Genomic DNA, 125,169 nt, shown 5'->3' with positions numbered 1-125,169 from the left:
GGCTGCTCTCTGGAAAACAAAGTGGATAACGCCCAAAACAAAACACAAATTCAGCTGGTATATTTAATTAGCAATCTTTATGCAGCTTTGGACCGAGGCAATAGCTTTATAGCCATTTACTTGGACATCAGTAAATATTTTGACAACATATGGCACAACTACTCAAGTGCAAGAACTATTGTGGTTTGTCAGGAACTCTCCTAAAGTGGCTGGAATCGTATCTCTCAGGCCGTAAGCAGATAGTTAAGGTAGGCAACAGTTTCAGCACGCCTACAACCATACATGCTGGGTGCCCGCAAGTGTCTGTTCTGGGACCTCTCCTTGCGCTTATATATCTTAACGACCTAGCCGACAAGACTGATAATGACATATTGTTCTTTGCTGACGATACTACACTATACACAGCTCACTGACACGACCCAGTTACTGTTCAAGCGGCACTCCAACACGACATTCATTCAAGAGTTCGGCAAAGACTGGCTCATCACGTTCAACGCCACGAAAACAATTCAACAAACATTCACCAACAGAAACACACATAACCCACCTGCAGCTGGCATTTGATGGTCAATGAATTCCTTCCGTTACAAGCCACAAACACCTTGGCTTGACGATATCTACTGATTTGCACTTTCATCAGCACTTTAATGACACCATCTCCAAAACCAGTAGAGCCCTTAGACCTCTCTACCCACTATCGCAACATCTGCCTCGGCATATCCTCAACGACATATATACGACTTACATTCTTCCTTTGTTTGATTATTGTGACGTAATATACGACGGACTCTTGACAACCAGCGACTCCCTTAGCCTTGACAGATTACAGTACAGAGCAGCAAGGCTGATCACCGGTGCACTCTACAGGAACACACACCCACGCACTGTTGACGACTTGGGATGGAACACCCTCAAATCGGCGAAGAAACATGCACAAACTGACACTGTTCCACAACCTCATACACAACCAACATCTACTGCCAACAAACGTCACTGCACTTCTGCCTGACACACGAGCATTTGCAACAGGACGCCCACTATGCAATGCAATGACACTCACATTACCACCGAACAGAACCTCAACATACCAAAAATCCTGTATTCCATCAACTACGAGAAGAAAGAAACAGCTCGCGCTTGAGGTGTCACCTCTCCAATCTTTTCGTTCCTTCAAACGGGAAATATACCAGCGCTGCGGTGTGGCCGCGCCTCCGGTGTATCACAGCTTTGGATCCGGGCATGGTAACATCCTAAATACTAGACTGAGATTGGGAATGTCAGACCTGAATACCCACCTGTTCGAAATTGAAAATCCAACTACACCTAGTCCCTCTTGCTTATGTGGCTATCCATATGAAGACCCTAAACACTTTGTACTGAACTGTCATCGCTATCATGAAATCCAAATTTCAATGCTACGTAAAACAGATCGCGTCATTCCAAACTTTTCTGAGCTCACTCACAAAGAGCAACTAAGTATCTATCTCACAGTTAACGGTTTACAGGATCGCAATGGGCAGCACATATCAACAATTTTTCAAACATTTCTTTTTCAGACCAAACGATTCGCCTAAAAACTTCCAGCGGGCGCGCGCAGCAGACAGGCCACTGGGTGGCGTTGCCGGGCCGGGCGTCCGCCGCCGTCCCGAGACGGCTATATGTGTACACTGGAGTGGCGGCGGACGCCTGGCCCGTGTCGGCTTACGGATCGGGCGAGTGGGCGGTGTGTCGTGGGTTCCCTGGCGGCGATGACTATATCTTGCTATTGTTAGGAGAGGACGCTCAGATTTAAGCGTTCCGCTTATTCACCAATCCACTCATCATATTATGTACTGCTTAATGTCCATAATCGAAAATAAACATCACATCAAATCAAATCAAATCAAGCTGTACTGCCCCCCCCCCCCCCCCCCCCGACAGCTCCTTCCAGCAGCCACCGCTCGCCGTCAATGGCCATCCGGTCCTCGAGGTAGGTGTACTGGCCGCCCTCTGACAGCTCTTCCTAGCAGCCACCACTCACCGTCAATGGCCACCCGGTCCTCCACGTAGATGTACTGGCCGCCCTCTGACAGCTCTTCCTAGCAGCCACCACTCACCGTCAATGGCCACCCGGTCCTCCATGTAGCCGCACTGGCCGCCCCCGACAGCTTCCAACAGCCACCACTCACCGTCAATGGCCACTCGGTCCTCCACGTAGATGTACTGGCCGCCCTCCAACAGCTCCTCCTTGAAGTTGGGGTAGCTGGTGAGGGCACGGCCGGTGCAGACGCCGTGCGCTTTAAGGGCGGTAGGCGCGGCGCAGATGGCGGCGATCAGCCGGCCGGCCGCCTCCTGCTCCTTCAGTACCGTCTTCACCAGGTCAGACTGGGGCAGACGGATACAGTCAGTCTGGGGCAGACGGATACAGTCAGTCTGGGGCAGACGGACACAGTCAGACAGGGCAGACTGGGTGACTGGAGGTCTGGAGTGCACGACGGTCGCTGGGTAGGACGAGCAAGATGACGGGGATGAGATTCAATAGCGGACCGGTCATTAGAATAGACCGGGTCCAGAACGTAGCCGCCCAGGTCGCGCTGCGGCGCGGGACGGTCACCGAATCAGACCGGGACGGAGGGTCACGGTGGCTCAGACTCGGAGAGAGTGGAGCTTATACTGGAGTCGGTGACGGCGGTCAGTCCGGGGCAGAGGACAGCATTCAGTCCGGGGCAAAGGACAGCTCTGTGGCAGGGGCAGACGCCAGCCGTCAGAATCGAGCAGCATCACAACAATCAAGGCAGCTCATGCGTGTCTGACGTCATGACGGGGCATGTTTGGTATGATAGGGGGACGTGGTTCCTGCGATGAGGGGCGTGTTTGATGTGATGAGGAGGCATCTTTGCTGTGACGAGGCGGCGTGTTTGCTATGGGGAGTTGTGTTGGCTTTGGGGAGGCGTGTTTGATATGAAGAGGCATAATTGTTATGAGGAGGCGTGTTTGTTATGAGAAGGCGTGGGCGCTATGGATAGGCGTGTTTGTTATGAGGAGGCGAGGTCGTTATGAGAATGTGTATGCACTATGAGGAGACATGGTCGCTATGAGGAGGCGTGTTTGTTATGAGGGGGCGCGGTCGCTAGAGGAGGCGTGTTTGTTATGAGGCGTGGTCGCTATGAGGAGGCATGTTTGCTATGAGGAGGCATGGTCGGTATGAGGCGTGTTTGATATGAGAGGCAAAGTGCCCCTCGATACGGCGAGATGACGGTGACCAGCCAGTTCCAGCGCCAGCTCGCGTAACCTGGATGCCACATCGTTCCGAGCTGACCTTGCAAAGGCTGCGAGCGCCCTCCAGGCCGCCCGGCAGGACAACGGCGTCGTACGGACCGCCCTTGGCAGCCGCCTCCAGTGCCTCGTCGGGCACGAGCGTCACGCCGCGGCTACACTTGACCGGCTCGGGGCCGTGCAGGCCGGCCACCGTCACCGCCACCTGTTGGTGCCCAAACGAAGTTCTGCTTAAACCTGGCGACACGTCCATCGTGACATGCCGGCATTAAGTAACACAACGCGACAGGTATGACATGGCGCGCTTTGATGCATTCTTAGTATAATGCAGCTGTTCACAACTAAAAGATGTATAAGGTGTAGTGGGAGCTTCCAGAATCTATAAAAGTGGAACAAACCTGAATTTTATAGATGAACGATTTCGAATGCGTCACTTGTGTCACACAATTATTCCCTGTGTAGAGCGTAAATGAATCAGCCCGGGGACTACATTTCTCACTGATATAGCTGAGTACATCACGATGAACCGCGATGCCCAGTTTTTACTGTCGAGCGCTCTCTGGCAGGAGTTCCGAGTCAGAGGGTCCTCGACTTCTTTACTGAAACGCTACACCGCAATTTTCCATGTTTATCTACTGATCAACGCTTGTCCAAGCGCGCGGACAACATTGCCAAACCTGCATCTGTTGACCACCGCTCCCCTGACCAGACCTGCTTCTGACCACCACTACCCTACGCCTGGCACGAGATAACACCTGTTATACCCGACGAATTCTTTCCATCGGTCTGCGCAGGACGGCGGTTGTCAATATTCACCTAGCTTGATTATTTGATCTGCAACTGCACTCTGTGTTGGGTTGCTACACTAAGTGCACATGCTACATTAAGAAGGCAAGACACCAAAGTGACATGCAAGTACGAACCTAAGCTTCGATCTTTCTGCAAGATCTTGAGCCATGTGATTCAGAGACAGTCAGAGGGAAGGTTATCCTAGTACCTTCCAGTGCCGTATGGTGCCGTAGTACCATTTGCAAGGTCAGCAAGTACCGACCAAGCATGGTGTCCGGTACAGATTCCTGCAAAATGTAGCAGGCCAACCCTGATTTCACACGTACCCCGGCTCTTCGCAGTACATCAATGGTAATGACTGCTTCCATCTCCTCCGCGCCTGCGGCCAGAAGAAGCAGAGCCTTTTTACTCATCTTCCCGTCTGGGCACGTTGACTTCAGATCTACCACTTCCTCAAGACCTGAAAAGAATCCCGTGCACATATGAGATCCCACCCGCCGTTTTTCATCATACAACGCTTGACACTTGATCCGAGTTCCCGCAACACTCCGTCTCACCTGGACAAGCTACGTGCATCGGCCACGAGCGGGCTCAAGTGTCCCCCTGGCCAGAGCACCTGCGTATATCCCGAAGAAGGTCGTCTGTAAGGTTGTAAGTCTCGGTAGCGGTAGTCTCGGTAGAACACCCCACTGGCCGCAGTTTTCTGCCCTCCGCCCCCTCCCCGCTCGCCTAGCCCCTTCACCGGTATCTCTGAAATGGCCATTGCTGGCAATCAGGGCCCAGATCCCAAATCAACAAAACATGAGATCCTGAGTCGCACGCAATTATATGTTTGCATTATTCGCCTTTCAGTCACGGCCGTGAATACTTTACGGAGTGGAAAGGTCACTAGCACAGAGTCCATGCTATTTTGTACGGTCTAGGGCAGCTCACTGCAAAGGGGATGGGGGGGGGGATGCTATCATATCAATGGTTTGGTTGCCAAATAATCAGTTTGTACCATAGGACCATGAGTATAGACCACCAGCATCATAGAATGCCGAGCAGGCTTCAAAATGACTCAAATCGTAATCCTATTTGGCGATATTGTTCCACGAATGTGACACGCCACTGGGGATTCCGGGCCGGCTTCGCCATATTCGTAACCAGCTTTTAAATGGTTTCGGTCTCAATCCAACTCGATGACCTGAAGCTGATCGCTGGCAAAGCAATACTGGTATTCAATGCTCCAGTGGAGGCTGGGTGGCAACAACCATGTCATGCTGCCTTTATCCTGAACATTCAAGGCAATGGGGAGCACAGAACGGTTAACTTATATACAATACGGGGAAAGCTAAGTGCTAATGTTCCTTACAACTTCATGTGGTGACTACTTTCCTAAGAAGCAATCCTGGGCGGGGACCTTTGCAGCCACTTCTATGTTAACCTTAGATGGTCAACACAAACATACGCAGGCCAAGGTTCAAGGTTTCCCGACCATATACCAACATATACACGCATCACAAACACGTACAGGCCCAGCAGAGGGCCTGACAAATGATATAGATACTCTGGTTCACATCAGAGCACAAAAGGACTGCAACATGGGCAGAATAAATTTCAAGCATTTCCATCTCAAGGCATGGCTTGAACATCCCAGATACACAAGAAGAGCTCCACTGGTTTATCTCTGCAGCAGAAGATATATCAAATATTGTAAAAAACAGAGTTCAACATGATTTTCATAAGATGTCCTTTTAGAAACTTTTATTAAAGCTAGGGGCAGATCCAGAACACAGCCTTGAAAGATTGACTTCAGGGAAGACCCGGATGGTGCCCTGATTTTCAAAAATTCATTGGAATCAGCATGCTTTTTTATGTCCAAGAGTCTAAGCACTGCCAATGATTATTTTTTAAACTTGTAGCCTAAGGCTGGACACCATATTCTGAATGTGGTCTTGCCCATGCACAATAAGTTTCCTAATCAACTGCACACCTGATGCATCTCAAAACATTATATATCCTACCCTAACCATTTCTCAATGCTGCTTTTCTCAAGGTTCAAACACTAATTACAAAAGAAGAACACTTGCAGCTTGTGTAGCCATACCACACCTGTTCATCAAGTGTTAATTTTGTTTTCACTTGGATGGAAGATGGCACATTGTCATTGCTTTCTAGGCATCTTAAACTACCTTTTCTTTCATTCTCTCACCTGCAAAACAACCAGTTAATTCAATGCACATTTTTCTGATAGCACCATTAACTGCCATTCAGAGCTTAACAAAGCACATAACCTACCAGTTATATTTTCCATCTTTGACATGGGCAATGTCTGCATGCTATGGTGCAATAAAAGGCCACAATCTAGCATTGTAATTTAGGTCATTCAAAAGAAGGACCAAGGTCCATCCTTCATCATATCCTACATCCTGAAAAATGTCATGCACGGGAAATGGAGAAGATTAGACCTGGTTCCTGCAACTATTATACTGCGCCTCATATCACCCTAATGCACATTTTCATTGCATAAAACAACAAACAAGTAGCAGCTTAGCATTTCTCATACCATGGTAAACCTTGCACTGGTACAGTGTTTACCATAAAAAAGGTGAAAGATCATGCAAAACTACATACAGAATCCTAAAAGTGTGCAATAAAATAGATGACATACTACATGATCTCACACAAATAGAGCAATTTAGGTACAGACTGAACATGTTGTAATGAGGTAATGCTGTTTTTGAGTGATGGACCATCAATAATGTTATTCTTGTTCAAAACTTTGTCCACTAATTTCATAATTGGTTTCATTAGCAAATAGCACACATAATTATGCTTCATGCCATTATTATTTACAAATCTCATTTACAGTTTATTAGCATTATTTACAAATCTCACTGGTGACCGAGTTGGCCAAATCAGTGTTGGTGATGGACAGTGTGACATCATAGCTATCTCATTTACAAAATGGAATTAATTCATCTCACTGCTCATCATATCTAGTATTGCATCCTTTATGACAGTTAATGCACAGCAATGTGGTTTACAAATGTCATTGTTGTCAACACACAAATGAGTGTTGAAGTTGGTCTAGTTCCCGATTTCCATGCCTGCGTTCAATAGACAGTTATTGGCCACTTTCACAAAAATGAGGAGACAGATCTTTGAAATACATATGGCGTTTTATTTCACATCACAAATCAACAACACGCCATAGAATCTTTACCTCACTGATTGCGAACCTTGCAAGAAGGTGGTAATAGTGGGTAATAGTAACCCGTGTTGGATCCTGCTACCCATTTTTTTGTCTGTCTCGCGCCACCTTACACAACTCTGTCTGGACTAAAAGACTGTCGTACAATGTTTTTGTTACAAAGTTCCGAGTTCCGACTCGTCTGCAAGTATGGTTGTTATTGGGCACATCCGAACGGGTGCGCAACTAAATGACTCGCGTTCATCATGGAGCATGGTGGTTTCAGGGCTAAAATCAGGCAGTAGTAAACCCAGGATAGATCCCTATCATTTAACACCGATGTTAGAGGCGCGCCCAATCCTCTTTCTGCCAACGATTTTATTGATTCAACAATCACACTGCTCGCCGCCTTCATTACTCCGGCTATGGATCCCCTAGTCGGTCTACAGTGAAGAGAACGTCCGCCAGCGAGCTGCATCGGAGACAAAAACGGCAAAAGTGAGGTGAACGGTATAGATTGAGCCTATCAACGGTAATGGAAACGAACTTTTTCTTCCCACAGTAAGAAAGTGGCCAGGTACCAGCTGCCTCTGTCGCATTCGTATGCTAACCATCCCTACAACCTCAACGATCCAGGAGGTGCTGGATGTCTGCTTCCTCTGGAGATGAGCTATCCCTGGTGTATTTTAGGGACGTAATGGAAGCAGCGATCTGTTAAGAACTGTCGTGATATGGAAAGCTACGATAATTACGCCGGATGGCTGACAGAAGAGCCAAAGCGCCGCAGTAAAGCGAAGACCACGGTGAGATCGCAACTGCGCAGGGCCGAGATGGTTGAGGTGCCATTCCACACCCGTCAGCACCAGTCAGAGTTGGTGCGGCTGGAAAAGCAGAGGACACGAGCGGAGCGGGCACACGCGAGCCAGGTCCGCCTTTTCCTGGAGCGGCAACTTGAGTCCAGACGGCGGAGCGAGGGGCTGTACCAGCGGATGCGAGCCAGCGCCGAGCGGGTCTGCCCGGCGGGCGGGCGGCTGACCGGCACCGGATCCAACATCAACCGACATGCGGGTGGCCGGCGAGCGCGGCGACGCGTCCGGCCGCCGACGCTCTCCTCACCAGCGCCGCCGTCAGCCAGCGTGGCCAGCACCAGCCTGGAGCTGGTGCTGCTTAACTGGGCGCTGCCGGCGCCGGCCGCTGGCCGGCCGCGCAGCAGCAGTGCTCCGGCCGTGCTGGCCGATGCGCTCTGGACGCCCGGCCGGCGGCCGACACACGCGCTGTCGCCGCCGCCGCCGGCGCGCCGGCCGTTGACCGCTGAGAGGCCTCCGCCGGCCCCGCGACGGTCGCACCGCCTGCGAGCTAGCTTCTGCCGAGAGATGCAGCGGCGGTCGAGTGGCGTCGTCGACGGCCTGCGGTCGCCGCCAAGCCCGCCGTCGCGGGAGCCGGAGGATCCGTGCCAGGCGGTGCTGGCCCGGCTGATGGACGCGCTGCAGGTGGTGGAGCGGAGGGAAGTCGGCACGTGGAGGCGGTGCAGCACCGTCAGCCCGCCGCCGGTGCGCAGCAAGACGCCGATCGCGCTCCGGCTGACGGGCAGCACGCAGCCGTACTGAACGTTACCGGCGAACCGGCGACCGTGGCCGGCGGGGATCCAGCAGAGACGGTGCATCGGACGGAGGTTTGCGGAGCTACTGCCAGCAAGGACTAATGCATCAGCAGTAGCAGGACTTCCCCATGGAACGACGCGCCGAAGACATGGCTCAGTTGAGCACCGCTACGAGTAAGTTTGTAAGATGCTGGTAGCGTGCAAGTACTGCTCGCCCGTGACGTCAGGGCTGCTTCCCACTGACGTCAGTGCTGCTTAGCAGCGACGCCAGTGCTGCTCGCCAGCGATGTCAGTGCTACTTGCCAGTGACGCCAGTGCAGCTTACCAGTGACGTCAGTGATGCTGGTCAGCGATGTTAATGCTTTTTGCCAGTGACATCAGTGATGCTTGCCAGTGACGTCAGTGTTCCTTGCTAGTGACATCAATGCTGGTAACCTGTGACGTCAGTATTGCTCGCCAGCGACGTCAGTGCTGCTCGCCAGTGATGTCAGTGCTGCTTGCCAATGACGTCAGTGCTGCCTAGCAGCGACGCCAGTGCTGCTCGCCAGCGATGTCAGCGCTGCTTGCCAATGACGTCAGTGCTGCTTAGCAGCGACGCCAGTGCTGCTCGCCAGCGATGTCAGTGCTACTTGCCAGTGACGTCAGTGCAGCTTACCAGCGATGTCAGTGCTGCTCGCCAGCGACGTCAGTGCTGCTCTCCAGCGATCAGTGCTGCTTGCCAATGACGTCAGTGCTGCTTAGCAGCGATGTCGGCGCCGCTCGCCAGCGACGTCAGTGCTGCTCGCCAGCGACGTGCGCTGCTTACCAGTGGTCAGTGCTGCTCGCCAGCGATGTCAGTGCTGCTTGTCAGTGACGTCAGTGCAGCGTACCAGTAACGATGCTGCTGACCAGTGACTTGGGTCACTGGAGACCAGGACATTTGACCGTCACCCTATCAGTACCTGCGCGTGAGTAACCCATTAACTTAGCCGCCTAGATACACATGCAACGTTCTCCGCACAGTGATGTGCTGACTAGCTGATGGCGGACATAATAAAGTGCTAAGCCGCGATTTGTAGTCTCACACCAGACACGCACAGCTGGATGACGCGGGTTCGTGACGGCGCCCAGCGAAAACGCTACTTTTCTATCACCACCAGCAGCAGCAAGATCCGCCATAATTGTTATTACGAATTGTCGCGGCGCGTCCATGCATTGAGTCGGCGGCACGACCAGCTGCCACAAATACTGCGAGGATCCCATGCTCGAAGCAGGCCGGAGAATGTCCACACCAAACCCTGCATACCTCGGTCTGTATGTAAGGCGTGGTGAAACAGCAAACTAGCAATAAAGATTTATTTATTTATAATCTGATCATGAAAAGAACTCAGTACAAAAAACCACAGAAAACTCGGTTAATCATATACACCCAAAGACGCCGAAACGAACGGAGGTGAATCAGAGCGGCCGCGGCGCCCGTGCGCGCATGCGCGGGGTGCTCCCGGCACCGCCGAACACCGACAAGCCGACACTGAGAGCCACAGCTGCCGCGCCTCCGTCCGCGCCGCCGGCCGGCGTTCACTTCTCGCCGGCCGGCGGCCTATGTACAGGGCGGTGCGGCCGTCCGCCGCCGGCGGCGCGCGGCCCGCGCGCCGCCGGCGCTCGCCGCGGCCCACCGTCGCCACCTCACCACTGACACTGAGCACGACGCGGCCGCGACCGGGCCCGCCGCCCGCCCCGCCCCGCCGACACGCACGCGCACACGAAACAGTAACTCAACGGGTTCGACTCGGCACCGACCCAAATAAATACACGTCCGGGTAAACGAGGCGGGACGGGGCGGGCGGCCGGCCCGCCGCCCCGCTAGGTACACCAGAAAGAAACGTTGCTGGATTTGCACGCCTTTAATATCACATTTGGTTGCGCGGCCCGGCGGCCAGGCGCGGTCTGGAGACCGGCTCGACGCCCCGCACCGCAGCCCCGGGGCCGACACGCGGCTGGCGGCGGCCCGCCGCGTGGCGCGCGGTCCGCCGCCGACCGGCCGCGCCGGCCCCACCCCTAGTTGTCTCACTGCTAGCGACTAGCGTAACGTCAACCTGGGTACAGTTACATCGCCTACGGCTACCGATCGCCGGACGTCGTCCCAGCTCCCACGGCTGCTAACTATCAACAGCGTCGGCCCGCCCAGCCCGCCTACATACGCTTACAACGCTACTTACACTTAAATGCGTGCTTACCCTGCGGGTAACGCGCATCACACTTGGCGCGCCGTCAGTTCTCACACACTAGCTTGGAGCACTCGCACGCGCACTGTCGCCCGAACAGACACCACTCGCCGGGCGTATCCACCGTGTCCAGACTCACCCGTCGCACCTTCTCGCCAGTCTGCTCGCCGACCGCAACAGCACACGCGCACGCCGACACGGAACACGTTTGTACAGTGGGGGAGCCGGGGCCGGAGCGCCGGCCGGTCAGTCGGCGGTCCGTCGCCCCGTCCGGCCGCGACTGGCGCGGCGCGCCCTCCCGGCCGAGCCCCCTATCACATGGTTGTATTGGCGCGGCCGGCAGCGCGACACTCGCCGGAGGAGCCAGCGCGCCCTCTAGTTCAGCACCTGGTGGCGCTCCAGCTCCTCCACGCTAAGCACGCGCTGCTGGGCCGAGGCCGGCAGGTCGGGCAGCTGGGCGGCGCGCGCACTGGCCAGCACCTCGGGGCTGAACCAGCGGGCCAGCGGGTTGGAGGCCAAAGGCGGCGGGTGGCCGGCCGGTGCGGCCGCGCGCAGCCACGGCTGCTGCTGCTGGTGGTGCTGGTGTTGATGCTGGTGCTGCTGCTGCTGCAGCTGGGCCTGCGTCTCCAGCAGCTTGGCCGCCACCGACTGGATGTTGCCGGCCGACACGGACATGTGCGGGCCGTCCGGGTTGGTCTTGACCAGCGGACGACCTGCAGAGGGAGCGCCATCAGCGCCCGCACCAGCATCGCAGTACTACAATGGTTTTACGTGCTTTCGCGACACATGCAGCCATCATTAGCGTGGCATTACCTCAATTCATCATGAGGATGGTGACGGGGAAGCCGAAGCACAGCTGGTAGAAGGTATCGAACCAGTGGTATAGCGGTCATAATAGAACCACTTCAACAGGCCAGCTACCACGTTTCGGCGAAGGACAGGGACCCCGTCAAATTAACCAGCCGTCAAGACTACATTACAGGGGAAGGGGGAGGGGACTGAGCCGAGCAACCCGGGTCTAAGACGGGACATTGACCAACCTGACTATTAAACTAAAAATAATTGTGTTAGTGTCCATCTTTCAATGATTCGATTAATCTGCACACATTATAACCATTTCCACCTCAAAGACGCGTCACTTCAAACCCGCTGTTGATAAACGAAGGGTGGTAAAATTTTGATCTGTTGAACCAATGCCATGCAATGATGCACTTATACGCTAAGTCAACACCAAAACACCCAGACTATCATATTCACTGTCTTCCATAAGTGAGGGAGCTGTCTTCAGCTCCTGAAGAGAGAGGAGAAGGGAAGACTGGCAGTAACAACACCGTCGACGCAAGCCCTGGCTGGGTGGTGGGAAAGCACGAGCCGCCACGCTCTCTGCTTCACATTACATGAGCCATGCCATGGGCCGCACCTGGGGCGTTTGACGGCCGTGATGGACACACATAGCGCCCCCATACTGCTTCCACATCCCGGGCGCAACAATCACTGTCGCAAAACATGCCCTTGGATATCAGGATCGTCAGTGCAGCGGATAAATACTGAGCAAAAGGCATGATTGGTTTGTCTCTTTTGTCAGTATGTTATACCTGGTATACAAATACTCGCCTTCCATTTAAGAATACAAAACTCTTTGTGCAAATCGATGCAGAGTGAGTTGTTGTTTACAGGCCACATAGGTTATGATTACAATTATCATGCGCCTTCAAACCCTTGACAAGCCGCCCTTCCCTGGCGGCACTCACTCGCCATGTCAGCACACGTTGTGTCCATCGGACGGATTGATCACGAAGCGTGGTGACGGCTTTCCTCCGTCTGCGGACGGGCCGCCGGACGCGAGGAACAGTCCGTCCCGCCCAGCCAGGTGTGGTGAGCCCCCCCCCCCCCCCCCCGTCGGGGTGGACGTGTCGGCCGGCCTCGGCCTACCTTTGGGCCTGTGCTCGGGCGAGCCGCGCGCCTCGGCCTTCATGTTACGCAGCACGGCCGTCGGCGTGAAGGCCAGCGAGGCTGGCGTGGTGTTGGGCGGCCGGCGGCGGTCGCCGTCCGGGACACCGCCGTCCAGCAGCGGCGACTTCTCCCTGGCCGCACGGCGCACCACCGGTCAGCGTCACAACATGCTGCACTCACCGCGCGCTGAACGATCCTCAGCGCCCACACCATCTGTTTTGAAGCGGGCTGAACCGGCACCAAGAGCGTCCACGACGAAGCACTGCGTGAGCTTAACACACTTAACACTTGACGCGACTGTGACGACACAAACGCATTCAACATCGGTCACTTCAGCCATCGATGGCGGGTTACTGCGGTTATGGCCGCCACAACAACCGGCGCAGCGAGACGTCTCCGTCTGCGGAGGCGCCCGCACGTGGGCGTAGGCGCCAGCCGCGGCGCGCCCACCTGTTCTCCTGGCGCTTGCGGAAGTTCTCCTTCTGCTCCTCGAGCTTGCGCTTGATGAGCGCCTGCTGCAAGATGTTCTGCGTGTGGATGCGCATCTCCTGCGGCGAGGGCACGCGGTGGGGCCCGGCCGCCGGCGCCACGCCCAGGTGCTGGAATGGGCTCGGGTTGCGCTGGGCTGGCGGCGCGCGCAGCGCCGACTGCAGCGGTTCGGGCAGCGGCGAGACGCGCTGCGGCAGCCGCAGCACAGCCACGATGATCTCCCGCAGGCGCGGCTGCAGCACCTGAATCGGCCGCACGCGCCGCGTCAGACAACATGCACGGTCGGCCACGGGCCCGACGCCAGCGATGCGCGTCCGTGCACCCGGCCAGGCATGGGCACTAACCCACGTCACAGTGCCTGTGCACGTTAACGGACGTCTGCCAGCATGAGCCGATCTAGCGCCCAGCAGTCAAACACTAAACCGGAGTTGACGTATAACTTCACTTCCCACAAGCGTCACGACAAAAGCGTGAAGCGTTGCGACGAGCGCATTCGTGTCCACCGCCGAAAATTGATGCTGGCGACCTCACGATCTAACGGGCAGGAAGCGAGCGATGCGCTGGCCGGGCGACGGGACGGACGACAATGAACGGATATGAACACTTGTCGCAAGCGGCGGTGGACTGGTACATGAGCTATCAGGAGCAGGGTCTTTTGCGACGACCTGGAGTTCGCCTGCAACCTGAGCTGACCCCGACCCCGCCTCTAACCTACACAACAAGTCCGACCTGGACGCCGCTCGATGCCCTCCCCCACAGCTCTGACCTGAGCGCCGCCCCGAACGCCCCGCTGACCTGATTGTGCAGCTGCTGGATCAGGTTCTGGCGACTGAGCCGGCCCGTCTGCAGGCCCACCAGGATGTTGCGCGCCTCTGGGATGGCCATGAGCTGCTCCAGCGGCGACGGCGCCGGGCTGGTGGCCCGCTGCATCGTCAGCAGCTGCTGCAGATTGTGTACCGCCATCTGCTGCTGCTGCTGCTGTTGCTGCTGTTGCTGCTGCTGTTGCTGTTGCTGCTGGTGGTGCTGCTGCTCGCGCCGGCGCTGTTCCTGCTGCTGCTGCATCTGGAGCAGCTTCATGAGGTTCTCCTGTGTGACGCTGGAGGACGGGCCGGCGGCGGGCGTGAGCGGACGCGGCTCTCCCGGCTGCAGCGGCGCCGGACGCACCAGCTGCGGCGCCGGCTTGCCCAGCATCTGCGGCACACGCGGCCCGACGTCACATGAGCGGCACGGCACTCCGACGACGCGCTCGACGGACTCCAGCGGGGCAAAGGAGAGGGAGGGTCCGTAAACGCTAGAGGACGGAGGGACAGTGAAATGCTGGGTATTTCCTTTGATCACGGGTCTGCTGAGAAAGGGTTAAGTCGTGACAAGACTGGACAATTTGAGGTTAAATTACCAGACAAGGATTGACGCATGAATTCCCTGCGAGCTGTTCTGCACCAAAAGCTGACAAAAAGCGTCGAAGAAAACGTGCGAGACTTCTACCCACCAAACATCAACCAGGGTAAACCACAGGAGGATCACCGCACAACGTTACAATCCAGATTGGTTGGTTCATTAGTTGGTTATCTCACACTGGCCAGGAGGGCGGCCATCGCCCGCAATCGAGCCCCGTGTACACGAATTTCCCGACGCCCAGTGAGACTGCTGCACTGCCGAACCGTGCTTCAAATTAGAGCTGCGTGTACCGCGACTATTGGAAGCAATCCCAACACGCACCAAAGTACGACGAAAAGCGATACTGTATTGCTACACACATAAAACCGACTTAAAGTTGCATGGCCCCGTCCTCGTAGAACTAAGCTGCGCAAAAAATACATCCGCCAATACACGCCAATCAAAAGCGAACTGAACGCTACTCCGGCTCGAGCAACTCTAGCAGGACTGGCTGCGCCGCCTGCACCTGCGCACTAACCTGCGAGAAAGGGTCGGAGGGGGGAGGCGGTGGCGCTTTCTGCCGGTTAGAGGGCACTTCTGACGCGCGTAACTGCGACACCTGCAAGCCGACAGCCGGTTACGGGGGCCAGCGGACCATGCGGCGCACTACAGCCCGCCCGCCGGCAGCTGCGCGAACGCCGGAGCGCCGCCGGCAGCCAGCGCCCGGGCACGGCGGCCGGCGGCCGGCGGCCGGCGGCGACGGCGATGGCGGCGGCGGCGCCAGCGGACCGGGCGGGCGGCGCACTACAGCCCGCCGGCCGGCAGCTGCGCGAACGCCGGAGCGCCACCGGCAGCCAGCGCCCGGGCACGGCAGCCAGCGGCCGGCGGCGACGGCGGCGGCGGCGGCGGCGGCGGCGCCAGCGGACCGGGCGGGCGGCGCACTACAGCCCGCCGGCCGGCAGCTGCGCGAACGCCGGAGCGTCGCCGGCAGCCAGCGCCCGGGCACGGCGGCCGGCGGCGGCGGCGGCGGCGGCGGGACGGACGCACCGGAAGCCGACCCGAAGGGTCGCCAGGCGACCCAGGCGCGGTGGGCAACACGCCACCGTCAGCGTGATAGCGGGCTTTGGTGGAAGCCTTGCAGTCTGCGGTGGATTACTGTTCTAGGTTTTCTGAGGACTTTCTTTGAAAAATCCGAAAACAAGCATAAATATTAGTTTGGTATCATACCAAGTGTGACCAGGCCTTTCTCACAGGTGTAGTTTTAATGTAATGTAAAGATGCATACATAGCATTGTGAGCTATACAAATAGGGTAATATGTGCGATGGGTGCTTCATATTGGTGACAAGCGCGGCCATAACTATCTTGAAACATCACCGAAACATAATTGGAGACGCAAAGCATATGCGCTAAATTCACACCCAGGCCGGCGCATTATGCAGACGGATCTACGAGAGATGTGCAAACAAACAAAGAAGACTGGAACAACGAAAGCCAGCTGCAACAGCGCGCTCGAAGCGGACCACCTCATCTACTAAAAGCCTACTAGACCAACCATCCGAGACAATACAGCTACCAATGGCGGCGCGGCGATTGCGCCAACTCAGAGCAAACCAGCGGCGCGCCCGTACAGCGCCAGCCGGAAGGCGTCGAGCGCGACTGACCAGCCTCCTGAAGGCGGCGGCGTCATCTTGCGGCTGCGGCCGGGGCAGGTCGGGTCGCACGCTCGCCTCCAGGTCGGCAACGTTGTGGGCCTTGCCGCCCATGGCCGCTGCACGGCACAAGCGCGGGTCAGAACAGCGCAGTGTGCCGGCCGCAGCGGGGCAAGCACAACCACGATGGCGACAAGCCCACCGATTTCTGCGCGCCAGGCCACAACCTATCACACCGCAAGATCACAACCACACTGGCGACAAGCCCACCGATTTCTGCGCGCCCGATCACAACCTTATTACACCGTAAGATCACAACCACACTGGCGACAAGCCCACCGATTTCTACGCGCCCGATCACAACCTTATTACACCGTAAGATCACAACCACACTGGCGACAAGCCCACCGATTTCTACGCGCCCGATCACAACCTTATTACACCGTAAGATCACAACCGTACTGGCGACAAGCCCACCGATTTCTGCGCGCCAGATCACAGCCTTATTGCACCGTAAGATCACAACCGTACTGGCGACAAGCCCACCGACCCACACCCGTCAGATCACTTCGGGACATTCGCACCCGCCGCAGCGGCGCCCGCGGCCGCCTCGAGATCTCACCGAGCTTGACGGCCAGGTTAACGGTGTCCTCCGTCTGCTGCTGCGGCCCCCGCTGCAGCATGCACAGGATGTCGCCCTTGATCTTGTCGCTGCTGTGCGCCGGCGAGATGGGCGCAAAGTAGACGTCTGGCTCGCTGGCCGGGATCTTCAGAGAGAGGTCCTCCAGACCTGCAGTGGCGCGTCAGAGGCCGGCGTCACGCCACCCGCTCACACAAACAGGACCACAGATATCTGGACGACGATAAAGCAGACTTCCGCATCTTGGGCCGGTCCAACAGAATCCGACATTTAAACCACATTTAGCAACTTTTAAATTGTAGCGCCCACCCACCACCGCACCTCAGACACCGCTTAACGCTCGCGCCGCACACTGAAGCCCGAATATTTCCTCCACCTCCTCACATGAACCCAGGTAACCAACGTACACGTCATCCCCTGGCGTCTGCGCACCGCCGCTCACCGTTCAGAATATTGCCGACCAGCTCGTCCCGCAGACTGGAGCGGCGCTCGGCGCCGGACGGTGGCGGCGGCGGCGGAGGCGGCGGCGGTGGCGCCGGGGCACCGGCGGCCGACACCGGCGGCGGCGAGTTACGCCGGAACCACTGGCTGAAGCGGCTGCTGCCGGTGCCCGTGCCGGTGCCGCCGCCGCCGACCGCGTTAAGCGCCAGACTGTCCATGTCCAGACGCAGGATGTCGTCCAGGTTGAAGTCGGCCGGGTCGGCCGGCGGCCGGTGGTGCTGGATCGTCGACTGGATGGCCGGGTCGTCCAGGAAGGCCGGCTCGGCGGCGGCGCGGTGCGCCGGCTCGGCCGCCGCCGGCTCGGCGACCGGAGCCGGAGGCGCCGCAGCCGCCGCTGCCGGCGGCGCCACAGGCGGCTCGGCTGGCGGGCGACGGCACTCTCTTAGGCTGCGCACCATACACCCACACTGCCCCCAACAAACACGAGACCACGCCTGCCTCCACAGCGCACCACACAAAGCGGACGCACCACACACGCCACCGAGCGCGCGCCCACCGCCGTAAGCCCCATCGCACACCCCCGCCGTCTCGGCGCGGCGCGCCGCTCACCCGTCTTGGCTGGCTTGGCGTGCGTGTCCGGCGCCTCGGCCGGCGGCTCCGGCTCGTCGACCGGCTCGTCGAAGCCGTGCAGCTCGATCATGTCGTGCTGGCTGGTCGGTCCGGCCGAGAACCACTCCGGCTGACTGGCGTCCTCGTCGCTGCGGCGGCGGTCGCTGCGGTCGCCGCCGCGCCGCCGGCCGCCGCCGCCGGCCTGGTGGAAGCCGCGGCCGTCGCCGGCAGGTTCGCGACCGAAGCCGCCGCCGTGCTGCGGCCCCGACAGCCAGTCGCGGCCGAACCCGCCCCGACGGTCGCGCTTCTCCTCAAAGCGGTCCCTGCCGCATGGACGGATGCGTGTCATGACTCCGTTGAGCACGCGACGATAGCCGGGCCGGGTATGCGGGGGTCAGACGTGTGGACAGTCGACCACGCGGACGGGGGCTGCGATGGCCGGCCTACGGACGAGTCGAGGGCAGGCGTGCACCGAACACAGAGTCGAGGGAGAGTGCTTGCTGACGGGGTGTCAGACAGTCCACGGCCAGTGTTCCCCGCCAACAGGAATCTCCAGAGAAAAAAAACACGCCACGTCGACGCGAGGCGTCGGCGAAGGCGCGTGGTCAGAATGTGGAGCACAATGGATGATTGTTGTCTAAACATCTAAGGGGATTTATTATAGCGCAGGACGACAATGATGAAAAAGGTGCAGGTGGAAAAGAGACCCCGGAACTACCCCGTCATAAATTATCCATGACAATACCTGTATTCAGTCATGAACGCTTTCGTCATGCTTCAGCATCAGTCATGAACGCTTTTAAGCAATATCACCACCGCCCCTCCCGACGTCGCCAGCGCGGCTGCCCCAGCCGCTGCGCCCCTGACGCGGGGGCCAAGCGTCACTGCACGCCGTGCACCGACGTGCATCCTCCACCAAAGGCCCGGCAGCACCGCGCCGGTGCGCGGGCGGCGGCACCGGAGTCTAGCAGCGGCGCTCACCGCGGGTCGGGCTTCTCCAGTCGGCCGTCGAAGCGGTCGAAGCGGGCGCCGGGCCGGGTGCGCGCCTCGTCACGCGTTACGATGCGGCCGGAGCCGATGCGACGCGCTGGCAGCTCGCGGTGGATCTCCCTGCGGCGGGGAACAGCGGACCGTCAGACGCCGCCGCCACCACTCGAGCAGGCCAGGTCCGCTCAGGTCGGGTCACGCCAGGGCCAGGTCCCCTCAGGGCGGGTTACACCAGAGCCAGGTCCGCTCAGGTCGGGTCACACCAGGGCCAGGTCCCCTCAGGTCGGCTTAAACCAGGGCCAGGTCCGCTCATGTCGGGTCACACCAGGGCCGGGTCCGCTCAGGTCGGCTTAAACCAGGGCCAGGTCCGCTCATGTCGGGTCACACCAGGGCCGGGTCCGCTCAGGTCGGCTTGAACCAGGGCCAGGTCCGCTCAGGTCAGGTCACACCAGGGCTAGGTCGGGTTACACCAGGGCAAATCTGATCGGGTCGGGTGAGACGCTACGCGATCAGATCGAATCAAACTGGACCGCTACAGACGCCAGTGGTCAAAAGGCAAAGGCATTCAAATATCGGGGAGGAGCGGGGCACATCAGTTACACAAGCGACACAGGCTCACACACATCCAAACGCAACTGAGGTCCCTTGCGACCAGAGCGACATCGCTGTGACGTGATCCATTACAACTGAAACCAGGAAGCGCCGTGTGCAAATGTCATCCGTCACCAGATCACCCAGGCGGGTGCTGCACCGCACACAGCACCGCGCACGAGACAAACGCCGAAGGTGGAGAGAGCAAGAGAGTAAGAGCAAGAGCGTGCGCGCGGAGAGAGAGAGAGAGAGAGAGAGAGAGAGAGAGAGAGAGAGAGAGAGAGAGAGAGAGAGAGAGAGAGAGAGAGAGAGAGAGAGAGAGAGAGAGAGAGAGAGAGAGAGAGAGAGAGAGAGAGAGAGAGAGAGAGAGAGAGAGAGAGAGAGAGAGAGAGAGAGAGAGAGAGAGAGAGAGAGAGAGAGGAGAGAGAGAGAGAGAGAGAGAGAGAGAGAGAGAGAGAGAGAGAGAGAGAGAGAGAGAGAGAGAGAGAGAGAGAGAGAGAGAGAGAGAGAGAAGAGAGAGAGAGAGAGAGAGAGAGAGAGAGAGAGAGAGAGAGAGAGAGAGAGAGAGAGAGAGAGAGAGAGAGAGAGAGAGAGAGAGAGAGAGAGAGAGAGAGAGAGAGAGAGAGAGAGAGAGAGAGAGAGAGAGAGAGAGAGAGAGAGAGAGAGACCCGGCCTCCGCGGGCGGATCCGCACCTGTCCGCGTCCTCGTCCTTGGCCTTGGTGCTGGGCGCCTGGCAGCCGGTGGTGAAGCTACGCCGCTGCGGACTCAGAACGATGCCGTCCTCCTGCACCTTGAGACGCTCCCGCGGGTCCGCTGCCGACGCACAGACGGCCACTCCGGTCAGCGCGCGTCACACGCCGCACGCAGAGGAGGCGCTGGTCGCGGATCGACTCACAAGTGCGACAACAGCCAACATGTGTAACAGGCGTGCGGGTAGGTGTTGAACACGTATTGGTACGCTTGCCGCAGGGCAGGCGCACAACTCCGCGCAGAGCGGTGGACATCAGTGACCTTCGCAACAAAGCAAAGCCGAGCAAATACATGCAGTTTGCCAGCCGTACTCAGCAAAGCACATTCCAAAGCTGAGAAATTTTGAAGCATGGTGAAAATTGTCCGGCGCAAACCGATGCTTCCCGGCCATCGCTGTTAGAACAGCTCGGCTGCCCCCGTGAGCTGGTTTCGAACTAACGTACTTCGCACTTCATCGTCTTATTGTTTAGGAAGTGCGGCTGTTAAAGGAACGACGAACACAATGATCACGCTATTTTGTGAAGGAAGCCCATCGTCCGAGCAAAGCCAGATCCGTCCAGACTAGTGTCCGTCACCCTAAAAGTGCAGACGACCAAAACAAAGGCATGGGTGATCGCAGCAATATAATTCCAGATTATTTCATCCCACGTAACGGTCGAATATTTTCCAGTGAAGTTTCCGAGGGCCAATTACCAGCTACATGGATGGCTATAATTAATCCTGAATATCACGAAGAATACTTAATTCACACGAAGCCACCCTTAAACAGCGTCAGCAACACCTTCACGATTCGCTAAACCCGTGCATGTAGGTGACTCCTCAGTGAATTTATTACCTATCATAAGGAGTAAGGTGCTACCAACAACTTCCCTAGCCAGCGTCCCTTAAACCCCATAAACATACACCATAAAGTCCCTTGTCAGCCTCATGCCTGTTCAGATCGCAGTGCGCGTGAATTCCTGTCCGGCTGGCGACCGATACAGACTCAACGGAGCGACAGTCATTGCAGCAAGCTGAATGAGGCCTTTAATAATTGCTGCAAAACTTGTGCGTGCCTCTACTTCCGCTACTTATTTAGGTACATCCACCATGTTCCACGAAAACCGATTACTCAGACACGGCGAGGCAAACAAGGACCGGTTATATTCCCACATGTTCCAGGCGAACATGGACGGATTGGTGGACCGATTTCAACACATGCTGGGTATAAAGTGTTGCCAAACCGGCAAACCGCATCCGTTAAAAGTGCAAAAGCTATGCGCTGGCGGCGAATTCTCTGCGGCAGATTTCCCACCGTCCTGGCCTCACCTTTGTCCCCTTTCGCTTGCTATTGGATGCGCTGCGGAGTTGCGCATCCAATAGCGTGACCGCCCACTCTGCGTGCGGCGAGAGTACGTTGCACTGTACGTTATACCGATAGGCCATATCCTACACATAAAACGAACTTAAGAAATGTCCATCACGGCAAATCTGCTCGTAAATTGGCATCGTTCTTCGGTAGCCAAGCTTTTCCAGTCATCAAAACAACTATGCCCGTGCATTATACCGTGCCCGGTGCTCGAGCACCTCGAATCTGCCATAAAACATCAGGCGCAAGCCAACGTCCCGTCATGACGAGGCAGGACGCTGCGTACGAAAATCGTCTCCACTTCCAGCCACTTCTGACGTAGCGCGACCGCTCCCCAGCGGCTCCGCCCCACCCGTCAGCTGGGGGCCGGCGCTGGCCGGCACCCGTCCCGGCCGACCGGTGGCGCCCGGGCGCGGACGGCGGCCAGAGCGGCGCGTCATCCCCGCGCCCGCGGGCGCCGGCCGGTCTGACGTCACGTGACGACCAGACGCCGGTCGGGCCTGACCGGTGACGGTGCCGGCCGGGCGCCGCCGTCGGGCCGGTGACCCGTTTAAGCGGCCGCCGTCTGCTGTCGGCGGGCCAGCCGCGGCGCCGCACTGCCGGATCGGCGGCGGGCGGCGGGCGGCGGGCGGCGCCGGCTGGCTGCCACGCGTCGCGCCCCAGCCGCCGCGCCGCCGGCGCGGCCTATAGACGGGTCACGAGCCACTTCCCCCGGCCATGCGCTACGAGCTCACCGGCACTGAGCGGCGCGCCTGAGGGCGTTCCAGACCCGCTCACCGCTGCTGGCTAGCTCATATAACGAACACAATTACGTGCGCCAATTTGTGTTGACTGCAATCCAACCAAACATCGCGAAATGTGACCATCCCTTTATGTGAAAGACGGAGGAAGCCAAAGGAAGCCAGGTCACGAGAAGGAGCTTACTAGGCATGATTATACGCGAAGTAAAGGAATGAGCTACTGTCGTGCCAATTACACTGCTTCCAAAAAAAAGCAACACCCGAAAATATCTATACCCTGTTGTGGCATGGGCAGCTGACGAAACCAACAGCAGGCATATCTAACGGTCTCAGTGCTCCGAACTATGCATTATATATATATATATATATATATATATATATATATATATATATACATATGCATAGGTATATCTGCATATATCATAGGTATATCTGCATATATATATATATATATATGCATAGGTATATCTGCATATATATATATATATATATATATATATATATATGTATATATACATATATACATATGCCTGTCAATTACCTCTATGTTCCCACAACCCGTTCACGAAAATCCACCTGCGGCGCGTTCCACCACACCGTGCAGCATGGCAATAACGCTGAGCACCAGACCGCCCCCGAACGTTTGCCGCCCACCCTGCTGTCGGCGGTGGCCGGCAGCGCCATATGGTGCCGTCCGACACCTCCGAAAGGCCGCGCGGCGCGCGACGACGGCCGGTACGGGACCTGGCCGCCAGACGGCCGGCCGGTCGTCGCCGTCGCCGTCGCTGCCGCCCACCCGCCTCCCGCCAGACAGTTCCCCAGCCGGCATACGGGCCGCCGACGAGCCGGCCGGCGCCATTAGTTCCGACACGCGCGCGCGCGCGCGCGCGCGGTGCGACGCGTCCGGGCCAGCCGGCGGGCGGCCCGTCGCCGCCCCAGTCAGCGCGGCGGCGGCGCGGCGGCGACCGGCCCGCGCCAGACATCGATCGTTCCCGGCCGTCGCAGACGCGACGTCGGCCGGTGGCGACGGGAGCGCTGGAGCGGCGGGCCGACCGCTGCCGGCGCCGGGCCCGTCCCAGACCGTGTCCGGTCCGGTCCGGCCCCAGACCGCACTCAGCCCCGGACGCACCGGTCCACCCGGATGGATTCCCAGACACCCCTAGTCCAGCCCCGGGCCATATCCGGTGCATTCCCCAGCTACGACTGATCCCCCCGCTAAACACAGCAAGTCTCTGGCCACACCCAGTCGTCGCCAGCAGGCCAAACCCGATCCATCACCTCAGTTCACCGGCCGCCCACCTCTCCCATCGCCCCGCCAACGGCAGTGACTCACTCACATGCCACTCTCACCCCATCAACGCCGCTTGTGGGCCCGGCAGGGCAGACACACCGTAACCTGCAGCCGGCCGACCGGCCGATCCGCGCCGGTGCCGCCGTGGCGGACGCGGAGGCGGGGGTGCGGCCGACCCCCGGCCGGCCCACTTACCGGTGCTCTTCTTGCAGTCGGCGGCGGCGGCGGTGGCGGAGGCGCGGCGCTCGCCCTCGTCCGGCGGCGTGTCGCTGCGCTCCCGGCTGCCCGGCGCCGCCTTCTTCTGGCGCGCCGGCTTCCCGCCCTTGAGGCACGAGAGGCTGTCGGACACGACGGCGCACGGTCAGAGGGGTCAGACGCGGTCAGATACGGACTGAGCGGTGTCAGGTGAGGTCTGATGGAGTCGGGCACGATCAGAGGGCATCAGGTGGGGCCTGACCGCTCGGACACGATCATAAACGGGTCAGATACGGTCAGAGTGGGTTGGGTGAGATCAGGGAGGGGGGGGGGGGGTGAGGCGAGATGAGGTGAGGTGAGAGGGAGAGGAGGGGATCGGAGGATCAAATCCCGTTACAGGAGTCACCGTTAGAGGGTTCAGACGTGGTCGGAAGAGAGCCAGGCACAGTCAGGGGTTACACATAGTCAGCGGGTTTGATCACAGCCACGACGAAGGGCGAGGCGCGGCCAGCTGGGCACCAGATACGGAAGACACCGGCAAGGCCACGGCCGTTGGCGCGCACCGACAGGCACAGGACGGCCGACCCGGCGCGACACAGTCCACCAGAGCGTGCTGGCTGGCGGGCGGGCACACCAGGCGAAGGGCGGCTGGCGATACAACTGGCCATACTACGACCATACAGGCGCAACACCGAAAAATCCAACTAATCAAGGATCGGTCCATCCGACACGGGGGACGCCATCAGATAGCATCCGCCCCCGCCCCACGTGACGTCACAAGCGGCGGGCGACGCACACCGGAGACACAGTCAGCGAAGTGCCGGACATGAGCGACAGTTGGACGAGTACCGGATACGGAGTACCAGTTCATTGCCGAGTTCGGAGCGTGCCGATGATTGCGCGGAGCGCGCCATCGGTTACAGTTGGAGACAGAACAGAACCATTAGAGGCCGGAGGCGAGGAAAACGTTTACTCCAGCACAACGCGCAATCTAATTATCAACAAGCAGATCACTTTATGCTAGGCAACGACAACCCATCATCCAACCAGCCACCATAACCAAACGTGCCCAAGCCGTAGATATCTGACACACACACAGTTGCATTAGCAGCATCGGTCTCCGCAGAACGGACATGGATCAGGCCCGCGCCTATCACGCCGGCCAGGGGCGTAGCCACTACTCCTCAAGACATTCGATACCTCCCTCCTCACACCTCGGAGAATCGCCATGATGGCGAGCAACCGGCGGGAGCAATGCGCCGCACCACACGGGGGAAGGGGGGACGGGTGTGACCTCGGACTGCGAGTGGGAGCCTCTGTGCGACCGAGAGGGATCAAGGCCGGCCCAATCACACCGGGGGACGCCGAGCGCCGTTCCGCTCCTGCGACCGCAGGATGCAGGCCGGGCTATCACAAATCTCCCGCGCAAAGCGCCAAATGCGATTAGCGGACGATATACGCGACCGCAGTGCGGCGTCACTTCAGAGCAAGCCAGCTCGGTGGAAAGTTCGAGCTTCGCTGCACTGACTCTGCTGCACTGGCTCTCGAGATAACGCTGCATGGAAGGGCGGCATCAGCCCGCGCTCGTCGACGGCGGCCAGGCAGCATTAGGATTCATGGCAATCATCGCCTCCACACGAGCCGGGAGGCAGCGGCCCGCCGCTCAGCCGCAGCACGAGATGGGCATGTGAGAACAGCAGACGAGAAACAGCCCATCCATGACCGAGACACAGCCCCGCTGGTGTCCGGTTCGGCGACCTTGGCCGACCCGCTCCCCGTTGCACCTGACAAACTCCGCGACGATGCAAACGGCGGCGCACCGCTCGCAACGTACCGTTGCAGCGCACGGACGGCGCCGCCACACCCGGCGCACGCCAGTGTTTTCCTTTCCGTCACCGACCCCGCATCCCAGCCGTGGACGCGGGGCTTCCCCGACCGAGGGCATCTCGCGGCGGCGGCGCCGGGCGCGGCCTGCCCCAGACAGGGCGCAGCCGGCTCTGTCACGACAGGCCCCCGCCGCGTCCTTCGCCCCCCCCCCCCCCGCGGACTCTGACCGCTTGCACTCCGCCCCATCACTCAAATCAGACGCTGTAACGTCCTGCCGACGGCGGTAAACACAGAGGGGTTTAGTGCGGTCGCACCGCATCGCAATGTGGCGCGGTATGTGGGAGTGGCAAAGGCGTAACTGACAGCGCGACTGATCGGATCACACTTTCAATGCAGCTGATCATTCAGCGTTTGTCTTCACCAATGTATTCTGCAAGAGACACGCGAAGTGTGGCGGCGGTGGCATGTTTGAGGGTAACACACCCCAGCTTGAGGCGATTATCCCACGGCGTCGCCTAATGTTCCAGGTGCCGACGCCTGCCGTGGGGCCCCACAGTAGGGCGGGGTAACCGGGCTTAAAACCGGAGGGCCGGAGCTAGGGCCGGAAGACCGGAGACAGGGACGGAGGACCGGGGCCCGGGCCGGAAGACCGGAGCCAGGGCCGGAAGACCGGAGACAGGGCCGGAGGACAGGAGCCACGGCCGGAAGACCGAAGGCAGGGCCAGAGGACCCAAGGCAGGGCCGGCGGACCGGAAGCAAGGTCGGAGGCGCGGCCCACCTCCGTTCTCCCACGCCCGCCGGGCGGCGAGACGGCGCGGCTCGTACCCCGTTATCCGGCCGGTGCCGTCCCACCGTCTTCCGGCTCCTGGCCGGCCGTCGACTCCACTGACCCGTCCGAGAGTGCGACGGCGTCGGCCGTCCAGCGGCGACTGACGGGGGCCGATGGCGCACCGCCGGCAACAGCCCGGCCTACAGCTGCTGCCGGGGCCGCGCTGACTCACTGCGCAGGCCGGCGCCGGTCTCGTCTGCTACCGCGACGGCAGCACGCAGACAGGCGCATCGGACAGCAAGCAACCCCATAATAGGCAAGCGTCCATGAGCACCCAAAGCCAGCTACAGACAATCGCTTACTTTATGCACTTGGTAGTCATGCTTTCTGCTCAGAAACCACACCCACGGACCTTTCAACGAACCGATTTCGAGGCACGAAAAATGTGGACACGTTCAGCGTGTGTACGTTTGCTTTGCTCAGGCCACCCTTTACAGTCCGTGCGATCCCAGGAAATTTCACGCTGGGCATTCGACAAACATCACTAGAACACCCCCCCCCCCCCCATTACATCAGAATGTAACACAAAACGCATTGCGTGAGGCCGCGAACCAACACCACCCAGCTGTAATGACAGGTGACTAATTCGTCAACGCTCACTCGCTTTAGCGTGGCACGCCGAGCCGCGGCAGCTGAGGAAGTCGATCAATGTCGTGTTACCCGGTCCGGTCGCGGGCGAGCACAAACGCGGAAAAAACACCCCGATCGACTTGGCGGAAAAGCTGTCAAACACGGCGGCACCGCAGAACTGTTTACGAAGCGTGAGGCGGCAGGACGCGACTTGGCCGGTGGAGCGGCGGGGCAATGAGGCGGAGCTGGCGAACTCACTGAACTGAGAAACTGCCACGACTCTCAATGCTGGCAACTTACTGGAGTGAATGGAAATGGGGCAGAATTGACGTACAAAAAGCGCTGGGGCACAACTTAATGTCGGCCACTTACCGGAGTACACGGGAGGTTCGAAACATCTGCCTGGGCAGAGCGCATGCGCTCGGCTCTGCGACCGGGCATACGAAACTCGTATCTCCGCTGACCTAGCCCGACTCTTCACATTCCTAACTGAACGGTCCGCCAAGAGTCATGCCAGGTCAAAAGAAAGACAACTTCAACCGAACGGTCCAAAGCAGGGCATTAGCGCGAAGCAAGGTTATCATCGAGCACAAGCCGCTGAGCAGCGGACCCAAACACCACCAGACCCTTGGCCGCCCGCCGATACAGCCGCTTATCAACATCTGGCCTGCAATCGTCACCAGACGCCGAAGCCAAGCGCAAACGGCGTCGCGACTGAGGACGGCGCAGTGCGCCACACAGCAGACTCAACCGCTCCCCGACACAGCCGGCAGACGCGCTGCCAACAGTGCAGGATCGCAAAACGGAGAACAGGGAAAGACGTCACTGATCCTTGCATAATACGACAACGGTAGCGTTGCATCACGCCACATCGCAGCCGGACTCCGTATCACCTACAGGATGAGCTGGAGCGGCTCGCGACACGGGGCGGCGCGCCAGCGAGCGGACGCGCCACGCGCCCCCGATTTGCCCAGCGGCCGGCGGCTTTCCAAACGTGTTGGCCGGGGCCTGACCCGCGCGGCCGGAATGCAGGCGGCGGGAGCTCAGCGCCGAGGTCCCGGGCCAGTCGGGGAGGGGGGGGGGGGGGGCTGATAGCAGCTCGGATCGGCCCGACCAGCCGCCGGCCGGAGCCTAGGAACGCTGCCAGGCGGTCGCGATGGCCCGCGGCGCCACCGGCGAGAAAACAACGACGTTAAATGGATGAAAGGGTATAGGTAAGGGTGAAGCGTTAAATGGGTGGATCCGCCGCTCGCCATCCGATCAAACGTCCCGCGCCGGACCAGTTTTCACGCCGAAACCTTGTGTGCTAACCTGAGATGCCACGACCCTCCCCCAGACTGGTCCTGGACCTTCCCGCGATGACTCCTGACGCTCGCGTACCAGTCTCGTGGACAATGCGAATTGATGCCAGGCAACGTGGCGTGTGGCTTGGAGCCTGTTTTGACACGAAATTGGCGATACCTGATCTTGCCAATTAAGGTGCCATGCTGCTGAACTGCAGCGCACAGGGCGCAAACCAGCAAACACAGTGTAGCGCAAACCTTCCTCTTGCCATATTGCCTTGATTCATCCAAGCATGGCTGTTATTTATCAAAGTCACTCTTCGCAATCATTCCGCGTAGTAGTACGGGACAGCAAAGGCTACCGGTGCCGGTCAACCCATACCGCGCACGAAGCCCAAAGCCGTGGCCGCAGCCCCCTCACGGTGCAAACGGCGCTCAAGACACCCCGCGGCGCATTATCGCCGGCCGCTTGTCCTTGGCATTCGTCAACGGCGGCGGGGATATGGGCGGCGATTGAGCGCGCTTTTAAAAACGGATCATGTGTGATATGATCACCGCAGGACTGCACCCTGTAACACCACCTGTCCCACTCGGCCGCGCCGCGGCCGGCAGGCTGCAACAGGCATAGCACGTGCCATCGGACGCCGTCGACGGCTATAACCAGGCCATGCTCTGGTCTGCTGATTGCATCATGATTCCAGATGGCGTGACCAACAAGCTGCTTTGCGATGTGTGCATATACATGCTTAATGAGTTTATCCATTGTTTTGCAGTCGAGGCGGACTCCATAAAACCAGCGATTATTGCAGCGGGGTGATAACTGGGCGCTTCTTGACCACGCGATCGTTGTGGATCACATTATCTTAAACCACATTAGATATACGCAATAGTGTGCCAGCCCATAACCTGCATCCAAGCGCCAGCGCTCACTCAATCCCTGCCGGCATTCGGGACCTCACCACATTTGATGGTACATGAACAAGGCCGCGCCGAAGCCACGTCCAGGGCCATGCGGCACGACACGCAAAACGGAGCACCAGTTACCATGTGTGACCTGTAATTTGTGCCAGGTCACTAGCCGGATCTCTAAGCCTGGCCTTTCAGGTCGGGGCAAATGACGTCAAACCACGTTCGTGCCGTCTCTATGAGGCTTTGCCCATCAACGCTGATGCAACTTATAGCCTATCACTTGCTACTTTCGAACGTCGGTGTGAGATCAGCGGATGCCATTCTCTGACCAAACATTGCCTTGATCTTGGCGTCCTTGCACTGCAGATCTTTGTATGCGGTGATGAAACTAATACTCCGTGACAAGTCCACTAAACATACCCTCCATGTTTCGTTTTCGATGACTTGACCTGACATGATCTGGACTAAAGACGCAGCTTTAACAAGTTAAAATATATCCACAAATCGGGGTATGCTGCCAAACACAGTACAACTATGAAAAATAAGGCCCTGGATGTTTTATAGTAAGAGCTCCAGTGACGGAACATGCATGACCGACACGACACCTCAGTAAATCGGGACGCACAAATCATCATCATCGTCGTCGTCGTCGTCGTCGTCGTCGTTGTCACTGTCGCTTTGCTGTCTCTCAGCTAGCCTATATGGCGTCGCCGCTCATCCTGACAGGAGAGCGGGCACCGCGGAGAATCGAAACATGCACCTCTGGCTTCACAAAAGCCCAGCCTAACAAACGACTTTAAGCAAATATCTCATTAAAAAGCTAACGAATAACCAGCCAAATCTTGAAAGCTTGGCCTGATTTTATTGAGTCGCAAAGTGGGTCATTCATATCAACCGAACTACATACTACACTTGGCTGCTATTGCAAGGGTGTGGGGCACTGAGCATTCTTCTTTGATGCACAAATCGTGCCTCCTAATCAATATCAATAGAATGAAGGGGAAATCGGGTGCATCTCACTGCCCTAGCCTCTCTCACTTGTCAACACAGCCCACACACGGTGGTGTATCAAAAGCGCAACAATTCTCGAAAAATAGGCCGTGTTGATTGCAGTTCATCTACTTATGGCTGAAAGGCATACAATTTACAATCGGGGTATCATTGGCTTTTACATATGATACGTTTCGCCCTTACTGCGATGGTCATACGCTTTCAACATGCTTCTCATTCGGGCCCTTGTTCCGTTTGCTTCTTACATCTCTTCCAATATCTGTATCTGTATACAGGTTTGTGTGAAAAAAATCAGTTCAACACATGGCGTCAATCAAACATTTGATACAGACAAAAATAGTAGTCGGCGAGCAAGTGTAATCTGTACGACGTCCTGGACATTATTATCTAGTTAACTTTTCTCGTAGAAATTCTGCTGCGGTACCTAACAATTTTTTGAATTTTTGGTGGCAGTGCTAAATGCCAATGGCGTTACTTAAGTGGCAAAGATTCTTCGACAAAATGTTATCGCTATCCTTGTTTGTGAGCAGTATTACACAAACGGCGCAGGGATGGTTGTGTGGTGCAATATAGATGGTGGTAAGGCGGAAATGCGGATCATTACAACGCTGTCATGTGGTATATATTCTGTGTTGTCACATGACGTATTCACTTTAAGACAGCAAACACATTACAAGAGCTTGCGTTTAGTTCCTGAACACGGGTTATCACAATACAGCGCTTGTGACGGTTTCGAATGCTGTTTGCGCCCATGTGCAGTGTAATAAACTGAGGAGACCTCCCATGACTTAAAACATCCCATATTTTTTACTTACTTTCCGCCCGGCCCGTCATTTTTTTTTACCATTTCTAGTCAGTGCGAAGCCGACAGTTGATGCAAGCAATTTCCGAACACATGGCCCGCGGTTTGCTGAGATGAGCTACAAGACTCTCTACTAAATTTTGGTGAAAGGTCATCTTAGATTCCATCCCATTCCTTTTCATTTGTAGTTGGAAACTGGCGTCACAGTGCTGAAGATCTACTTTGGTGGAGTAGAAATTCTATCGCTTTGATAGCATGATCACTGCTGTCTAGGCAACATCACCGGTGTTAGTCAATGTTGCGCATTAGATGACACTTAAATGACATGCACGCACTTCATGTGTAGGTCTCAAATGAATGACAGGTGACAAAACACGAATTGCAATTAACTTTGTGCGAACGGGTAAGTGTTAGGTTGGCATGGTAGCACAACGGGCTGTTGTGGGCTCGATGCCTGGCCGGCCGGGATGCGGGATGACTTCCCGTGTATACGGGATACGGGAGCGTGATTTTGGAAAAGATGTCTCTAATCTGGACCTCCAGCAGTCTCTCGTTATTCACGTCACCATAGGCGCGCTCATTCACTTGTTCACGACATAACGTGCTTGGGGCCTGACAAAGTCTTGAAGACTTCGGCTGACGACTTGATGATTTCGGAAGATGACTTGTGAGCCCGAATGATCAAAGGAACGTCGATGTCGATGTTGAACGTGGATGGCGTTCATGATATAGCGACTTCACACCATCACAACCAACAAGCAAACATATTTGGTACACTGAAAGCTACAAATGCCTACAATACCTCTGCCCCGAGCTGCTTTGTGGGCGAGGTCAATATGCTAATGATCTGATGAGGCATAACAGAAGGATACTGAAAATTTAGGACTTTTTTCCGTGCAGGCAAAAGTTTATTTTCAGTCTTGGCAATACGCAAACCTTGGGTCAGGTGTAAACAAAGTTCACAACAGCGCTGATAAAATGCCATTATTGTGCACCGAATGTCCTGGAAGATACTTACAAAGGGGTCTAAACCCTCCGCTGTGAAGGCAAGGCTGACATCCTCTGTCTCCCTCCAGTCAACAGTGGACAGCTTTCGAAGGCATTCCTATGAATTGAACACATCCCGTAACTCGGAAATCAGCCAAATAGGCCGCGCATTTCTTATGAGGCATACTTATTTGAGGTCAGAAAGGCCTTAAACTCCTTGTTACACCGATCTTGGCGCCTATGGAAACCACCCATAGCTAGTGGTCACGAACAACGCGCGTGTTGGCCACACCAGCCATATAAAAACGATTTTTACCCACCTTAGCCCGGACCCCGCACCTACGGTTGGACGTGGGGGAACGGATCGCGACGCCGCCGCCCCGCCCCCTTCATTTCGCCGCCACCAGCAGGCGGCGGACGGCGCGCGGCCCGGAGGCCGCCGGAAGCGGCGCCTCCGGCCCAGGTCACGTGGCCCGGGTCACGGCGACCCGGTCAGGCGGCCAGACAGCCGGCGTTGGGTGTGTTCGGGCCGGACAGTGGGGAAGGGGGGGGGGGACGTGGACTGCTCCCCGCGCTCCGACACTTGCACCAGAAGTAACACTTGAGTGTGCATGAGGAAAGATCCCAACGCGACACGGCCGCTGAGACCTACAACATAACAACGATAACTTTAAAAAAACATACCCTCGAACGCAAGGCGGGATTCACCAGCGTCCCTGTAACATGACGGCATGGATTGGAGTCGACGATACCCTCAATACTTGGGACGCACGCTTCGCCTGCTGCGAGGCCATAATTTTATGTTCCGGATCCGAAGCCGCAAAAATAGAAGCAAAACTGAGATCACCAACATTTAAAGGCATGTATCAATATATCTGCATTTTCCGATTTGATATTCCATTTCTAAATTTCCGCTGGTCTTTGTATTTTTACTCAGAAATGTTATTACAAACATACATTTGTAAGTTTAAACGCATGCCCACATTTACGCAAACGCTGGGAACGAAGTAGCGTTCAGAACGAAGTAACGTTTGTTACCTTCCGAACGTTAAGATCAAACCCAAATCCCGGATTTTATCACCTGAATCTAAAAGTACCGCTTTCCACGCGTGCACAGCACATGCCTGCACCCAAATTAATCGCATACTTCTTTATAAACACATATCTCAACTGTCATCACCATGGCGCAGGTTTTAGAACATTATACAATTGGTCAGGAACAATGAGTGAACCTATTCCGCTGTTTCATGAATTTGCTAAAGGCTAACTGGTGATGGCCTCCAAGCAGCAAAAGGATATGGTGAATGGGAATAACATTAGGGCATGCAGTCTTGGCTGCGGATACTCCTTCGTTTGGTTGGAAAACAAATCATGCTTTCCTTTGCGACTTTTGGTGAATGACTCTTCCACGGGAATCTTACCCTGAAACACACCTAAAACTACGTGCTGTCAAATGCGATGAGCTCATACATAACGTACGTAACATGTAACGCGTTCGTGACGTGTGATATGTAAGGTGGGGTGTCCTGTGCGACACCATTCATGACGAGGCGATGAACTAGCATACATGTATCAGAGGCGTATTTCGGATCGGTATTTGGTATTCCACGATACTGCATAACATTCCACAAGCTTTTATATCAATAAAATCTGCTGTTATGTCTATTCTGAACAGCCTTCCCTTTAAACAGTGTCTGAATGAGTAACTGAAGTCAATCAGATTCAAGATGCAGACCTGTCTTCCAACTTCCCACTGGATATTTTTGGTCAACAAATAAGTGCCTCTAACCCAGCGGGATAAGCAAACGAAACTGCCAGAAGCGTAAAACTAACATCTGCTAATCAATGCTGGGAGGCATCTATTTGATCAGCGCGGACAATCGCCTCGACGTGGAGCACATTTTGCGGCCAGAAATAGAAACATTAAATCCCGCCAGCCAACCCTAGCCGGAGGGATCATCAAGTACAAAGCAGAGGCGGCACACGTCCCCAAATGCCCGCGGCTCCAGGTTCACAGTAGGCCCAAACCATAAAATTTAGATCCAAGAATGGGAGTGCGAGAACCAGATCGCCACCAACACAATCAAGAGTGGGCGGCCATCGCTTTGAGTGAGGCCCCAGGTCTACCCGGAGCACTCTCCCCGACCCAGACCGCATGTCGCAACCGTTAGCACCCCCGGCAAACGCCCAGTCACCGGGCGCCCATTATCGGCCGGCGGCCGGCGCACGTCCGCGTCGGCGGCTGGCGGATGGCGTCGGCCCGAGGCCGCCCGAGTTCGCCCGCCGCCCGCGTCGGCCGGCACAGAGACGAGTCATCGATTGCGGCTGCATCGACTCGCCTCGCGCGGCCGGCCGGGGCAGGCGGCGCGGCGCCGCCCGTCTGGCCGCCCACCGCCCACGGGGAATAGCGCCCGGCGCAGGCAGGCGACTTAATGAGCGGATTTCCGGCGTTCGAAGGTGCGCCGACGCCGGCCGCGTCGGCGCCGGCGCACCGTGTGAACGCCGATAGTGTCATGTGAGCGCGCGACTCTGCGACGCAGACTACGTGGGCAGCTACGGGGTTGGTCGCGGGTCAGGCGAGGATCGACGGCGGGCGACCGTAATTGGCAGCGCGGTCGCCTCACGGTCTGATCATCTGCTGCGTTGGGAGACGAGCGCAGAGGCGACCGTTTCATATTTCTGTCGTTCTCCTAGGGCATGTCGTTCTAGCGTGTAACGACAGCCCGCGGTAGTGAGCATTCGACCGAAGCGTGGCTTGCCGGCACGACCATGTAGCTTCAAGCACCGCCGCAGTGAGCCGCAAGTGTACCCTGGATGAGGCCATAGTCATAGAACTGGGCATGGCGCAGCTCAGTTGGGAGGATATTCGCCTCGCGACCGCGAGCGAAAAGTCATGCGGTTACGAGCCAAGTCAGGCCAAGAGCTGCGCTGTCCCCCGCGGAAAGTCATGCGGTTGCGAGCCAAGTCAGGCCGAGAGCTGCGCTGTCCCCCGCAGAAAGTCGTGCAGTGCGAGTCAAGTCAGGCAAAGAGCTGCGCTGTCCCCCGCGGAAAGTCGCGCGGTGCGAGTCAAGTCAGGCCAAGAGCTGCGCTGTCCCCGCGGAAAGTCATGCGTTGCGAGCCAAACTCCGACCAAGAGCTGTGCTGTCCCCCCGCGGAAAAAGTCATGCGTTGTGAGCCACACTCCGATCAAGAGTCGCGCTGTCCCCCGCGGAAAGCGGCGCAAGAGACATCGACGCGAACTGACCCTCGATGTGCAACGCGTTGTAAAACCTGAACAATAGCATAATAAGTATGCAAATTGTTGTTATGGTACAGAGAGACGGAAAAATCCCGTACGAGACACACCTCGTTGTTTGGCCGGAAGGATAAAGTGGCTGGTGGCGACCAAAAATATGAAACATCATTTTGGAACTGACTTGTTCGAAATTTGCTACCAGGAATGACGATGATGATGATTTCGGGTTTTAGGGCGCATCGACTGCTTTAGGTCATGCAACGCCCATACCAGGAATAAGTTATCGGTAGAACTATCGTGTAGTGGTGTCGAGTTAACTTGAAAAACACTGAAATTGAAAAAATGCAAACAAATACACAAGCTACCGTAACTTAGGCGACCACGTTGGTTTATCCCAAAGTTCGTTCGCTTTGAACTCCTGAAAGAAAAACATGCTAAAGCCAGTTTCAGCACATGCACACGGTCCTCTTATCGTCTGATGCGACTACCAGAGCACTTGTGAGTGGAGGTCCGACACCCCTCCAGGGTCTGACTCCGCTCCACGGTCCGACACCGCTCGAAGACCCGACCCCGCCCCAAGGCCTGACTCCGCTCGAGGGTCCGACATCGCTCGAAGGTCCGACCCCGCTCCAAGGTCTAACTCCGCTCGAAGGTCCGACATCGCTCGAAGGTCCGACTCCGCTCGAAGGTCCGACATCGCTCGAAGGTCCGACCCCGCCCCAATGTAAGACTACTTAAAAGTCTGACCCCTCTCCATGCACGGCCTCTAGACGACTCGAGACGCGGCGCCCAGAGGGCGCGGCGTGACCAGCGCGACCCCGACCCGGCCGGATCGGCGGCGGTGCTCCAGGACGGGCCGGCGCCGCAGGGTCGGACCGCCTCCAGCGCACCGACGCACCACGGAATGCCAGGCGGGTCGGCACGCGACCACGGGGAGGGGCGGACACGTGTTCACGCTGGCATCACATCGACGTGACGCCAAACAGCCGCAGCGAAGGCGTGGACCACCACCTGAGTGGCGTCACGTGCGCCGGACGCATGGCGCACCGACACCCACAGCGCGTGCCCGAGCTTACCTGGCGAGTCCTGCATCCTCCGTGAAACATTTCGGTTTCTTGCGAGACAGAGGAGCAATTTTCAGCTCCAGGAGCCTTTCCCTGCTGTACCCTATCAAATTCTTGGATGCATTTCCTTCGCCTGGTTTATCCTTGGCTGGCTTTGCCACATTTACTGGAACAGAACAACAGTACAAATGACAATACCTATTTTCCCCCAGTGAAAATTTGCAGAGGCATGTGAAAGTGACATTCCCAGGATTGAGTTAGAATATAGGATAGTGATAAAAGGGGTCAATAATATCTTCTGTACATTCAAGGGCAATATATTATATATTCATGTACTGAATATGCATATACATTAAAACCAGTCTGATCCCAACACCAAAACCCATCAGTTTACCTCATGTCTCAACAGCCATCAGGCACATGGAGCCTGCTGACTTGCCCTTGGCATCATCAGCTCACATTAACTGGACTGAATTGCATAGCAAAATTTTGTTCTTGAACACAATTGATGGGCAAAAATTAAAACTGCTTTGGCAATGCTGCAGTTCTCCTGGGGATCCTGATAGCAGCATACTGTTAAATGTGTTCTAAAATTATTAATGGTTGTCTTATCAGTGCATGCCCAATTTACCAGCCCCCAAAATCCTAAATCCTGTATATTGTTAACACCACAGACCCTGAACCCTATGTCTATGGCATCAACAATTCACCAGTGCAAACAATGCGGTGCTTCAGTTAAAAAAGTTCTACACAACCAGATACTAGTGGTGTTATGAACCTAAAACATTTCTCTTGTGGTTAAATTTCACACACTATTAATTCACAACTAAAGCTATAACCAGAAAACTCTCAGCACTAAATATCTTCAACATGCACTCAACCACAAGATGTCACATTAGACAACCTGAGAAATTAAACCACTTCACAAACAACATTATGCTTAATTTGTATTGCTGAAATGGCTTCAAAATGCTATTATCTAAAACAGTCTATGGTTCCAAAATGCTCAAGACAACTATAACATGTGTTATCACTGGTAAGGGTTATCATAGGTTAACAAAAAACTTCAGGAACATTAAAGCTCTGATGCAGGATATTGGCTGGTCCTTTGCATGGAGTATATGATTTAAATGGCAAATAAGAGCCAACCAGTCTTGAGGTGACAGGCTAAACAATAAATAAGCACAAAGATTGGAAAGCTTGAATGCCATCCTGGGTACATAGTTATGCACTGCCAGATAATTTCAGTCACACATCACCTGATGGTATCATGTCTCCTTGATTAGCACTCAAAACATAAAAATTATAGATGTCATAGAACTTGTCAGTCCTTAGCAGAAAACAATTCAAGGTCATTTCTCTCACTAAGTCAGTTACCTCCATTTACACACCTTGAATAGCCTTATTTTGCAGCAATGGCAAGCTTAAAGAAAAATACATGAAATATGATTAAATCTATCCAAATTGCATAAATATTCATATAATTCCTACAGACTACATAAATACAAAATGGAACATTCTGGCAAGTTTGTTATTTAAATTGTTTGTGTGTCCTTTTTAATACTTGCTGTCCATTCCAGTTGAATAACAAATACCTGATAAGTGACTGAAAATCATACTTTTCCTGAATACATAGCTACATTCCATATGTCCATCATTTTGTGTAATAAAATGCATTGTAAAGCATGCCAAAAATAGGGTAGCAAGCTGTCCTATATACATATATGCATGATGCAATGGACACCTATTTGATGACAACCAATATTTCCAGCTGATACCATTAATCTCTGCCAAAAATATAGAATCAGAAGAGTGAAAAGCACAGGACCTGTGAAAATGTCACCAGTATTTAGTTCAATGTTTGAAATTCACAAGTGAGTGCCAGGAGGAAGTTTTCATGCTTAATATTAGCAAAAAAAAGCCTCACCTTGTTGCTTGGCTGATATGCCATTACCATTCTTGTTAGCCAGCATTTCAACATCACTAGCCATCTTCTGATCACAGTGGAGTTCAATCCCAATGCTTTATGTTCAAGTTGAGACAATTCAAAGACAGTTCACAAAATGCAACAGGAGACTGTATATTCACTCTTGTTTCACTGAAACTTAACTTCTCGCTATTGCAAAACGTCCACACACAAGCTGGGTAAAACTGAGATCAATGTGGCACTAGAGACAATGTGTAGACAATTGGAAGTCCTTGGAATACATCAGCTCCTTTAAGATTCTTGACACAATAACAAGCCTACAAATCAGGCACAGAACTTGCTCTCGTCTTCACTCCCACGACAGGATTGTGAGCTCGGTTGAGTTGATGTACGCTCTTATGAGATGTGAAATGCACCACGACACCATGAATCGCGATAGGAACGTGAAACAACTTGCACTTCCAAAAATATGAAGATGACCACGAATGCTGCTATGTACTGAACGGCAATTTGTATCCCTTTCTAAATACCTCAAAGGGACGCCTCCAAACGTAAACGAATAACAAATAATAACAACCACAAATATGACCACGAAAGATGTCGGCGGCCCCTTCCCAGGCGCGACACGACACAAGGCCGATGGCCAGCTGTTTGCGCCCGAAATTATATCGATTTTACTGCCATCTATGTTTTCCTTTATTTATGAAGGATACTAGTGTTTGTCAGATCCTGTAAAATACATAGTTTTCAAACAAACACTTTTAAGGATAAAAAACATAGGTTTGACGTCTTCATCACAATCATCATTTTCATCGCATTTTATTCTGGCCTTCCTGAGTTTGAAAACATAAACACAAGCTACACCTTTCTACGATAACGACGCGGGACAAATCAAAATACATGTCGTACTATATGCTTAGAGTAGCGCGTTTGAGGCGGCAAATGGAATATTTTGTTAACGGCGAGATAGTTACCATTTCAAGAAACTTCTACGATGGACTATGAATTTTATTAGCGCAATATCCTGAACTTGCTTTTATTTGTTATACGAGGACAGCCGTTTGGGTCAGGGAGAAACGAGGCAGGTGGGGGGATGGAGCAGAGTGGATGGGGCTCAGTCCGCAAAATATTGTCTGATGCCGCATGCACCTGCATGATATCGATGCGCTGAACGTCGTGCTCATGTGTGCAAATTTAGACCTGGCCACTTTGCGCTTAGTTTTTAAATGCTTGTTAATAATTTTTTGGCATATTTGTGATTACCTCTGCAGCGTCATATTTTCCTGATGCTTTGGTTCTGTATGCACTGAAGTGAGTGGCAACCATACACTTCACTCTGAGCACTCAGGGATTGAAGCTTGCATGCGCAGGAATGCATGCCTGGTTTCAGAAGGTCACATTGGTCACATCACATCAAAATTCTGGAGCAACATGGCTTTGTCAGACATGTTCCACATATTGTGCATTTTTGTAGTCTGTGGCTTGATTGGTGGACCAAAATCAGCTAGAATGTCAAATAATGCATTATTATGACTTATCCAGGTCCAGGTGGAAGTTAAAAGGGCAGCTGAGGCGAGAATGTCCGGCTGCTGGTCAACTTACCAGACTAAAAGTCCATAACAAAATGTGTTGAACTTTTGAAATTGAAATTGAATTATTTGGTATAACCAGCTATTGAATATCATGCATTCCCCAAAAGTGATCAGGTGTTACACCCATACCAAGCTTGTTAAATTTTGAACAACTGCCTTTGCTACCTGAACAGTTTTCAAGAAGCTTGCAGCATTGTGGATGCTTGCTTGTCAAACTAGTTGATGGCATTTAAATATATTTGCCTACTCATTGTTGCCTTGGCTTGTAGAAACACAATTAAGTGATTTTGCTGTGGTGGCCATTAGTTTAAGAAGTAATTTAAAGGTATGCTCAAGCTACTCATCAATTTCATAACACCTTGAAGTATTTCAAGGTCTTATATTAGCACTGTTTAGAGAGAAAATATGTGTCTGAATATGGTTCTGTATTGACACTGAAAATACATATCATGCTTTCAGATGGGTGTGGAAAGGCAACCTCAAGTGGTCACAGCGGTGATTCGTCCCAGCGAGAGTCCACCAGTGCAGAGAGCAGCCAGGAAGCTGCCACCAAAATGTGTTCCTGCTGATGGCACTAGATCAAAGTCAGCTACATTATGTCAACGTCAAACAAAGGCACCAAACGGTGCAGGCGCTTTACAAAGTGCAGGGTTTACCAGGCCTACTACATCATCAGCATCAAAAACCAGGAGCTTACTTTCTGCTGGAGCCAAAACAACTACAGTTGCAAAGAAAGCAGATGTAGTTGCTCTCCCCAAAAGAAATTATGCCAAAAGCACTACATCAAAGGCATCATCATTGGGGCAAACACAAAAATCTACAAGATCACAAGTGCCATCAGGTAGCCAGCAGTCGCAAAGCCTCATCTTCGTCATCACACGCACAAAAGAAGAGCGGAGTAGGAGCGTCATCTTCATCTGCTTCCAACAAGCGAAAGAGCTCTCCGATATCTTCCAGAAGCTGTGCATCAAAGAAGTCCGCCTCCCTGTCGTCCAGAGCACCACAGACATCATCAAAAGGCCAGCGGTCGTCGGGTATCTCCCCTGCCTCGACCCGCACGCGCTACCCTAAGACCACCTCGGCCACGTCAGCGGCCACCGGCAGCGGCCGGTCGCCGTCGCCGGCGTCGAGCGGCCCCCGGGCTGCCCCCTGCGCGCCACCGCCGCGCCTCAGCCGATCGGCCTCACACGAGGCACGCCTGAACCAACTGCGCAACCAGCTGGACCACCTGCGGCGCGTCTCACCCCACTTCGCCTCCCCCGAGTTCACGTCAACGCGCACGCAAGCTGGTGTCCCGCTCGCGCTCAACGTCTCCGGGCAGGCCGCGCGCGGCGGCCGGCAGCCCAGGCCGGTGCAGCAGCCAACTCGTCGGCGCTGTTCCACACGCCGGAGCGGGCCGGCGCGCCGCGCGCCGCGTCGCCCTGGCGCCCGCCCGCCGCACGGCGCGCCGTCCGCGCCGTGCGGCGTCACCTGGGTGGAGACGCGCAACCGGGCCGGAGAGCTGGGCGTCGGGGGCGCACCCGATCCGGTGGCCTGGCAGGCGCGCCGTGACCTGCCGCGCGTCACCTACCCGAGCGCGCTGCTGCGCGCCCGCTCGTCCTCCTCACAGACGCGCCAGTCGCCGCGCTTGTGCGTCGAGCGCACCGCGCCGCGGGCAACGTTGCCTAGTCGCGGCGCCCTGCGCAGGCCGGCGGGGCGCGCCGCCGCGCGGCGGTCGGCGACGCCGCCGGTGCGTGTTGGCGCCCGGCGTCCCGGCAGCGCGAAGCGGCCGTCGCCGGCCACCATCGACTACAGTCCGCAGTCGCGGTACATGAGCCGCCTGCTGCAGCGTGGCGCCGTGCAGCGGCCGCGACCACAGCGCCGCCCGGCGGCCGGCGCGTCGAGCCCCGCCCGGCTGCAGCGCAGCCCCGGCAACCGGCGTCTGGCCAAAGAGAACCGGCGGCCTGGGTCGGGCTCGAGCGGCGGCTCATGCCACATGAGCTGCGTCCGCTGCGGCTCGCCGTGCCGCTCGGGGTCTCGCGAGTCGGCCGGCCGCCGCGCCTCGGCCGGGTCGGCCGCCTCCGAGCCGGCCCGGCCCGCTCACCAGCCCAATACGAGGTCCATACTCAGGCCGTCTGCCTCGGTGAGCAGCAGAGCGCGGTGAGATTGTGGAGTGCCCCCGGGAGCGGTGAGATGTGATGTGAGAGCGGCTGAGCGACGTAGCGCTCCTCTTCCACTAGTCGTTGCATCAAGCAGTGCAATTTGCATGCTGATTATTAGTCGGGTTGGTGCCCAGTCATCCTGATTTTGGGAAGTTTATGGGTTGCAAAGTCGTGTGTTAAAACAAATTCTTGTCACCTATGTTTAACATATTCTTGCCGTAACCCGTGATATTTGTCGCCATTGTGCAGCCGATAATATCGCAACCTGCCAAATTGCGTGCATCTTTGTCTCGCCGCTGTCGTATTTTGCTGACCAGTGACATTGCTTTCAGTCGAACCGTGCTGTCAGTGACCCCGTCACCCGCCAGTCTCACCAGGACTGGGTGAGGTCTATGGTGAACCTTGCAGCGCCTCTGCCCAGGTCAAGAAAAGACGTCCAAGCTGCCAGGGACTTCAGGTGTGTGTGACGAGAGCATGCTGGGCAGCGGCACACGCTCCGGTTGGTGGCATATGTAACGTGTCGAGCGCTGTGACGAGTGGCCATAGGATTAGGACTGGTCCGACCCACTAGAGCGCTAGCGACGGGCGTCCAGTTCGGGCGGAGGTGGCCAGTTTGTGACACCAGAGAGCGCAAGCTGATGCTCAGGAGTGGATGGATGGCAGACTGATGGCTTGGGAGGCTGAAGCTTTAGCACAGAAACCATAGCTCGCGCCTGGCGGGGGGGGGGGGGGACAAGGTTTCCAGGTGGTCAATGTCCCTCTACCTCCTCCCCACACCTGCACTCTAGCGACCTTATTGATGGTCCACTTGGTTGCTGCCCTGAATCGGATTGGAATGTTCTGTTCGTTGGCGGAAGCGGCGACGTTCGGACGATTTGACACATCACTGTCTTAAGATATCAGTTAATAGCTTCAAAACTCGGCACTTGAAGCTAGTTTCAAAGACACCCATGCCTTCTTTATGACCTGTTCCGTCCATTGAGCTGAGTGCATTCTGTCTGTGCAGACATCTTGACCGGTAGCTCGTGCTGTGCTGCTGAACTGTGCCATGGCTAAACTGATTGTTACTGGTGTTTCCATAGAATGTCAGAACAAGATCTTTGTGCTGCGAGTTCTCTTTGGCTGTTTCATGGACAACGCCTCTGTGGTTATAGCGAATAGTGTTTTTTTTCTATACATGCAGTTGTTTTGCGTGCGCTTCCTGCGTGGTCCTTTTAATTGCCGTATTGTTATCAAGTGCAATGCATAAAATGAACTGTGTTGAAACAATCTTTTCCAGGCGACGATGCATTCGAAATGTGAAGATATACCAGAACTCACAACGCACCTTTCACTTTGTATCAAACCGTGCGCACCTCATGGCTAAGTAATCCGTTTACGCACGCGTTTAAACTGAAGTGGTCGTTTGCGAACGAAAGCGTAGATATTCCTATCTACATGCCATATGCCTCACATTTCATCTGATCTTTTGACCCCAGCTGTGCAGTTTAATTCGACTCCTGATGTTCTAAGAAAGAACCCAAACTCAAGACATTTGGTCAGCATCCAACATTGTTTATCGCCTGACATTCTAAAACTCTCACAACCAATGCGAAATAATTTTTAGGATGTGTTTTTGTGGGTGTACTGTGATTAGGAGCAATGCCGATTGGTGACTAAAATGGGATTTATAGGGGAGTATACGGATTCTCATAACGTCAAGCTGTAATTTGGTGCTAGCTGTTTTCACCACGCCTCTCATACAAACAGGTTCCACGACCTTAGTACCGCAACAAAAATTCCTACCGACAGGAGTACCACGACATTGCTCCTACAGCCAATACTTATACACGACGCTAGTGCTACGCGGCAAAACTAATCCCGCAAAAACTTATACCCGCCATTACCTCTACTGCAAGCCCCTATACAGTCATTACTTATGCAAATTACCTGCGCCGCAAACACATGCGGCTTAGTGCTACACGACAAAACTTATCCGTAGAAAATGTACGCTCGTCATTCCTTCTACTGTAAAGGCGTACGCAGTCTTTACTTATGCGTGACTTTACTTCTACTGCACAGACCTACGCGCTTCATTAGTGCAGCACGGCAAAACTGATACTTCAGAACATTATGCCCGTTATCACCTCTACTGTAAAAACATATACAGCTTTTGCTTATTCACGGCATTTCTCCGACTGCAAAGACTTATATACGACTTGAGTGTTGCAGCACAAACTTGTGGTGAAGTTTTTGCTGCAGAAAGTAATGATCGGCACAGCATAAATTTTGTTGTTCAGTGCTTCTGTCGTATCTGAGTTTTTGCACCAGAAATAATGTTGCGTATGAGTAAAGTCGATGAGTTTTTGCTGTACAAGTAATGTCACGTATAACTGATGTCGTTACACTTCAGTCAGTAGCAGTTTTTGCCGTAGCATTAATGTCGTGACACCATGCAAATATGACACGCCACTGTATTTACAATGGGGTCATAAAATACGCTGTTATATTTGTGAAGAGATCAGTGCACGTCAACGCACATCTTTTGTACAACGATAATCCTCGTAGCTTTTCTGTGGATACGCACACGCTTAAAGACTCGAGCATCATGCCTCTCGCAGTGACCGGAAATATACGTTCGTATCAACAACATGAAGTGCTATTGGTTTTTCAGGATTCCACTCCAATTTGTTTCATTATCGCCGATGATCGGATTTGCTGCTCCCCAGAGAAAGCAACTGGAGCGCTACTCACGCCGGGCAGCAGTGGAAGGAGGCGGGAGGCTCCTCATCGCGACAGTCAGATCACAAGTGTAAGTGGGTTGTGATGTATGCACATGCACCAGTTCAGCTGCTGGCAGAAGTGCTGTTCCGTGCCCACGTGTCGCGATCGCAGCCCTCCATCCGGCGGAAGTTGCCCGGCAACCCGGCATCGCGTCATTGCCTGTGACTGGCCGTCTGCGTCGGTTACAGGTGTGCATGAGTACTACATCAACTCACGACTGTTCCCGGTGCCGCTGTACACGGACGACGAGGGACGCAGCCGATGTCCCGTCTGCCTGGCTGTGGGGCCGTCACCGAAGGGCGCGCCACGCCGCGGCCGCTCACAGTCGCCCGGCGCCACCAGAGCCGGGCGGCCCCGCTCCCGCTCCCCCGTGGCTCCCCGGGCGAGCCGCTCACGTGCCAGCTCTAATGAGGTGTTTAGAGACGCGCGCTCGCGCTGCTCCTCCGCCACGTCCACCAGGGCGGTGCGGTCCCGCTCCCGCTCTGCTGCGGCGGGACCGTTCCCGCTCTCGCTCCCCCGGCTCTAGAGCGGGTCGCTCCCGCTCTCGTTCCCCCGCCTCTAGAGCGGGTCGCCCCCGCTCTCGCTCCCCCAGCTCTAGAACGGGTCGCCCCCGCTCTCGCTCCCCCACCTCCTCCAGGAGAGACCGCTCCTGCTCGCCCTCCAGAGGGAGTCGCGCCCGGTCCTCCACTCCGCCGAGTGCGCGCCATCCGGTCCGATCGGTCCGCTCGCCGTCGCCCACGCTGGTCCGAGCGTGCCGGCGCGGTGGGCCCACACCGCGGCGCCCCGCCGTCCGGACCGGGCGCGGGCGGCGCGCCAGCCCGTCCCGCAAGCGCAGCAGCGTGTCCTGGCACGACGAGGTGGGAGGCCGGCTGACCTCCGCCGGCAGCCGTTCCGGCAGAGGCGGCCGCGCCGGCAGCACCAGCCCCTCCAGCAAGACGCGCTCGGGACGAACGGGTCGCGCCGGCAGCACCAGCCCCTCCAGCAACACGAGGTCGGGTCGGACGGGCCGCGCCAGCCGCACGCCGTCGCCCAGCCGCAGCGCGAGCTCCGTGTCGCGCCAGATCTACTGCCCCAACTGTCAGCAGTCGATGCTGGCGGCGTCGGACGCCAGCGACGTGGAGCGACCACGCGGCCGACCGGCGCGGCCGCCGCCTCCGGCGGCCCCGCCGCTATCGCCGTCGGCGCCGGTGGCCGTGTCCCCCCGCTCGTATTCGCGGACGTGCTGCAGCCCGGCGCAGAGCCGGCGACGTCGCTCGCCCGTCACGCTGCGCTCGCGTCCGACGGCCAGCCGGCAGCCAGTGCAGGCCATGTTCACCGTGCCGACGGCGCTGTTCGGCGGCAACGCGCCCGGCAAGGCGGCCCAGCAGGACGACGGCGGCGGCGCACCGCACGCCAGAGGACGCGACGTGGCGCTGGGGCCGCGCGGGCTCGACTGGGACGCGGCGAGCTTCGGCGAGCGCGACCCGCTGGAGCCGGACGAGTGGCCGGGTCAGGCGCCCGAGCCGAGCGCGGCGCGCCACCCGCTCTGGCCGCGCCAGCTCGACCTGCCGCTGGGCGTGCGGCCGATCGCGCGCGGCTGGCCGCAGCTGGAGCGGCGCGGAAACCTGGGCCGGCGCGCGGCCCGCCTGGAGGCGGCCGCCCGCCGCCCGGGGCGGGACCCGGCCGGCCGCAGATCAATCGAAACGACCGGCGCCGCCGCCGCTGGCGCCAAGAACACGTACAGCCTGCGGCGGTGTATAGGGGAGAAGATATGATGAACGGCGGTGGTCGAGTTATCATGCCGAGCGAGTAACCGTCTTGCCAAATTACACGGGCTGTGAGGTGCCTGGTGCCGGGCTGCACGCTGTTACGGGTTGCATGAAGTCTAATGATCCATGGTGTTTCGATTGCACGCGATTACCGAGCGAATACATTCATGCATTATGTAATATGCTTTCCATCTCGACGGAAGCGCTAAGTGGGTGAGCTCATTTACTCCGCACAGAACAGCAGAAGCATGCGACACTCGTGCACTCATGGAACAGCCGAGACAACTGCACGACAGATCACCTGCTACACAGCCGTGGCAGTCAGGCTGCTTGTGTGCAATCCCGGCCAGCCAGTCGACAGCAAAGCCCGGTTTGTCACGACGACACGTGTGAGCCGGAACTGGGTGTCATCGAACGGTCTATCGCCGTCCTGAACATGTCTTAGGTATATTCACGTGAACACGGGGTGTCTGGCAGCGGCACTTCACCCCCCGGTCCCGAGGGCGGGCACTCGAGCCTCCAGCGACAGGCCACTCCCTGTCCCGAGACGATGTGACAGTGAGACCACCCGTGTAAGGAGTGGGACCCGAGACCGTACGTCAGCGACAGGTCACGCCTGGTCCCGGGGATGTAACTGTGTGGAACTGAACACTCGTCTGCGATCGAGGCTGTCCGTGGACGGCAGGTCACGCCTCGTCCCGGGGATGTAACTGTGTAGAACTGAACACTCGTCTGCGATCGAGGCTGTCCGTGGACAGCAGGTCACGCCTCGTCCCGGGGATGTAACTGTGTGGAACTGAACACTCGTCTGCGATCGAGGCTGTCCGTGGACGGCAGGTCACGCCTCGTCCCGGGGATGTATCTGTGTAGAACTGAACACTCGTCTGTGGCCGAGGCTGTCTGTGGGCGGCATGCCACGCCTCGTCTGCGCGCTGTCTGATGTCTGTGCACTGCATGTGTGCTTTGATGTCTGCACTATCTGTGCGTTGTTCGATGTCTGTGCACTGTCTGTGTGCGCTGTGTGGTGTCTGTGCATGCTGTCTGATGTCTGTGTGTTGTGTGTGCACTGTCAGATATCTGCGCGCCGTATATGCATATTTGATCGCTGTATGTTGTCTGATGTACATGCGCTTTCTGATATCGGTGCGTCGTCTGGTGGTTGTGGGCCGTCTGGTGTCTGTGGGCTGTCTTATGTTATTCCTCTGTCGGCTGTAAGGGGGCCTCCCCGTTCCTGGGGTCCCCAGCAGCTGGCGGCAGCAGTCGTCTCCCCGGTCGTTTGGCCCGCGCGGTCTTGGGCGGGGAAAATCACAGGGTCCCGTGCGTGGCGGGCGGGCCGGCCGTAATTGGCGAATGCCCTGTTAGGCAGAAGATGACCCGAGAGAGAACCAGGCCAGCTGCCGGCAGTCACGTGACGTGCTTTGCCGGTGCTTGGCAATGAGCCGATGGCGGCGGCGGCCGCCCGTTAGCGAGGGCGTCGGCCCGGCTGCTCGCCAGCCGCTGGCAGTCAGTGCTGGGAGACGGGCGCAGTACTGACGCTGAGAACGGCCCGGCTGCCCGCCAGCCGCTGGCAGTCAGCGCTGGGAGACGGGCACAGCGCTGACGCCGAGAACGGCCCAGCTGCCCGCTAACCGCTGGCAATCAGCGCTGGGAGACGGGCACAGCGCTGACGCCGAGAACGGCCCAGCAGCCCGCTAACCGCTGGCAATCAGCGCTGGGAGACGGGTGCTGTGCTGACGCCGAGGATGGTCGCTCTGGAGATCTGAGAGTCTTTTTTGGTATTATGGAGCGCGTATTATAGATCTGATAATCTTGCATATATGCATACGATGGATTCTGACAGGTAGGCTGCGCTGGCGTATGTGCAAACGTCCAGGCTAGTTTTGCTGGGTTATGTCGAGACCCAGAACTGAATTGAGAGATGAGACGTTCTGTCCCATTGCTGGAGATGGCCAGTATTAAGGTTTTTTTTTACTTATAAACCCGGCATGACACAATGACAAGAGCAGGCCCACGCCCAAACGGAGCATTTCATACACTTGGTCACGTTGTTCAAGTTCCATTCATTTGTCGCATCCGCCATAACCTGCTCAAAAATGATCTATATTAATAAGTCAGTCAGTCAATGTAGGCCAGCAGTTTTATGAAATCAATATTTACTTAGCGTGGATTTGTACTGATCCTGTATCACTTTCAGTAGTCTATGTTCTTCGTTGATTCCTACATCTGAGCTGTTTTAAAGGCCGGATTATGTCCGCTTTCTCTCTGTAAGCGCTTTTTGCCTATTTCCCCCGCATTCTCGTTCAATATGTGCGCCCTCCATCTCCACAAAATCTCCTGCCAAAATCGCTATGGTATTGTAAGCGTTCGTGCCGGCCCGTACTGTGCAGGTGACCATTTCGCATAGGTTAATTTTCCCCAGTCAAATGGTCCATTACCGGGCTATTTGGCGGCCGGTGCGGCACGCGATGTCTGGGCGGAGGCAATCGTAGAAAACAACTACTGTCCAGACTGACGGGCAAAAACAGGCCGATGATAACGGGAGACGGCCGGCAGAAACAGGCTCGTGCCACAGTCTTGTAAAGGAAATGCGCTCAGAACGATAGATGATTGCATACACAAATGACGCACTGGAGGCAAACCGGAATGAGGCTGTACGCACGGTCACTGGATCTATGAGGCTGTACGGTGGGATAGGAGCGGCGTGGAGGCTGAATGCGTCGGAAACTGGATGCTCATCGTGATAGCAGTTTCCTTTCGCCTGTAATTATAATATGAAAATTGTCTATTGTATCCAGCGGAATAAACACCCATTTTAGTTTGATGACAAGACATGGAAAAATGTTTTGTTTTTCTCTGTTCATGCTTAGTTGTCATAGCAGGCCCAATACATTTGGCAAATAAGTCACAGCTTAGCCTATTGCTGGACGTTGCGACGTTAACCGGCAGCAGCCGAACGGCGAAAATCGATTTGAACGATACAACCCGCGTGAAGCGCTCATCCGATACCGAATACGATTACTACAAAGACGTGGAATATTACAACTACTACGGCGTAGAAGATCCGGTGAGTCTTTGTAGTGTGTTGTGTAGTGTGTGTTTGTAGTAGTGTAGTGTGTCATGAAAAAACGTGCAAGCAAAGAGCCGATCGATATCAACGTTCTCCTCTCCTTGACTTGCTCTGTATACAGTACTACGACGAGAAGAAGGCAGAACAGGCTGAATTCAACTTCGAGAAGAGCCTGGACACCAAGACCCAGGTGCTGATCGTGGTATCAATCGTGGGCCTGCTGCTGCTCTTCTGCATCTGGCAGGTGTGCTGCTACCCGGCCATCCGACTGTGCAGCTGGTACTGTACCTACTGGGGCACCCTCATCAGGATGGCGGTGGATTCGTGCCGCGGCATCGACCCCCGTAAGTGCATCCACAGCAGGCCCAGCTCGAGGGTAAAGTCGGTAATTTTTTTTTGGGGGGGGGGAGGCAGGCTGTATTATACCTGATTGGGAGAACCTCAGCAGATCAGAAAGAACTACGTTTAACTTTAAAAAATACGCAGCGATTCCAATTTCGTGAGAATGTGTGTTGATACTCTGAGCACACATCCTGCAAAGCAAATGTAGCTCAGGAGTAAGCAAAACGAATTAAAATCTGTCCAGACTGAGAGAGCTTGAATGACCATTTGGATGACGGACGTCTTGTAGAGTTCGTTTGTGTCAATGTGGCAATCCACATTGACACAGTTGACAATTGACATTGACACTGGGAGAACGCCTTTGTGAATATGACGGCAGGAGTTCAGAAACAGGAGGCAAGAAGACCAGTTGCCCAACCCAAATAATGTGAAAAGAGTGTTAGCCAGCCCCTGTTGTACATTGTGAGATGAAACAAATCTCCAGCTTTCAGCAGTCTTTCTTGACGCATTCTGCCTGATCAAATCAAAATGGCTCTCCTATTGAACATCATGGGTGCAGTATAGTCGTCAGGTCCTGGTGGTGTGCGAGGCCAGAAGTTGTCTACCTGATTGTTCTGAATCTGCGTGGGGCTTGGCCAGGAACTTACATTATGCGCTGGCACAAACATAGGCTGCAGCCTCATCTAGATGTACCCGTATGCCGCTTCTCTTTCCGTGGAATCCTGGTGACCCCGGGCGCGGGTCAGACCCGGGTCCGGGGTCTAGATGTACCCACATGACGCTCCCCTTTCCGTGGAATCCTGGTGACCCCGGGCACCCGTCAGACCGGGTCCGGGGTCTAGATGTACCCACATGACGCTCCCCTTTCCGTGGAATCCTGGTGACCCCGGGCGCGCGTCAGACCGGGTCCGGGGTCTAGATGTACCCTCATGACGCTCCTCTTTCCGTGGAACCCTGGTGACCCCGGGTGCGGGTCAGACCCGGGTCCCGCATACGTCACCTGCCGTATGCATGCCGATGAGCTTTCAGCCTACGGGTATGGTGGCAGGTCATAATAGGCTAACAGAGTGCTTTTGTTTATATCTTTTACCCGTTCTGTCATGCAGGTATAGAGTGTGTTTATCGTTCGACAAGGTAGCAGGTAATATAACCTTGCCCCGATGCAAATAAACACGATCAGCTGATAGCAAAACAGCAAAAACCTGCCTATAGCACGCATGCACTACCAACTTTTACATAGGCCTCTGCGTCTTTCTGGCAGGTTACCGTATGATGGAGAAGATGGTAACCTCGATGGGGTTCGCCATGCCTTCGTACAGCGAGTGGAAACAGTGGATGGCCGCCTACGAAGATATGATGCTGCAGATGGCCGAGGGCCAGTGTGAAGGCATCACGGACATGGTGAAGGGCTTCAAGAGCGCCATGGGGCCGTTGAAGCAAATGATGGGCCAGGGCATGGACCAGATGGGTAACGTAGGTGCCATCATGGGTGGCATCGGCGACGGGCTGGCCGACTACGCCAGCGGCATGCCCATGGGCGGCATCATGTTCTAGCTGTTCCGACGTCGCAGCCGCCTGCACCTGCACGAAACGGGAGCCATGGCCTCAGGAAACGCCGTGAAGATGTTGTTCCTGTTCCCGTCGGCTGTTTTTGTATCATGGGTCTTGCAACTTTTCAATGCGATAACTGAGGCTTTGGTAGAGGATAGCTGTGCATATATGCCGTTAATATAGATAATGATATTGACTGCGGATGCGACTACGGCGGATTGATAAGCATGACAAACCTGCAACCGCGGTTGACTGCTGTTGGACAAACCCGTAATGCGCTAAATGATCTACGAGATGTGAGTAGAGGAAACTCGCAAGTTACACAATCCATATCACCACAAGAACGCGCGCTTTGCACATGAGAAGGCTTTGCGTACGACGCTAATTGCGCATAAGACACAGGGATCAATCGGCATGACCCTCATGCATCACGTGTGCATGATCAGTGCTCACCGTGAGGGCAAGGCTGAGGCAGAGCACGAACATGTTCCTTTACAGTGTACGTTCATTTTCGCCTTGCCGTATATTTGTGGCCAACGTGTTTTGTGGGATAATGCCAGCCGTACCTGCCATCATAATTGTTCCAATTGCACATGAACGTTATCCCTCATATCCAGCTCACCGCCGCATTGCCTCCTATTTATCTCCATATCCAGCGCTGGGCGGCGATCAGCAGCAGTTTAGCCTCCCCTCTAATAGGGCCCGGTGCGCGCGCCGCGCCGCTGCGCCGCCGCCGCCAGCCGTGGCAACCGTCAGCTGGCGGCGGCCGGGCCAGCCCCGAGAGAGGATCAGCCGCTGCACTCGGCCACGGCTGGGCTGGCTCGGCCGCTGATTGGATCCAGTTAGCCGCTCTGTCTGCCGACAGCGGCCGGGCACGCGCGCCGTCCTCGGGCGCCACCAATGGGCTGGGGGACTCACGGCCGGCACGGGCGGCGTCTCGCTTACAGACACGCTGTGCTGTGCGCAGAAGCACGCTGCCCCCTCCCCTCTGACCCCCCCCCCCCCCGCCCCCGCCGCCCGGGATAAGGTGCACACGTCTGCAGGCTTAGGGCGTCGCCAAAGGAGTTCGAATTGCCCGGGCTAGTGGGGATACCAGGTGACCGTGAAGTGGCATTGGCGACACAGCGCTACCTGGTGCCACCTTTGTGACGATGCCGTTCGAATATTTGTTAATGTGCATGCGCACGATCAGAACCGATCCAGGGTTCTTTCCTAGAGAGTTCCAGGAAATTCGAAGAATCTTGAGGCAGTAGAAAGATCCTAAAAAGCATCAAGACAAACAGAGCTGAAAAAACACGTAGGTACAAGGTGGTCACGAGCGGGGTGTAGTTTCCTATCCAGTTAGAGCCCTAGCTTCCAACTTTGAAAGGGGAGTGGGCCAAATTCGATGAAAATCCTCTGCTTCGTTTTTTGCGAGCAGTTTTAACCATCTTCCCCGGTCAGGACCCCCCCCCCCCAGCTATTGTTGCAATGTCTTTGGGCCCCCGGACCATGGACGCTGGTCGGGGGCTCAAAGACTTTTATGAAAGGGAGAAATATGGCATGAAAATGGAGAATACTGAAAACACGGTCGTATTCAAGGGAGGTGGTACTGGGCGCACCTACAACATCATCAAATTATTACGGACATGGATATACACATAAACAAATATTGACGGTTTAAAGATGGAAGTAGGCACCTAAAAATAAGTAGATTGTTACACGTAATGTGATGTTGTTACACGCAATGCGAGAAATTTTGTGAGCCTGAGATAACGGTGAAGTGGTGTTTTCAGTACAAAACCTCGAGTTGCTCCCCACCACTATTGCAAATGTACAGCAGCCCCAGACCGTATTGGTTCGGTCATCTTCGAAACATGAGAAGTTGGGTCTGTCGGCACTGAAGCGAATAAAAGCCCGGAACATTTCAAGCCATATATGAGAGTATTTACAGCCATAAATATGGAAACAATTGAGTGGGTAACAGCCGATGATGATATCTTATTTCTGAAAAGGATCCGAGGTCGCACAACTCTCCATTGAGCATCACAAAGCTGTGCTAGAGCAGGATGATGCCCCGACTGGAGTACGGCGTGACGGACCGCCCTGTTTACGAGCGTGTCGCGAGATTTCCATTCAGCGTGGGCCACAATCGTTATCCCCCTTCAAATACTCCAGTCGATTGAGGTGGAGCGACACCTGTTAAATTGACTTATATGGCCTTGGTTAAATCAATATTTGACGTTACTGTTAGGTAACTAGATAAAGTTTTTCTGATTTCCACCGGAAAACAGTGTTTTGCGATTTTTTTCTTGAGGAATGGCGTTTTCCATACAGTTGAAAAAGCCAGTTCACAAGGTTTCTCTATGGATAGGGTCACCTACCTTGCTCATCACTATCATTTGCAGTTTTTGCCGCTTCGTGATCAGATAGCTTCGACAAGAGACCGTATGGCGGCTTGTACACCTAAGTCATTGACTTCTCAATACATTCTACCGCTTACTACATTTGGTCAAAGGACAATTTGAGTTTGTAACGGCAGACAGGATATCACGCTGTTCTAATAATTGCAACCCAATGAATCCTCACGCACTAAATGCAGGACAGCGTGCGTATTCGATCAACAGCAATCAACGCCCTAACTGCCCTGGATTCGTGACCGCCAGCACCTCCCGCCACTGACCAGCATGTAGCCGCCCCTGCGAGGGGTGTCCCGCACGCATCTCGCGATGGCTCGCCACCCACAAGGCCCCCCACCGCCCGGAAAATCTGCCGTTGAGAACTGCATTCGTAAGTCGATGACTGGATAGTGTAGAATCCGACTGGCTAATAACCCCAAGCGTACGCCTGGATTGAAAACAGGTCAGACAACTATGGCTATTTGAAATAAATTGTAGCTGCAGTCGAGCCACCAGTCAAATCAGACGTGCTGAGTCGAACTGGCCAGCTCTCCTCAGCTCAAGCCGTGACTGTCACATTGTAACCGGGCAGAGCAGCCACAAGCGGCGCCTGGTTATACGATTGCCATTATCACCGTCCGTTCCAGTGCCCAATGAGGGCCGCCGGCGTTTCGGACGGGCGCAATTGCCGGGCGCCTCTACGCCGATTGGCCAGTGCCATCGATGACGTCACGAGCATCACTACGCTCCGCCCACCAGCGGGGGCCGGGCATCGGAAACTCGCATCGGGGAGGCGTTTCACTTGGGGAAACGGACCAGCCTGACCTAGCCGTCGGGGCACCTTCGACAGAATCAGCTTCTCGGCAGCTCTTCACACCGCTCACGCAGCATGGTCGCCAGCCAGTGCGGCTCGAAGCCGGCGGTGTCCGTACCCTCCTGCGAGCGTCGCCCGGAGGCGACCGGCAGCCCCAGCCTGACGGTGCCGCCGGGCGCCGCCGAGCAGACACCGGCCGGCGGTGGGCCGGCGCCCCCGGACGCCGGCTCAGCCAGCCCCGGCGCGCCGTCGCTGACGCCCACCTCAGACGACTCGCCGGCGGATTTCCCGCGCTTCCACTTCAGCCGGAGGTGGGCGGCGACGGCGGGCGGCGAGCGGGCGGTGCCACCGCCGCCCGCGCCGCCCCACTCGCCGCCGCTGACGCCGACCGGCGCGCCGCCGCCGCTGCCGCCGGGCCTGCCGCCGCCGCCGCCGTACGAGCCGGCCCGAGTGCCGTACTTCCCGTTCATGCCGTTCCACTCGCCGGAGACGCTGCGGCCCTTCGACCTGCACTTCGGCGGCCTGCCAGCCTTCTGTGAGTACGGCCCGGCTGGAGGGACGCAGCCAGGAATCCGTCACCGGACCAGGGAGCTATGGCATTTCGGGTGGATGTACACGACTGGTCGCATTTAATTTGTAATAGTATCTTGTGGGTCCTGCATCCACAACTTCTAGTCGCTAAAGCCATTTTAGGGATGTCCTGGGATTCCTGGAATTGCGTGCGTTACATAAGGTGATTTGCATCGCTTTCGTAGTGGCTTAGGAACGTCCGCAAAAGTGGAGTGCTAACCTTCCTTCCTGACCTTAAGCTTACGTCGGATCTTGTCGTGCCTTTCCCTAGTACTGATGTCCAGTTATTGCGAAACGTGTGAGGTCCAAGGCCACCGACCGCGTCGGCTACCACGCCGCGTGTCGTGAATGTAAAAAAGTAGTCATCAACGGTCATCAAAAGGTTCAGTCATCAACAAGTCTGTTTTGTCATCAATGTCTTCGTACGAAGCATGGCTGACAAGAAACATGGTCAAGCAATGATCCAAACAGAAAACCCAAATGGAAAAAGTACAGCAAACTTGAAATTATAAAAATCATGAGGGGGCGACGTAACAAAGATGAATGTCAAATTGAAAAAAAATCATGACGGCTTTTTTGCTGAAAATAACCATCTTCATAGTACCAGAAGGTACTGCGTGTTCCTGAGCATTTCTCATCTTCATTTCTTTTTGGTTATCATAAGTCATGTAGAAAAGTGGACCTGCCAGGCTGCAAAAAGTTGTCATTTTCCAAATTCAAATCATGTTGCTGCCGTCACATGACAGTTTTCCATGTGCCCGTAAAGCAAAGCTGGCTCAATGTATGACCTGAGTTGCTCACAACGGGTAATGTAAGATCATCTGCGGTCATTACATGATTTTCCATGAACTGACCTTGCGCTTAAAGCTCGTGATGGCAAAACGACAATTATAACGATACACCGAGGAAGGATTGCTGACTTAACTAATCCCTTTGTTATTGATCTAACATGGCCTGTGTTTCAAATAACCCTTAATCACATTCTTTATAAGTCCACCCTGCACAACTAGTCCATGACACTCAGGCACATCAATGTTCACAGCATGCAGGCGATTAATTTCGGTCCATTACAGAATGACTGTGGTAGGGCTAAAGCGATGTCACTTTGACATCGATGACCATTACCAAAGATATGGATATCATTGCTGTACACTACAGGACCACTTCGTGCATTCCGAACCATGTGAAAAATTATACGCACGGAGAGCCACAGGAGCGTCACAGGGCACATATTTTCCAACATTTTACCGTGCAGACCCTTGAGAACCAGGTCATCGACCAGTGACCTGACGACACGGCCGACAGTGGCCTGAAATTTAGTAACGAACGATTTCAAACTTATTCAGCCAGACATTCGTTACGATGAGCTGGCCGTTTCGGGTGAATGACTGTAAAAACAGTGTGAGCGCTTGCACATTGTGTCACGTATCACCATATTGCACTAGAAAGGATAACCATTAGGCCTTTCGATTCCATTTTCTCTGTCACCAGACGGTGACGGTCCTCTTACTGCAGCGGATGCGCCAGTGATAAATCACTGCAGCATGATGCAGCTTTACTAGGATTACCCAAAGCTGTTTACTGCCTGGCTATCTCAAGTCACAGCAGAGTAGCAGTTGGACAACAGAGGACGGTTTCCGTGTTCTGACTGAAGTACAAAATCGCCCGTCTGGCAAACAATTATATTTATGCTTTCAATAAGTGTACAAAGACGCCTTTCTTGCAGTTCCTCATTTGAGTTTTCGCAGTTTGGGTTTCCCCTTTCTGACATTTCCTTTGTTGATCTTTACCCTGTTGGCTTGCATCCTCTTTGAGGTTCCGTCCTTTGAACTTCCCTTTCATCGCTCATCCTTATTAAATGTTATCCCCTTTTGATTTCTAGGCCCGAATTTTTCTCTGTGTAATATCATCCCCGCTGAATTTTACACCCATATATGATTATTAATATTTCCGCGTGTCCTCATTTCGTTTTGCTTTTTTGTGCCCGTTTTTGATACCCTGGGCTTTTGCTACCTTATTTCCATCATTTTTTTTTTTGCTCACTTCACCACCTCACCTTTTGCTTTTGTGCTGCCACCAGGAAAACAGGAGGTTACGGTGCTAAAAGGAGTTAAATGCAGTTTTTACATCTCACACAAGTTTAACAGATAATGCTTGAATAATGCTAGCTCACATTCTGATGGCAACAATGCGCCTTAAACTAGCTCTCCCCCGATGCGCATAGCATCTCAAAGAGGTATCGGTACAAACCGCCATTTGACACTATTTTTGTTATTAGAGGCCAGACGCCGAATACCTGAGAAGGGAGCATTAGGTTTTTACGGTGTTCCTTTCCACGCGACGTCCTTAGCGTGGCGCCTATTTCCACAAAGTTATCAAGATGCTGACTCGAACGAGAAAATAGTAATCTAGTTTTGTTTTGACATTTCAGGACGCGTGCCAATGTTTTCAATGTTGGTATTTTAAGCCATCTCACCGGTTGGAGAAAGGAAAAAACACTCCGCTTTATTCGTTAAGCTATATCAACATGTGCATGTACTAAAGGGCCGCGAAGCAAACGGGAGGGGGCAGAGAGGCAGGCAATAGTGTGCTCTTGCCCACGAACAACTATGAGAGGCCCGAGTTGGTTTTAAGGAGGCCCCTTTCCTGGTTTGGCCCCTCGATGGATCAGCACGCCCCTGTACAGGATTGGGAAGTGACCTTTATAAATATACCAGCAGGCCCACATTTTGCAACAGGGCGGCCAATTTTATGCATCAGAAGGCCACCGTTCCTGGTGACATTGCCCTGTTTTGGGTTAACGAGACCCTTTGCTAGATTTGGAGTCTCCCCCATGAATTAGTTGGAGTCCCCTTGATGAATCTGAGGGATCCTGTCCTCGATAAGAACACACTTATCGATATATTTATAACACATTAGAAGCCCCTGTCTGGGTTAGGAAGGTTCTTTGGTGAATTGAGAAGCCCCCTGTATTAATCAGAAGCCCCCATACTGTGCTTTTGACTGTCGACGCATGTTCCCATGGATTTTGATTCATGCACATGTTTGATAGGGGGTATGTGCCCCGGTGTCTCCCTTGAATACGACATTGCTCAGGAGCCCCCGTAAACAGTAGATCCCTAACAAATTCTACCTCCATCTCCGTCGGGCCGCCCCTGCAGGTACTGAAAGGTATTCAATCAGAGTCAGCTAGAACAGTCGGATGCCTTCTGCGTCATTTTGTCTACAAACTGCTCCAACTTTAAATCCTGTGGTGATTAATAAATTATTTGCCACATATCAGCGAGTGCAAAATTGACTTCGTGTGAGGATTATGGATAATATGGATGCACGGTAGTATTAAGTGGATGATGTAAGCTCATTATCTAAAAGCCGAAACCGATCCAGCACAACGCAACAGTGTTTGACAAAAAGCAGTTAGCCTTCCACCTAGCGGCGGTTTGGTCAATGCGCATGACTTCCGACACTATCTACCGTTAACTAACCAAACGAGTGCAAAAAGGCATGTTCCGTGGCATATCAGTCTGTTCCAAACACCTGGCATCATTCAGAGTGATCGCTGCCCTGCCCGGGGTATGGTCTGGTACCGCACTGGCCTGCGTCGCCATGCAGAGCTGATACAGCATATCTTACCGTCGGTTGGCGTGGGAGGCACTTCCGGTCGAGGCGCTCGCCACGGGGGTTCACTGTAGGCTTGCTACGAATCTGATGGGTGTCCCAATCAGCCCAGCGAAAGAGCGAACCCACGACGTTATACCACGAAACGATGCGGATATTGACGGAGATTTAGCTTGTTTCCGTGCAGTGGCAAACACACCAGCGTCCACTTCCCAAATTACAACCGGATGAAGATGTCACTAAGGCTCAAGTGCTGTCATTTGTCCTGTTAAGACGTTGGCGCTTCACTATGACATTCGTCGGAAGTCTTACGTAGCATCTGCAAGGATTTTCCTTACATACATGAAACTCCCGAATGACATAAACATGGCAATTATAACGAACACAGGCAGCAGCGACCTGCATCACCATCTCCGATACTAAAAGTTGCCGATGAATTTTCTCGAGATTTTCATGCCTCCCGCCATCAGTAAGTGATGGAATGAAATGTGTGATGTTTATTTTATCCGGTTTTCAACGCCAGCTCTTCCGAACTCGTTTCGCAGCGTGTAGACTTTTTAGAGTCCACATCCATTGACGATCGAGCGAGCTACAAGGAGTCATTGGCATTCAAACGTCTGATATGTAACTGAAGCGGTTGATTATAGTGGCAGCTGATGAATGGTACGCATGGTAGCTGTCAGCAGCCAGCCCCGACAATGCACTGGTGTGTACCGATGCTCAACTGAAAATTGATTATGTATGGGACTGAAGAGGCTGGACTGAGAACGGTAAAATCTTAGATCAATGCATTTATGCATGCTTGGCACAGACGCAGGGGCGATATTGACCAATAGGTCGATGGGTGGTGTGGTGTATATACTCTGCTGGGTCCCGTTGGAAAAACGTGTCCTTTCATGGATTTTCATTCCTATCTCCCTCTCTTTACCATTACATGACGGCACACAAAATGCATGCCAAACCGCTGGCCCATCATCAAACGCTTTGTTTCGTCTAGTTACCATGCTGTTGCATCTGCAATCGCATTGTGCTACCGATCCGCAACTTCTCATTCGCTTTTGCTCGTAGCATTTCAGCCCAGTGTGAAGCGAACGCCGCTTCTCGCTGGCGGGGTCTGTGAGCTAAAGGGCTTTAGCAGGTATAGGTCTGGCCCGGTCATCACGTGACGATTACTGCATACCAGCGGACACAAGCGGTAGTTCGTGCCAGTTCATTCATCAGTGTCGAACACCCATACGTGCATGACCTGTCCATTTCTTCGAGGCCGGAGGTGGTGTCATGGCTGCACCTCCCGACTACCTTATCGCCGCTGAACTGCCAGACAGGGCGCAAGGGATCTTCTTAAGGGAGGGGAACCAGCCAGGATCTTTTAAGGGAGGGGAACCGGAGCTCGGGGCTCGGTGGGTACACATCACAGCGATTTCTGGCTCTCTGACTATGGTCCACTACGACGAAAAAAAATCCGGACCTAGGAGGAAGTGGAGGTGGCTTGCTCGGCTGCACCCCTGCTACCAGGCACGTTTCTCCGCCAAAGATGATCTGAAGCCATGACAAAAACGCTTGATCTGACCTCGTTTCACCTTACTTGATCTATGATCTGTTCCAGGAATTTCAACTAATTTGTGTCGTGGCGCTAGCAAGTGCTGTACTGATCCCGGGCTAGCTATCGCCCCTGCTCTAAATATTTTCGCTTCAGCACGCTGGTCACGGTATCAGCGAGGGATACCTTCCCCACGCCGTGGAGAGTGACAGAACGGCCGAAACTGGAGAGGGGTTAGTTGCCATATTACCAGGACTAGGTCAAGGCATTTCCTGTTATGGTTTTGTTCAAAGTTCTTGGCATGTTGGAAGTTGATTCGAGCTTGTATGTAACGAAGTTGGCTTAAGTATGTCGCCAAATTGGTTGTTTTATTTCCCAGTGGTATGGCGTCATCGCCCAGGCATTAAGTTTCAAGACCGACGGCAAGCACAAATAGTTACGCTGCAATGCTTTTTTCAGCAAATTTGACCAAAAGACCAAATGCATACACATGCTTTGTAATTTGGAAAATGGTAATCTCCAAATGTAACCATGTCATGGCGACAACGAGATATTAGTTTTCGATTTGGGGGTTCTGATATTCTCAACCATCTTGCGATCTCTAGCCACGCACATTTTGCATGTTCTGAAGCTAGGACGATCCAAATATTTTGTCTTTTTCCAAACCCGTTCGGTTATTATCAGGCGATACCGAAGCCAGCTAGTTTAGACCACTTCTCAGCGATTCCTCTGACTCGCACAAACTGTGCGGCAAAGTGCACTAACTCGTCTCGTTTGCTGACCAGATATCACACCAGGCGCGGCGCACTCCCCTCCTCCGCAGCGCCCCCCCCCCCCCCCGCGGCTCTCGACAGCGGCACACGCCGACGGCTGGCCGCTGTCGGCAGCTGCAGCCGCCCCCTCCCCCCTCCAAATAGGCCCTCTCGCCGGTCAGCCAGCGTGCTGTCACTTTAAAGCACCGCAATCGAACGGGCGCCGGTGATAATTCAATGCCGGCGAGATGCCTTTAATGATGGCCGTCGGACCGCGTCTAGCACGTGGCGGATGGCCGGGCCGACCGGCGCGGCGACGGGCCGTGCGCGCCAATTTCACACCTCTGGAACAAATTACGGCATTTACTCTGAACGGCCAGATAATTCGACACACTGGCGGCCACGTGCGGTTGTATTAGCGGCCTGCCGTCCGACTGTCTACTCTTCACTGACGAGAAAATATGTGATCATCGGCTGATGGTGTTAACCCACAGCGCCACGCGTCCAGCCACCCGATCAATACCGGAGCGATGCGTTCACTTCCGGCGTGAAAGCTTTCCTCCAGCTGATCACCATACCTGAAAACATGACAACTCTCATTTGTGACGACGACTTTGGTGACGTTCTTCCCCTCCGGCTCCGCCGGCCGCTGACCAGAGTGGCGGTTACGGGGCCGGCACGAGCCCGGGGCGGGGTGGCGGTGAAGCGGCCGGCTCGCGCACGGGACGCGTGTCACCACCGGCCGGAAAAACAGGGCGACACAGCGACCGGAAGCCGCTGATTTCCTGTCGCCTGACCGCGGCCAAATTGGGCTAAATGAAACTGGATAGGCTGGGCTCGCCCCCTAAATCCATTCCCGGCCCGCATGGGCGGCAAATGCGATACCGGGACGGACGCGAGGGACTTCGGCCGCGTGCACATTTACCTGTCCTGATGGGGGCGATGATGGTTCTTAATTAAGCCGCAGATACCATGCAGAGATCCAACATATCTCATGATCTACGTAATCCCCGTGTCTTTGTCTAAATGTGCTATTTGTGTTGTTAGAAGTTTGCTTCGGAAATTCCATCAACAAATCCAAAATATGAACGTGATTCCAGGCCTGGCTTCAGCACCTCGGCTTCTGCGCTAACAAACGGAGCGAAAAAAGACATCCGACATTTTATTGGTTGGGGTACGTGCCGATTTAAAGACATGCTTGATCTTAACCCTCACCCTGATTCGCCGTTTTCATACCGCGAATTGATAGAAAGGGTGGGGGCTGGGGCAATACTACCCCCCCCCCATGCGGTTTTTAAACTAAGGGAGATAGAGCTTAGCAGAACACTAGCGGACATGTTATATATTACTGCTAAATTATTGCAATACAAATTACTACATTTTTTTCTTCCTACGTGTTCTTACTCATGTACGTTAGACACGGGGCTATAATAGCCACGCTCCATTGTGGATGGCTCTATGGATGTAACACACACACACGCACACACACACACACACACACACACACACACACACACACACACACACACACACACACACACACACACACACACACACACACACACACACACACACACGTCCCTATTTCGGAAATCTTATATATGATTATTACCAAATTTTATATCAACTAGCCCAGCTGAAACCAAATATATTGCTTGCATTGATGTGTGTTTGGATACTTGCCGACAATTACAAATTCACGAATGACAAGTAAAGCTGAACAAATCCCCCAAAAATGTGATGTTGTTTTACGGCATTTAAGGAATTCCGTGCATGCGCCGAGGTAACCTGGGTTTTCGGCATTTTCGTTTTGCTTTGTTTTGCCCTTCCCCTATTACGCATTTCTGCGTTCATCCCTGCGAACATGATGTAACTGGCACAAGGTTTGCTTTTACGATCTCATGGAACCAGAGCTTACCACAATAAAACAACATTAATCGTCATGAAGGCTCCGATGCACATATTTTCTTATGCCTTGGAAAACCGTTGCATCACGTCCCACCTGCAAACTGTATCGCGTCCACGTATTCCGTTGTTAGTGACATCAAACGGCTTCCTCCACAGCATTCTTTTCGAATACTGAGATGTGTCTTTGCATGCTTATAACCCTCCTCTTCCATGACATTGAATGGCTCACATAATTAGCTGCCGCATAACCATGGGATGAACATCGTCAGCCACAGTTCTTCGTCGTTGTCTGTTAGCTAAAAAGCGCTGAGCTGCGTTCCTATTGATTTCATCCCAATTGACTCTTGATTGGCCGTGGTTAGTTTAAATGTCCGACAGCCGACATCCATCGTCCACTGGACCGACACCAGCAAACTGCCATTCTCCTCTCTAGGTAAACGCAACGTCATTACCCCGGGTAGTAATAGCCATGCCGGCAATTTCTGGCCACTAAATTAATAGCCTATGACGGATAGTTCCGGGGTCGGAGAGAAGTGACGTCACGGCCTAGCGCCTCGCTGACGTCAGATTAGACATCGTCTGGTGAATTTGGGAGCTGATCCACAAACGTTTGCCATCTTCCTGGCAGGCCAAGTGCAACGAGCAAAAACCATGGCGTCAGCTGCATCCTATGGCTGTCTCGACCCAAATTTGATGGAACCTTTCATTGGAACGGGCCTCCAAGTTTGAAACCAGCTAAGCTGCAAAACACAGCGTGGCAGAGCACTCCACCTGATTGCGGCGCGGGCGAGCCGTTAAATTCAATGAAATCAAAAATATCCTTCCAAAACTTTGGCATTCAGACAGGGTGAATGAAATAGATCAACGGGCTTGCAGCATATAGTCACCTCCGGAGACACGTGCCCCTCCCCCCTTACCACATTTGTGGCACGCATTAATTTATTATGTCCGGGACTGAACGAAGTTCCAGGTATTTGCGTTAAACTAGGAAGATCGAGGGCATGCCATGTTGTTTTATGACATCCCAGAGGCTGCGGGCACCTGAGGTTTTGTAAGGCACCTGAAGGCACTGAACTCGGTTTTCAGGAAACATTTTATGCTCCGCCATTTAAACTCCGCGTACCTCCCTAGATAGTGATGCATTTTTGCACTAGTAGTCATGTTGCCTGGCGTAACTTTCTCCAAAACAAAGTGAAATAAACATCGATATGCCTTATACCAAACCATAAGCAAACCATAGACATGCCCTATAGGCTGTACAAATTACGAACTGTTGTGTTATTGGTACGAATGTTTTGACACAAATCATATCATATCTCTCATAAAACTATTTGTTGGCGAGCGTCACGCCTTTATGGAATATTCTACAGATCCTCAAAATGCCTGCGTTAATGACCGGCCCATTTTCCCAGTCTTATGCATCGGCGCAACCCAGAGCTTCCGTCAACACAACTTCCCAGGATGACCTGATTTTGGAACGACCATCAGACAGCGACAGGATAACACAATCACAGGTGGCAAGTGCCCTACCCAGGCCAGTCACGTGATGGAAATTATCCCCGATTACGCGGCGCCCGGTCGAAATCCTAATGATGCGTCGGCAACTGCAAGCACCCATTTCCGCAGCGGAAGTGGCTTTAATTAGTCTGTCATTATTGATGAATTTCAAATGGTCGAGCCACCCGGATCGCCGCATTTCAATGACGAAGTGCTATGGGGTACTGCGGAATGTGCGCAGCCGCAGAGCCCCTCTCCTTGCTTTGCCGAAGGAGGTCGTGTGGTTTTAGAGCGCATTAGGTTCTGGATCACATTTTTTACAGTCATCTCTAGCCATGGCATTCACGCCATAGGTGCATTCAAGCACAATGCATGCACTTCCTACTGGATTCTCGGAAGAGATGGGGTGCCGAGCATTCTTAGGGTGTGCTTAAGATCGGTGCAAACAAAATCATGATCTTTTTGCCCACAAGGATCATTGTACCTTTAGAGACGAATCCGATATCAAACCTTAATGCACGCCAAGTTCCGAAAGCCCCACAGCTCTCATTTTCTAGGGGTGGGGCCATGCTCCATTGGCCGACTTTGGTCTGCCAGTCTGCTCCTTTTAATTTCCTTCCCAGATATCCACGGCATCGATCAGTATCTGCGGAGCCGGACAGAGTATCAACCAGGCATTCTTCCGCTTTCGCCCGCTTATTGCTGGGGATAGGCAACGCCGCTCGTTGATCTGACGCGCTGACTATAAGTCGAGCCCTCCTGCGAAGCCATGCCTAGGAAGCGAAGTCAGCCATACGACCTTCATCTCGTGCGAAGAGCACCCAGTATGGACTGCCATACCACTTCTATCCATACGGGGTTTACCCCGTGGGATGTTTTGGCATTGTGGTCTTATTCGTGCGATCTTTTGGTATACGATCATTTGCTAACGATCTTTTGCGATGCGATCTTTTACCCGGTTGCTGGCTGACGGACACGGAATCGGCCTGTTGCAGTCGCTCGTCGGCGCAGGAAGGACGCTCGCCAGCGGCGGCAGCGGACCACCTTCACATCGGAGCAGACGCTGCGGCTCGAGATGGAGTACCACCGCAACGAGTACATTTCCCGGCCGCGCAGGTCAGAGCGAGAAGGAACACATCTCCCGGTTTGCCAGATCAATGAGAGAGGGGCGCCAAGACAAGGGACAAGAGAAAAGGGGGCACGAGGGAGAGGGGCAAGAGAGAAAGTTCCTCAAAGAAAAGGAACAATAAAGAAGGGGCCGGGAGGGAAAGGGCACAAGAGAAGTGGGCACAATGAAAAGGGGCAAGAGAGAAGGGGTATGTCAGCTGGCTCGCAGGTCAGAGGGAGAGGAGAGCACATCTCCCGGCCGACAAGTCAGAGCGGAGGGGCACCCGGCTCCGTAGGTCAGAAAGAGGGGAGAGGGTACTCCCGACACCACGAGTCAGAGGGACAGGGGAGCACATTTCCCGGCCTCGCAGGTCAGAAGGAGAGAAGAGCACATCTCCCGGCCCCGTGTTTCGGAGGGAGATGAGAAGGGAGGAGGAGGATGGAGAGAGGGAGTTGTGTGGGAAAGGGAATAGAGATCAATCAGATGTGAGACGTCTGGGTAAGGTGGAAAAAGGGAAAATAAACCCTACAGGGAAAACGGATAGATGAAAATAAGTGAGGTAAGCAGGGGCGCAGCCAGGATTTCGTCAAAGAAGGGGCTCGGAGCCCGGCGAAAACGAATCGCACCGGTTTTCAGCTTCCTGTCGGGGGCAATCTGAGGTGAACAATGGAAAATCCGGGCCTACAAAGGGAACAGGCCCCGGGCTACTCCCTTGGCTGCAACCCTGTAGATATGTGAGGGAGGCAGAGAGAAATCCTTAGAGGAGAAGGGCTGGTCATATCTCTCTGTTCTGCAGGTGACATACGGGTAAAAAATCGAAGCTCTATCTATGTCAAGCCGGCTTCCAGCTAGATGAAAGCCTGGATACCATCTACACACAAATACCAAGGTTTTCGTTATGCGTTCTTGTCATTGTTTGAGATCTTTGTAACCATCATATCCTAGCTTGTTCATGACGAGCCATTCGCTGCGCAGGACATCAACGTATTTTTGGTGCCATGCCCTTATATCACTGAACGATGCTACGAACAAGCTGATGCGTTTTATAAAAGCTTGGTGGATATGCTTTCAGATTTGAGCTTGCTGAAAGCCTGGATCTCACTGAAACGCAAATAAAGATTTGGTTTCAAAACCGGCGGGCGAAAGACAAGAGAATCGAGAAAGCCCAAGCGGACCAGCAATACCGGTGAGCGCGCACTGCACCGACTCAGCCGAACTTCTCGGCCATTTCAGACGCTCTTATAGGCAAAGTTCCACGTTGGAAACATTAAAGCAAGAAACATCAAAGATGATGAAGTAAGCTTTGTCATAACTTTTTGTGCACTTTCAGGTGGAATAGGCTGTTCCAGCGAACACATTTTCTCTATTTAGTTAATATGCCCCTCAATGCGTCACTGTTTGTACGCGTCATCGTATTTTACACAACATTAAATGAGAGCCAACTGACGCCCCTTATATCTGTACATTGTGCTCGCCAATGCAATATATGAATGACTCGACAATTATATTTTTTGGCATTGATCACCGCATGCCTGATGGAATAGCAAGATTTGAATGGCGTTTTTATGGGGTCATGGATGCCTGCGTGCCTTAAAAAGTCTCTCCAAAAGAGTTTGCACATCTTTGCGGGCGTGTAGCTCGGAAACTAGAGCGGTTTAGACCGTAAGGAGGAGGCCAGCGAACTGCACCGAATGGCCTTCAGAATGGCTAACCCAGTTCAGACCCCCCCCCCCTCCATACAAATGAAGAATATCTGCTTTAATTACGTATTACCCTGTGTGCAATGTGGAACACCTCACCGGGCATCCATCCTTTCCAAACTTTTTCTTGTCGCTCAGACTCTCGCCATAGGGTATGCAAACGTTGAGCAAATGCTGCAGTAGCGATTGGAATTAAAATGCTGCTTGCAAATCGGTTTGTGTCATTGGCCAATCGCGCAAACAAGTATTTTTATATTTGATAGCAACGCCTAGCTACGACTGATCGATGGTCTTCTACGCCCGTGCGATGCGATACTTGAAGGTTTTAAAGGCCCCGTGTCGACTGCGAACACGACGGAATGGTTGTTAATGAAACCCTGATTGCTTGCAGTTCTTCTGGTTGGGTCCTTTCATACACTGCCGTCGCCGATTAAATGCTGCATCCGTTTTAAAATTGGAATTGGGCTATTAGGTTGTTGTAGCTAAGGTCGAGCCAGCTGCACACGTTTCAAGTTAATTGATCTTTGTCAGATCCACTATCGTAAATTAACACCATCTTCAGGCTGTTACTGAACATTCAGAGTCTGATTATATGCCTGTAAAGTGAGACATCTTGATCTCTGACAGCAATTCTGCGTTACAAATCACACCTGTGACCTGCGAAATCTAGATGGGAGAGTAACCGCAACCACCACTGATATAAAAAACCAGCCATTGCCGTCCTAAAACACAAGCTCCGGTCATCAACAAATACGCTTCAATGACTAGCTTGCACAAATATTCCGACGAGCTTTGGTGTCCGGGAGCTTCTCCAACAGCTGGCTGAATTGTTGCTGGCTGGTGACGTTTCATGTTTGCAAGTATTACATTACGCTAGCATGCTAAGCAGATTTCCTGCCGGCTGCGCGTCCCGCTTTCACGTGTAGGTCAGCGGGGTTCCAGGCCGGGCGGCCGGGCGGCCGCGGCCCCCGGCCCGCGCCCCCAACAGAGGAAGTCAGGTGGATGCGTGCGGACCGCCCCCTCTGGGCCCTCCCGCGTGCCTTCCGGTCCGCCCGACAGATAAGGAAATATCAAGTCAATTATATTCATTAGCTAGGTGTGCTTGCCTAATGAGGTGCGTAAAGCTCGGGGCTCACGGGCCATGAAAACCGCGCGCGCGCCGCCGGCCGGCCCGCTGAAAGGGGAGAGCAGCGCCGGAAGCGGCTGACAAAGGATGCGCGCGGCACGGTCGCGATGCGGCCCATTTATTAAATCAATGTGTGGAGGAGTGACGGCTGTGAAAGGGGGAGTGCACTAATTGCCGGCGATTGTAACACCCGTCCGTGATGCTTCATCACCGAGGCTGCGCATATGTGATACGGACGAATCAACGGCTAATTTATCGATGCTCATTCCAGTGGCCACTATTAACGATTGGTTCATTTGGCTCATTTCGGTGTGGCACTTTGGTTAGATCCGAGCTATTGTTGCCCACACGCAAACACGATGGTCTATTAAAGGGATGGACCGAAATCCCCTGCAACATCTCTGACTTGGGACCACTCGGGGGACGACTTTTGCGACAGCCTCACTGAACAACCATCTCGACTAGGTCTGAAATCCGCGGGTCCACTAAATACGTGATTTTCAGCCAGCCGGCCAGTGACGCCGGGCGGCGCACCGCAACAGCCCCGCCGTGTGTCCGCCCATCGTCTATAACCGGCTTCGTTAGCGGCCATCTGGCTCTGATGACGGCGCGGTGATACAATCGCCCGGGGCGGCCGCCAGTCGCCGCCGCCGCTGCCATGTCGCGTTCTCGGCAATCACGGCGCGCACCTGTCCACGGAGCCGACAGTTAGAGGCGAGGGCCATTGTCGGCCCGCTCACCGGCCGCCGGTGACACCTCGTCATGACAATATTCATGAATTGGTGATGGCGGGGAAGCGACGCTGCCCCGGTGGCGGGCTGGTGTGTGTTACAGGGCGGTGTGGCGACGCCGACGCGGCTCGATACTGACAAGGCATACGACAGATATGGACGACAGATAGCCGATTGCCATTTGGAGGATAGCTGACAATGAATATTTATTGGTCGCCTGTATCGGGCGTGGATCCATGGGACACCATCCCGGCTGGTGATAGCTGCACTATCTGCCACCCCGGTCACGAGGGGTGCTATGCTTCGCACTGGTGCTATGCTTCGCAGCCTGCGGTCGTCGCACCGATTATCTACCTCACACAGCAGGGCACCTACAGACCACGTTTTCAATTAGCGCTGACACACGCCGTTTCTCCAGCCAGTTGTTATTTTGTGACGCGTGTTCATCGCTCATGGCACCGCCGCGCCGCCGGTTCTCCGCGGCCGGCGGCGGCGCGCTGCTGCCCGCAATTCATCAGCGGCCGCCGGTTTGTTATTGGGCCGAGGCGGGCTGCGGTCCGGGTCCCGGCCTAATCGGAGCTCTTCCGGTGCTGCTCGTTTTTGCGCCCACTCAGTCGAGGAAGGTGGCACGCGCGCCTGGCTGAGGGGGCCAGCCCCGTAATTGCCGGCGGCGGCCCGGTGATAGAGCTGAGGTGAAATCATCGGCCCGGTCGGGGCGGCCGCCGCTGACCCGGGGACACGCGCCGCGTAATGGCGGGCCGCAGAGCTGCCAGATGTGGCGCGCCGCCGCTGACCCGGGACACGCGCCGAGCAATGGTGGCCCGCGCAGCTGCCAGATGTGGCGCGCCGCCGCCGATCCGGCAAATGGTGGTTCAGCTGATCACGTGGCCGCGACGGTCCGCTGCCCACCCGTGGCCATTCAGCAGTAGTCAATGCCTCAGCTAGCTCATGGCTGCTAGCGAGAAAGGCAAAACTGGCCTATTGCTCAACTTATTGAGGTTTTTAGCATTTTGTGTTGACATTTCAAGTCGCTGAACCGTCAAACATGCACAATATTCTTCCAACGCGGAAGCACATAAATATGCATCCCTTCTGCGTGATGTTTGTACCATGCACAGATTAGGTAATAGACAATGGAAGGGGAAATCACGACGAACTGTTATGGCCTTTTACGGGGTGAGGGGAATGCGTTATTCTGTTACGTAGCAAATTGATAGCTATGCAGCCAGGGCCGTCACTCTTAAGAATCGCGCGGGAGGGGGCATCAGCCGAAACAGCTGACGTAGCTTGCCCCCAAAACCTGGTTTCTCCCCAGATTTCTGCCAGCTGAACTTGCGTTTTTCGTGTAAAAGTGTACAATAATCGTATGTCTAAAATTGCTTTCTTGCGTGGGATGATTTCCCATTTTAAGTAAATGTTAACTGCTTTCTGGTGAAAAACGTGGAATGGGAAGCAATTCACAGAGAAATATTTTGGTAAACCTTGATAATGGATCACTAATGGCTACCGGCGTCACCGGTCGTGTTGTATAACCACCGCAGTCACGATTATGCGACAAGTACACTAACCAGTGTCAATGGAAACATGCGCTAACTTTTATTTAGGCAACCCCATGCTTTAAAGAGCTGACGCATGTTCCAGTAAACTGTTCTTTATCCCAATCCGGGCGTCACCATTCGAAAAATTTATCAAACATTCGCAGGCTGTCTCAACATATGAAGGAGCTAGTATGACAAAAGCACTAGGTACATGCAGGATATTCTTTGAAGCAAAATTGGCATGATACTGATAGTGATTTGTTTATATACCTAGTACCTATTCCACCAACAGTTAAGATAATGATTGTTCCGTATTTATTTGACCCAGTATTCCCCCTTCGCTCGTGTGCATTGAAGGGGCTCAGAGGAACATTAAGGGGGCTCAAGCCAGCATTGGCGAGGGGGGGATCTCAGCCCCCCGAAAGTATATGAAGTGACGCCCCTGTACGCAACACTTCTGCAAATCGCTGCCCAGCTATGCAACACTTTCGGCCATTTGATTTTTGCGCTCGTCATCCTCCGCCAGTCTATTCTTATAGTATTCAGGCTGGATGCTAGCAGATAAAGGCGAGACTGTCTTTTAGCTGTCTTTAACATCGCGCTGATGTCCTGCAGAAGCGTTTAATATACTTTCAGCTAGTCTCTCCTTAACCATGCTGATGATTTTTTGCACACGTCCCAAGAGCAGGGGTGTAATTTCTTGTTGGGAGGCGGGAGAGGTCCAACCTCACCCCAGATCGAGCCCCCTTGCTTTGAAAAGAAAGTGGGCCTAATCCGGAGGGAAACTCGTTTGCTGCGGTAACTGTATGAAAGTTTTCGTCATTTTTCGCGGTTCAGCCGCTCCCTCAATTCATTTTGCAAACTTGCACGCACGACCAACCGGCTTGAGCCCGATCTCAGAGAGACTGGCGCGGGGCATCTTGGTTTCATACGCAAAGAAAAGCCCAAACTGATGGCCGCCGGGGAGTCTTGTCCGCCGGAACTCAGCCGAGAATGAGCCCAGAGTGAACCAGTCGAACACATTTCACATTGAAATAATGGGCGTGGGAATCGGGCTCAGTATTCCGGCAGATTAAACCACACTTTTAGAGTTAGTTCGAACGTCCCTCTGACCGAGCGGTAGGACGGAGGACTCACATAATACTGGGGGCCTCAAACATACAAATCAACTGGGAGCTAGCCAAAGAGAATGCACCCTTGGCAACAGGCGCCCCTGGTCGCTCTAAAATCATGGCATAGCATGACACGTGAAGTATTTTTCCGATATACTGCCCAGAAACAAACGGCAAATACTAAATTTCGTTGATGATGTCATGTGCTGAAGATCATAAGCCTCCATTTTAGCATAATAAAGTGATCAAACGAAACCATCAGACTAATATTGAACTGTACTCAACAATGTATGAAATGTTCTGTAGTTTTTGGAAGTTTTAGGCTTTAAATACATTTCAAAAATGGCCTGATATCTCCTTTAAGTCAGCCCGTCCTGGTAAAATAAATGTCGGATGTACAGCATAGGAGCTTGCATTGTGATAAACTCAGATGCCAAGGCATATGTTACTTATTTCAACCATGAACAACCACTCCAGTGAACTGCCATAATGCCACCTAGGTGTTGGCTCCAAGGTGCAAGCACCGGTATGCCTATATCTAGCATGTCTTCTCCAAGTTCACTGACATCTATTCAAAGCAGCTTAACTTAAAAACGTCAGGAGCAACGCACCTCTCAGACATTTGTGACGCAAATGTCTCGGAAGCCTGCGAAAGCTACGCACATAAATTAGGCATTCGCCTGGTAACCTTCACGCATCCTGGGGGAAATGATCGCTAGTCGATTTCATACCTGCCGGGTGACCGATTTCATACCTGCCGGGTGACCGATTTCATACCTGCTGGGTGACCGATTTCATACCTGCTGGGTGACAGCCAGACTTAAGGCATGAAACAGCCTAACGAAGGGGCCAGAAGTGACAGCTCCTCCACAACATCCGCAAAGACCGTCCGGACCATTTCTCCACGGGCTGGTGACCCGCCAGCCTCGTTTGAACGACATTGAATCAGAGCTTTGGCGGAGGCATCTCTCTGTGTGAGGGATTTATGTGCTCGCATACTGCAGCTGATTCATTGCAGATAGTGGGACAAGAATGCAACTGTACGATCATTGGAGTCCGATTTATAATTTGCTTTCCGATCTAGTTTCATTCCAACGATTTTGGACGTCGGACGAGGGTGACTGGACTGCCAAGGCTGCTCGCATCAAGATGTCGGACAGTCGTTAGCACCTCGTTTAATTGTCCCGGCTTAAAAAGAAAACTCTGCAGATGTATTGTGTCCGTGTCAGATATTCTTTAAAGTGATATCATCGGCGACAACGCAGATGGCTCCGTAGAAACAAGACCATTGGTTTTTCAATCACAGTTTATCATGAGCATCCATGTGTAAGGCCGCCACTGTGGAATTCCCGTTGGAATTTTGTCACGCAGGGCTCTGAGATCGTCGTGCTGACCTTCGTTAAATTGTTTTCGTTTTCATTTAATCACCTTTCATCGTACTAGGAACGGAAAACAGAACAGCGCGCGAAAGAAAATATATTCCTTTCATAGGAAGCACCCATCTGACATACTGGTGCACACAGCTCGTGAACATGTAAAGCATGCTGCATCGATAAAGGCCATGGTTGGTACTTCTGGTTTCGTAGGTTGGATCGAAACAATGAGCGCTTTTAATACATTTCATACTGCATGTAGTCCATGGTCTGAAACACACGCAACGTGACCCGTCCTTTCATACCTACGCCACTTACCACCTTATGCGACAGTCGCAAAAAGCCCACCCGCAGTCTATAAACCCACAGTTTCATTGATGTGGCCAGCCGGTGTCTGGCGCCACCCGCGGGTGTCGTTAAGTCCCGTATCTCCCGCCGCGGGTGCGTGGCGCTGGCGTCAGATCTGGCGGGACCTAATTCCCGTGTCTCCCGCTGCAGGTGTATGGCGCTGGCATCGGGTCTGGGCAGCGGTCTCGCTGGTGGCGGTCTGGCCAGCGGCTGTCTGCCCGCCGGCTACGGGGAGCCATCACTGAACTGCAGCCTCTGCTACATCAAGCCGCCGGCGGCGACGGTGGCGGCGACGTCTCCGCTGCTCGCGCCGCCCGCGTCATCCTACCGATAGAGCCGGGTCCGCCGTACCGACGCCACTCTGCCGATAGAGGCTGGCTTGTACCGTTCGTCTACGGTACCGGCAGAGGCATGCTCGTACCGTCCGCTTATGGTACCGGTAGAGGCTGGCTTCCGCCGTCTGTTTACGGTACCGATGGAGCCGGGCTGGTACCGTCTGCGGACTCGGACTGCGAGCTGGGCACGTACCGCCCATCCCGCCGCATCGGTACAACCAGGCTTGCATCGCTCGTGTCTTCATAAGCCAAACCTATTTTGTGGCATCTACAAGACGGAAACGCAGCCTGGCTCAGCGGCGAGACGTAACCTCGGGACAACGGGAGTCGGCGCCGTCTCGTGCGTCCGTGATCCGCGTTGGCTGAAGCAGTTCGTAACGGCAAAGTTCAAGTGTCGATGGTGCCGTGTCTGTTCGCACTGGTACGCCATAGCCCGCAGTCTCAATGGTTCGGTGATGCCGTGTTGATTCGCACTGGTACGCCATAGCCTGCGGTCTCATTGGTCCGAAAGTAGGGCGGTGCGTAAACATTTTGCAACTAGCTGATCTCCACATGCTCATGAAACATTCGGCAGTGCTGTATGATCTCAAAGGAAGGATCTCTGAATGCTACATAGATATTACGTGTTGCTCTTAACCGGTGTTAGCCAGCACTACACTATACATTCAAAGCACCATATGTATCATACACATCGTATGTAAGCATATTTAATTATTTCGTGCTCAAGTAATCATATCAAAATGTGATTGTAACGAATGCGTCGCGACGAGTGCCGTGTAATGTTAAACTTGCAATGCAAGCGAGTGAGATGCACTTGGTTCTAGTCATATTAGTTCGTGCCCTCAGGACGCTAGCCAAAGATGGTCACTTGTACACAATGACATTGCCCACTGCACACATCTGCATTAGAACAGATGGGGGAACAATCCATGCAGTTAGAGGTTATGTCCAATGTGCACAGCTTTTCCTATAATTGTGAGATATTGTTGCTGCTAAGCCGATGGTTACGGAAAATTGAGTCAGGTAAACGTATGCACCGTTTAAATGGACTGAAAATGTGACGAGAATATGGAAATAAATATAACGTACCCAATAAGGCTACAAAACATACATACCAAACACGTGCACTTGAAACATATGGGTTCGTTCATACTCAGTCATTTTCGGATTGCATGAAGGTATCTTGTCACCAGTTGTTTATTTGGTGAAGCAACGCGCATTGACCTTCGCATGTAAAGACATCTAGACAAGCATGATAAGTTGTCTTTAGTTAAATGACTGGTGCATTAAGAAGTGTAGTGAATATTTGGGAAATGCCCATTCATTCCAAAAACTGTCAAAGTTGTGCGTTTGAGTGTTTTTCCGCTTTAAACCACCAGTTTTCAGATCCGAAGGCCACACCAGAGTACTTTTGGAGCGCGCTTATCAAATATGCGCCATGCCGATGCCCCCTAAGCAACTGCGAATTCCGGCAAACATATAATGTACTAGCACTGCCTTGCGTAGAACAGAAAGACATCCCATGCTGAATAAATGCTGCAAAGAGTCATTGTGTTTGATTTTATTGCAGCAATCTTGTAGCGGGACGGACACATGAATGGCTTGCTTGGGTTTCAAATGGCGAGTTTTATATTGTGAGGCCAGAGCGTTTTCTATGTCCCTCGGTGTTTTATCATCTCTACATCCATAAATTACGTAAGAGACAAGCAGGAGGATGTCCTGACCAGCCATGACGGTCCTCATTGGGAGCAGGAGTGGAAATTGCTGTCACGCAGCGGGTCGAAACAATGCAGCATTTTCGGCTATTGGGTCACCATGCATGATAACTAGCTCCGCCACTCAATTCCCATTGTTTCCAAGCCGAATGTATGTAATGAAACACCAGTCAGCCCGCTTTTACACATTGTTAACGTGCTACCTTGGTTACATGCTGCAACGCTTGCTTCATTGACTTCAGTCGACATGTCACACCCGAAGCATAACTTGCTTCGGGTGCGACAGGCACAGACAGACAGACAGACACTTTCGGGCGCGTCCTGAGGAAATCCAAACGGGGCATGAACTTAGAAAAAAGGCGCAAGACGTGCTTTGGTTTGATGTGCCAAGAAGCCCACGTTGAACACGGCTAGTCCGTTCTGTTTTGGGGATCCCAGCCTCAGAAATGTCCAGTGTGAAGCATCCGCTGCGTGTTGCATCCTAAAGCAAAATGCGCAAGACTTGAAGCTCAGACTTCGGGCCGTTTAAATCGCCATAGTTTGGTCGTTCCTCTGGCTGATCGAGATAGCATGGAGGGTGAGAAATCCACTGATCCTGCAGGCACACCAGTCAGCTGGCAGCTAGCCACGCGGCGTGACGCTAGCACAAAGCGGCCGCGTCACACTGTTGTGTGCCACGAAACAGATCCACCACTCTTCTCCGAAACACGGGCACTGATGCTTAAGTATCCATTACGCTGACATGGCGCTACCTGGGTGATCAGCTTAGGTTGCCAGCGAGACTGCACGCATGCCTACTGGGCCCATGGCCGCTGAAACAGAGCATTCGTAAGTACTAAACGAAAGCATCAGTCGGCAGTGGCGACGAACTTGTTAAAAGTGTTCTGACGGAAATGTCCTGGCAGCGTGAAGTAGGTGCACATAAATTACCCGTCGCTTAGTTATCGTTGGACACCCAGGGCAACACATGAAACGTATGCTTATTTCACACTAGGCGCGCTGGAATAATAATAAGAAAGTGTGGCAGAATGCAGAAGCGTTTAGAACTAGCTTATCACCCAGAACATCCCAGTAATGTCATTTGCCATTTTGTATGTTGCCGAAAGAAAGGCTTGGCCAACCAAAAATCAACCCTAACATTCAACAGTACCACTTGTTTCATGCAAAACATCAACAGTACTATTTTACTCACATGTGTGCCAGGTAAAACTGCTTCAGAGTAAGAAATACCGCAACGATGCCACTGTGGGTTTATCAAAGTTTATTCCGTTACAGTGACCCTAAATGAGTTATTCATTCCTTTTCCCCTCAAATTGTTTGCATGAGCAGCTTTGGGCTCAAGACGCTTGATAAGCAGAACCCGTCGACTGTACCTTGAGCTCTTCACCCATGCTGTTGTTTTGTTCTTACAGGCACTTTTCTCCTGTTCCTTTTAAGGGGGGAGGGTGGCATACGAGACTGCAGGGCCCCATTTGTCGTAAAATACTACGGTGCCACCGCGCTGGACCATGTTGAGCATCTTTGACTAATTGCAAGCTGACCTCTCATGAAAGCCAGGTCAATGTGCTCGTACGGGGCGGGCACCTAGCAGTGACATAGCCAAGGGGGAGGGGGGGACTTCATGGCCATGGCTCCCTCCAGGAGGTGACGGGGTCCCTTCAGTCCAGAGAGCCCAGTGATTTTTGCCAATCTTAGACTCCATTATGATTCTGCAACAAAAAAGATACCCGAGGCACCAAAAAAAAAGCTAGGGCTCCGTACAAAGGACCTCTTATCGATGAACGGGGGCTTCCTTGGCTTAAAGGGCCCCTATGACCCGATTTGGCCCCTCATGGGCGCAGTTCCGGCGACAACACCAGTACCCAGTGCTGCTGGGTCACGAGCCCAGCACCTTCCTCTGGCATACGTATGCTAAGCTGAACTTGGTTCGGATGTCATTTTTTTTAGATCGTGAATTGGTTGCAATTGGACTGAGAAGGTTGTCTGTGTGGAAATGGTTTCACTCAGTCGCCACTGGGCTGTCGGTGCAATCAACCATATTTCAAAAAAGACGCAAGCATTCGTTTCATTAAGCCAGATAGCCGGCATATTACTAACATCGAGGACAAAGCAGACGACATCGCTGAAGCTTAAAATGACCGATTGTATCATACTGATCATTTACATCTCCCGTGTAAAAAAATAACTGCATGAGGTAATGACACGCATCGCTGAGAAGGAGTCGTGCAAGTCATGCCTTATGGAGTTTTGAGGGGAGAGGGGAGAGTTTCCAAAATGTGTTACGTAAAATATGGATGGTCACTAAGGCAGAGACGTCGATATTTTTCTAGGGACGGGGGCGGAGTTCATCGAGAACACATCATGCTGATTCTTCACTTTCGTTCAGGATACATCTATAGAAAATATTAAAAACAAAATTTCTAAGAGTACTTTGGCATGCTGGTCTCTGCCCTTGGCTGTGCCGTTGCCCGGAACTCCGAAGTACCAAAGGCTGCACGGCGCACGAGCCACGCTAGCGTCAAATGTCAGCGCACTCGGTCCGTTTGCTCACAAACCTTAGGTTTGGATCTTTGTCGCTAGATGTCTCTTTCCTCCTGATGGCGTGCTGGATGATTTCGGCGCCGCTCCGCCGATGAGGGTGGGCGGCCCGGCGCCGGCGCCGCCGGGAGCCATTCAGTTCCGGCCGACCGCTCGTGCGCGTGCCGTGACCGGGCGTGACCTAACCCGACCCGAGCGAACATGGAGCTGGAGCAGGGCGTCGCTGAGCTGAGCGTCAAGGAGCAGGCGGGCAAGAGGCCTGGCGCGCAGCCAGCAGGTGAGTCCCGGCTCGACCTCACTTTAAATATCGCGCCGGTCCGGCCCGCCGCCAACACAAGTCTCCGTGCCAGCGCGGCTCATTGTTTGTGTTGACGCGGCGAAGAGCTGGCAACAGCGTGTCAGGCGCTATTTTAGCGCGGCGTCGAGCTCGCAAGGTCGTGATTCAGTTCGTTTATTCGCGAGGTGCAGGGCCAGGTGACCCTCCGACATGGTGCCAGACGTAAACTGTTGCGGTCTGAAGAACACCACTGACACGGCGATGTCAACTCTTGCCTCTCAAGCTCAACAGAGCTGGTGTTGATACAAGTGTAAAAATTACGGTTTTACAAACGGCTCGGTTCTAAAAAAAATATCAGGTAGGCCAGAGGGGATGGGAAAGGCGGCATCTTGTTCTTGATGCCAATGGAGCCATGACCTTTTAAATCGATAAATTGATCATCACGGCATCATATGTAGCCGTTTGTACGTTTCACTGAGTGCTGCACTATGCATGTTGAGTCGTTGGACATGCAGAACATAAGGGAGATCGTATTTGTACGGAACCTGGCATTGGAGGACAGGAAAGTGAGTGCCGCGACTCCTATCTTCGTAGCCACTTCTCCACTAGCTCGGGTAAAAAATCACATTGGCCCTTCGTCTTTGCATGGTAAAAATGCATCAAAAGACCGGGAACTCTCATTTTTTGCGAGTTACCCGCCCTTGAAACGCCACATTTCGCGGCATCGAAAAAAACACACATCGCTTGTGTCTTGTGCATTGTTTCTTGTGTCTCACAACTCACGTGTCTTGTGACTGATTAACACAAATATTTGTTTGCGAGCATTCGGCCACCAATGCATATTATATACATCTGTTTGATATGGAGCAATAGGTATCACATGTGCAATAAATACTACCCGAACACTTGAAATAAATACGTTGTTGGTGGGGAGGTACACACACACACACACACACACACACACACACACACACACACACACACACACACACACACACACACACACACACACACACACACACACACACACACACACACACACATATATATATATATATATATATATATATATATATATATATATATATATATATATATATATATATGTGTGTGTGTGTGTGTGTGTGTATGTGTGTGTGTGTGTGTGTGTGAATGTGTATGCATGTGTAATATTTGTCAATATTTCAACAAACCTGATGCGCTAAAACGTCCCAGGGCTTTAGTGGTTATCAGAAACAACGCCTTTTGCTTTCAGTAAGGCATGCTAGCAGTTCTATTGGCACAATACATCAATGCCCAATTATTCTGTCGCATTCCGGAACATGTCGCATTCGCGAACATCCGCATCAAAAACGGACATCAAAGTGCCATGACATGCACGACATTAACGAACCAACCAGACCGTACAAAGATAAGCTTCTATAAGCCGTTTCCAAGGAAGCCAACTACCGAATGCCCTGCCTTCGAGCTTCCCGGTAACGCCAAAGCCACAACACAAGCAAACAGTTGAAGTAATTGCCACCAGTAGATTGCATTCTATCGCCGCGAATGCAGACGATGCGGTGCCTTTCTTCCTACACCGTGCTGTTCCCAGCCTTCACGTAGGTCGATTTCCATGCGCATGCGGGTTCGTGCACGGAAGTCTGTCGCCGACGCTTGCTGACAAGGGACCCATTGTTCACCCGACGCCGGAGCCTACCCTTGTTTACTCTTGGAGGCCAGAAGAGCAGACCCCGCAGGCGCGCCTGTCCCGCCACTGAATTACACTCGGTAAACACTGCGGCTGTCGACCTGCCCGACTACCTCCTCAGCTCCATCCCAAGGCGTCGGGCGGCTGGGTGGGACTAGAGCAGAATATTTGGTCTGTTTTCTCCCCCTCTCTCTCTCCCTCCCCTGCTTTCCCCTCTGTCTCTCTTTCTCTCTCTCTTGACACCAAAAATTCAACATTCTTGGAGCTTTACTTATTGATGATCGCACACCAGTGCTAAACAATCTCATACAACTTTTGGATTATTTGTTTGGAGCAACATGGCCGATGAATCACGGAGGCAAGAAACATGACACCGAAAAAAGCACGCGGGGACCAAGTCATCAGAATGCAGTGTCGCAATTTAATGTGCTGATTTTGTAGCTCAAGGCGTCATAAATATAAACACACACGCATATATATATATATATATATATATATATATATTATATTGATTTATTGTCATTACGCCCACAAATTTTCGATAGCGCTACAGAGTAGGATATTGTGTGAAAAAGAAAGTTAATTGGTAGATGTCAGCACACAAAATCCGTCACTCATCGCCACGTAGGCCAACAAACGAAGAGAACAGGGCAACGTTAAGGAATGAACCCAGCGAAAAGGATTCTATCTGGTATGTGGACAGAAAACTGTGGCATTTCCTCCCGAATCTTACGACGTAGCTGGTGCTGCAAGCCTTCCGATCTTAGCGCTGTCATCTGTCTGCACATTGTTGTTTTCAACCTGTGCCCCGTGAGTCAGTTTGCTCTACCAGCATAGTGCTAGAGTTCGCTCTCTCCAGGAGCTTCACATCCGGAACTATTGGACCACGAGTGCTCGATCTTATGCCATTGGCACAGTAAAGTCAAGCTTAAGTGTAATTGAGGTGCAAGATCGATATCGAGTATTTCTGTAAATGTACGTGTGCTTTTTCCGGCATTGTTTGAGCTCTAAGGAGCACATAGATCATGGGAGCGCTCTTTTAGGCATGTGTGGCACATTTTCAGGTCAGGAGGTGCTTTTTCACGGCGCAGGAGGTTTTTTGATCGGGAGCTGGGCTGCCATTTTATGCCCGAGGGGCGTATTCTCAGGTTCGGGGCGGCTCTTTGGTTTGAAGGCACCTGTCCGATTCCGAGGGGTGCATTTTCACACCTGGGAAGCGCTCCTGGAGCTCTCTGGTGAGCCATGAAAAGACGAAGATTTTTTGCTTTTGCATAAAATGTGAACAGTTCCATGTCAAGGCGAAACGTGTTGTAATAACCGCCATTTGGGTGCCTTCGTTGGCCTATTGGCCCACAACTTATGGTGAAGAGCGGCGCTCTCAATGCTGCAGGGGAGGGCTCCGGCCCGTTGGTCATTCCCCAAATACAAACATCTCATAGTACACCATCCAAATCAGACTAGATGCGCCTGCGGTGAACTTTCGCTGTGGGAATGCAAACGGCTCGGTCCGTTCGAGGTTACAGGCGCTGTAATTAACTGTTAGCCGAAATTTACAACAAATAGCTGTAAGGTTAATTGACAGACAGGTTAACCATAGACAGGTTAATTGCTTCACAGATCAGCAAGCACTAACTGGCGGCTCTTTTCGCACACATTTGAGGCCAATGAACCCCCGTTCCCAAACAAACAAACCCCACACTGGTGACGTGCCGTCGCGGGCCGCGAATAGTATGCGGCTTAGCACCAGAGTTCACCGCAACGGTTGATAGCGAATGAAATTTTCGTAAGGAACTGTGAATATTCGCTGTCAAGTTGTACACACACGTTTGAGGCAGGTCATAGGTCAAACCAAAGGCCAGAGGTGAAAGGCACTTCAGTCGACCATTGAGATGGACGAGATGTACTGTCTCAAACAACGTAATCACGCCTGACGGGTGCGGATGATGTTAGCCGTCGGGCCTTTTCGATCCGCGTTTAGCCGGCAGCGTCATCTCATGAAACAAATCTTGTCGAGTGTTGCAGGTGGCGCTTACGTTAACCACGCTTTCCTTCACGAACATGACCGCAATGTTTTCCTTCACGAGCATAACCACAATGCTTTCCTTTATGATAAGAATCACACGGTGAACCCTGAGTAACCCAGCAAGTTCTGTTTGATATCTTAGCTGGACTGGCTGGGTGTTCTGGTCTACCGACCTGAACTGAAAGAGCTTTAAGCATCATAAAAACTTCCGCGTATTGATTCGGTTTAAGGTGACACGTACACAAAGCAATAGTCTGCGTATCGTATTGTAAGAAGTGCGCTTTGATGTAGTCCTTCGAAGCCATGATGAAGTCTAAGGAGAGAACAGCTCGGATAGTTTTTCAGGCGATTGGGTGCCTCGTAACCTTCACAGTCGGACCAATGGTCGCCGCGTCCTTTTCTAGGGGTTCACTTTGATGTAGTCCTTCGAAGCCATGATGAAGTCTAAGGAGAGAACAGCTCGGATAGTTTTTTCAGGCGATTGGGTGCCTCGCAACCTTCACAGTCGGACCAATGGTCGCCGCATCGGATCCTTTTCTAGGGGTTCACCAATTTCGGGCCGCTGGGTACATGTCTTAACCCAAATTAAATCCAAAATCACTTGCAGGCTATGTGATACAGACAGCCCGGTCAAGTTTTGCGTATGTTAAAGCAAACGCCCAGAAGGTATCTCCGTAAGGAAAACGCCCAGAAGGTACCTCCGCAAGGAAAAACGTTCCGGAAGCACGCTAACGTCAAACTGTATACGCCCTTGGGAGAGCATGTCACGCAGTGGCAGGCCAATGTTCCAAGTTCTGAAATTAACACGAACTTTCGGATCGAGTTCCTCGCGACAAATCTAGATTACGCTGAAACACAACTTGATGAATCTATCCAGGTAAGAAACCTGAAATCTACCCCAAACTTGATGACTAGCTGATGGCTTCCTGTTTTATCGCCATGCGTGCAATTATGCGGTGATGTTTGAAAACAATGTTCCAGGCATGATTCGAACTTGATAATTCCCTGAGACTCAATGTTTTTTATTTTGGCTTGTTTTGTTTTGTTTCTTTAGAAGAAAGACAATCTTTGGCAGATGAAAAGTTATTCCCGACTTTACATCCCAAGCTTGTTAAGTTTCTCACGGAAGAACAATATTTATAGCACCACCATGCAGACATGATCGTACTTTTGATTGAGCGGATGGATGCACATGACTCGTTCTGATGTTCATTCTGGCGTCTTCGTTCACGCAAAGTTGCGGAACGACGATATCGGTGCAGTTGTGCTCTGTATGCGCGTTATGCTGATGACGTCAGGTGGATCTTCCCATCCCGTTTGCTCCGTCGTTCTCAAAACGCCCGTGGCTTAGGGAAAGACACACGTTCGACTTGCGCGTACAGTGACACGACACTGTGAACCGCTGCTGAGCAGCATGCCTGGCCTCTTTCGCACGGCGCGTTTGCGTCCAATCACCAAAGTCCGCGCAGTGAAACTAAACGACTCCTTACGTCATGGTAAATGTGGTTTACACGCGTTTGTCAGACATTTCTACGAATACCATGAATGTCAATCCGGTGTCCTGCTGTGACAGGTGTATGGGGTCAGGCACGATGCTGGCAGGACCGTACGTCAATAGACCGCGGATTCAAAATTGCAGAGAGTTGATGCACTGTGATGTAATGTTGCCTGCACATATGTCACGCCGAAGAAAACTGTCAAGACCAGAGTTGACGTGCGTGAATACTGGGGAGCTTAAGGCCCCGTAAAACGAGTAAAAACACATAAGGTCAGCTTGTTCCACCTTCTCCCACTTTGCTGTCCTTCTCTATCCGCACATTGCCAAAGCCTTAGTCCACGCTTCTGCCCTCCCTTTTATGTCCCCCCGTCTGAGTGCTGTTTGGCTCGCCTTCATTCATACGGCCCATCGATCGGTCCCAGTCACGCCGCCGCCGCGACGTCGCGCTGGAACAGCCGGCGATAGCGCGGGCTGCATTCACACCGGCCTAGCCACGCTGCTTCATCGCTCACAATGCGTCATTAATACTCACGCCGATCAAGGCGGCGCGACGCCGTGGTTTTTGCCGCCGGCGGCGCCAAGACAATCGATCCATCGATGTGCCCTCGGGCGGTGTGAAGCACGCCCGTCCATTCCTCTCTTTGTCCGGCCCCGCCGCCGCAACCGGCGGGCATCGACCACCGCCGCCAGCCTCGTGCGTCGCCGGGCGTACGCGCGCTGGCGGACGTGCACCGGTGGCATCGCAGCGGAACGGGGGCGTGGGCTGGGCGTGGCCCTCTGCTGCGTCGTGTTCGATGTCGCCGGTGCCTGGGTGAGGCGGTTGTGTGTCAGGTTCCACCCTGCTGTCGTTTCAGCCGGGTCAGCAGTGGAACTGCTGAGGGAGGGGTGGGGGGGGGGGGGGGGCGTTGCGGGCCATCTCGCCGCCAGCAGCGATCAATAGTGGACGTCCGGGGCGCGCAGCGTGGCCGCCGCACACGCACGCGGCGGCCCGCTGCGCCCAGCGCCGGCGCCAGCCCGGGGGCGCCTCACGCCCGGGAGCGAACCGTGTCCGAGAGCGACCCAGGCCTGACAACAAACCATACCCGGGGAGCGATCCAAATCCGGGGGCGATCCACACCCGGAAGCATTGCGGGCCAGGGAGCCACCCACAGCTGGGAGCGAACCACACCCGGAGGCGAGCAGTGCCCCGGAGCAAAGTGTGCGCGGGAGTGGTCCGCACCCGTGAGCGATCCACGCATCGCGTTCGCCAGCTTTGTGCGCGGTAGCGGTCTGGTCTTCTGCCAAATTACCAGAGCGGTCGGATCGATAAGGGAGGCCAGGATCGGTAACTCTCGAATAAATAGTGGTCAGAAAGGTCATCAATGGCATGGTTGATGACCCATAATTTGAACTAGTTCTGGTCGAGGATCGCATTCGAACGGTCCACACATATCCCTAAATGTAAGGTATTGATTGAGCTCGCACGACACCGTTCCAATGGCTGTATAATATCACACCACCAACGTTCTCACTCCGGAACTAAATTAGTCGTGATCAGGCATCGGTCGTTCAAATAGTTTGATGCTGAAAGTGCGGAAATGCGTGGCGAAGCATAGTGATTTAGAGTAAGTGATGCCGACATTGAACCCTTGCACCGAGTTATGCACTGAGATAGTTTAGTTGTGAGGCTGGTGGTCGGCCATGGGTAGGACCACGATTTAAATAAATTTGGCTGCGATAGAGTCAAGGATTTGACGCAGTTCCTGCGCGGAGTTGTGGTAATGCTTGCTGCACTGTATTGCTTCGGATTCAATGTCCCATGATACACCTTTTCTTTTTCTTTTTTGAGCTTTTCTGCTACAGGACCCTATTTTAACATTAATTGAGGGAAGGGGGAGCAAGTTGTGATATTGCAACCCACTGAGCACATGCGATGGGCAACCATATTTGCCTATGCACAAACGACACAATTTGGAGCATCGGCCAGCCTAAAACTCTTTTACTAGCTAAATACTTAAACATGTGTACAGGGATGCCACTTTCTAAAATCGGTTGGAGGGCTGAACCAATAAAGTTGACCTTAAGTGCCCCCATATCCTGATTTCAGTCAGGATTTCGGCCACTTTGGTTAACGCCCGCGATGATAACGTGATAATTAAAAAGAAGATTTCGTCTTGAAAAAGCACGATCCTTTGGGAAGTGGGTAGGTACCTCGAGTTTTCAAGTTAAGTGGCTGTAGTCATATAGCGTTTTGACGGAAGGCGAAACGCAAACGCGATAACATTCACTTGTTAGACATTCGTCTTTTTTGAAGATCTGATTGTGGAAATAAACAAGTACTCAGGGAAAAGAGCTGCTATGAGGAGGGCTGCTCTGGTACGCCCAATACTCGTTTCATCTTCAAACATGCTTCATCTTTGCGTTGCTTCGACATGATTGGGTGCTCCTCCAAGACAAGGCGGAGAGTGCAAAGAAATATGCCCCAACGACGCAGCTGGCTGGTATAAGAATGCGTCGCGGGCGGGCGACATGCACTTGTTATCAGCCACATGTCTTGCGCCCGGCACACAACCCCGATCATGCCAGCGACCGGGGGAGCCTTCCGGCGCCCAGGGTATGCCAACTCTTGCGGTCTCAGCGTCTCCGCTAAACGTCAGGCGACACCAGAGCCAGCTGGGCTATTCCAATGGCTGAAGCGGCAGGCGGCGCCCCGCCCGAGGGGACGGGCCAGGTCTGCCGGTGCCGTGATCGCATGTCACGGGCGCTCGCGAGCACGGCAAAACACAGGATGGCACCGGCACCGCCAGCCGGCGCACGTGAGTGATGATCCCGGCTCATGGAGGTATATCGTGGCGGTGCGGGCTCCGTACCACGCCAGACCAGCCACCAGTCGGGCCAGCAGGGCGCCTGCCTCGCGCCACACACCGGCACAGCAGGACAACGTGTGAACTGGGAGAAGACAAGGCTATCTTTTATGACTTGTTTTGATGTATGCATGCATTATTTATGTATGTATAAATGTATGTTTAATAAACTTGGCCAATATTATTTTTTCAAAGTCGTTGGGGAGAGGGGTCTGTCCACCACGCATAGCGTGGTGTCCCCACCAGGGGACCCTGCATTATCCGCGACAGCTCTTACTGCTGGCCAGGGGACGGCGCCGCGCGGCCTCCGCGCACTCCTCGGCACGCAGGCCTGGCGGACGCAGGGCCGCCGCCTCCCAGCCTCTCAGCCGGTGGCACGGCCATCTCTCGCCGCGTGAAAGCGAGCTCCAGCTAGTGGCGCTGCCTGGCCTGCAGTGTCGGCCGCCGCGCGCTCCGGGGTCACCGTTCACGCGGTGTAATCACATTTGGTCCAGCGGCCGGGCAATTTGGAGCCATCAGCGGCCGTTTGCCGTAGTTAGCGCGCGGCGCGCGTGGTCGTCGGCGCCGGCGCGCCGTGACGTCACCGACGTGCCCGCGTGGCGCCCTGGGTTTCTCTCATTGGGATGCGGCGGCGGCGAGCTGCCCACACCGCGGCCCGGGCCGCCAACAGGTAGCGGACGGCGTGTCCGGCGCATTTTGATCCGCCACGCTGCGGGGGTGAAGCGGTGGGCACTCGGCGTGGGCCGCCGAGCTCCGCGCTCGGTGAAAGTTGCGGAGGGAGGGGGGGAGTGAGGGGGCTGGAGGAGCTGAGACACCACTTACATTGTTTGACGATCGATGGCGTCAGTAAGTCAATTAGGGTCAGGGTCCGCTTGAAAGCCACCCTCGAGTCTGCCTGTCTGCGGTGGCCGCTTCATTCAGCTTTCAGAACTTGTGGCCGTACCCAATGATTATTGACTGCACAGTCAAAACACGGTTCGCTGCACGACTGCATGCCCCTATCGTCACATTTAACGTGGTGTCACGCAGTCAGACCTCACCCGTGCTAGTATTGACATCACTGTCAATGTTTTGGTGCCGTTGGCGCTGTTACTATCGGTGCCTGTAAGCACTGCTGTCAGCGTTATTGAAGAAACTATTTGTGTTGCCATGTGTCGGCGTAAGTGGCGTCCGTGTTGGTGTTGTCGGTTTGATGCAGATCTCATGTCGACATTGATGTCGGTGTTGGCGGGTGCCTTGATTTCGCGGGTCACGGTGTTAAAGTTGGGATCAGTGTTGGCATCGGAGATACCAATGGCATCACTTTAACAAAGGCACCATTGACATCGTGGACCGCGTTGTAGGCAGTATTGGACAAGGCATCATCGCCGCATATAACCTAGCCTTCACATCCGCCCCAGCCGCCGAGGCATGATCTCACCACCCATCATTCCGGCCGCTACGGGCGCAGACGGCTTCAAAGAGCCTCTCCGCCTGCACCATGCCAGCCGGCCGTTTCTCGTCGGGGTCACGTCGCCTCCGCACGCGCGCCCGGCTAACTCGGCCCAACTGGCCGTCTGCCGCACCCTGCAGCAGCGCAGCTCAGTGTCTGAGGCGCGGCCGCCACGCTGACCTTCCCGCCGTCAGCGGTGCGGTGGGAGGGGTCGGCGCGGGGCGAGGCCGTACCAGCCGGCGGCGTCCCCTTCGGTCGAGTCGGGTCGGACCAGCCGCCGCCGCCGCCGCCGGCCCTCATCGGCCAGGTCAATTACATGCCGTAAATCTGGCGGCGTCGGCATCAGGCGATTAGCCGCCCCGGCCGAATCGGCTTCGGCGCGGGTCGATAGCCGAGCACGAGTGGCGCGGGGCGCTCTTTCAAACAGGTGGGAAACGTATTCAGAAAGGCCCGATGGCTCCACGGTCCAGAAACCTTGAAAGATTCGTGATTCGTTGATTCATGTAGATGACGCCGGTATGCCACACAATTCTGTTAGCGCACTTCACAGGATAAATGTTTTCCATTCTTGAAATAGCCAGCTTGAAATAGTCTTGAAAAAAACGTCTTGAAATAGCCGGCTTTAGGGCGCTAATGACCGAACTCAAACGAATTTGTTCTTATCGCTCAGTTCCGCCACCCACGTCTTTCTCCAAGTGTGAGAAGCAATTTCAAGTTTGAACGTACGCCGAGCCTGGCCTCACCAAAGGCTCTGCCATTCTTGGCCAAGGCCACCGCCGAATCACCAGTAGTAAAGTTTTACCCTAGGTAAAAATGCAACCGCCTCTGAGGGAGCTTGACTAACGCATGCATTTATCCCAACCCCTTTTCTTCCGCAGTCCACTGTAAGACAGACCGCTAAGTAGCAACGGCACTGTAGGTACACTGTCAGTACTTAAATACACCGTTGGTACTGTCACCCGGACACCTCACTTGCGCACACTAGCCGTACCGTTAACCGTGTACCGCGTACAGCACACACGCAAAGACACCGTTCTCGGAACCTGCCCCAATAGATTGTGAGTGACCATCTCAACATTGGTTATTAGCACTGAGAGGTGAAACGATGGGCAGATGGACTGATGGGGCAGGAAACTCCACAAACAATGCATACCGATGAGCTCCCGTGGAAATCCATCGCGGCTGGCACATCAGATTGGCTTCGGCTGTTTACGGACAGAACGCATCGGTTCGACACTGCGTGTCAACGCTATTTCATGAAAATACATACTTGCCTGCGAAACGGCGGCAGGCCGAAATGAGTCCGAGCCTCAGCGGCCGGCAGACACGTTCCGATTGGTGACAGAAAACTTTACTGGTCATTAGAGGCACAATAAACGAACACCGCTCTGTTTTCTGAACGCTTTATTTAGAATTTGGATGGGCGAGTGAAGGGGACCGCGCCACTAGCCATTGCCAAGGGCGGCGCTAGCGTGACCGCTGCGGGGGTCATTGCGTGCTTGCTGACAGGTTCTGTTTCCTGCTGAAAACATCGAAACGTCAGCGGAGTTATTTCGTAAGCTGCGCGTGGCGGCCGACCGCCAATCAAGAAAGTGGCACTTTTTGGTGGCGTGATGCTAGCGGCTACCCATTGGTCCTGTGTACTGCGCAAGCGCTGCGATTGGTCCTGCGCAGCACACTGCGGGTGAGTTCGTCGTGTGTCTGGCTCGGAGCGTTCGATCGCGGCATGGACTCGCGCGCCGAGATGGCGTGCTCGCAGATATAGATGCGATCGGGCCGAACGTGCCGATAACGATATCGACTAGGCCAGTCGCGTGGGCGCTTCTTACTCATGCCCACGGTTATCGCACGCTGACAATGCCACGGGAGCAGGAGCGGCGCCGCCGGGGGAGGAAAGAGGGTGAGGACGAGACACAGCTAGGCCAGCAATGTCGAAATTTGACTTTACGCCATGACATCGCGCTGCACGACCAAACAAAACATGGCCTAAGGTGCACGCGGCCTTCTTATCAGGCGTCATGAGGAAGTGACGATGCTCTTGCATGGGAGGACATGTTTTGGACTGATTCATCACGAAACACTTCATAGCTTGACATAGATTGCCAGCAGCGTTTGGCTGCCAACAGACCAATGGGCTGCAACACAGGCCCAACCTTCTGACACTGCTTAACGGCTTCAAACTTCGGGCGCTGTTCTGCTGTGCAGGCTGCAGCGCGCCCCAACTTCCAACCGTCCTGCCGTCTCCCAGGCGCTCGTCAGTTTGCCCCTGATACGCTTTGAGTGAGCTAAACGTGTCGTGAATTAACCCGCGTTCTAATCAAACGAGACACCGCAGTCCTTGCGCCAGATGCCTGTTACTCGCAGGGCCCAAGTCTGCATGCTCGCGGGGCAAGGAGCGGGCCGAGGCCGAGCCGTGCGCAGCGGGCGGCGCACCGGCCAGGCCGGCCGTCTGGGGGGTGGACCGCGTGCACTTCTCATCTCTTAATCGCCGCCTTTGTATTCCACTGATCGCGGCCTGGCGTGCGGCGCGAGGCGTTACCATACTCATTACCATAGCTGCTACACGCGTCTGCAAATAATCTCGCGACGATGAGCATGATTTACGGGCCCGGCTCGCCCTTCTCCTCCCGGCGCCCACCGATCAGCCAGCGCCGCAGCGCCAGGACGCGGGTACAGCCGACCAGCCACGCATATCTGTCAGGCTGCAGGCTGCAGGCTGCAGGCGGCAGGCGGCTGCCAGCCACTGTGTCGCCAGCAGGACGGCGTGGGCGGCCGCCGAGTCCGGGCCCAGTGCCAGCGGGGCCGGCCAGGCCGCTCCGCCGGACTGGCGGCGAGTCTGTGTTCGCAGGCCGGCGGCCAGTGGGGGTCAACACCCCACAGACGAGCGTCCAGCGCTCGCACTTTCGCCGCGGTGAAATGCGTATCGAGTGAATGATAATGGGCGCGCGACGCCTTAAGGAAACATCCAATGCACGAATCTCTCTCTCCCGCTCCGTCTCGTTCACTCTCGCTCGCCGGCTCCCATCAGTCAGCCACCCGTTCCGACCCCCGCCGGGCCCTCCACGACCGGCGTGTCACGTGCGCACTGTGCACACATCCGTGGCTGTGCACTGATACGGCCCATGCACGTCACGTCGCCTCGAGCGCCGCTCTGGCGTTCCGGCTGCGGCCGCCCGGCGCCACATGTAAGCCGGGTTCGGTTACGGCCAGCGTCCGCTGCCCGGCGGGTGACGGAGCGTCACCACAGTGACGGGCCGGCGGTCTGGCGCGATCGGGCCGCGGAGGCTGCACATACCGGAGGTGACCCGGGCTCGCCCGGCCCAACAACCCCGCCGGCTGCAGCTGCAGAGTCACTGCACCAACGCCTTGTCGCTACACAGCCACCGGCGCCACCCGGGGCAGTGTAAATACGCCGCCCGGCCGGAAGGCGTGAGCGAGGGGGCGGGTGGTCCTCCGCTCCCCGGCGCGTGATCTCATCGCGCCCCGCGGCCGCACGAGGCCGCTCGCCCACGTCTGCGCCTCAGCCCGCGGCCACAATTGAGCTGACCACGGCAAGTGGCCGCGCGTGAGGCGCCGCGCTTGCGGCATGGGGACCGGAGGAGACGCGTCCGGTCCCGCCGGCGGAGGGACCGCCACCGGAGTCCGCGCCCATCGCGCCCCGAGCCGGCCGCAGCCGGTTATTGTTTCCCGGTGCGGGCAACAATAAACAGCCGGGCAGCCGGGTCAGCCCGCATTGCGGTGATTAATTCACCGCGCCGGCGGCCGCAGGGCCGGCGTTTCCTACGCGCCGCTCTGCATTAATGAACTCCACGGCGTGCACTCGAATAGCCTGACGGGAAGCCGGCAACCGCAGCGTCCATGCCCGTCAGCTCATCTCGCGCTAACGCACCCCGCTGTGGGCAGCCGGCGAGCTTCAAGCGGACCCACAAACCGTCAATTCACGAACCTGACGCCGCGACACGACTGCATCACCACCGCTTCCGGCCTGTCGTGACGGGCACGTACGTCACCGCTGCGACCGGCTCGCGCCAACGTCCGGCACGTGCAATTGACGTGGGCACTACTTGGCAGCGTTTGGTGCCACAGATTTACCTCGCGGGACGGTCTGTGAGGCCGGCGGCCGCCTGGCGGGCTCCGCCGCTGGCGGGAACCCGCGCCGCCCGACGCGCCAGTGAGAGCGAGGCGGTGCCGGTAGCCGGGGGCGGCGCGGGCGGCGTCTGACCTCTGACCTGGCCGCCATGTCCGTGTCGCCGGGCGGTCTGCAGGCGGACGCGATCGCCGAGGAACCGGAGGAGTGCTACACGGACGAGGCCGAGGAGGGATACTTGGGCCTCGGCGAGGGGCTGTACGAGGGACTCGGCGAGGACGGGGTGTGCGAGGTGGAGGAGGGGGACGAGGCGGCGGCCGAGGAGGTAGTGAGGAGTCCAGGCACGTCGAAGATCCCCGTTTGGGTGCGCCCTAAAGGTACGTGGCGGGCAACGTATTGGTGAATCCTTTGAAATAAGAAATCTCACCGCAAGCGGTTGGGGCCTTGAGGCCATAGGGCCCAACAGGTGCATATTTTGGCACTAGGTCTAAGACAGGAACCTTGTAACTTATATCTTGTAAGGAACTTGTAACTTGGAAGGTCCTATTTTACCGTTGGATTACCACGAACTTTTTTACGAAGCGTTTTCCTTATTACTAAATATTCCGCCAAAACGCAGATGTAGCCGACAAGGCTTTCGCCACGAAATTGATCGTGATGATCGAAACAATATTGGAAAACATCCGTTTTGCTACCCGTGATGACCGGCCATGGCCCCAGCTAACTAAACACAGAGCTGTGCTGAGCTGCGCCATTTCGCCATTTTCCACGGAACACGGCGCAGCGGTCTTGGCAAACACAACTGACACGCGCTTGCGGTATCCAGATGTTTGCAATCCAGCCATCCAGCACATAGCTTAAATCTCATGCGACTTAAAGCGGACGGGACGGCAGCGGGAACGTTCCAGTCGGCTTATTTTTGGATGAATACCGATCGCTTCACATCCATGACCTGGACGCTGATGTAAGCTGCGGCCCCGTGACATCAAACACGGCGCCACGTTCGCTCGCCAACTTCGCAGCGGGCCCACTACTTCCAGTTGACGCCCTCCAACAACGCGTAGCTGAACCGCATTAGCCATGGCGCGCGGGATCGTTACAACTTTTCACTCTGCGAGACCGCGAGCTCTACAGTCGCGGTCGATGCGACCGCGGTCAGCTGTTCGACAGACTGCTGGTCAGCGTAGGGGTGAAGGAGTCTGCCTCAGGTCCAGCGGCGATGGAATCATGTAGGGGTGGAGGAGTCTGCTTCAGGTCCAGCGACGATGAAACCAGCTGGACCTTTCATCGTGGCTGTTTCTGATTTTATACCACAACTTCACAATTTTTCGATTTCTCTATACAGTTGCCCTGGCTAGTGCCACTGCGGACAAGTCAACGCATTACGTGACTGCTTGTCACTTCGGGTGGATAGTATTTCCGAAAAAGGTTAACTTCTACAGTCGGACTAAAATAAAGCCGGCGTTTCGGGAACGATGCTGCACGTCCGGGGCGACCCACTCGCTGATATGGGCATGGGCCTAGCTCCCCTTCCCTGTTGATTCGCCTGACTGCACCGGCTGACACGGATGCCGTGGCTGCACTGGGTGCGGGCAGCCCTTGTGACGGCGCCCCGAATCGGAAGCGGTATCCGCGCCTGATGGCCCGAGCAGGTCGTCGCCGCCCGTACGGTGACAGGCGCCGCTCGTCCTCGGCGGCCAATCAATGTTGCATGGTCCTCAAATCGACCTCCTGCTGACGCAACGGTGCCCAGCTTTCCACCGCGAGCAGCTGACGGCCGCAAACATGTGCCGGGGAAAAACTGATGTTTATATATGCACCAAGACGCGTCAGGTACGTCACCAACGTCCGGCACGTGTCAAAATCTGCATTAGGAAATCCGCATATCCCGCGTACATCCAAAGTTTTCACTGTTGTACGTTCATATAAGCGGGCGTACTTTCACAAAATGAGTTGGGAGGGGGGGGGGGGCGGCTGAACAGTGAAAAATTTCTAAACCAACCCCCCCAACATATGGCAACAAACGGGTTTCCCCCCAGATGAGGCCCAATTTCGTCCCAAAGTTGGGAGTATGTTGGAGCCCATGTCTGGAGGGACCGAAGCCCTCGAACTAAGTGGAGAGCAACATCCCTATATATATATATATATATATATATATATATATATATATATATATAAGAAATGTGCAAGGAATATGCGAGGCACGGTGAAGTGATGTTTCCTCACAATTGCAAAATGCATAACTGCGGTTTTCGTGCCTAGTTTTCCGGTTCGAAGATCCGAGGGTGTTCATGCAACAAGCCCTCATAGGCTCAACGACTGCTCATGATTCCACTAAATTTATCACGTAGTTTATGCAGGAGCTGCAAACCGCGAACAAAGCTGCAATGCACACTGGAACTTAGACCAATTCAGGCCACTGATAGACCAGATGCCAAGCAGTCACATTGGCGCATGCTCGGCTAGCTCGCCGGCAGTTTCGCGGTCATGAAACGGCCAGGCTGGCAGCTCATTTCGGCTGTGGGCGTCATTGAAGCGATAGAGTTTGTAGTGATCACTTTAACAAGTTTAATGGACGCCTGACCGAATGCTTTGCAGAAATAGCTTTGGGATCAAAGTTCTTGCCAACCGGTAGCTTACTGCGATGACCTCTATCCTGACCCCATCACCCGCAGCAGTGCAATCCCAGTCGGTCTGACAGTTTCGACCGAAGGATTTTAACGTGTCAGGTAATGCCATTAAACGGCCGCCCTGTGCCAGCCTAGCCCTGTTACGACCCTTTCAGTGCGCTGTCGCAAGCCAGCTAAGATATACAATATGAACAAGTCGTAAAACAACAGTTAAACGGCAACGACAAAGTAGCGAGAATTAACGAGAAATGAGGGTGCGCCGTCACTGGGATGCGAACCCACATAGGCCACTACCCTGAAGGCCGGGTGTTTCCCGCGCCGTAAACAGCTGAGTTGTGGACACACTGTTGTTTAGCTGGGAAGGTTTAGCCAGCTCCATGTGCGGTTTAGTGAAAGCACGGAATATTTTGCTATTGGTAATACCAGCGACAACAGGATTTAGGCCGTTTGCATGGTCAATGTGCAGCCGACGCATAAAAGCAGGTTCATATGAAGATGCAAATACATGTAGTAACTGGCGACCAGTATGCAAGGAAACGTTACTGCGCAATTTTTAAAGAATGCAAGTGTTAAATTGGCGTAAATTTGTGTGTTTGAAAGCTACGAATGAAGCAAAAATCTTCATACCCACCCACCTACCCATGTGTTTGTTCGATCACAAACTACCTATCCTCATATTCTGATACGACCTCTACTTCTCAACTGTCCATATTGTGATGCTGCTTGAAACGTAGATTTCACTTGTCCATGACTGCTGCCAACTCATTAACAACTCGCGATCAAAATTTCTCCATGTTTCGTAGTTTCCCAGCATGCTCAGCCTTCCTGCTTCGAAGCTCCCGTTGCTATGGATATGCAGGTATCAATGGATTTGAAAAAAAACAAATGCTTCGTGCGTAGGGTCAGAGCAAGAGCTTACAGGTGTTGTTTCTCAGCTTTCAGAATCATGCAGTGCGGTGCGAAAAGCAACGATGGCTTAAAAAAGCTAATCGCGACCATACTTTAACGTCGGGCTGTTTCTGAAAGTTCCTAATTGCAAACGTCCGTAATGGGTGGCGGGCGATTCCTTGTCGGGTCTGCTGGGTGGCAGTTCGCGTGACCACGTGGGCGGACGTCAGCGGGACAGCTGCACTAGGGGGCGGGCCCGGCGTAAAGCGGTGACGGTCACGCTGCTCCAACCCGGCGAAGTTGGTCTGTTGGAGACCCGCCGCCGGCCGCTGGATCTCCGTGTCCGCTTCCAGCTGTTGTGGTCGGAGGCGGTGCCGTGGGCGACGGCAGCGCACCCTGTTGTCGGTGCCATGGAGAGTCGCTGGCGCCCCCTGCCATCGTCGGAGCCGGAAGGATAACACGCGTCGGCGCCGCCGGCTGCCGCTCGATCGATCTGACTGACGCCAGGGCGGCGTGACTATCGCCATCTATGCGCCGAAGCAAGAACCAGTGGTGTGGAGGTGGCGGGACGATCGCCGCTCCTGGGTGGCACCGTTCGAAAGTTCTCAGAGCGTGGCTAGCGTAAGCCGGGCCCCATCTGGCCGTGCCGTGACTGAGAAGGAAAGACGTAGCGTTGCCAGGTAACCGGGCTGTGAAACCGGCGTGTTCAGGACCCTGCCGGTCGATACTGGCGTTTTCGCTCACACTGCCGCGGGGAATGGTAAAACGACTTCGGATTGGTTATATAGAGAAGGACATGCAGTGGCAGATGCGTTTGGACGCACAGTGCCTGCGCATAACATGACCTAAACGTACGAAAAGGGTACATGGTACCCATTCACACACCTATTTTCCACAAATGAGTTCCAGGACAAGGGTGCAAGTTATGAGACAAGCACAATTTAATTTGCAACGTTAACTCCTCCAAAAAAACAGCACTTCATGATATTCCGCACGACTGCAACACGTGCTAAATCAACACACATTACAAAGGCGCCCTGCAGCTAGCAATGCTCGACTTCGGCTGGCGTGTCCCGCAGTCCGTCGGCTTGAGCCAGGTCACGGGTGCGGCTTTACACTGACCGGCTGGCGCCCGGGAGCCATGATCGACTCGGTCCACAGGCCAATATAGCCGGCAATCACCTGCTCGATAAGACCGGTCAATGACCGCTCGAGAAACGCAGCTCGAACTGCCTCATTGCGCCGGGATCGGGACCAGGAGCCGGGAGCCGTTAGCCGGGAGGTACGAGCTGGGAGCTGGGAGCCAGGAGCTAGGAGCTCGGAGCCGAGAGCTGGGAGCCAGGAGCTGGAAGCTGGGGGCTGGGAGCCGGGAGCCGGGAGTTGAGGGCCAAGGTCTGGTGGCTGGGAGCTGGGAGTCGGGAGCTGGGAGCCGGGGGCTGGGAGCCGGGAGCTGGGAGCCGGGAACTGGGAGCTAGGAGCCGGGAGCTGGGAGCCGGGAGCCGGGAGCCGGGAGCCGAGAGTTGAGGGCCGGGGTCTAGTGGCTGGGAGATGGGAGCGGGTGCTGGAAGCCCGGAGCTGTGAGCCGGGAGCCGGCAGCTGGGAGCCGGCAGCTGGGAGCCGGGAACTGGGAGCTGGGAGCTGGGAGCTGGCGGCCGGGAGCTGGGATCAGGGAACTGGCAACCGGGAGCAGGGAGCCGGGAGCCGAAAACCGGAGCCGGGAGTTGAGGGCCGGGGTCTAGTGGCCGGGAGATGGGAGCGGGGGCTGGAAGTCCGGAGCTTTGAGCCGGGAGCTGGGAGCTGGGAGCTAGAAACTGAGAGCTGGAAGCCGGGAATCGAAAGCTGGGAGCAGGGTGCCACAGTTCAGGAACTGGGAACTAGGGTCTGGAAGCACGGATATGGAGCGGAGGGCTGGAAGCCAAGACACGTGCGTCTGGAGGCTGTCTAAAGTCGCTTGGCCCACTCGGAGATCGGCGTCGTTAACACCGTCCTTCAGTGCGTTTGCTTGGCCTGGTTCACTGGTCTGGCTTGACGTGGCTTGGCTGGATTCGCGTGTTCTGCCCCGGTCTGTTCCGGTCCATAGTGATCGGATAAGGCGTATTTGGTTTGGTGTGGTCTGGTGTAGTCTGGTGTGATGTGATGTGGCCATATGGTGTAGCCGAAGGCCGGCGTATATATATATATATATATATATATATATATATATATATATATGTGTGTGTGTGTGTGCATGTGTGTGTATGTGAGTGTGTGTATAAAGATATATGATCAATAAAGGTGGCTATATACCAGGTGCATCGTGCTAAAGAGAATGCCGTTTTTTGCAAAATCTGCTTCATGTTCATATGGTTCCAACTAAACTGTCTAACCATATGACAGCCAAAAGGCCTCAACGCGTTCGAATTTATCTTTTTTACGCGGCGTGGTGTTGCTAACGCCGGCGTCAAATACCACAACAAAGGGGGAAGTATTGACGATTACTGAGACGTAAGCGCTGCTTCTTTCATTTTTCGCCGTCGCTGAGTGAGCGGGCCGTCCTGTGCCAATTCGCCGTCGCTGAGCGTACGGGAGCTGTCCTATGTCAGCTCGCCATCGCTGAGCGGGTGCGGGCTGTCCTGTGTCAGCTCGCCATCGCTGAGCGGGTGCGGGCTGTCCTGTGTCAGCTAACCGTCGATGAGCGGGCGTGGGCTGTCCTGTGTCAGCTAGCCGTGACTGAGTGGGCGTGGGCTGTCCTGTGTCAGCTAACCGTCACTGAGCGAGTGCGGGCTGTCCTGTGTCAGCTAACCGTCGATGAGCGGGCGCGGGCTGTCCCGTGTCCGCGAAGTGAACAATGCTACGAAAGTCCTGAAACTTGATCGTCACCTGCAGACGTCCAGCACACTGTCTGTGTTTCAGCTGAGTGTTTCTGCAACCTACTGTGGGCTGGTGCGGTTGTGGTGTGAGTGTGGTGGTCTTGCTTGTCTATATCCTTTGCAAAATGTCGGCATTTATACACGTGCGCATCAGCATGGAAAAATGACATGCGGGAGAGAAGCCCATGTTTCCGGCGCCCGCCCGCCCGCCCCCCCCCCCCCCCCCTATCGCCTGCGCTGTTGGAACTGCAAACATTTTTACTGGACGGCCTCTACTAAATAACCTCGTGCAGCGCATCATTAGGGCGCAGCTTGGTCGCGGGACTGGGTCGAAGTATTGACGTTATCGAACTTGATATGCATTGTTCTTAAATGATATGAACACTCGTAAATACAGACGGCGTTTAGAGGGTTCCACTAAGACTTGTTTATGTCATTTACCAGGATCCCTTTCGCATTAGGCGCTGTGCATCACTGTGCATCATTCTGTGCATCGTTTCAATAGGAGGAAGATGATAATTATCAGGCGTGCGCTATTCTAGCCTTTGTCTTTAAAACTCCCTTAAAACCAGGATGCCTCGAAACACGTGGTGACGTCATCGGTTTTGTAACCGACAATTCCATCTCCGATAGAGAATAAGACGCTCATGCACTACGGCAAACAATGTTTTAGCCTTGTGGGCGTTGCGTGTTGGTATGCTCGGAATGTTCGACGGCAAGGTTCAGCTCGAATTAAATGGCGTGGTTTCTTATCATTGGTAAGCATTTCAGGCCCCGGCTGATACTCAACCAACCGCAAATTCCAGTAGTCTGACACGCTGCCACCCACTCCATCTCGTCTGGCAACCAACCAGAATGCGGCAACGTAGTGACCGCAAAATGCCTTACGTCACTGTCACCACTTCAGTACAGCATAGGGGCGCGGAAATCGGACCAGATCAGGGGGTGTGCGAAGGGAAAGAAAGACTCCAGCTACCTGACGGTTAAACACTGGCCCTATCGGCGTTTTCTGGAAAGAAAGCACCAACGAATATTATGCCCACCCTAGCTTTGAAGAACTTCCATTGCCCCCGCTTCAACAGATCAGGTCTGCTTTTTAGCGCCATGCTCGCGGTCCGCGGCGGTACGGGGCCCGATCCGGCGGGTGCGTGCCGCACCGCTCCGTCTCCCCCGGCGTCTGGCACGAGGTGACGGCCGGGAGCGCCGCTGGGTGCCGTGATCCGGACAGCTTCCGATCGGACCGTCGCGCCGCGCCGTGGGCTCCCAGCGTCGGTGCAGGCGGCGCTGCCGGTATCGACGGCCGTCGCCGTCGGATCCGGCCGCCCCGGGCCAGCGTCACTGCGTCTGGCACGTTGCCAGGGCAGCGGCCGGCCGCGGAGACCGGCTCCGCGCGCGGAGCGAGCCGCCCTCGAGGTAGCCGCGGGTGCCGACGTAGCCCCCCCCGGCCGCGCCGGCGTCACGGAGCGCGCCACCCTCGAGATGGCCGTGGGTGCAGACGGAGCCGCCGCGCCGACGCCGCGGGGCGCGGAGCCCGAGTGCACACAGCGGGGTGTGCGGCAAGTGCACACTCACTGCGAGTCACGGGATCAAAGCACACGCAACAACAGGGCACTCAGGGTCAGGGCACACACACACACACACACACACACACACACACACACACACACACACACACACACACACACACACACACACACACACACACACACACACACACACACACACACACCTACTCACACACAGTGCAAGACGCAAAGTCAGAACACACATACATGGTGTTGGAGCCGAAGTCCGAGCAAACACATCGGTGGAAACAAGGTGGGGGCACACACTCGCTGCAGGGCACGACGTCTGCGACGTCGAGTCAGACGTCTGCGCAAGGCTGGCACGCGCCTCACCCAACGTTACTTAGGCTCACAGGCGGACCAGTTTCGGTACTGTTTGTGCCGTTGGGTCCTGTTGGGCCTGTCGGTATTATTATTATGATGGGACACTTGTCATGCATTGGTTGCACGTTGCAAGCCCATTAACCCGTAGATGGCCAATCTTGATTGGTGAAGCGGAAGTTAAATTGCACTTATGTGGTGAAAACTTCGTCAGTCTACTTACCCTTCCACTGCCGAACCAGGGTCTCCATGGTATAATCAGCACGCTGCGCAGCGCTGCACTGGGAAATGGAACGAGCCTGTGAAGAAATTAAGGTGTATCATTTGGACTTTGAAGCGCAAACATGCCCATCGCAGTCAAAACAGTGGAATGCTCATAGGCGACCCGTGTGCGTTTGGGTAATATTTTTAAAAGACCAGGCCATGTAGTCTACGTCACTTCCAAAATAGCTTCGCCTGGCAATACTGGCATGAAGTGACTCAAACGCTGTTGTCAACAGCGCTACCCTATCTATTTTTGTCGACGAAATCAGAACGGTTCAGTCTGAGAAAGGTGATGACCTGTTTCAAACCATGACATAGCGCAGGTGCTTGCGGGAATGTGCCAGCGGCTAATAACGAACTTTATTTACGGCACGCCACCGCACATGGTGGATGCAGGCAGGGAAGGGACCATCGCTAACAAGTAGATAACCCCATTTCAGATTCGTTACATTCCTGTTATTTATTGCTTTGTTATCTGGGAAACCGATGTTTTATGTGACACTTGTGGTATCTGACTCTGCCGCGGTTCGTCAAGGAACTGTCTGGGTAGGGACCGCACCTATCGCTGGGTGTCATCGAGCGCGTCTGGACGAGTTCCCGTTGCTTATGGCAGATTCGGAACCTGCAGGTACAGGACGAGGGGCGTCTCGCTCTTTGCAATGGCTATTTTGAAGGCTGGAACAAATGCTCTCGCGCGTAATCAGAGGTACATGACGTGCTCGGCGTTCTGCAGCCTCATCTCACAGTAATACAGTGAGCAGGGAGGAGGGTGGGGAGCCCTCAGAGTGATGGGTCCCCGCCCCACCAGCCAACTATACTGGGCTTAGTTCGCCCACTTTCCGGGCAATTCCGTCATGCATCGATTGCCGGCTGGTCCCTATTGAGTGGCCTTGGCTGGGCGGGCTGGACCGGCCCAGGCAGCCGCCGCCGCCGCCGCCGGAAAGGTCACTGCCCTCGGCAGGTGACGGAGGCCGGCAGCGGAGCTGGGAAGCCCTCCGAGCGCCGGCGTTCGGAGAGGCCGCCGCGCCGCCGCCGCGGAACCGGGCACAGACGCGGCGTCGGCCGGGATGCCTGGCCCCAGCCACGGATCGACCCGTCCCAGGCGCGCAAACACGGTGCCGGAATGCGGCCGGCGGCGGCGTTGCCACAACCGAGGCGGCCTTCGGACGGGAGGCGCCACACTGGCCCCCTGACCGGCCGCTGACCCGCCGGCGGCGCCGTCCGGTGGCCGGTCGGGGACGAGGCGTCGCCGCCGGCCGCCCGCCTACCCGCCCGCCGCATCGATTACCTATGGCATGCATGTGAACGCGGGAATGCGCGGCATGCGGCCCCAAGTCCCGGCGGCGCCTCAGGGGGGGGAGGGGGGGGGGGAGGCTAGAGAATGAGGGAGGAAAAGGGACGGGCGGGGTGGCGAAGAACTGGTATGGTGTCGGGCTAGATCTGGGGTCCTCGCTTTTACTGGGAGTCGGTGTGAAGATGGTGCCGATACCGGTCGCTTAAGCTGATCCAGTTTAAGACAGCCCGGACTAAAGGGTCCCCAGTGTATGAAGCTCGAAGAGTGTGGAAGTTGGTTCCCAGAATGCGTAAGCCGGATAGAGCGAAAGTTAGCTTCCATTGCGCGTAGGTTGGAGAGTGCGAAAGTTAGTTCCCATTGCGCGTAAATCAAGGAGTACGGAAGTCAGCTCCCGAGTGCGTAGGTGGGAAAGTACGGAAGTTAGTTCCCACTACACGTAGGTCGGATAGTTTGGAAGTTAGTTTTCATTGCACGTAAGTCGGAATTCGCGGAATGTAGTTCCCGGTGTGTCTAGGTGGGATAGTGTGAACGTTAACTTCCAGTGTGGCTAAGTCGGAAAGTGCGGAAGTTGATTCCCAGTGTATGTGGATCGGATGCTGCGGAAGATATTTCCCAGTGCGCGTACGTCGGATAGTGCGGGATATATTTCCCAGTGCACGTACGTCGGATAGTGCGGAAGGTATTTCCCAGTATGCGTACGTCGGACAGTGCGGAAGGCATTTCCCAGCGCGCGTACGTCGGAAAGTGCGGAAGGTAGCGCGCGAGTCGTGTGGTGTTCTCAAACTGAAGTGAATGTTCACATGCCATTTGACGCGACATGGACGCATCCTGTGCAATTTCAGAACCGCACTCTACCTGCCAACCAGCTTTGCACCTCTAAAATACCCTTCTGACCCTGCTATCTGCTTGGCGGCCGAGATGCGGCAGACACCCGGCTGAAGGCGGTGGTCTGTGCAGCGTCTCACACTCCAAAAGTGATTGTGGGCTCCAGGATAGCTTGGGATTTTTACAGCCTTGTTTCCCTGCATCAGTGTTGGCGTAACGTCACAAACTCTTGTTATTGGGTCCCGAGGACCACCGAAGTGTAAACAGTGACACCCTGTGCAGCGAACGTTCTTGACGACTTGCGGTCGGTGGTAGGAGCGACCTCAAAGCGCCTCCTGACTGTGCTGGCCAGCTCGCACCCGCCGCGCTCTCAAACTTGTGCGGCCACTCCCGAACAGGACGGAACAGTTAATTGACACGTTGGCGGTAGTAGTTAGGGTGTAACGTTCCATCCACCGAATTATTATATCCGGAATTATTCATATCCGGGCCCTTCCGCGTCGATGCAGCTGGAAAGCTGGCGTTGCGCCGGCCCAAATTTCGTGTAGGAACTGTTCTGAATTTTTACCTATGCATCGGTTGCTCTTGATGTTGGAAGGCACATGTCTGTGTCTGATTGGAGCTGTTTGGCGCACAGTGCGGACGTGACAGTTTTAATCCAGCTTCGGAGGCCGGTTCTGCGCATGGGCCACCGCTGCTTGTCATTTACTAAAAATGGCTAATCACCACGGTAATCACCGCCTGCTGTTCAGGGCGGAGGAACACGTCCATGACCGAGTTCAGGCAGCTTTTGTCGGAGCTGACCACTGTCTGCTTGGCTAGGTAACACGGAAGCCCTTCGGTCTCCACGGAGCTTGGGTCTGACTCAACCGACGCCAAGCCCGGAGCTTTAGCCGTAACAAGCTTGGTCTGAAACGGCCGCGGTCAACCCAGCGAGGAGCGTCCCTGCCCAGCTGGCTACCGGCAGTGTCGATACCATGTCATCCCCCGACTCACTCAGCATTTAACAACCCAGCGAGGAGCGTCCCCGCCCAGCCGGCTACCTGCAGTGTCGATACCATGCCATCCCCCGATTCACTCAGTATTTAACAAGCCATTTTCTTATCCGTCTTCCCAACCTCCAGATCGTCGTGGTGTTTTTGCTGAACGCACACAGCCATTTTACGAGATGGTGACCTTGACGACCTCTTACTGAGAAGGGGTGTCACATGCGCCCCAACATGGGCACACATTGGCTTGGGTCATACTCGGTACCGCTACGTACCTATATGATGGTGCAATCGCTATTTATCGCCGTCTCGTTACATAGATGATGTATAAACGTAAATAAATAAATATATATATATATATATATATATATATATCAGTAGTCCAAGTTATTTGCGAAACCGAACAGACTCTTATAACGTTTTTTTTGTTGCAATGGCCAAGTTCACAAGGTTTGTTTTTGGTTTGTTCGTTCGTTTGTTCGTGTTTGGTCGATTGGCATCCCTCAGCGAAAACCAAAGATGCGGGCCGTATTCAGCGCTACACGACATGGATTATCTCATATTTTACATAAAAACCAACCTCAAAGCGAAGCGAGCGTTGTTTGCGCAATGCAGCGATTTCGACAAACAACCCTCAAATCATTGACCAATGTGTCGTTGGCATGGGTCACAATGTGTCCTCGTTGAATGTGCAGACATAGAAATACAACCTCAACTGTATATACATATATATATATATATATATATATATATATATATATATATATATACATATATCATCTTCTACAGTTCAGCTGCAGTTTCTTCTGCTCACAACCTGTATTAACGTAACATCAGCCTCTGAATCACCTAACCCGCCTGAATCCACCGAGGCAAGTATGATGCCACTCAGGCTCCATGTTCAGAGTCCACCACACAGACGACAGCCACCTCGTCCGGCTCCCAGGTCACCATCACCTAGTGGGAGTCGCACGACCCTGACGTGACCTATTATTCTGGACCCTCGGCCGACCCCTCTTCCGACCACGTGATCTCCGCTCACCAGCTGATCGCGACGTGAGGAGGGCATCAACCATACGGGCGATACCGACTGATCGTGGCAGCCTCCAAGCAGGCCCGACGCGAGTCACAACACCACAATACACATGTGTACCTGGCCAATATACGGTCGAATCGAGAGAAAACAAGTTTGTGATTTAGTGGAATGGATAGAGGCCTTTAAGGACAGCCCTATATGTTCATTCGTTATAGTCGAGCTTCTTGTAGCGAAAAATGAGCCATTATGCCTTTCAAATAAACATGCGTGACACCCAGCCAAGTATGGGCTGCGCCTTGTGTTGCCATTTGAACACGCGTGGGGCGCGTCGCAATGCAAGTTTCCCGTCCGTCAGAGCACATGACCGGCGCTTGGGGGTGCCCTTTACGCGTCCGTAGGAAGGGGGGGGGGGGGGGGTTCCGCTGCAGGGGCTTATCCAAGGATCATGGATTGGGGGACGCAGAGGCGATGCAAGCGAAGAAGTTTTTAAGCTCGGCTTCGGCACATCCACGCTGTCCTTAAATCGTAGCTCTCCTTGGTTACATGGCGAAGTTACCCTTAACGGGCGTGTTCGCTATCCTCGAAAGACTGTTGGTCTCGGCGTGTGGGGGAAGGGGAGAGGGAGGGAGAGGGGAGGGGAGGGGAGGGGAGGGGAGGGGAGGGGAGGGGGAGGGGAGGGGAGAGAGGGCCATTTGAGTTGAGTTTTAGTTTTCCTGTCGCTGAGCTCCCAAATCCGCCAGCATTGGGAGCTCAGCGACAGGAAAACTATGATAATGTCACGCTCAATATTTTTTTGGTGTTTTTAAAGTGAAAACTTCCAGTCGGCAACTCACTATATTATTCATATTATGTTATGTTTCGCCCGAGATCGTAAACGTGCTTATCTTGTGTGACAGCAACCTTGCTGCTATCCATGACATCTAAAAGTAATCTGATGACACAGCGGGTATTTCTTATCTTTCTTTTCACTGAAATCGCCACTATCGCAAGATTTGGCCGGTTGATACTGCTCTGCCAAAGCCAACTGCACGGAGCCGGGATCGGCGCGGAAGTCCGTGAATTGGCTCGAGTTCTGTCTGGTTTATTACCAACCTGATACCGAAGCGATCTTTGTTCGCGCGGTGTAGTGATTTCGACGACCAAAACTTTTTTCATCAGTGTGACCAATATGCCGTCGGTAAGAGTAACAATGTCGTCTCGAGCAATGCGTGGCCAAAGAAATGTAATCGTAAAGGTCATAAGTTGAGTCTTAGCTTATGCATCCTGCGGCGCAAGGGCAGCTGTGAAGGAAAACAAGAATTTCCAACCGGGCGTCTGAAAATAGAAGATACATCTCTCCCAGAGGCAGGAACATCGAAGGCCTGCCAGCTGGTGTCTGGCATGGAGAAGGCACCGCTTGCGGTTCCCATGCATGCATTCCAGAACGAATTCAGAGAATAGCGTCACTTGGAGCTCCTGAAGCTTTCGCTGGCAGGGAAAGCACCGTCACCCGCACCGGCAGCGCACGAGCGGAGCGAGGCGGCGCGGAGCGCCAGGCGGACCTCCAGCTCTGACCAGGAGCGCAGCCAGCTGGCTGAGGCCGACCAAACCAGCGGCGGGACCGGACCACCAGTCGGACGAGACCTGCGCCGGAAGAACGGCCTCTGTCGAGATGAGAGCAGCGCCAGCAGCCAGCCGGCCGGCAGAAGTGGCGCGTCGTGGCCGGCGCATCGATCGCCTCCTGACGTCAGTGGTCGGTGGCTGCATTCCTGCCGGCGGCCGCGGGTGGCGCCGACCGCACTCCACCCTGGGGCTCGCCGGCCGCCGCACCGTCGCCACAGGTCACGCCAGGTCACGGCGCCGCTCGAGCTGTGCCGCCGCCGCCGCCCAGTGGTCCCGTCCGCCTCCCGTGTGCACGCGTGAATGCTGCGCACCAGCCGCGCACTTGAGCACAGTAGCACGCGCTCTGTATGCATGCGCGCACAGGCTTGTTGGCGTGCTACATGCACTCGTGGGGGAAATGAGCTGTCCACTGTACATGTGCCTGCAGCGTGAAGGGCTAAGGCTTGACACTTGAGAGGTTTTGTTGATTGTTGTTCCTTGAGGCGTCTTGTGTCGCACTTCGAGTGCAACAGAGCTGGAAGAATATTTCCCATAATGGACGCGGCGACATGAGGTAAATAATATAATTTGTCACGTGTGGCCCATAATGAAATATTTTGTTAAATCTTTGCCGGTTGCTTGTTACAAGATAACAGATAAGCACATCATGGCTCGTGAACAACGACTGAGCTTTCGCAATGTTTTTGCTGTGCTCTCCCTGGGCGAGATTAAAGTGTCGGGGGCTCTGGACTTGGTACTTTAAGTTGAACCGTAACGTGTTCTAATATCACATTGAGTCAAATCGTCTTGAATTTGATTCCCTAAAAAGGATGCCATTTTTTTCGTTAGAGAATCGCTTCCTTTATTGATTTCAATATCCTTTAACTCTGTCAAATCTCGGGTCCTGGTATGTTTTGAGGTAGCGCCTATGCATTCGCAAGGCATACGTTGTATCGCCGTCAAGCTTCAGGTCGCCTTCAGGCATGTTTGTTTCGGTTCAGCTGCACCTCCCATCACATTCAGCGACATGCGAATTTCAATGGCTCATGATATCACAATAGAGTTATTTTACTTTGGCTAACTTTTTTTAAGAGTCGACAATAACCGAACGTAACTTGCCCCTACAGTGGCTGTTGCCATAATCATGTGCATCCAAAACGAGCGCGCTAATGCCCGCTCCACATCACCAAGGTCCGGCCACGCGCTGCTAATTAGCCGGCAGGTCTCACCTCCATTGAGGAGGCACTTGTTTTCCGCCACACACTTGGCATGCGCGCGGGCGTTCCGTATTGCTTCTGTCATTGTCGGTCGTGCTCGCCCCTCGCATCAATAGTGCATTGAGATCAGGCTTGACTGCACACATGGCTCGGGCCACTTGCGTGTCGTTACCGGGCGTTCATCATTGATTGCGCCGTGTCGTTACCGGGCGTTCATCGTTGATTGCGCCGTGCGAGGGCATTTGACCAGCCGGAAAACAGCCCCACTGACCTAGCCCTCGGTGGCTGAGTGTTTAGCTAGAGGGCCAATACAGAGGTCACTAGACACAGCACGGAGGCTTGGCTCGGTACAGGAATGTTGCTGGATACAGGCACTAGTGATGATGGGAGTGATGGAGGCGGCTAAATATATCAACTCGCCAAAACGTTAACACAGATTGGCGTAGAAGAGCAAAAAGCTGCCCCATGAAGCCACCGTTCATTGCATTATACCTATATCGAGCATGTCATTCACGTCACGAATTAGCTGTGACCGAGGCTCTGTCCTATAAAGAGAATCATGCCCGGAATATTTAAGGATCCGTAGGCCTCGCGCCACATGCAACTCGCCGAAGCACTTGCTATGCATGCATTCATCATGCATGAACATCTGCACATTCGATTTGTCAATTTATGTACTTCCACGGCCCCTAGGGAGTCTGCTTTTCCACAGTGCTGTTCCCCATCGTCATAAAGCAACAGGCGCAACGTAGCGTGCCCACTGGGTTAGATCCCAAGATATCGGTGGCTAAGTGGCCCAGCGCCCGCACCCCGCACCGTGCACGCACCGCTGTCGAGCGGCGGGACCACGGGCGCTGACGGCGGCGCCGGGCCGCGGCCAGGTCTCCTCCAGATTCGTCGCCTCGGAGCCGCACAGACGCCCAATGTCGGAGCTGCACCCGGAGAGCGGCAGCCGGCCGGGCTCGGCCAGCGCTGCTCGGGATGGCGCCACCAACGGGGTACGCGCCGCGGCCGGCCCGCCGATGGTCCCGCTCGTGTCGGAGAGTTGCTTCGCCGGTTTCGGTCCAGACGCTCGTTATCGCGGCTCCGTAGTCGAGCGCCGGTGAATCGGGGTCTCTTTGTTCTAGATCGATGCGTCCGGTTCGACGCGCTCCGTCGACTCGGCCGACGGCGCAGGACGGGCGGCAGGGCTGCCGCTTGGCGGCTTCCAGGTGCCGCCGCTGCCGACGGCTGATTCGCAGGGCTCGCTGGATGCCGAGCGGCTGGTCGGCAAGGTGTTCAGCTCGGTGCAGCAGCAGCTGCTGACGTGTGACGTCGCCGTCGGCGACGACGCGCCGGCCGACCCGCTGGCGCTGGCGGAGGCCAGCGCTGGCACCGTCGACACGGTGTCGGGCGCTGTCGGCGCCACGGCGCTCCACGACGACGGCGACAGCGGGGCGCGCGGACACGCCTCCGACGATGACGACGTGGTGGTGTCGCCGGCACCGGCGCCGCGGCCCGACAGCGCGACGGCCGCCGAGATCGCCGACGAGTCGCGGCCCGAGTCGGTGCTGTCGGCCAAGTCGTCGCGGCCGCCGTCGGTCAAGTCGAGCGTGTCGTCGCGACCGCCGTCGGCGCGCTCGGCGGTGGCCGCCTCACCGACGCCGTCGTCGGCGCGCGGCTCGCGCGCCTCGTCGGCCCGGGCCGGCTCGGCGGCGGGGCCGGACGGCGCGGTCGAGTCGCACCGCTCGGTCAGCCCGGAGGTGCCCGAAGACCACTCGTCTCCGGAGGATGCTGATAAGGACAGCGACGCGGCCTCGGTCGCGGCGGCGTCCCCATCGAGGCCCGAGGAGGCGGCGGCGTCTTCGCGACCGTCCACGGCGGCCAGTGGTCGCAAGGCCTCCGAGGCAGGCTCCGAGCACAGGCCAGACTCGTCGGCGTCGGTGGCGGAGACGGGGCGGCCAGCCTGCGGCCGCCTCCGCCGCCGGCAGCGCAGCGCCCTCGCCGTCACCGGACCCGGCCGCCCGCGTCTCTCCGGCGCTCTCGTCCTCGCCCAACAAGGCGGCGTCCCCCGCGCCCAGCAGGGGCTCGTCCGTTGCCGCTCGCGACCGAACACCCTCTCCCGACTCGGCCAAGGGTCCCTCGCCATCGCCGTCCCCCGCTCCCACTAAGGAGGCGCCGTCCCGCGCGTCCTCCGCACAGTCCGCCGCGAAGCCGTCACCGTCGCCATCCCCGGCGCCGAACGGCAGCCGAACCCCGACGCCTGCTTCGGGCCGGCCGGTGTCGCCGTCGCCGTCGCCTCGTCCGACGAAGGAGAAGAGCCGCACGCCGACGCCGGCGTCTGACAACGAACGCGCTTCCTCGGCCGCTCAGGCGAAGGAGGCATCCCGCACTCCGACGCCCGCCGCAGCGAAGGAGAGCTCGCGCTTGCCGTCGCCGGCTCCCGCGACGGAAGCGGCTCGCACGCCGACGCCGGCGTCGGCCAAGGCTCCCTCGCCGGCGCTCTCGTCGACTCCAGCCGGGGGAAACGAGCCATCGGGCGTCTCCAGACGCCAGCCAAGAGGTGCCCGCCCCGACCACCGACACCACAGACCCATCGCCTGCGCCGTCCCCCTCTGGAGTTTCCGAACCGGCTCCGGAATCGGCCGAGACTGCAGCCTCAAACACCGCGGCCGAGGCTGCTGAGGCGGGCGCGGAGGCCGTCGATGAAGCGGAAGAAACGGGAGCTACGGCAACTGACGAAACAGCAGAAGCCGGGGCTGAAACCACTGCTGAAACAGCAGCAACGGGACCTGAGGCAGCTGAAGAAACACAAACGGGCACGGAAGCGGAGCCGGAGTCGGAGTCTAAGCCGAAGCCGGAGCCGGAGCGGGAGCCGGAGCCAGAGCCGGAGCTGGAGCCGGAGCCGGCACCGGCACCGGAGCAAGAGCCAGAGCCAGAGCCTGAGCCGGCGCCGGGGTCGGAACAAGGGCCGGAGCCGGAGCCGGAGTCAGAACCGGGGCAGGTCGAGACGGGCGCGTCTGAGGCAGCGCTGGCGGCGGCGCCGATCGCGGTAGCCGCAGCGACGGCGGCGGCGGCGGCGGCGGCGGCGGCGGCTACCGGATCCGACCCCTCGCCAGCAGAGGAGCCGGCGGCGCAAGGTACCACCGCGCCCGCCGAAGAGCGCACGGGCAGATCGGCGGACCGGAGGAAAGCCTCGCCCAGGAAGCGGCCCGCCGCCGGCGCCGGCGGCGGACCCGTCATACGTATGACACGCGCCCAGGCCCTGCTGCTGGAGAAGAAGAAGCAAGAGGAGGCAGACTTCAAGAAAAAGGAGATACGGGGCCGGTCGCTCTCGCGGAAACGAAGAGGTGGGGGAGTTCTGGGGAAATATTGTTGAACATGAACAGCTTAAGTTTTACCCGGCCCATGCTTTCGAAAAGCCGTACAATCGTCCCCGAATAGGCAATGCTTAATCTATCGCGAAACAGAATGTTTCCTCAATAACTTAATTTATGCCTCCGTGGGTAACACAAGCGCAGGATGTTTGGTGATAATGGTTTTAAGCTCCATGAAGGCTACAATTAGCCTAGCCGGTGCGAGATTTGCGACGTCTACGACTTTGTACAATTACGCAGGTTGAACTGCGACATATTTTATCGAAGCTGTTCATGAAAGATCAAGGTTAGGCTGGATCTTTCTTCACATATGTCTTTTGCGCGCGCCGGTCTTCCTCCTATTTTTACCAGCAACCAATACGACCGCGTTTCTATGGCATCACACGTTACACGTTCGGGTACCCTCCCAGATAGCCATAAAAATAATGATGCGAATTAAGTTTCTCCTTAGATGCCCGCGAGCACTTAAGCACATAGCTGCGTGAAGTTGCGGGACCAAGTGAATTGTGTCAGTTGTTGGACGACATGGCTACAGTAAGTAGGTGTCGGTATTTCACGTTGGTTCCGGTATTTAAAAAAAACAACTTTAAAATGATTAACATTGCGTCGTCTTTTCTGAGGGCCCGCTAGATGATGATTTACGACATTCGTGAAGGATTACTCTTCACATCAATGAAGAGGGCTCACGGTCTGCTGATAAGACAGAGGGAAACGTCTGCTGATTTTCCTGTTCATATTAGAGTTATCTGTTACTCTATACGAGAAAACAGCCAACAAACATCAAGATGACCGATGTTGCTCTGCCAACCGTTGTAACTCCGAGTCTGAGTTAACACAGCACTGCTGCTCGTTTTCTTCGTGGCTGTGGCCATTCATTTTTGGATGCTGGGCTGCCTTCCGAGACCTAACGAAGGAGGAAAAACACACTTTGTTGCATTTTTGTTCGGTATATCGGCACAATACTGATAAACATAGCTACGATAATGCTAAAATGAACTAAAACTAACTAAAACATGAGGGTACCCGAATAAGGAAGCATGGGACGCCAAATTTAGCGAGCTAAATGGACTGCTTTATATATATATATATACATATATATATATATATATATATATATATATATATATATATATATACATGCATATATATATGTATGTATATAAATATATATATATAACAGACAGCTGCACATTTTATATTCTTTAGCACGATAAGTTCGCAAGTACTTGTGCAAATACAGGTGTTTGACCTAATGACATGCGAGTATATATATGTATATATATATATATATATATATATATATATATATAAATATATATATATAAATATATATATATATATATATATATATATATATATATATATATATATATATATATATATATGCATGCTTTTTTATCGCCGTTTCATCCTGTTTTATGTGACACATGTAGTGCAGGCAGTGAGGAAATAACCGCCTTTGGATCGTGTGCCTTGTTAAATGGACACGAGTGGAAATTTCTGAACATCAAATGCAGCTCGTTATGGGTGCATTCGTACATTTATTTCGCACACGATTCAAGCTGTAATTTCATGTTGCTTGGTTACTATCGGTTTCCTTGATTAAGCCGCAACAATTTCAGGATTATGCAGATCGCTTCTCGGAAGCTGGAGGTTTCGTCAGTGATGCCGCATTGGAAACGAGTCATTGAAGCTTTGTAGGCAGGGCTGCTCAGCAGTTTTCGGTTTTCACACCGCACTGGTTGTTCGGAAACCTCAGTGCTTATCTCTGCGATAAAAATCTATCTGAATCTGACCGTTTTGCTCTGGTTTCAGACGCTGATCGGGACTCGGGTGTGGACGAAGGAAAGGTAAGTGAGCTGCTTACGTACATATGATGCGGCGACGCTTTGCCTTTTCTTGCTGCTCTCACCTTTTGCTTTTATGAACGCTTTAACTACAGATTCCGGGTTATTCGTATTCCGGGGACGTTGAAAGGAAAGTGAAAGAGCGCACCCTATCTCGAATTTCAGCTACTTTATGATGGTCATGTTTGAGAATGCAAGGGACTTGAATGTGTTTCCCTTCTGATATTGAAATGCGGTCTTGTGCATTTATGTGAGCTGCACAGAAGTCATAGGATCACAGGAACTGCGTCATTGCTCATTAAATTCACTAAATTAGTAATTATTAGCGTGTAGAAGGAAAAATAATCGATATAAAACATTATTAGACACTTCAGACCAGATATCTTGACTTCATCATTGTGCCAAGAGCTATGTGTCACACATATCCGACCACCTAACGCTCTACAGTAAATCTGATATGTAAAATATAACAATTGTTTTATCACACGTTAAATGTTCTACGTGAGATACCTGTGTTGGTGTCTTATAGACGGACAGCATTAGGTCAGCTAACTCTACTTAAGATACCACCGTGTGTAGAAAGCACGTGATGGCATCACTGCACACGTGGTGGCATCACTGCACACGTGGTGGTATCACTGCACACGTGGTGGTATCACTACACACGTGGTGGTATCACTGCACACGTGGTGGCATCACTACACACGTGGTGGCATCACTGCACACGTGGTGGTATCACTGCACACGTGGTGGTATCACTACACACGTGGTGGCATCACTGCACACGTGGTGGCATCACTGCACACGTGGTGGCATCACTACACACGTGGTGGCATCACTGCACACGTGGTGGTATCACTGCACAATATGAAATGTTATTCCGTGCTGATGAAGCTCCCCCCGAAAAATAATATTCATTGAACTTTTACCACCTTGATCTACCTGTTTCTGGCACTAACGATTTTTGTTTTGAAGAACAGGTATAGAACCTTTAACTTATTACTCACTGACCCAATCACCCAAAAATCAGCATGCTTTTAAATGCGCAGAAATAGACGCAACACGACCATGGTGGTCGACGCGCCCTTTAACCCCAATCAGCAATACAAACATGTGTAGAAGACTTTGACATCTCATAATACATATTTTTGTGACATCATTTTTGCGGGTGTTTTGCTCTCATTGGAAACATGGTGTTAACAGACAGCTGCACATTTTATATTCTTTAGCACGATAAGTTAGAAAGTACTTGTGCAAATACAGGTGTTTGACCTAATGACATGCGAGTGTGTACATTTAATACCATTTTGGCGCGATCCAAATGGTTTGTTAAGTAGCTTTTCAACATTACTTAATAAATACAATTGCGATGCTGTCTTTCGGAGCACTTGGCAGCTCTGAAGGCCTCCTAGTATAATGCTTATGACGGCACTGGCAATATGTTAATCGTTTTGATCAGGATGCAAACATTTCAGATGACATGACGGGAAGGAGCAAAACGTGAACCAAAATACTGTTGTGTTTGCATTACTGGAAACTTGGATTTTGCTTTAGATATTTTCTTGACCTGTTACCCAGCTTATTAACATATTATTTGGCCCAATGCATGTACCTTGCATCTATTGTGGCAGATAATACACTCATAAAACGCAGGCTTGCGAAGCCTTTCAACCAAGCTCCATTAATCTGACTGATTGGCGCACCAGCAGCTATACTGCATACCCAAGGATAGCTTTTCACTTCAAAATACGAGCACATGAGTCTGAAACGTGCGTAATTGTACGTTCAAATGCCAAGGGCGTAGATTCATTTCATGTATAATCCGATTTCCAAAGATTGCTGGTTGTTTGCTACATTCTTCTGGTTTTACAGGATGTCGACCAATCAGTTTCCCCTCAGAAGAGCCGCTCTCCGACCAAACGCGTCCAGCCGGCCACATCTCAAGAGAAGCAAAAAAGTAAGTGACTCATTTAGTGGCATTTGTACGGTGACGATAAATATATATATATATATATATATATATATATATATACATATTAAATCGCTATATCGACTAGGCCACTTTAAACACAAACATGCTGTGCACCCGCCAGCTCACGGATCCCGACTCTCTCCAGGTCGTACGGTCCTCCACTCATCGGGCCACAAGGCCCCGACTCTCTCCAGGTCGTGTGGTCCCCCACTCAACGGGCCATAAGGTCATGACCCTCTCCAGATCGTGTGGTCACCCACTCACCGGACCATAAGGTCACGACTCACTCCAGGTCGTGTGGTCACCCACTCGCCGGGCCATAAGGTACCGACTCACTCCAGGTCGTGTGGTCACCCACTCACCGGGCCATAAGGTACCGACTTTCTCCAGGTCGTGTGGTTCCCTACTCGCAGGGCCGTGAGGTCCCGACTCTCTCCAGGTCGTGTGGTCCCCACTCAACAGGCCATAACGTCCCGATACCCACCAAACCGTAGGATCCGTTGTGTAAAAATCGTCATGGTGATAATCGTGTAGATCAAATACGATTACATTAATCGCATTTGAAATACGGTTGCACATTATATGCCCGTTACGCCATAAACAAGTTTGAACCGCTATACAATGCTCATACGGCAAGCGTGCTGGATTTTCAGTAATGCGTTCTGGGCTACAAACAAGCTATTTGTGACAATAATGATGTGAGATGCATGGCTATGAGCAATATTTACTACTATCTTGGGAGCACAAAGGCTGTTTTGCTCGAAAAATGAAAACAATTAGCAATGATATATTTCAAGACAGTGGCCCAACCATGTCATATTGTAAGTTCTCATCCGACAATAATCGGCCTACAATGCAAAGGAAACTGTAGGTTAAAGGAAGGTATGAGGCAATCGTGGTGCCATTCCATGAAAGCACTCAGTTGAATATTTCCATAATCGATCTTAATGATTGTTTACGCTCTTCGTTTAACCAATAGCTCCTAGTACATTGATGGCTGGCATATTTTGACCTACATGCTCGCAGTACCAAAGACCATGAGCTAGATAAGCTGCGAAAATAGTAAAGCAGCACATACAAGAAATTATCCATTTAATCTAACTGGCGTCAGCACTCATTCAACAAACGATCAAATCACAGTTTGATGCCCACATTATAGGCAAGCGACGTATCGCGATACATTTATGATGCGAATGCATCGTTGATATATTAACTGCAAATCGCCGTCAGCAAAGTAAGTACTTACATAGGTACCTCACAAATATAGCAGAGTAACGGTTATCAAAGTAGTCAGTATATCAAGACAGATCATCAGATCTGTCTCAGTCAAATGACAGCGCTCAATCAAAATGCACACGTGAGCGGCTTTGTTTTCAATGTTTTTAGTTTAGTACGCGGACTTATGTGACGCACGAGGCCAAATCATTATCAATATGCTGTGGTTTATTTTTGGGCCTTCTTTTTGGCGTACAAATTATCCATTATCTATCGGATAAATTGTTTATCTGTAAAGGAAACGGATGGCTCTTTCGCCATCCAGCCATACTCCCCAAGCAGCACCAGAGGTGGTAAATCGGGTCTCTTCGAATGACCTTCAGAAGAACGTTCAGAACGAAAGTTCGAAGTCTAGCTCAGGTCAGGCACTTTACTCCATTCCAAGAACCAATCTGGAAAGGCCGGCATCTGCTGGCAGCAATGTGCCGCTACCTGGAACTTACTACCTAAAAGCGAACGATGCGCGTGGCAAACATATGATACAGTATGTGTACGCGAACTTGAGAGACCCAAACGACTTATCACTACCGTTGCATGTTAGGGAGAAATACAAAGAGATAGAAAAGGAGAGGTCGCGAGGATTTCAACCGCCGGGTGGTTGTCGTGGAGTAAGTCCTAACAGGCAACATTCTGGAGGATCTCAAAACAATTCAGCGATCAAGCCAACCAGACCAGCGAGTGCCAACTGTGAGAGAAGGGTTGCTCATAGTCAGGGAACTGCGCTGCATGCACAGTACCATCTGAAGCCGAATAAGCCTGATGCCGAAATTTCTAGGGGATTGACCACCGTGAAAGCCAACCAGAAAGCAAACACCACACAGATTCAGCAAACGCGAAGCAGCAATGCTGTCACATCGCCGAAGCGAGGATCCAGGTCTCGCAGTAAGACGGCATCTCCACGGCGTCGGAGGCCTTTCTCTATAGCGGCAGACAGCAGCGACACCGATCCCATAGAAAACCAGCGCAGTGTTGAATCGATTGCTCGCAGCCCACCACGTATGGCCCGCGGCAGGAATGTTCGCCGACAGCAGTATCTGGCTACGAAGTTCAAACTAGCCGCCAAAAACTCCAAGCACACGCAAACATTCGTTGCTGCTAGTGGTTTAAGCGTGGAGGAGTCATCGGGATCGGCAACCACTGTGATCTCCAGACACCACTCAACGACTCAGACGGACGCCTTGGGCAAGAAGGCTGCCGAAACTACCAGCAGTCAGCCGGACTGTCAGACGTCCACCAGTTCTGCGCCACACGCATCCGATCCGGTCTCCGAGGACCAACCCGCCGTCGATGCAGATAAACCTCCGATTTCCCCACAAAGCGCTGTCAAGCCAGAACAGAAGACAGCGGTACCAGTCCAGAAAACTCCGGAGAACATGGAGTGGAAGAAGGCCAAAGTGCGCCTCAGGTCGACCCCCGGAAGCCCGTCGCCGCCGCCGCCAGAGAGCCGGCATCGCGTGCGGTCGGCCGACCGTGTTCGGTCCATCCCCATTGAAAAGCCCTCGTGCCTGACTGGAGCTCGGGCCACCTCTGGGCAGAACGCGCTGACTACTCAGCACAGCTCTGCCGGGCGGTTAGGCTCTCCAGTGTCCGAGAAAAGGTTTGCTTCGTCTGCCACGCAAATTGACGAAAATCCTACCAAGAGTACCGGCGTTCAGGTCAAGATCAAAAAACGCTCCTCCTCGCACCATCACTCGCGGAATCAGAGACGGTCACCGTCCCAGAAAAGTATAAATTCCAAGATGTCTCTACCTGATGACACCAAACCGAAAGATGAAAAGAAGAGAACGAAGAAAAAGAAAAAGAAAGTGAGGAAAAGTCGAGAACCGTCCGTTCGCAGTCTCCGCAGCTTGCACAGCTATCCAAGTGATGTGTCCACGGGAATCTTGAAGCACGTGAAACTAATGCCTGCATCACCGGCTGCCTCCCGAAGCGGAAGCAGGAGAGCTGCGTCAGCTGCTGCCATGGTTAAGACCAAGAAGAAAAAGTCAAAAAAGAAAAAGAAGACAAAGCAGACTTCAAGTAAGATTGCCAGATTTTTAAGGCAGTTGAGTAGAGATAAGGAAGCCATCCAAGTCATCAATAAAATGGCGTCCGCACATAAGAAGAAGGCTTCTAAATGACTGTACACACATTCCGAAAAGCTGCCCCTGCTTAGTCCCTTAAGTATCACCCTCAGCAATTAATAAAATAATAGTTCGATGTACACGTCATAGATATGCAACGCTCCGCGATTAATTCGCAAGGCGTAATTGCATGCGCATTTTTTGCGCATGACCATAAACTGCCGGCAATAAAATCGTTGGCGTGAGTGTGTCGATTTCTCGGTATTCAGACAGGGTTGCGAACGGGTTAAGGAAAGCAAATATCTTGCCAGCACAATTTTTCACAAGAACGTCACCATAAGCTTTGCTGATCTTTCATCCGTTGCATTTCGTCACAACCTCGTTCCTTTGCTCATCCAGAAAAGTAAAGCTGTATGCACTACGCTGATGTTGTTTTGGCATTGAGCACTTTCAGAATGAACTCCTCTCTTAGCGTGCTCAGTTTAACCTGGCAAATATATGAAAGTTGTTTTGATGTGTTTTTACCCAGAAACCTCGAAAAAGGAGGCAACTGTTCAGCAAGCGATGGAAATTGTTGGCACCCGGTAGTGCATTCAAATGTTGCAAGTTTGATGTCTTGCGACCTCATACTTTTTATTTAAATGTTTGAATCGGTGAGGAGGACGAGCAATGGTGGCGCAAGTGCAACGCTCATGAGCTTTCAGTCGTATCTCTGGCAGTTGAAGGCGTCTCTGAAAAAGATCAAGTGCACTGTTAAGTGAAATTCAGTATCGAGCTCAGCTGTATGGGGTCAAATCCATTGCTATTGTGGAAAATCGTATTCTTTCTTCGCAGTTTATGCCGCGTCAACATATCAATATTTAAGTTTGGTCGATACGTTGACGTGCCAGTATGGAAATTGAACACGATGCCTCGTAGATAACGATTGTTTTGGTATTTTGTGAATCCGCTTTGGGAGTTATGCACGCAGATGAACTACCTGAAGCCTATGTCACGTGTTGGATTAGAAGAAAAGGTTATGAATTTCATGTTAATCCCAGAAATACCGAACAGCAACTCCCTGTCAATGTAGTAGGGCATGGAAATCCGTAATATTTTGGAACAATTTAAAATTCCTTGTCAATTGCTAATGTAAAACAATTTTATTGCACCTATCGTTGATTTGTTGGCCATGAAAAGCCCTCATATCCGTCCCGTTGTGTATCGAACTTTGTCCGGGACGATAGCTTACGGTCCACCACCCCGCGTTCCGGACCTGGGGACATCCAGCTATGACTATGCAGACAATTTGTGCAGCGTGAACAGAGAAAGTAAGCCAATGCTAGCTGAGTTTTCTGATGACATAATGGCCATGTATATGCTTTCGGCGCTTGATATCACAGATTGAATTGTCCGTGTGAGTCCGCATTGAAAAAATGTATAGGTTATTTCCCCAGGTATTTTCGTTTAACACCTTGAAATATTTGAGCGAATGGTATATGCGTAGGCATGGCCCCAGATCAAATACTGAAGTTAAATGGACTTACTTCATCTCCAATTTGTAGTTGATCACGAAGCTGAGGACTGGGGTCCTAGCTTAACGTTGAGCGCCGCAGCACACTCAAGCTGTATAGATAACTTGTGTCGCCCGTGGGACGTGTGTTACTGTACTTTCGGTACGTTTCAGAAGTACCCATGAACAAGGTGCAAGTGGGGACAGCTGCTTCGCCGAACATAAAGAACGTCAAATCTCGCATCGGGTCTCTGGCAAATTCAAGCTACAAACCCGGTGGAGGGAACATCAAAATCGAAAGCCACAAAATCGACGTGAGCAAGGCCTCGACAAAAATCCAGGCAAAGTCTAGCTACAAACCCGGCGGTGGCACCAAAAAGGTAAACATTGAAGAGGCAAACAATTATAATTGTAAATCAGATAGACCCATAAAGTCTAATTACAAAACCGGTAGCGGCACTACAAAGATAAAATTTAAGCGGTGAATGATTATAGCTGTGCATCGGATAGATGCAGATTCTCGGTCACCCAACATCATGTGAGAAAACTAGCCGCATAATAGTGATGATTTGATCTAAGTTTGGGTGCGTTTCATGATGAGGATCCTGTGTTCTGGTGATGCCAATATCAGTTCGCTTTATGGACTAGCTGCCATAGGTGTGAGGGACGAGGCTAAAAGGGGAGGGAGGGGGTGGGGACACGGAGCCCATGCCCTCCCCGCGTTAACGAATGGGGTTTATACTAAATGCTGAGAATTTCGCGGGAATTCAGCCCAAAGTCAGAGGAGATCGGAGACAACTTTACATTTTTCCTTTTCCGTAAGGGACGTCCGGGTACACGCATATAGGTGTGCTTCGGATTTATTAACAGTTTTAAAATAGTCCAGCTGCTTAGTGTGCCTCGGGTGGACAGTTGTTCGGTACGGCTGGACGTGCGCGCTGCAAAGGGCCTGGGACCCCGACGATCCCGCCACATGACCCTCCGAGCTTCCCACTTTATTATGTTCCCAGCGTGATAACCAGCAGCCACCCTTGCTCCGGACCCTCCCTTTCGCTTCCACCTCACTGGCAGTCAAGCACGCGTGTGACCAACGCACTGTACTTGCAGATCGAGTCAAGGAAGCTGGAGTGGAAGTCGGAGTCGAAGGTCGGCTCCATGGGCAACACGAACTACAAGCCGGGCGGCGGCAATGTCAAGGTCAGCAACCAGAAGCTGGAGTTCAAGGAGCGCGCTGCACCCAAGGTCGGCTCGCGGGACAACATGCAGCACAAACCGGGCGGCGGCGATGTCAAGGTATGCCCTGACGATGGCAGCGCCACCTGGCTGCCTCCGAGCTGCAGGCAGCGTCACTTGCTCAAACGGTGGCGGCTGGCAGTGCCACCTGGCCGTGCCGAGGTGGCGTCCACTGGGCACAGAGATCGCTAGGGGTCACGCTCGGACAGAGGGGTGCACCGGTATTGGCTGGAGAATGCCACGGAATGTCTGGGATGTTTTCACGCACGGCACTGGTGCACTGGTGTAAAGTGTTCTGAAGATTTGCCCGTTCTCATTCTACACCTGCCCCAACGTGTCACATTAAGTGTCTGTTTTACACTGATCAGCCGTAAAATCATAAGACATTCAAGCATGATGTGGTTGATGTGCCAACGTTCAACAAAACATGCTATGTATGCTGTGTGCATGAAGCTTGTACCACGTTGGAAGTTGTGACCGCTGAAAAGAACGCCTGCTCAGCTGATATATGTTCTCAGCGTCACCACCACGAGCTGTTTACCCACTTTGGTCGTCACGTTACCACCAGAATAGCGGGTATGGCATGTGCTTCGTTTGTGATGCGTTCAACGTCCAACGGTATCGCCACACAGAGACGGGCATTCGTTTTCTGCAGCACCTCACAACACGGCACGCGGTCATTTATTTGTGTGCTGCGTGCAGAACATGACGTCACGGTGTATGGTCATGCTATATTTGGATGTGTTTGGGCTGCGAGGAGCACCTCGCGAGAGAAGCATGCGGCGACTGCACCGGCTGCACTGCACTCATGCCCTGCGGGCCGCCGCCCTTTCAGGTTGAATCCATCAAAATTGACATGTCCGCGGTGGGCAGTAGGATTGGCTCGCTGGATAACGTGAAACACAAGCCGCAAGGTGGCGACAAGAAAATCTTCAACGACACTGAGTACATTCGCCAGATTAGCTCTGGCTCTGGCGAGGGCCGTAGCAGGCGCAAGTCTCAGGCCAGCTCGATAGATGACGCCACGGAACCGGTGAGGGGTTGAGCCCGGCTCTGACGGTGAGTATTCCTTTACAGGTGGATTTCGGCTTACTAACATAGCGCCTTACAAGCCTGCAGGCCCTGGTGAACAGCTGGCCGCTACTAACATCAGCACCTCAAGTCTCTGTCTGTAGTGTTTAGAGCCGTCGGTCCTTTTGGATTGTACATTCAAGGCACATCCATATGTTCAGGTGGTTGGAGGGAAAGCTAATAGCAATCTTGACTGAACGTGATTTCTGTACTCTTTTCTTTAGCTCCGCATGCTTGTACAGTCTTTGCTGCCCCCTTACCTGACTGACGAAGTATGCCATGTTCTCAGACGCGATGCCAATTACCGACAGCACGTGAGAATGCGACAGGACGTGGTCTTTATTTTTGGGGTGGCATACGCACCACGTATGCAAATTTGAGCCGTCATTCTTAGCTCATTTATAGAGGGTGCATGAAACCCGGTGTGGAACTGCAGCACAAACAGGGTTGTGTTGGCAGCCTTCAACAAATTCAACATGTGTGTGTGTGTGTGCGTAGGTGCTTTGGGACACGCGTCACACGTGACCGATGTCTTTATCGACGAACATTCATGCACACAGCGCAGATGAACAGCTCAGTTTCCGACCCGCAGCGCATAACTCCTCGTCAGAAAATGCGCAGCGCCGACACATGGAGAACCACTTCCTTCCATTCCTGTTTCTGAGGCACCTGCGCATCGACGCTGGTGGTGGGCGTCGTGGGTTGAGGGGGAGCGGGAGGGGGCCGCTCCTCGCCGGTTGCATTTATCCTAACGCCAAGCTAAAGTTGTGACCATATGATAGCCTACTCGAAAAAGGAGCACGGTGGCTGGATCTGAAGCTTCCTCGGTATCTTTCAAAGGCGTTGCTAACTTGTGCCCTCGCACCCGTTCCTGTAGGTGATCTGCATTGAGCCCCAAGTGCCCCGGTTTGAGAACGTCGAGTTTCTGGCCATGGCGTGCATGGCGAACGTGGTCCACTCCTCGCCCGCCTCCTACCTCGTGCTGCTCTTCAAAACGCTGCACTATCTGCGCTGGTTCCTGCCCATGGTGTACTAGGTGACCTGCCTGCCGCTAGCCAGTCCCAGCTGTGCCGCCTGTGCCAGCCGGCATATCTCGACCCGTGCGGCACACATACGTACTCCCGGTCAATGGACCTGCCAACACGCTCAGTGACGGTGATTTTCTGGCCATGATGGCAATTTCTGATGGAAAATAGCACGAGTAGTTTCTGTCGTATGCTTTTCATGTTCTTAGTATGTAAGCAAAATATCAATTGCACTGTTGTCACATTCGACTCAAAATTTTAAACCCACGCGCGCACATGATGTCGTGAAGAGGACATGGACGACAAAGCGCATGGGCGTTTTATATTTTGTGATATTTTAAAGCCCCGTTATTGCTATTGTTACCTGCCCATCACCGACGATTTGTTTCCACATCTATCTAATTTTCCTTACCTCACATTATGCAAGTAGAAAAATCAATATTCATCGCAGTCGACGGAGAGCTCGTCTTTACATCATGATTGGGATGACTGGCAAACTTGGTGCTGTCTTGGTTGTCGCCTGCTTATGGCTTCGAATGGTTGTATTATGATTGGTGCCCGATGACTGTTTCAGAGCACGGGTCCGTCTTCGCCAACAAAATCTCCCAACAAATCTCCAGCAAAGTCTCCGTCTTCACCCGCGCAGCCAGATAACCCGAAATCTCCCGAAGCTGATACCAAGCCACCGCAGCCTGAAGACTCGTCCCAATCTGCGGAGGCCACATCCCCGGCGGAGGAGGCCAAGTCCCCAGAATCCGACGCCAAGTCTCCGAACCCTGAGGCCAAGTCCCCAGAATCCGAGGCAAGTCCCCAGATTCCGGGGCCAAGTCCCCAGATGCGGAGGCCAAGTCGCCCGCTCTCGAGGCCTAGATGTGCTGCCGCGCGCGTTCCGTCAGTCCGCGGCTCCCCACGCACCGGCTACCGGCGCGGCTCGCTTGCACGCACCTGCCCGGCTTCGCTGCGCGGAGGAGGGGGAAGGGGGGGGGGACGTTCGGTCGACGTCCGGCGGGCACCTCCGGCCCCGGCGCCAGCCGAGCTCGCCGTCGTTCGCTGTGTTCGTGCGGTTCGCGTTGGTGTGCAGGTGTAGGCTGCGCTGGCTGGCTGACTCGCTCGCCGCGCTCGGGCGGCTCGCGAGGCGTCGCTCGCTCCCGTCGGCCTCCGATGGGTGGCTGGAGCGCCAGCGAGGTGGCGCCGAGTGTCGGGCCGGGCCGGCACGCCGGCTCGGGCTGTGACGTTCCCCGCCGGTCGCGGTCGGCCAGTGATACCGCCGCCGCCGGAGACTCGCGCTTCTGGTCTTGTTTTAGTCTTTAGATGTGGAGGCCGGTTGCCGCTGCCAGGCTGGAAATGAGAATGCGATGCGCGTATGGGTGGCTCTCGAAGGAACGGCTTGGAAGGATGGCGGCTGTTGCTGCATGCCGTTTATATTGGATACTTCTCTTAAGCTTTCCATTGAACACATGCTGCCGTTTAAATGCAGACTATATTGCATGCCGCGTAAAATTTTAGACTAATATTGTAGAAGGCCGCTATTCTGTTAAATGTTCCAGCACTGCGTAGTTTATTTTCGAATGTCTGTTTACGACGTTGCTCTGGAAACTCAGCAGTTTTTTGGAAGGCTAAATATGAACATATTTGCAGGCCGGATGGCTAGCTGCGGCTTTCAACGCCTCGGTGCTCGTTGTTCTGTTCACCTCTGGTGGTGTAGCACTTGAATAAAATGACACGTTATTGTGCACTGCATTTTACCCGCTGATGCGTCCGACGTTGACCATGGAAGACTTTTCGAAAGGAAGACCGAATCACACAATATTCGGTCTGCTAGGGCATTGATTATCAATGATCTAAAAGCGTCAGTCAAGATGTATGTTGATTCCAACGGACACGTCTGGCATCAGGAGCGTAGCTTTGCAAAATGAGTTGATGGGTGAGGGTGGGGGGGGGGGGTGGGGGGGGGGTGGGGGTAGCTGGGCGATGAAAAATGACGCAACCTACCCACAAAATGCGCCAAAAAGGTTCTTCCCCAAATTTGGCCCACTTTCTGTGTCAAGTTGGGGGAGTGGGGGGGGGGGGGGGGGGGGGGGGGGGGGGGGG

The 125,169-nt window shown here is 54.0% G+C and overlaps 5 protein-coding genes and 1 long non-coding RNA gene across 8 annotated transcripts; 4 read left to right on the top strand and 2 right to left on the bottom strand.

Annotated features, from left to right (window-relative positions):
• Window positions 1–2,168: 2,168 nt before the first annotated feature.
• Window positions 2,169–7,319, bottom strand: dj-1beta (class I glutamine amidotransferase-like superfamily protein dj-1beta; the record flags this gene model as incomplete). Of its 2 annotated transcripts, none has more annotated exon segments than XM_037236826.1 (4): window positions 2,169–2,364; window positions 3,299–3,460; window positions 4,371–4,504; window positions 7,253–7,319. In XM_037236826.1, coding segments are annotated over 3 exon segments (445 nt in total), but the record flags the coding sequence as incomplete, so codon positions are not given.
• Window positions 7,320–10,140: 2,821 nt separating this feature from the next.
• On the bottom strand, window positions 10,141–13,669 carry LOC119112045 (uncharacterized). Its single transcript, XM_037236019.1, has 3 exons — window positions 13,427–13,669; window positions 12,956–13,107; window positions 10,141–11,736 (listed from the first exon to the last, which is right to left on the bottom strand). Exons 1-3 carry the CDS (start codon window positions 13,519–13,521, stop codon window positions 11,399–11,401), a joined length of 585 nt encoding a protein of 194 aa, XP_037091914.1. The 5' UTR covers window positions 13,522–13,669; the 3' UTR covers window positions 10,141–11,398.
• Window positions 13,670–42,603: 28,934 nt separating this feature from the next.
• Window positions 42,604–45,497, top strand: LOC119113188 (uncharacterized). Its single transcript, XR_005095845.1, has 3 exons — window positions 42,604–42,720; window positions 44,972–45,054; window positions 45,215–45,497. It is a non-coding gene; the product is annotated as an uncharacterized LOC119113188 (long non-coding RNA).
• Window positions 45,498–49,442: 3,945 nt separating this feature from the next.
• Window positions 49,443–51,737, top strand: LOC119111064 (uncharacterized). The gene is made up of 3 exons (XM_037234890.1): window positions 49,443–49,838; window positions 49,963–50,185; window positions 51,445–51,737. The coding sequence occupies exons 1-3, from the start codon at window positions 49,605–49,607 to the stop codon at window positions 51,735–51,737; spliced, it is 750 nt and encodes a 249-aa protein (XP_037090785.1). The 5' UTR covers window positions 49,443–49,604.
• Window positions 51,738–55,394: 3,657 nt separating this feature from the next.
• On the top strand, window positions 55,395–74,189 carry LOC119113253 (homeobox protein rough). Its single transcript, XM_037237607.1, has 4 exons — window positions 55,395–55,461; window positions 65,807–65,927; window positions 66,992–67,105; window positions 73,998–74,189. The coding sequence occupies exons 1-4, from the start codon at window positions 55,395–55,397 to the stop codon at window positions 74,179–74,181; spliced, it is 486 nt and encodes a 161-aa protein (XP_037093502.1). The 3' UTR covers window positions 74,182–74,189.
• Window positions 74,190–92,385: 18,196 nt separating this feature from the next.
• Window positions 92,386–123,788, top strand: LOC119112111 (microtubule-associated protein tau). Of its 2 annotated transcripts, XM_037236130.1 has the most exons (8): window positions 92,386–92,662; window positions 112,916–112,950; window positions 114,820–114,904; window positions 119,924–120,129; window positions 120,857–121,042; window positions 121,818–122,015; window positions 122,931–123,089; window positions 123,653–123,758. In XM_037236130.1, exons 1-7 carry the CDS (start codon window positions 92,437–92,439, stop codon window positions 123,087–123,089), a joined length of 1,095 nt encoding a protein of 364 aa, XP_037092025.1. In that variant the 5' UTR covers window positions 92,386–92,436; the 3' UTR covers window positions 123,653–123,758. The 2 variants fall into 2 exon arrangements, with proteins under 2 accessions (XP_037092025.1, XP_037092026.1); XM_037236131.1 differs by lacking the exon at window positions 122,931–123,089 and having other exon boundaries at window positions 92,387–92,662; window positions 121,818–122,041; window positions 123,653–123,788.
• The last annotated feature ends 1,381 nt before the right edge of the window (window positions 123,789–125,169 follow it).

The sequence above is a fragment of the Pollicipes pollicipes genome, unplaced genomic scaffold (genome assembly GCF_011947565.3).
Source record: "Pollicipes pollicipes isolate AB1234 unplaced genomic scaffold, Ppol_2.1 Scaffold_7261;HRSCAF=8764_pilon_pilon_pilon, whole genome shotgun sequence".
Lineage (NCBI taxonomy): Eukaryota > Metazoa > Arthropoda > Thecostraca > Pollicipedomorpha > Pollicipedidae > Pollicipes > Pollicipes pollicipes.
The sequence above is the reverse complement of the archived record's forward strand: the minus strand, read 5'-3'. Positions and strand labels throughout refer to the sequence as shown.

Coding starts and splice junctions, on each gene's coding strand:
- LOC119112111 (XM_037236130.1), top strand. CDS start 92,437: ATGTCCGTGTCGCCGGGCGGTCTGCAGGCGGACGCGATCGCCGAGGAA. Junction 114,905..119,923: donor ATCTCAAGAGAAGCAAAAAA/GTAAGTGACTCA, acceptor GGTACGTTTCAG/AAGTACCCATGAACAAGGTG. Junction 120,130..120,856: donor CCGGCGGTGGCACCAAAAAG/GTAAACATTGAA, acceptor CTGTACTTGCAG/ATCGAGTCAAGGAAGCTGGA.
- LOC119113253 (XM_037237607.1), top strand. CDS start 55,395: ATGCCGTTCCACTCGCCGGAGACGCTGCGGCCCTTCGACCTGCACTTC. Junction 65,928..66,991: donor TACATTTCCCGGCCGCGCAG/GTCAGAGCGAGA, acceptor ATATGCTTTCAG/ATTTGAGCTTGCTGAAAGCC. Junction 67,106..73,997: donor CAAGCGGACCAGCAATACCG/GTGAGCGCGCAC, acceptor CTCCCGCTGCAG/GTGTATGGCGCTGGCATCGG.
- LOC119111064 (XM_037234890.1), top strand. CDS start 49,605: ATGGAAAAATGTTTTGTTTTTCTCTGTTCATGCTTAGTTGTCATAGCA. Junction 49,839..49,962: donor ACTACGGCGTAGAAGATCCG/GTGAGTCTTTGT, acceptor CTCTGTATACAG/TACTACGACGAGAAGAAGGC. Junction 50,186..51,444: donor GTGCCGCGGCATCGACCCCC/GTAAGTGCATCC, acceptor TCTTTCTGGCAG/GTTACCGTATGATGGAGAAG.
- LOC119112045 (XM_037236019.1), bottom strand. CDS start 13,521: ATGCGCATCCACACGCAGAACATCTTGCAGCAGGCGCTCATCAAGCGC. Junction 13,108..13,426: donor CGCAAGCGCCAGGAGAACAG/GTGGGCGCGCCG, acceptor CCGTGCGGCCAG/GGAGAAGTCGCCGCTGCTGG. Junction 11,737..12,955: donor GCCCGAGCACAGGCCCAAAG/GTAGGCCGAGGC, acceptor CTCCCTCTGCAG/GTCGTCCGCTGGTCAAGACC.